The 144179-nt window shown below is 39.2% G+C and overlaps 1 non-coding gene across 1 annotated transcript; it reads right to left on the bottom strand.

Moving 5' to 3' along the window:
* Positions 1–67841: 67841 nt before the first annotated feature.
* Positions 67842–67952, bottom strand: LOC122108294. Its single transcript, XR_006147526.1, has one exon. It is a non-coding gene; the product is annotated as a U6 spliceosomal RNA (small nuclear RNA).
* Between the last annotated feature and the right edge of the window lie 76227 nt (positions 67953–144179).

Raw genomic sequence — 144179 nt, 5'->3', positions numbered from 1 at the left:
GGACACCTGGTGTTTTTCTTGAAAGCCAATTCCTTGTACGTGCCTTCAAGTGAGCACAAGGGTCAAGATGACCTTGGAGCTTTACTGTCAGCTCCCAACAAGTAGGGAGTGCATCCATGTATGTAGCCTTTAGGATCCCATCAAATTCCCCAACAACGCTCCCACCCAAGGTCAGACAGCCCTCTGGATGCACCATGACCACCTGCTTTGTTTTCTGTCCCGGCTCTGAGGAGTCACCTGTCTCGGCATTCCTTCACACAGTGTCCTGGCGTAGGGTTTTGGTGAATGGGGAGTCAAGGGTGGTTGTTCCCAATGGGAAGGGTTTGGCCCTGGGGAAAGGGAGAGGCAGGGTGGTTCTGTGTTGTTAGAATGGTGTTCCCCTTGGGTGGGAGCCCCTGGTTCTTAAAAGGGAACCCCCATGCTTGACCTTGTACATTGCCCAGATGAGGAACCAACAAACTCAGGAGAGGCACTGCTCTAAGTCTGTGTGCTTGTGTGTGTGTGTCTGTGTGAGAGAGAGACAGACAGACAGACAGAGATCATCTTTCTCCTTGTACAGCCTGACTGTGCTTAGGTGAGTGATCAGTTGGCATATTGCAGGTGCTGCATGGTGAGTGTTCTGTGACCAGTTTGGATTTGTGTGTGTGTGTGTGTGTGTGTGTGTGTGTGTGTGTGTGTGTTGGGAGAGCAGGGAGATGATAGAAATGAAAATATATTTAAGTCACCATATTTAAAAAGAGCAAAAGCATTTTATTTGTGTGTATGTGTGTATTTGTTGTTCTTTTTCATAATGCCCAGTATGAGCCCAGCCACAATTTTTGTTTTCTCCTTCACTGTTTCATGGCTCCTTTGGGGAAGGTTTCAGTATATATTCATTTCCACCTCTTTCCACCTCCCTCTTCCCCTTTCCTGTAGCCCACAGTAGCTGCTGGACCTGCGTGGGTCTCTCCTAGGAGGCCTGTGTGAACTGAGTGGACACCTATCATTCTGTCTTCAGCCAGAAGGCTTGTGAGGCTAGTGGGACCACAGCTCACTTATCCAGCCAGACATTCTGCTCTCATGTGTATAGTTGGAGCTAATTCAAGGGTTGAGAATGTGTCTGCCAAACATAATTAAGGAACAAGATAGGTGGGAGTAGGGCAGGGGCTGTGTAGCTTGGGGAGTGGTGAACACTGTGACATGGCAAAAGGTTCACCACAACCGAGGATGAGAGGAGAACCTTACCCAGGGCATTGATGGTGTCTGTGGGCATCTGAGAAGGGGGATCTGGGCCCTCACTGGTGGCATGGATTCCCTCCTGGGCCAGTGCATCCATGTGCATTCCTCCCTGGAGTCCTGCAGTCTCCAATCTGTGTCCCTCTTGGCCATTTCCAGCTGGGCAGTGGTAGGTAAGTGTGTTTCCCTTCCTGGAGCTTGCTCAATATCAGGCTGTGACAGTTAGCTAGGGCTCTCTGAACGCCAATTTCTGTAACCTGCTCCAGACTGCCTGGAAGGAAAAGGGGACCACTGACTTTGGAACCCTTTAAGATTGATTGGGACAAGTGAAATGCCATCTTTTCCAGGTTTTTTTCTTGAAGCTGGCAATTTCCACTAATGCAACTAACAGCCAAAAAGAAAATGCCAGAAATGGATGTGTACCTCAAGCCATAGACTGGTGGCCTTGAGTAAAAAGGCTCAGGGACAACACCCAGGCTCTGAGTTCAAGGCCAGGAGTGAGACAAAGAAAGGAAACAGAGAGAGGAGGGAAGGATGAAGGGGAAAAAAGGAAAGGAAGGAAGAAGAGAGCATGCGAGCCTTGGTTTGGAGTCCCTATATCAAAGGAGCCAACCATTCACAATCTCTGTGAGTAACATTTCAGAGCCTAAAGCCAGTATGTAGGACTAAGCCACTGAGCCTTCAGCAACTTCATGACATCTAGGAGCTCTGTGGAAACCAACAGCAGGGTTGAAGCAGCCTCGGGTAGACACTAGGGCTCAGGGTGGGTCACCAGGTTTCAGTCATCTGGGCCCCAGCAAGTTTGTTTTCTGGTCAGATAATAAGAAAGTGTCTAAGGGCTAGGGAGGTGTTGGGTGTTGGGGTGAGGGAGTGTCAAGGGCAGGGCAAAGGATAAGCAGGAAGATGAAAAGGGAGGACGATCCCAGGTCAGGTGTGTCAGGACATTGGGGCCATGACCTTGCAAGACAACATAGACCACCAGTTATACAGTCTTTGACCCAGCCACACTTCTATTAAGAGTCCTAGCACCTTGGATTCACCATTGACTGCCTGGCTGTCGTCCACTTCAGGGTGCCTGTGGAGTACATCCTTGGGGACTGGGACTTTCGATGGCTCAATCTGAAGATGACACCTCCGGTGTTCATTCCTACACCAGAAACAGAGGTAAGTGGACCACTGGCACAGGACAGCCAGGGAATGAGGACAGAAGTCGGGACCTGAGTTACTTCGAGGTTTCCTCTAGGGGGCGTAAGGACCACGTGTCTGCCACTCTCAGAGGCAGAGGTGGGTCTCTTTGCTGGCTCAGACTTTAGTCTACATGGCAGATCTGGGATTCATAGAGGGCTGACTGAAGGTGGGGCAGGGTTGGGTAGAGGCTGGTGGGAAAACAAAAGGCAATGGGGTCTGAGCAGGGTTGTTTCTTTGAGGAAATTCACAACCAAAGAACATTGCTGCGATGGATCAGCCCTTTTCTCCTTCCTGAGAGAGAGGGACCTAGAGCCCTCCAGTCTGAGTCCCTTGGCTGAGAAATCCTTTCATATTCACATCCTGTGGTTGGATAACTAGAACTCATCTTGCTGCTCAGTGTCAAGGCAGGACAATGAGAGATCCTGAGTCGTTGATAAGATCAGGGGATCCTCAGTGTGAGATTGTACTTGAACGTCCTAACTTGGTGCATGGTCAGTCCCATCTAAGACTGCCATGATGTAGGACATAGAATATAGAGAATCAGAGCAGGATGGGGTCTGTTCTGGGAGGCTTGAGTATTTTGTGTGAGCTTTGAGCTCCCGTGTGCCCACCTGCTTTCCTTTCTTGGGTGGGTCTTTGCGAGAAAAAACTTGAAACCAAGGATTGGGTCTTGTCCCTTGTCTTTGATGCTCAAAGATAGTACTCTACCATTTGAACAAAAGCTCCACTTCCAAATTTTTTAGGTGTTTAATTGGAGATAAAGAGTTCTCATGGACTTTGCTGCCAAGGGTGGCATCCAACTGCAGTCCTCAGATCTCAGTTTTCTGAGGGGATAGAATGAAAGGGATGGAAAAGTATCTTTGGCCGGGTGCCAGTATCTCATGGCTGTCATCCTAGGTACTCAGGAGCTGAGATCTGAGGATCACAGTTCAAAGCTGTCAAAAAAGACCTTGAGACTCTTATCTCCAACGAGCCACCAGAAAACTGAAAGTGGTGCTGTGGCTCAAGTAGTAGAGTGCTTGCCTTGAGCTGAAGAGCTCAGGGACAGCACCCAGGCCCAGAGTTCAAGCCCCACAATGGAAAAAAAGAAAAAAAAGAAAAAAATCTATGCCTGCAAAGGATGGTAGAGGTGTGTGGGGTGGAGGGTGTGGGGGTGCTGTGGTTGGGAGACCAGGCTTCACTGTACAGACATTTCCTCCCCAATTTTTCCCCAGTTTGAAGCCAAAGCTTCAAGAGGACATGGCCTGTGACAGGCAGGGAGTGGGCGAATGGGTGCAGTGGTGGGATTGTTGTGTCTGTATTCTCTCCATTGAAGGATGGATTTGGATGCTGGGTGACAAAGTCTGATATGAAGGGTTGCAAGAAGTTTGTAGCCTGATGAAGTTGGGTTTCCTCTGGGTATGCGAAGGTGGCTGAAGCCTAAAGCCGCTGGTGGCTCACAACTGTCATCCTAGCTACTCAGAAGGCTGAGATATGAAGACCATGGTTCCAAGCCAGTTTGTACAGAAAAGTCTGTGAGACTTGAAGGCCAATGGAACACCAGAGAACAGGAATTGATGCTGTGGCTCAAGTGGGAGAGTGAACACCTGAAGATCTAAGGGACAGTGCCCTGGCCCAGAGTTCAAACGCCATGACCAGCTACAAGAAAAGAAGGGGCTAAGTTTTCTGCACAGCGGTGTGTACAGTTGGAACTGCCATGCTGGACTATGAGACATTCCAGATATGTAAGAGGCTTACTGGTTTGTCGATAGTAGGTCTGATGAGGGTAGTGCCAACTTCTTGAGGGTGGGATGTGATCCTAATGGAGAGAGTTCATGGTTCTGTTCTCAGGAACTGCTGAAGCCTTGGGCTGGGCTGTCCATGTGTGTGTGTGTGTGTGTGTGTGTGTGTGTGTGTGTGTGTGTGTGTATGTGTGTGGGTGTGTGGGTGTGTAGGTGTGTCTGTCTGTCTGTGTCTGTATCTGTGTTTGTGTGTGTTTGGAGGTAGAAGACCTGGAGCTTGAACTCATGGCCTAGGTGCTGTTCCTGAGCTTCTCAATAGCTCAAAGCTATTGCTCTGACACTTGACCCACAGCTCCACCTCTGGCTTTTTGGTGGTTCACTGTAGATAAGAGCCTCACAGATTTTCTGGCATGGGCTGGCTTTCAACCGTGGTCCTCAAACCTCAGCCTCCTGAGTAGCAAGGAAGACAAACATGAACCACCCCTATCGGGTGTGTTTGTGTGTGTGTGTGTGTGTGTGTTTGTATGTGTGTATGTGTGTGTAGAGTGGGCTGTAACAAGGACTGCTGGACCCTTTGGTAACTTCTGACTGCTTTTTTGGGGGAGGTACATGGGCTTTGTGGCTGAGGTCTGGGGACCTGGAAGGGTGAGATGCTTGATGGGGACTCAGTACCGTTAAATTATAAGACCAAGGTATCTGTGTGCCCTGGAGCTATCTACTCCCTTGGGCCTGGTTGGTGGCAGAGGGAGCTTGAAGGACGTGGGGGTTATGCCCACAGGGGGTGGCTCCCCAGTGGGACAGAGAGCATGGCCAGCACTTAGTAAGGATGAGAGCCCTGTTACTATGGAGCGCACTGTTATGGGTCAGTCTTTGGGTCTTCTCATCATGATATCTGATGGGCGAGGCCAACCCTATTTTTAATATTGACCCGTGATCTTCAGATGTCAGCCTCCTGAGTAGCTAGGATTATAGGCATGAGCCTCTGGCACCCAGCCTCTGATTCTTTTTGGTATATTAGAGTTTGAATTCAAGGCTTAAGGTCTTCTACCGTTTGAGCAAAGACTTTCTGTCTTGGGCATTTCCAAGATAGAGAATATATGCTCAGCCTGGTCTGGATCAGGATTCCCCACTGCTACCTTTCTGGCCAGACCCTGTTTATAAGAAAGTGAGTTCACTCCATGTCTATTTCGCTTTGCTGGGGTGTTTCATTTCAGCGAGTGGAGGTGGTGTGAAGAGGAAAGACCCCAGAACTGACACCTCCTGGGGGACCTTTGTTCTTGTGACAGAGCCAAGTTATTACTGTGTATGACGAAGAAGCTGCCATCAGACTAACCTGGAACAATGCTCAAAGGTACGTAGGCTGTTGAAATATCAAACCCACCCATGTCTGCTTCCCACACACAACAAGGAGGGAGTGCAGCGCAGGTGGTCCAGCACTGACCCTAGGTGATTATAAATGGATGGTGGTGGTCAGGTGCCGGTGGTTCCCGCACATCCTCCTGGCTATTGGGGAAGCTGAGGTCTGATGGACATGACTCAAAGCCAGTCCAGGCAGGAGAGTCTGTGAAATTCTTCCATAAACGAACAACCCTCCCCCCGACAAAAAAAAGGCCAGATGTGGTGCTGTGGCTCAAGTGGATAGAGCCTCAGCCTTGAGTAAAAGAAGCTCAGAGATGACAACCAGGCCCTGAATCCAAGCGCTAGGACTCACAAAAAAAAGTAATGAAATAAATGAATTGTGGCACCTGTTATCTTACTACCAAAAAGGATGGATTCAATCTTCTCTCTGGTTCTTATAGCCAAAGGTAATGGGCTTCTCTTGATGTTCCTCTAAACCTCTCCTTCTCTCCATTTTCTTTCCAGGCTTCAGTTGCAGGATAGAATTCAGATCATTCCACTCGATATAACCTTATGTACCCTCCCCTACCCGCCTTCCTTGGGGTGGAGATCCTGGATATACTCACCTTTGGGAGGATGAGGCACCGGAGAGATAGGGTAGGTATCCCGAAACTTACACATACACAAACACACACACACACACACGCACACACACACAAACACACTCACACACATTCACCCAGGCAAACTCAGACTAGCCTTTTCCAAAGACATTTTATCCCTTTGGATTATTAACTGAACTAAGAGAGGAACTTGATTTCCTGTAACTGAGTATTTAAACTAGGGCTTGCTAGTTGACATGAAATAAACAGAAGCTCAAAAGAAAGGCTCTGGTGCCTATCACCTCTGGCTCAGGCTCACACCTGAAATCCTGGCTACTTGGGAGGCAGACATCTGAGGATCAAAGATTGAAGCCAGCCATAAGCTGGAAAGCTGGTGAGACTATCTCCATGGAGCCACCAAAAAGTCAGAAGTGGAGCTTTGGCTCAAGTGGTAGAGCACCAGCCTTGAGCACAAAAACTCAGAGAGACAGCTCCCAGATCCTCAGTTCAAGCCCACACAAAGAAATGGACCCATCTTGTTGCCCCAGACTGCCTCGGCCTCGAGTGGCCTCTCATGGAGTGTGATACAGCACCAGTCCCTGGGTAGTGTATCAGAGCCTTCAGAAATTGGGTGGTGGAAGCCAGGCCTTCCCCTTCGTGTGCTCTCAACCCACACCAGCAGGAAGGCAGAGCATGACAAGGCCTTCAGCCTGCAGAGCAGAGAAGACCCCCACTCTGCCAGGGTGATTGGAGCAGGCTTCTTAAAAGCAGCACTTAAAAAGGGGTCTTGCTTAACAAGGAGGATCTGACAGGAAGCACAGAGAGTTAAGATGCTATACATAAAGGACAAGATAGAGGAGTATGTTCATTTCCAGCCAGGGCTGCTGCTGAGAAACTCGGTACAGATGTGCAAGACTGTCCTGAGACAGGCCCGAGGGGTTACAGAAGAACAGCTATCAGGGTTGGAATTGTGTCTTAGCAGTGCTGGGCTTGCCTAGCACACAGGAAAACCTGGGTTCGATTCCTAGGTCCTGCATACACAGAAAAAGCTAGAAGTAGCACCGTGTCTCAGGTAGAAGAGCCCTCGCATTGAGCAAAAGAAGCCTGGGTACAGTGCCGGGCACCAAAGTAAAGCCCCAGGACTATCAACATAAAACAGCACTCTGAGGGACCTTGGAGACAGCTGGATGGCTATGCCCTGTAGCTCTTAGTAGATCCATTCATTTTTTTTGTGTCTCCTTCTTTGACAGAGGGGAGCTGGACACACCTTCTGCCCTGGTACCCCTTGGACCCAGTTATCAACAACCCTCTCATCATCTTCCACCAGGAAATTGAGCAGCTGGCCCCAGAAATCCTCAAATACCAGTTGGGTGGGGAGGGGGAGATAAAGGGCAGGCCCTAGAATTCCTAGTTGGTCTGATCTGCCCCAGATGACCAGGCCATCCAGAGGAGGCAGAGGGGAGCTTAGAGAGAGGTATTGATGTGGAAGGGACCCTTTAATGCCTATGGCCCTACCCAGATTCTGAGCCTCTCCTTTGCTGTCCCTGAAGGATCTAGAGGAGTGACCAGTTGGTAGTGTCTAGAGGGGGACTAGTTGGAAATTCTACAGAACGAAACACCATAAACCATGTGCCAATAGCTCATGCCTCTCATTCTGGCTAATAGGGAGGCTGAGATCCAGAGGATCTTGTTTCCCCAGCACAGGCAGGAAAGTCCCATGACCGTCTCATCTCCAATCTGCAACCAGGAGTGACACCATGGCTCAAATGGTAGAGCACTGGCCTTGAGCAAAATTCATCATCAGGGACAGTACCCAAGTCCTGAGTTCAAGCTCCTCAACCAAAAAAAAAAAAAAAAACAAGAAAGAAAGACACCCCTTGCCTGCAAGAGATGGTGAAGGAGTGGGGTTGCTGTGATTGGGACACCAGCTTCTGGACTTAGTGTACAGACATTTCTAAGAATTCCCCAGTTTTGCCCGTGTAAAGTTACACCATGGTGGGCGTTGCCTTACCAAGAACTCCAGAAGTCGTGGCCTTTCTTAGGCAGGGAGTGAGTGAATGGGAACAGGAGGGGGAGGGTAGTGTCAATTATATTCTCTCCATCCATGGAAGAAAGTTTTTGCATGCTGGTGTCAAAGTTTGAAGTGAAGGGTTGCATGTGGTTTGTGGCCTGACAAGTTGGGTTTCCCCTGGGTGTAAGAAGTTCGCTGAAACCAGGTGCTGCCAGTGGCTCACAACTGTCATCCCAGGTACTCAGGAGACTGAGATCTGAGGATTGCGTTTCAAAGACAGCTTGGGCAGGAAAATCTGTGAGACTTTATCTCCAGTGAACCACCAGAAAACTGGAAGTGGCGCTGTGGCTTCAGTGGTAGAGCATGCACCTTCAACTAAAGAGCTGAAGAACTGTGCAAAAGTCCAAAGTTCAAACCCCATGACCAACAACCAAAAATAAGGTAGGTGCGTTTACTACATATTGGTGTGTAGAGCAGGAAATGGCATGCTGTGTCATGAGCAATTCCAGACATGTGAGAGGCTCTCAGTTTTGTCTACAGTTGGTCTGAGGATGGCAGTGCCATCTTCTCAAGGGTTGGGATGTTCAGGTGCTCAGGAACTGCTGAGGCCTTGGGCTACTCATGTGGTGTGTGTGTGTGTGTGTGTGTGTGTGTGTGTGTGTGTGTGTGTGTGTGTGTATTTTTCCTTCATCTTTCTCTGTCCCCTTCCTGGGTTCCTGTCTGCCTCTCTCTGACCTCAGATGGTGCCCCTACTCTGCAGCAACCTTGCCTTTAGCCCCCTATCAGGGTCTACAATATGTCATAAATTGCCAGAGACTTGCATATTCCAGCTTTTCTTTGGGACCCAAGTCCAGTTGTCCATATCTTTGGCAACCTCCAGGGGATTCTGGGTTAGCAGGGCTGGCTGGCACAGGTTCTCCCCTGCCACAGGGTAGGGGGGTGCAGGGGCTCAGTCATGCAATGTCCTGTCCTTTTCCTCTGCTGGGCCTCTGGCTTCATGTCCCTCCCTGGAGGCAAGCAGTGGAGTGGGGGAAAGGTGGTTGCCAGTGGCTCTGGCCAACTCGAACCTGATAGCTGACTGAAAGCTAGCCAAGCAAGGAGGATCCAGGGCTACATGTGAGGTGAGGCCAAGGTGGCTTGGAAGTTAACCGTCGGTGTCTAGGAAATGTCAATGTACTTTACCACAGGAAAGTCTGTCTTTTGGCCCCAGCTGGGCCTCTGTAGGTCCTTTAGACAATTCCAGATGCCAGATGTCCAGAATACAGAGGCACAGACTTTTGATTCCTGGGCCAGGGAACTGGGGGATGAGAGACTGGTATGGCCAATACCTCAATGTTCTGGGGCATTGGCCTTGATGTTGCGATGCCCCTCTTGTGTATGTTCACTTCTTAATCCAGTGCTGGCCACACACTGGCCACTTGTGGAAGTGCTGTGGAAGTGGCAGGAGCGGAAGTGAGATATAGGATGACCAAAATCTGGATTTATGGTCTGTGGGAATGGGGATGGAAAGGGTGTCCATTAAGAAAAAACATCTCAGAGCTGGAACTCAGGGCCTAGCCACTGTCACTCAGCTAACACTCTACCACTTGAGCCACAGCTCACCTTCCATCTTTTATAGTAGTTTAGTGGAGAGAAGAGTCTCATGGACTTTCCTGCCAGGGCTGGCTTCAAGCTGCCATCGTAAGAGCTCATTCTTTTGAGTAGCTGGGATTGATGGTATGAGCCATTGGCAACTGCTAAGGATGTTACCGTGTGTACGTGCATGTTTGTGCACGTGTGTGTGTGTGTGTGTGTTTACGAATCTTGAACTCAGAGCCTAGGTGGTATCCTTTAGCTTTTTCGCACAAGGTTGGTGCTGTACCACTTGAAATATGGTAACTCCGCTTCCCAGCTTTTTGGTGATTCATTGGAGAGAAGAGTGCCCAGGCTAGCTTTGAATCTTGATTGATCCTCAGGTGTCACTCTTGAGTAGCTAGGATTAAAGGCATAAGCCACTGGCATCCAGGTACAAGGATGTCTTCTCATACTCTCTTCTGTTCTAACACATTGTCTACTTGCCCTGGCCTAGATCCTCTGACCTTCACATCAGCTCCCAGAAGCCGCTGACTGTGTGGAGAACATAAAGCTCAAACTTGATCCTATTTCTTTGTCCTCAGGGGAGGGAATGTTTCCTCTGAAGCCTGGGGTAGAAGGGGTAGCTGCAGATGGGTTCTGGGCTGGGAGAGAGGTACTCTGTTTTAGCCAAGAAGGGAGGTGTGGCCAGATGCCAATAGCTGAAGCTGTCCTATTCCTAGCTCCTGGAGAGGCTGAGATGTGAGGATTACCATGCAGAGCCAGTCTAGCTAAAAGAGTCTGTGAGACTCTCTTCTGCAAATAACCAACCAAAAGCTGTAAGAAAAGCTCTGGCTCAAGTGGTAGAGTGGTAGCCTTGAATGATAAAACTGAGGGACAGAGCCCAGGCCCTGAGTTTAAGCCCTAGCAAGAAGATGCGTGGGTGCCCGTGCATGCACACACATGCTCACACACAAACACACACACACACACACACACACATCCACCGCCCCACACACACACAAAGAGGAAGGTGGTAATGATGAGCTGAGCTAGAACTGGGGGCAGTCCTGAGGCATAGTCACAGTAAACTCTCAAGGCAGATCAAGTGGTTTCTCCCTAAGTCCTTCTTGGGCTGAGTGGGTCTGGGCCATGGCAGTAAGTTCCATGGAATCTGCCCCTCCATCCGTGCATGGTGCCATAGGACGGAGGAAAGGACACTATGGGTGCTCCTTTGTAGTCAGTCCACAATTGCAAACTTTTATCTATCCCCAAGCACTGGAGAGGAAAGCAGGGCTCCAAGCCCTGGGACTCCTGGCATAGCGACTGCTACAAGCATCAGCCAGCCGGCTGTGGATTCCTGAGCCTACAAGTCTGTCACGAGCCCAACTAAACACCTGCCCAAAGTGTGCCTATAGATTCACACTCTTGTGATACCCACGTGAGTGGGCATTACCTGCTATGCCATCTTGTAGCTCCTGCCCCTCCTGGCCCAGAACTATGATCTGAGATGTCAGTTTACTGCTCAGATGCACACTGCACCCATGACTGATGCCATTCTGATGACCCGGTTGATGACCTCCATGCCCCAAGGCTGGACCCTTCTCTGATACTCTGGCCTATTCCATACACAAAGGCCGCCAAAGAGGCTGCTCTGAAGACACCTAGACATTGGGTGACCCGACCCTCAGGGGCCCATTGGAAAGTAGTCTGCCTAGAACCACAGAGTGAGGTCCAAGCAGGTGTGGGTCACGGGGCTCAAACTCTGGGCCTGGAGACTGTCCCTCAGCTCTTCAGCTTACCACTTGAGCCACAGAGCTTCTTCTGGTTTTCTGGTGGTACCTTGGAGATCAGAGTCTCCTGGATTTACTTGCCTGGGCTGGCTTTGAACCACGATCCTCAGATCTCAGCCTCCTGAGGACCTAGGAGGACATGTGTGAGCCACATGCGCTTAGCTGATCTGGCCTTTCACCACAGTGGGCTAGGAGCTTCTGAAAGCTTTTCTTTATTTTTTTCTCTGCCAGTACTGGGGCTTGAACTCAGAGTCTGGGCCCTGGTCTCTTAATTTTTTCTCAAGTCTGGCACTTTACCACTTGAGCCACATTTCCATTTCTGGCTTTTGGTAGTTCATTGGCAAGAAAAGAGTCCCACTACCTTTCTTCCCCTGAGCTGACTTTGACCCACGATATCTGATCTCAGTCTCCTGAGTAGCTAGGATTTACAGGGGTTAAGCCACTGGTGACATCTTTTGTTAAAGAAGAGTTCTTCCCTGCATTTGCCCTGACTCCTCCATGCAAAGGAGGCCTCTAAGGGTCAGGAGCTGTTAAAAATAAGCTTCCAGCCACTGGAAATGGCTGGGGTCCGTGGTGAAAAGCCAGGCTAATATTTCCCCTGGGCCCCATTCTGGGACCCCACCCTCTGCCCTACCTGTGACTCAAGTACAAACTTGACCCAGTCTTGAATGTCCTGCCAGACTTGTCTGAAGCCACAGAACCTTCATTCCACCCACACCACCTGCTCTAAACCACACCTCAGGAACTTTACCCATGCTGTACCTTCTGTCTGAGGATCTCTGTCCTGTTCCACATCTTAGAACTCCTGTGGAATTTTGGCACTGGTTATATCACCTCCTGGAGCAAGTCTTTCCTTCCCTTTTCCCTCTTTTTTTTAATATTGAATTGCTACTGATGGAACTTGTGAAGACTGACTGGCAAATGGTCTATCTTGGTGTGTGTTTGTGTCAGTCTGGGGGTTTGAATTCATGGCCTTGACAGTATCCCTGAGATTTGTGCTCAAGGATAGCACTCTAGTACTTGAACCACAGTTATACTTCTGCCTTTTTGGGTGTTTAATTGGAGAAAAGTGTCTCATATAGTCTTTCCTACTTGTAATTTTGACCCTCAGATCTCAGCCTCCTGAGTAGCTAAGATTACAGGACACCTGACCTCTACCTCTTACTTCTAACCTCGGCCCTCCTCTGAGTCCTAGAAGAATATGTCTCACCAGGGTCCGGTTTTTGCCAGTCTTGGGGCTTAAACTCAAGGTCTGGGCATGTTCTTGAGCTTCTTTTGCTCAAGGCTAGTACTCTATCACTTAAGTCACAGTGCCAATTTTGGCTTTTTCTTTTTCTGTGGCACTGAGGAATTGAACCTAATCATGGAAGGGTGCTAGTTAAAGTTACATAAAACATGAATTATAATGTGAATGAAATTCATGGTTCCATTACTTGCTCTAAGAAAACAATTATGCCTTTTGTTTTGAATTATATTTCTTTGAGAATGTGTAACATTCATAGATTTCACTCTTAAAATTGATAACAATTATATTATATCAAGTTGATTCAAACTTGTATTTGAAAATTGCACACTTAACACAAATATACTCCCACTTTCTTTAACACATAATAAAAATAACAGTATAGCAAAACTTGGTGTTAGCCGTTCATTTGTAGAATCCTAGAAACTCAGGAGGCTAAGACCTGAATATTTTAGTTAAATGTCAGTGCAAACAGACAAAAATGTGAAAAATTATCTCCAATTATCCAGCAAGGTGAGGATGTGGCTCAAGGAATAGAGTGTCATCAGCCATCAGCAAAAAATATAAGGGAGACCATTAAACATTGAGTTCAAGCCCTAAATATGGCACATACACATAAGACAACAACAAAAAAGTAGGATGAGCATCAATAATGAAGACAAAATAGGAAAGATCATGAGAAATGTGTAAACATCTTGCAGACAGAAATCATTTGACAGAATTTTGATTCATGAGAGGGAAAAGTCACAGACTCATTTGTACAATCTTATTGTAGTCATTTGTGTTGAAACTTGGCTATGGGTAACTTGTGAAAGAACAGACTAGACTACCTGACAGTGCAGACATTGCCTGTGACTATGCACCATCCCATTCTGCAAAAATCTAAAATAGTGCTTGTAAATTTTTTGTAAAAAAAAAAAACCACATTAGAGACTGGTCCACACAGACTAGGGTCCTTATTTTGAGGCTTCAGACCAGTGCTTTTGTTGATAAACAGTCATATTTTATGTCTCTTCCTTTGTGCAGCTATACCTTACTTAGCTGGCACCAACCCAAGGCTTTGAACTAGACCCCTGCCTAAATCCCTCCCTTTTTTCAGCTACAACTCATTTCACATGCTATCTATGTTTTAACATTGTCTTCCTATTCTCCACAAGAAAACTCTTATACTCATGTAAACCCACTACACATAATCTAGGTAGATAAGGGAGTAAGGGTTTAGCATTGGCTGAGGCTCTCATCTGTTGGTTTGCTCCCTAATAAATCTGTGCTATACTATCTCTTTTTTCTTCATGGCTTTTGAGTCTGACAAATGATTGATTTGGTTTCATGTAATCCCATTTATCCAAATTTACTTTGGAAGTTTTGACCTGTGCCAAGGAGACCTTGTGTTTCCCCTAACTCTTCCTGTAACATTCTCAAGTTATCCCGACTTACATTGAGGTCTTCGATCCACTTGGGATCAATTCTGGTGCAGGGGTATATATAAGGATATAACTAAAGTTTTCTGTGTACAGACAATTCTTTCAGCACAATTTTTGAAAGAGGCTGTCTTTCTTCCATCCTGGGTTTCTGACTTACTTATCAAAAATTATGTGCCTATAGGAGTAGCTTTATTTATGGGCCTTCAATTCTGTTGTATTGATTAAATTCTGGGCTTCCTTTGGAAAGAATGGCATTACCCATTCCTGAGGAAATGGAAAGAATGGAAAAAAATGATATTAAGTGAAATAAGCCAGATCCAATTAAATATATGCTGCAAGGTTTTCCTCATTTGAAATAGCTGCACTATGTCCATAAATCTACAAGTTAATCCAATAGATAGTAAAAGACAAATAATTCCTCTTGGACATGATTAACTAACAGCACTCTAAACATTCACATGGCAAGAAGAAGGGAAGCTATTCTTAGGAGAGGATAACAATGGCTCAAAATGTATGTGCATATGACCAGATAAATGTTGCTGTTGCCATGAACTCTAAGAATCAATCATACATGTGAAGTGCATATATCTGTATATAATTTTAAAAGATGTCATAGAAACAACCTACTTCTCTGTAAACTCAACAGCAAGATTCTAAGTTTAGAAGATAAAATTGAGGAAAGTTTTCAACACAAACTAAAATGCACAGTGGAAAAGGTGGGAGAGAAAAGAGAAGATGAAAAGTAGAATAGCTAACTATTGAAGAATTCATAAACAATTTCCAAACTATACAAGAGAGCTGGGGTACAGTTCAGTTGTAGAAACAGACTAATATATACAAAGCCATGGGTTCAATCTCCAAGAAGGCCTAATAATAAGTTAATAAATAGTAGTAATACAATAGTTACTTGAAATATATACTTTCATATTAGAGAGGCCTGAGTCCTCAAAAAGTAAACAAAATATTTTCAATTCTTGTACCCATTGACATAAAACTACAAGAATGAAAAGGAAATAGTTTCCTTTTCTATACTTTCTTTTCCTTTTCTGTTTTCTTCTTTTCTTTTTTCCTTTGGCACTACTGGTGCTTGAATTTGCTCAGCCTCTAACCACTTTAGACTATTTTTCTGGCCAAGCCTTTCTTGAGCAATCATCTTTTACCTGTGATTTCCACAAACGTGAGATAACAGGGAAATTACACTATATCTAGCTTACTTTGGTTTTGTAATTTCTCACTATATTTTTGTCAAAACTGGCCCTGATATCAGTCTTCTAAATCTCTGCCTTCTAATTAGCAGGGTATATTTCATCTGAAGCTTGGACCCAGACTATTTTTCAATGTAAACATTCAATATTGACTTCTGTTTTCTAGATATCAATAAATTCTATTGAGGTTAGTATGGATCTTTATGAAGTTATAAGAAGAACACAGAGATATCCTTGGAAAAATTTTCCTGATTTCTTTAAATATTTATAGTATGACATCACAAGTAGGACATTAATATTTCACAAGTACTTTATGCAGATTTCAGTAGTTTTATTTTGCACACATATTAAGTCAAATATAATTTTATCAATTCTATATGAATATACCATATTTACAGATACGTTTCTTTACCACAAATGAGTCTGTCTCATGCTTCCCTTTTATAATTAAACCCACTACTTCTCTTTGTCCCATCCCAAACCTATTTCATCCTGGCAAACATGGCAATTTTTTTCTCTGAATTATAGATCATGCAATAAATAAGCTTTTAAGATTGCCTTCAAATATATGATAGATTATTCCCAGTTATTGTATGCTTTAATATTGTATTGTATTCACTCGAGTTGCTTTTGGTTCTGTCAATAGAGAATGTAGTACAATTTGTTTCCCATTCACCTGAAGAAAGACTGAATTGATTTCCATTTCTTTGACTAGAGGAAGTAATGCTGCTATAAACCTCTGTGTTTTGGCCTTTGGGTAAATGTTACATTTTATTTCTATGAGACAAATCCTAAAGAGCTCAATTCCTGTGCTATACTGTGCGTGCTTGCATATTTCATATTCTAGGAACCTGTCACAATGTTTTTAGAAGTGGCTTTCCCATTTGACATTCCTTCGTGCATCCAGTTTCTCTGTTCCTGATAGCATTTAGTATGGTCATTATTGTATTATGAGGAGTAATTCTCATACATGTTTTATGATGTCATTTTAATTTTAATCTGAGGATGTGCAGAACAACAATTAAGTCACATAAAGAAGAACGAAAGAGAAGAAAAGGTGAAAAGGATAAGAAAGAAAGAAAGAAAAAAAGATCAGATACACTTTAAATCACATCAAGGTTATATCTATTACCATCATACATGTAACAGTATGTAAATAGTAGTTTTATTGCATATTGGGGAAACAAATTTTTTCCTGAATATTTTAAATTTCTGGTTGGTTAAACACCTAGATGTGGGAATTCTGGTTACTGAAGGTTAACTCTATAAAGTACTTCATTGGTTTCAGGTATCCACTTGGAATGTATATCCAGAGGCTAAGCAGGAATTACTGTAAAGATCAACAAGAAACTTGAACCTCTTGTTTTGCCATAATTATTCACTAAATACAACATAGATAAATTGGATTCTGTACCTCCTCCTCTTCCTCCTCCTCCTCCTTGCTCTTTTACTTCTTCTTCTTCTTGCTCTTCTTCTTGCTCTTTTTCTTATTGATCTTCTTCTTCTTGCTCTTCTTCTTCTTGCTCTTCCTCTTCTTGCTCTTCCTCTTCTTGCTCTTCTTCTTCTTGCTCTTCTTCTTCTTCTTCTTCCTTCTTCTTCTTCCTTCTTCCTTCTTTCTTCTTCTTCTTCTTCTTCTTCTTCTTCTTCTTCTTCTTCTTCTTCTTCTTCTTCTTCTTCTTCTTCTTCTTCTTCTTCTTCTTCTTCTTCTTCTTCTTCTTCTTCTTCTTCTTCTTCTTCTTCTTTCTTCTTCTTCTTCCTCTTCTTCTTCTGTTTCTTCTTTTTCCTCTTCTACTTTTCTCAGTGCTGAAGATCCAACCCAGGTCCTCTCACATGCTAGGCTTGGTCTTTACCAGAGTTCTACATCCCAACCCTCTACAGCATCTAAAAAGCTAGTTTGATAGTTTCTCAATGTTTAATAATCAACATAAATTTTTCTTTTCCTTTCTAGTCTCCAATACAGGGAAAAGTGGTGGGGGAAAAATGGGACAGTCATCTAGGGAAAACTTTTCTGATTATCATATTTTAGTATTTTTGTTCAGTTGACAATTAAAAATATGTTAACATATAATTTAAATCCTATTTTTAAAATTTCTTCATAGGAGCAAAGACCAACTAAAAATTTTGGTCAATTTTATGTATAAAGTTCACAATGCTGTGAACGATTCTATAAGAATCTTTTAAAACATTCTTCTGACATGACTTTTACCATCTCCTTCGAGGCAAAGCTGAAGTCTATAGATTAAATATTCGAATCATTGTATGCATTAGAAACAATGAAAAATATGTCAAACAATAAAAAGGACAATTATCAATCAAACAGATGCTTATCATCTTGACAGGTGGAAAACAACTGTCTGAGAATGTGCAGAATTACTGAAAGGACAATACTTGAATTCAAAACAAAAAGAAATCATTTAAAATATTGAAAGACAAACATGCACCAATAGGTCATACCTGTAATCCTAGATGGTCAGGAGGCTCATTAATGGCTAAAGAAAAGCAAGAATAACCTGGAAAACATCAAGTGATAACCTTTCATAATTCAAAGGACACTATCACAGAAGTGAAAACATATCTAACAGATAGAGGACACATATTTGTTAATACTACAATGTTAATACTACAATTATCCTGAATCTTAAGTATTTATATATCTTCTAATTCTATATACATTTTTTGTGAATAGGATATTTCTTTAAAGAACATATGTAAATTAATAGTCAAAAGGAGGAGCATATGAAATAAGCTCCTCTTTAGTATCTAACAAAAATTAAAAGAAAATTCACTAATGTGACCATTATATAAAAAGACGACACAAAATATAGTAATGCATTTGTGGAGAAATTGATATACTCCACATAGCGTATCAAGTTGTATAATACTGCAATCATTTTAGCAAGCAAGTTTTCAAGTCTTTGAAAGGTCAAAGAGAATTGTATACGATCCAGCCATTACATTTCTATGTATGTATTAAAGAGAAGTAAAAAACTTTTTTGGACTGGTAATGTACTTCATTGACAGTGCACTGGAACAGTACATGTGCGACCCTGGAAATAATCCCCCAAAACAAATTTTGAAAAGACACACTAGAGATGATATATGCTGGACAATTTCATGTACAAGATAATGATTACATTTCTGGTGAAGTATTGTTGTTTCCTCTTTTGTTTCCCTTTCCAATCCCTTCCCCTCTCCCTATCTCTACCCCCTACCCTCCCACCCCACCACCACCAGCAAAACCACCACCACCACCACCCTGCCAAAGTAGTAAAGTTTGTTTTTTGACATAACGACTTGTATGTCTCATTGTTGTAATGGGTCCACATGTATCCCTATTTAAACAATTAGTTTTTCCCTTCCTCTCCACAAATTATACCAACATCAAATACAGTGAAAGCAGGGGTTATACCGTGGGGGAGGGACATACAAAGCAACAAAGAAATCATGCTATAAATATAAAAGAAACAATCGAAATAAAGAAAAAAACATTTGAATCCTTATCTTGGGGTTCATGTCACCTAACATCAACTTGTCTGACAGTTACTGTGTGTCTCAGACATATAATAGTTATTGCAAATAAGAGAAACCTTGAGACCTATGTTTCTTTGGGCCTGGCTTACTTGACTTAATATACTTTTTTCCAAGTCTTTCCATTTCCTAACAAATGGGGCAATGTCATCCGTTCTGATGGAGGCATAAAATTCCATTGTGTGTGTGTGTGTATATATATATATATATATATACCACATTTTCTTGATCCATTCATCAACTGAGGGGTATCTGGTCTGGGTCCATATCTTAGGATGGTAAATAATGCAGCAATAAACATAGATGTGCTGGTAGCTTTAGTATGGTCTTGATTGGGATCATGTGGATAAATGCTAAAAAGAGAGATTGCTGCATCACAGGGGAGCTCTATGTGGAGTCTTTTGAGGAACCTCCATACTGCTTTCCAAAGTAGGTGAACAAGTTTACCCTCACACCAACAATGTAGAAAGGTTCCCTTCTGTCCACGTCCCCTTCAGCATCTGTTGTTATTAGAGTTTTTGGTTATAGCCACTCATTTGTTTATAGCCCACTTATTTATTGGGCACAAAGTGGCAAATCCTTCCATGCTCCTGGAATGGAAGAATCAGCATCATGAAAATGGCAATACTTCCAAAGGCTATCTACATGTTCAATGCGATACCTATCAATATTCCTACCTCATTCTTCAAGGAAATAGAAGAGGCAATCCAAAAAGTCATATGGAACAATAAAAGACCCCAAATATCAAAGAACTATCTTTCCCAGAAAGAAAAGGGCTGGAAGAATATCAATACCAAATTTCGAACTCTACTACAAAGCCATAGTAATTAAAACAGCTTGGTACTTGCACAAGAACAGACCTCAGGACAAAAGGAAGAGAATTGAAAACCCAGAAATGAACCTACAGACATATAGCAATATAATATTTTTTTCAGGAAATGGAAACAAGAAGTTTTTTATTACACTGTTTGTGTTTTTTTTTATTTTTATTTTTTATTGTGAACATACTGTACAGAGGGGTTACAATTACATGGGCAAGATAACGAGTACATTTCTTATCAAGCATTGCAGCCTCCTCCTTTGTTTACCCTTCACGTCCCTTTTCAGCCTCCCCCCCGCCCCCCCTTTCAATCTCTCCCCCCACCAAAGTTGTAAAGTTCGTTTTCAACATGACAACTTGTACTTCTCATTGTTGTAACGGGTCCACAGTTATCCTTAAACGACTTGTTTTTTCTCTTCTCCTCCACAAATTCTACCGACATCAAATATAGTGAAAGCAAGGGTTATACTGTGGGGAAAGGACATACAAAGCAACAAAGAAATAATCTTATAAATGCGTTAGAAGCAAATAGATGAAAGAAAAAAACATTTAAATACATATCTAAGGGTTCATTTTCCTAACATCACATTATCTGACCTTAACTGCTTGACTCATACATATATTAGATATTGCAATAAGGGAAACCATGGGACCTATGTTTCTTTGGGCTTGGCTTACTTCACTTAATATAATTTTTCCAAGTCTTTCCATTTCCTAACAAATGGGGCAATGTCATTCTTTCTGATGGAGGCATAGAATTCCATTGTGTACATATACCACATTTTGTTGATCCATTCATCTACTGAGGGGAATCTGGGTTGACTCCATATCTTAGCTATGGTAAATAATGCTGCAGTAAACACAGTTGAGCTGGTAGTTTTAGTGTGGTCTTGTTGGTAAACATTTGGGTAAATGCCCAAAAGTGGGATTGCTGGGTCATAGGGGAGCTCTATGTAAAGTCTTTTGAGAAACTTCCGTACTGCTTTCCAAAATGGTTGAACAAGTTTACACTCACACCAACAATGAAGTAAGGTTCCCTTCTGTCCACATCCCCTCCAGCATCTGTTGTTATTAGAGTTCTTGATTTTTGCCATTCTAACTGGGGTGAGGTGGTATCACAATGTTGATTTGCATTTCCTTTATAGCTGGGGAGGTTGAGCATTTCTTCATGTGTCTCTAGGCTATCCTTTCTTCTTCAAAGAAGTTTCTCCCACTTATTTATTGGGCAGTTGTTTCTTTGAGGATTTGTTGTTGGGGGATTTAATTTTATGAGTTCCAAGTATATTTTAGATATGAGACCCTTGTCCGTTGTATGGCTAGTGAAGATCTTCTCCCAATCCGTGGGCTTTCTATTGATCTTGCTAGCTATGTCCTTTGCCATGCAGAAGCTCTGCAACTTCATGCAATCCCATTTGTCAAACTTTTCTTTGATTTGTTGTGTTTCCGGGTCTCTATTAAGAAAATTTCCTCCTGAGCAAAGGAGACCTAGGGTTTCTCCTATTCCATCTGTAATGTTTTCAGAGTGTCTGCTTTGACTCCGAGGTCTTTGATTCAATTGGAGTTGATTCTGGTGCAGGGTGATATATAAAGTTCTAGTTTGAATTTTCTACAAGTAGTTAACCAATTTTGCCAGCACTATTTACTGAAGAGGCTGTCTTTCTTCCATTCTATTTTTTTAGCTCCCTTATCGAAGATTAGATGGCTATAGGTCTGTAGGTTCATTTCTGGGTTTTCAATTCTATTCCATTGGTCCTAAGGTCTGTTCTTGTGCCAGTACCAAGCTGTTTTGATTACTATGGCTTTATACTAGAGTTTGAAATTTGATATTGATATTCCTCCAGCAGTGTTCTTTCTGTTGAGGAGCATTTTTGCTATTCGGGGTCTTTTATTGTTCCATATGAATTTTTGGATTGCCTCTTCTATTTCCTTGAAGAATGAAGTTGGAATTTTGATAGGTATCGCATTGAATTTGTAGATAGCCTTGGGAAGTATTGCCATTTTCACGGTGTTAGTCTTTCCAATCCAGGAGCATGGGAGGTTTTGCATTTTCTAAGTTCTGTTTTGATTTCCTTTTTCAATTTTTAAAATTTTTCATCTTAGAGGTCCTTCACTTCTTTGGTTAAGTTAATTCCGAGGTATTTTATTTTTTGTGGAGCTATTACAAATGGAGTTGCTTTCCTAATTTTAGCCACACTTTTCTCATTGTTGGCATACAGCAAAACCATTGATTTTGTGGGGTTAATTTTATACCCTGCTATTTTGCCAAAGTTTTGAATCAGCTTGAGGAATTTGGGAGTGGAATTTATGGGATTCTTTAAATACAAGATCATGTCATCTGCAAAAAGGGAGAGTTTTATTTCTTCTTTTCCAATTTGTATACTATTTATGTTTGCATCTTCTCTTATTGCTGTAGCTAGGCATTCTAATACTACATTGAAGAGAAGTGGAAAGAGTGGACATCCTTGTCTTGTTCCTGAGTTAAGAGGAAATGGCTTTAGTTTTTCACCATTAATTATAATGCTGGCTGTAGGTTTGTCATATAGAGCCTTTATTGAATTGAGGAATGTTTCATGGATTCCTAATTTTTCCAAAACCTTCATCATAAACGGGTGTTGGATCTTGTCGAATGCTTTTTCTGCATCTATTGAGTTAACCATGTGGTTCTTATCCTTGCTACTGTTGATGTGATGAATAATATTAATTGATTTGCATATATTGAACCAGCTTTGAATCCCTGTTTGATCGTGTTTTATGATTTTTTGGATGAATTGTTGAAGTCGATTGGCCAAAATTTTGTTGAGAAGTTTTTCATCAATGTTCATCAAAGAAATTGGTCTATAGTTCTCTTTCTTTGATGAGTCCCTGCCTGGTTTTGCGATGAGTGTTATGATTGCTTCATAGAATGTGTTCGGTAATGAACTTTCTCTTTCAATTTCATTGAATAGTTGGAGGAGTATTGGTGTGAGCTCTGCTTTGAAAGCCTTGTAAAATTCTGCTGTAAAACCATATAGTCCTGGACTTATCTTAGCTGGGAGGACTCTTATTGCCGTTTCTATTTCAATGCTTGATATGGGCCTGTTAAGATGGTTTAACTAATCTTGGTTTAGTTTTGGCATGTCAACATTTGCTAGGAAAAGGTCCATTTCTGCCAAGTTCTCAAACTTATTAGCATAAAGTTTTGAGAAGTGTTCCCTTATAATGTTCTGAATCTTGGTTGTTTCCATGGTGATGTTTCCATTCTCATCTCTGAGTTTACTTATTTAGGAGTGTTCTCTTCTTTTTCTGATAAGATTTGCTAAGGGTCTGTCAATTTTGTTAATTTTTTCGAAGAACCAACTTTTTGTTTTGTTGATTCTTTCTATAGTTTTTTTGGTTTCTAATTCTTTTAATTGATTTAATTTTAATTATTTTTTTCCGTCTACTGGATTGGGTTTTATCTTACTGCTCTTTTTCAAGGAGGTTTAGATGTCTCATTAAATTGTTGGTTTCAGATCTCTCCAATTTGTTGATGTAGGAGCTCAGAGCTATAAACTTGCCTCTGAGTACTGCCTTTGCTGTGTCCTAGAGGAGCTGGTAATTTGTGTGCTCAATTTTGTTGAATAGCATTAACATTTGAATTTCCTTTCTAATTTCTTCCATAACCCACTCGTGATTCTGCAGTGTGTTGTTCAGCTTCCATTATTACCGGACTTTCTTTGGTGGCTTTGGTTGTTGAGTTCTAATTTTATTCCCTTGTGGTCAGAGAGAATGCAAGGTATAACTTTAAAGTTTCTTAATTTGGACAAGTTTGCTTTGTGGCCTAAAATGTGGTCTATTTTAGAAAATGTTCCATGTGCTGCTGAGAAAAACATGTGTTCTGTTGCTCCTGGGTGAAATATTCGGTAGATGTATGTTAAAACTAGTTGATCTATGCAGCTGTTTATATCTGTGGTTTCTCTGTTGAGTTTTTTCCGAGTTGATCTATCTATTGGGGAGAGTGGTGTGTTAAAATACCCAACAATTAATGTCTTTGGATCTATGTGGGATTTGAGGGAAAGTAATGTTTCTTGGATAAATTTGGGTGCTCCATTGTTTAGCGAATAGATATTTAGAATTGTAATATCCTCCTGAAGTAGATATCCCTTAATTAGTATGTAGGGACCTTCTTTATCTCTTCTCAAGAATTGTAATTTGAAGTCTATTTTATCTGATATTATGATTGCAACTCCTGCCTGTTTATGGGGCTGTTTGCTTGGTAGATTTTGTTCCAGCATTTAACATTGAAAATGTGTTTGTTTTTATGGGCAAGATGTGACTCCTGAAGGCAGCAGATAGAAAGATCTTGTTTTTTAAACCAACTAGACAGTCCAAGACGCTTAATAGGACAGTTAAGTCCGTTAATGTTGATAGATAGGACTGAGAGGTATTTGGGAGTTCCTGCCATGTTATCCACCTTCTTGGGGGGCTGCAAAAACTGGGGTTTTCCTATGGTTCTTGGATTCTCAGTTTGGGTGCAGTTTCTTGGCCTTTATTGTGGTCTTGTTAGTTGTCTATGAGTAGGACATCTATAAGAATCTTTTGTAGGGCTGATTCGGTGGAGATGTGTTGTTTCAATTTTTCTTTGCTATGGATGGTTTCTATTTGGCCTTCATTTATGAAGGAGAGTTTAGCTGGGTACAGTATTCTTGGTTGATAGTTGTTTGTTTTTAGGGCATGTCATACATCCTTCCAGGCTCTTCTTGCTTTGATTGTCTCTGCTGAGAAATCTGAGGTGATTCTAATTGGTTTCCTTATATAGGTGATTAATCTTTTCTCCTTGACAGCTTTAAGGATCTTTTCCTTGGTCTGAGTTGATCCTGTGTGGATTATAATGTGATGGTGGGATGTCCTATTTTGTTTTGGTCTATTTGGAGTTCTAAAAGCTTCTTGTATCTGAGTAGGCCTACCTTTTTGCATGTTTGGGAAGTTCTCTGCTAGGATCCTGTGAAACAAATTTCGTAGACAATTCACTTCTGTTTCTAGGTGCTCTTCTACACCAATTATCCTTAGATTAGCTCTTCTGAGGCTGTCTTCCAAGTGTTGGATACAGCTATCATATTTCTTGGACTTGTCTTGGATGGTTGTATGTTCTTTCTCTATAATATCTAGGCTGTCTTCAATCCCCGAGATTCGATATTCTTCATGGTCTAACCTGTGTCAAGACATTCTACTTTGTTTTTTATTTCTTTCCTTCTAATTGGTCAGATTTGATAGCTTCAAGTTCTTTGTTGAAGCTTTGTTTTAGATCTTGTATTTACTTCTTTTCTTTCTTAATTTGGTGGTCAGTGTTTATTCTCAAATCAACTTGTTGATTGGTTATGGTTTCCTTGGACTCCCATTCCTTCTGTAGGGTTCCATTCAGCATTCCCTTTGTGGTCTCCCTGACTTCCTTCAGCTCTTTGTTAGTGGAACCCATGAATGCCTTTAGTCATCTTTGTGTATTTTCATCCTGCTCTCTCAATTCCTGTATTACTCTTTGCTTAGCTTCCTCCCATTCATGCCATTCCTGTAGTTCTCTTTGAGTGTTCTCAAGCTGCTCACACAAATCCTGTATCCGTTTTTGAGTAGCTTCCTCAAGCTCATGATATTCCTGTATAAACCTTTGGATTGCCTCCTCTCTCTCCGTATCACACTCATACAGAGTCCTTTGTAGGTTTTCAATCTTTTCGTTTATCATATTTCCCAGCAGTGTTTGTAGAGCTATTTGGGAACTCTCCTCTGGATTATTCATTATCTGTTCTGTCCGTGATTATCATGAGTGGGAGTGGAGATCCCCGGACTTGCCATTTTTCTTGTGTTTTTCCGGCTTACTCTGACCATTTGGGATTTAAATAACACCAGTTTTGTGCTAGAACTCTATCTTAAGTCAAGCATCAACCAAAGTCAGAATTTCCACAGTCAATAGTCTGCAGATACAATCTAGTTCAACAGATATATATTAATGGGCTAGGAACCGCAGAGAAGAATTTGGAAAACCAGAAATTATTAAGTTTAGGGAGTAATGTGGGTAAAAAGTAGGAATAGAGTGATGTGGGAAGGTACAGGGAAAGTAAACTTAACTAAGTCCTAATCTCAGAGCAGGAAATAGTTTGGATAGGATGAAAGTAGAGAGAGAGAAAAAAGAAGAAATAGAAAGGGAAAAAAAGAGAGCAGAAAAAAATAGAAAAGTAAAAATTACAAATATTATGCAGACACGAGAACAAACTATTCAAAGAACGTGAATATAATGAGAGAAAGGGAAGGACATAAAGGAGATGTGAAAAATTTAAAAATAAAAATACCTAAAATATTATATAGGTATAAAGAGGTATTAAAGGTATAGAGGTATAAAGCTGCTATTAAGAGATTTAAGTCTCAGAAGTTTTGAATTGAGTAATAAATTTGTGGATTATGTGTGTACACAATGGGAGATAGGATCTAATAGTCAACTACAGGTTTATCTGAGGATGTGCAGAACAATTAGGTCACATAAAGAAGAACGAAAGAGAAGAAAAGGTGAAAAGGATTAGAAAGAAAGAAAAAAAGATCAGAAGTTCAGTAGAGCTAAACAAAAAACAAAAAGAAATTAAAAAAAAAAGCAAGAGAAAAAAAAGAAAGAAAAAGGCACACACCCATGTATCCCTAAAATAAAAATTATAAGAGGAAAAAAAGAGTAGAAAACAATTTTTTTTCAAAAAAGGTAAAAGTTAAAAATTAAAAAAGTTTTACGAAAGAAAAGAAAATTTATAAAAGGAAAAATAAGAAGAAGAAAAAGCAGAAAAAAAAAAAGTTTTTTGATTTTTTTGGGAAGGTGGGAAAAATCCTGTATCTCCCTTGTGTCCATAATCAGCCTCTTGTTGGAGTCTCTGGTCTGCTTGTGGTCCTGTGGCTTGGTTGGTTTCTTAAGTCCGTTTGTTTGGACAGGCAGAAAAATGCTCTGCTTTACCCAGGATTTTGCGATCCTCCTCCCAGGTTAGTTCAATGGGTGGGAGATCTGCTTTGAGTATCACAAAAGAGGGAGATGGCTCTTTCCTCAAGTTTGGAGATGAAGTGATGAGGCCCGGTTCTGGGTAGTGTTGAGGCCTTTCAGAAAACAGTAGCTTTTCCCAGAGGCTAGTTTGTGAGAAACTCACAGAGCCCAGACTGGAGCCACACTCAGGATTTATGTTTACTGAATTTCAATTGATTTTCAAGGCTGCTAAAGGGAGGCGCAGCCTTGTCGGTTCTTGCTGGTGTTGATTAGAATCCGCTGCCCCGCTGGGTCTGGCTCCTTCGTCCTGGACTCTCTGTGATTCAGGTATGGCGGGTTCGGCCACCGCCACCACCGTTGCCATCGTGGCAGTGGCGGCTGCTGGCAAGAGCTCAGATCTGTCTCCTTGCCTGGCTTTTCCTTCTCTGGCCTAACTCTCTGTCCTGTGATAGCACACTTGTTGTGATTCTCTGGCTTAGGACTGGTCACTGGTACTCTAAAACTGCTTTCTATGCGAGAGCTTGATTAGCCTCCAGCTTCTCCTCCACCATCTTCCTGGAACTCTTAGCAATCTAATCTTTGATAAGGGAGTTAAAAAATTAAAATGGAAGAAAGACAGCCTCTACAGTAAATGGTGCTGGCAAAATTGGTTACTCACTTGTAGAAAACTAAGGCTAGATCCTTAGATATCACTCTGCACCAGAATCATCTTTAAATGGATCAAAGACCTCAGAGACAAAGCAGACATTCTGAAAACATTACAGGATGCAATAGGAGAAACTCTAGGTCTTGTTGGACAGGCTGAAATTTTCTTAATAGAGACCAGAAACACAACAAATCAAAGAAAGGTTGGACAAATGGTATTGCATGAAATTGCAGAGCTTGTGCACGGCAAACGACATAGGTAGCAAGATCAATAGAAAGCCCATGGATTGGGAGATCTTCACGAGCCATACAATGGACAAGGGTCTCATATCTAAAATATACTTGGAACTAAAAGAATTATATCTATTTTAATGTCTGTCCTAAAGTTTACAGCATTTCTATGTGAAGAAATGCCTATTTGTGAAAAATAGGCTTGGAAAACCTATGATTTTACATTTCAATTCCAAAGTTCTAAAATGTATATAATAAAACGAGATAATATATTTTATGTGAATTACATGTCAACCAAAAAAAAACTCTTGTTAAAAATACTCCACATAAAATCATAATACCTAGAAAGATGTTTTCTATGTTGGCTAAAAATGTGTCAACTACAGTTTTTGAAACAAAGATGTGATTCTGTTTATTTTGAATGTATACAACGATTACTCAGTCAACAAGTGTTTGTGATGACTGGATTACCTAGGAATTATGTATCGCTTATAAGTAATTGATATTTTCTGGAAGAAACTTTTATCTAATGACAGAAGCCACAAATCTATGCATCTGCATTTTATGAAAGACATATGTTACTTGCTCTATCCAATTGCTTTATTCTACTTTGCTAGGAAAAATGTGTTCTCGAGATAAGAACCAATAGTAGTGAAATGAAACAAAATACACAATCATCTTGATTTATTTGTGAAAATAATAAATCAGATAAAACAATTCCACTTAAGGGACTCCAATGTTCTTGTCTATGAACATGTTCCTAAATGGCAACATCCATTGACTTTTTGGAATTTTAATTTTTACGAACATATGAAAACTAGAACAAGGAAACAAATATAGTCTTATAGCAAACCAGCCTCAGAAAAATTTTCTTAATTGTTTTTAAATTACAAAAGTATTAATACCATTAAGAAAATTATCCTTTCTATGGAAATCATTTAAAAATGTTTATCACTTATTATAATACAAATACCAAACAAGAGTAATTTTATATAGTTATTACAAATATCATTTTATTACTATCATAAAAAAGAATAAAAGACCAGTCCCAATGTATTACCTACCTATCATTATTCTTAATTTGTAATCATTATGTAAATATCTTAAACAAACTAGTCATGTCTTTAACATAGACATAAATATTCTATACTTTTTAGAATACATTTTCCAAGGGAAGGTATTCATTTTTCTAAGAAATGTTCACAGCACTTAAAAGATGCTTTGCGAAATTAATGTGATATATTATTTGTTGTGGTTGTTGTTTGCAAAGCCTTGGCATTGTCCCTAAGCCTTTTTCTGCCCAAGAAAAGCACTCTACTACTTGAAGCACAGAGCTAATTCCTGTTTTTTAGTGGTTAATTGGAGATAAGAATGTAACAATTAATTTTCTGTCTGGACTAGTTTTGAAAACAATTCTAAGATCTCAGCCTCCAGAATAGTTAGAATTATATGTGTGAGTTACCAGAACTTAGTTTGATGTATTTTGTTAAATTTTAATAATGGTTTAAGATGTTTGTTTCAGTATAATGTACATCATTCTACACATACATTTAGATATATGAAAATATTGCTGATGAAAATTCCCTCTAAAAATGTATGACTTTCTACACATAACCTTTATATCTATATCTATATCTATATCTATATCTATATCTATCAATCTATCTCTTTATCTATATATACTTCTGAAGACAAACTTCCTCTAAAAATTTTATGCTGCTTTCAGCCACACTTTTCTCGTTTTTGGCATGGAGAAAAGTCATTGATTTTTGGGAGTTAATTTTATACCCTTCATTGTTGGTGGGAGTGTAAACTTGTTCAACCACTTTGGAAAGTCGTATGGAGGTTCCTCAAAAGACTCCACATAGAGCTCCCCTATGACTCAGCAATCCCACTTTTGGGCATTTATCCAAATGTTTACAAACAAGACCATACTAAAGCTACCAGAACAACTATGTTTATTGCAGCATTATTTACTATAGCTAAGATATGGAACCAACCCAGATGCCCTTCAGTAGATGAATGGATCAATAAAATGTGGTATATATACACAATGGAATTCTATGCCTCCATCAGGAAGAATGACATTGCCCCATTTGTTAGGAAATGGAAAGACTTGGAAAAAATATATATTAAGTGAAATAAGCCAAGCCCAAAGAAACATAGGTCCCATGGTTTCCCTTATTTGAAATATCAAGTATATGTATGAGTCAAGCAGAAAAGGTCAGATAAGGTGATGTTAGGAAAATGAACCCTAAGATATGTATTTAAATGTTTTTTTCTTTCATGCATTTGTTTCTAACACATTTTTTTTTGTCTTTTCTTTTTTGGTACTGGGGATCGAACCCAGGACTTTGTTGCTTCGTATGTCCCTCCCCCACAGTATAACCCCTGCTTTCACTTTATTTGATGTCGGTATAATTAGTGGAGTGGAAGGGGAAAAACAACTCGTTTGAATAAGGATACAGGTGGACCTGTTGCAACAATGAGAAGTACAAGTTGACATGTCGAAAATGAACTTTACAACTTTGATGGGGGGGGGAGATTGGGTGGGGGGTGGGGGGAAGGCTGGGAAGGGATGGGAAGGGGAAATAAAAGAGGAGGCTACAATGCTTGATAAGAAATTTACTCATTATCTTACCCAAGTAAATGTAACCCCTTTGTACAGTATTTTCACCATAAAAAAATAAAAAATAAAAAAAGATAATAAAAATGTAATTAAAAGTAAAAAAATTTGTTACAGTACATTTGGTTTAGTAAACCAACTCAACTACAGCCTTTTCCTGATGCAACTACAGGTACACCACATGTCCTTGTTTCTGAGAATAAGAAAAAGTTGCCACCGGCCTTGTACACATGTATGATGTACATACTAACGGCCTTGCATTAATGAAGTCTTGAAATTCTAAATAATATCTAAATAAGAAGCTCCTTATCTTTATTTTCACATTTGGGGATCACTAAGTACCAAAGTTATGTAAAAGGCTAGGGTAAGTATATGGAAATGAAATCTGTCTCCTAATATTATAAAGATAAATTACATCATTTTGAGTTACACTTTCTAAAATAATAACAAAAAGTAAAACAGAAACAGAAACTCAATTTTCTATCCTTCTTATCATTCCAACAGAAATTTGAGAATCCAGTAAAGATACAGCAATCCTAGGTTGGTATAGGATGTTATAGGATCACTAGATAGTGCAAAAAAGTTAACAAAAATGCATCTCCTGATACAAAGGAAACAAAATCTACACCTGTAGATTGTGATATAGGTAGAAAATAGTTTCTACTCTTCTAAGTCATTTCCTGTCAGGAAATGACACAAGGGTTTGCAGCTTAAAACCCAGCAACAAATAATGCTTCTAAATGTAAACAATCATGATACTAAGAGTAATCAAGTCTACTCCCATTGCTATCGCTGATAAATAAGAATGATATTGGGGAATAGTCAATCTTCAGCATTTTCATACCTTTCCTTTTCTCCAACATGACAAGTCCTAGGCAAGATATGTAAAATATTAACATAGGATTTTTTATATTTTTTTATTATGCACACTAAAGCAAATACACTTTTTCTTTGCAAGCCTGACTTTGAAAGAGTCAGACCCTCACAATTATTTTATAGAAAAAAGTTTAGTCCTTTGACTTAGGTATTTTCCTGCCTTTCAACGTTGCTCTCTATTATTTTGGCAACTACATAGAAAAACATAAATCCATTAAGCTTTTGTTGGATTGTTCAAGGTCAAGCTGTCTTCAAAGTTTTCTGTTCCCTTCTTCACTGCTAATTAAGGTTTAATTGTTGCTCTTTAAATGATAACAAAACGTGATACTTTAACATATATTCTCATTGAAACCGGTGAAAACAGGAAGTCTGCGATGGCTTTTTTAATTGTTTTCATATATTTTCCTTGGATATCTTCATTATTGCCTTTATTCTCATCTTCTAATCAGGAACACAGTGTTACACAAAAAGATCTTCTTATGATATAGGATGTTAGGCAGGAAAAAAATAGATGTATAATTCATATCTTAAGAGACCGAGAAACTCAGAAGACATCTTGCTATTACTGGCATGGTTAAGATGACTTGAATGTGTTGGTTCCTCAGCTAAGTGAAATGCAATAAAATGTTACAGTTGTTGCAAACAATGAATATATCATATACTTTTCTGCTCCAATGAGATGAAATCTCTGACAAGGTTGGAGGGCATATCGATTTTATGGTAGAAGGGTTAACGTTAGAAATCCAAGGGAGATTATTAAAACAGCACTGCCTATCACGAATCAGTTCATTATACTTGTGGCATATTAGTACATAAACATACAAATATGAATTGAGTGAGAAATGTCTGATTTATACAGTTGATTCAATGACAACTAAAACCAGAAAACACTTCTCTACATTTATATAAACTAGTATATCTATTGATGACTTTAAAAATTTTAGAATATGTTTTAATGTTTATGTCAAATTATTTGTTTATTTCTAACTATTTATTTTTAATTGTTGTCAGTCGTGGGGCTTGAAATCTGGGCCTGGACACTGTCCCTCAGCTCTTCAGATCAACACTAGTGCTCTACCACATGGGCCACTGCCAGTTTTCTGGTGGCTCATTGGAGATAAGAGACTCGTGGACTTTCCTGCCTAGGCTGGTTTTGAACCATGATTCTCAGCTCTCAGACTCCTTAGTAACTATGGTTACAAGCATGAAACATTGGCACCTGTCTACCTAAAAATTATTTTTAATCATTTATGAAATGGGGATTGGTAATCACATTCTTTTATATGTTGTGTAATGATCAAGCTATATCACATCGACTAATTTCTTTATGTAACATTTCGTTTTTGTGAGACTTCTAAAAGTCTTATCTTTTGGCTGTGATAAAATATCTATTCTTAACTATAATCACTTTGCTTTTTGTTGCATACAATTGATATATTTAGTTTTAGTCTTGGAAGTCTTCTAAACTCATGTAAAACATGAGTTGTAACGTGAAAGAAATTTATGGTTCCATTACTTGCCTTAGGAAAACAATTATGCCTTTTGTTTATAATTATATTTCTGTGGGAATGTGTAAAATTCATTTATTTCACTGTTAAACTTGATAAGTTATATTATATCAAGTAGATTCAAACTTATATTTGAAAATTGCACACTTACCTCAAATACACTTCCACTTTCTTCTTCCTCATAATTAAAATAACAGTAAAGTAAAGCTTGGTGTTAGCCGTTCATTTGTAGAATCCTAGAAACTCAGAGTCTAAGGCCTGAAGATTTTGGTTCAATGGCAGCCTAAATAGACAAAAATGTGAAAACATATCTCCAATTGTCCAGCAAGAAAGAGAAGGTGAAGAAGTGGCTCAAGGAATAGAGTGTCATCAGCCATGAGCAAAACATTCAAGGGAGCCCATTAAACATTGATTTCAAGCCCTAAAAATGACCCATACACATGACAACAACAAAAAAGTACTATGAAAATCAGTAATGAAGACAAAATAGTAGAAAAGATCCTGAGAAATGTTTTGTGAACATATGGAAGACAGAAGTCATTTGACAAGATTTTGATTCATGAGAGGGAAAAGTCACTGTCTCATTTGTATAATCTCATTGTACTTTTTGTGTTGAAACCTGGCTTCTGGATAACTTGTGAAAGAGTAGATTGGATTACCTGAAATAGCAGAAATTTCCTGTAACTATGCACCATCTCACTCTGCAAAAATCTAAAATTGTACCTATTAATTTAAATAAAACCTCATGATAGAAACAGTTTGGTTCACATACACAAGGATCCTTATTTTGAGGCTTCAGACCAGTGCTTTTGATTATAACCACTCCTGCTTTACCCCCATCCCCATGTGCATCTAAACCTTACTAAGCTGCACCAACCCAAGGCTTTGAACTACAGCCCCTTGCCTTAATCTCGTTTTTCTCCTGCTTCAACTCATTTCACATGGTATCTCTGTCTTAGATTTAGTTGCTTTCATTCTAATCTCCACCAAAAAACTCTTATATTCATGTCAACACACTATAAATAACCTAGTTAGAATAGGGAGTAAAGCTTTAGAATTGGCTGAGGCTCCCATTTGTATATTTGCTCCCTAATAAATCTGTGCTACACTATCTCTTTTTTTTCCGTGGTTTTTCAGTCAGACAAATGATTGATTTGGTTTGATGTAATTCCATTTATCCAGACTTATTTTGGAAGTTTTGACCTGTGCCAAGGAGCCCTCTTGTTTCCCCTAACTATTCCTTTAGTATTCTAAAGGTATCTGGACTTACATTGAGGTCTTTGATCAATTTGTAATCGATACTGGTGCAGGGGGATATATAAGAATCTAACTACAGTTTTCTGTGTACAGCCAATTCTATCAGCACACTTTTGTGAAGAGGCTGTTTTCCTACCATCCTGTGATTCTGGCTTCCTTATCAAAGATTATGTGCCTATAGGAGTGGCTTCCTTTCGGGCCTTCAATTCTGTTGCATTGATGGAATTCTGTGCTTTCATTGGAAAGAATGGCATTACATCATTCCTGAGGAAATGGAAAGACTGGAAATTAGCCAGATCCAATTAAATATATGCTGCATGGTTTTCTTCATTTGTAATAACTAGATATGTCCATAAATCTACAAATTAATCCAATAGATAGTAAAGGACAAATAATTACAATTGGACATGATTAACAACACTCTAAGCATTTACATAGCAAGAACAAGGGAAGCTATTTTTAGGAGAGGATCAAAATGGCTCAATAGCTATTTGCATATGACCACATAAAGTGTTGCTTGTTGCAATCAACTCTAAGAATCAATCTAACATGAGAAATACATATACCTGTATATAATTTTCATTGATGTCACAAAATTAACTTACTTCCCTGTAATCTCAAAAGCAAAGTTTTAAGTTTAGAAGATAAAATTGAGGAAAGTTTTCATCTCATAAACTAAAATACATAAGGGAAAAGGTGGGAGAGAAAAGATAAGATGAAAAGTAGAGTGCTATCAATTTAAGAATTCATAAACAATTTCCAAAAATGTACAAGAGAGCTGGGGTAGTTTTAGTACTAGATTAATATATACAAAGCCATGGGTTCAATCTCCATGAAGGCCTAATAATAAGTTAATGAATAGTAATAATAAAATAATTCCTTGAAATAAATGCTTTCATATTAGAGAGGCCTGAATCCTGACAGTAAACACAATACTGTCAATTCTTGTATCCAATGACATGAAACTACAAGAATGAAGAGGAAATAGTTTCCCTTTTCTATCTTTTCCTTTCCTTTTCTGTTTTCTTCTTTTCTTTTTTCCTTTGGCACTACTAGTCCATGAAGTTGCTAAGGCTCTGACCACATTAGACTTTTTTTTCAGCTGAGGTCCTACTTTTTGGTCAATCCTCCCTCCCTGGAACAATAATTTCTTACCTATGGCTTCCACAAACGTGAGATAACAGGGAAATTACACCATATCTAGCTCTCTTTGTTTTTGTAGTCTCTCATGAATTTTTTTTTTATCAGATCTGGCCCTGGATATCAGTCTTTTAAACCTCTGCCTTCTAATTAGCAAGGTACATTTCATCTCAAGCTTGGACCCAGACTATTTTTGAGTGTAAACATTTAAAATTGACTTTTTTTCCCTAGATATCATTAAATTTAATTGAGGTTAGTATGAGTCTTTATCATGGTATAAGAAGAACACAGAGAAATCCCTTGAATATTTTTCCAATTTATTTAAATATTTCTAGTATGACATCACAAGTAGGACAGTAATATTTCACAAGTAACTTATGAATACTTCAGTTATTTTAATTATTTTGTGCACATATTAAGTCCAATATAGTTTTATCAACTCTATGTGAATATACCATATAATGTTTTATTATTTGAATCTTATTCTCCAAACCTCCAGGTTAAAAATATTTTTAAATGTGAATTGAATTGTGGTTCAACTCTGTATTCAACTATCATAATTTATTTTTTGAACATTTTTATTATCTTTAAGTTGTTGTACAAAGGATTTGCCATTCGCTCAAACAGTTTATGCATACAGTGCATCTTGATCAATGTCACCCTTTTCAATACTCTCATCCACTCCTCCCAATTAACCTCAGTCTTTAGGTATCCAAATATTATGTTATGTATGGAATTACTTGCCATTTAACAAAGCAGTTTATGTGTACAATGCCCCTGGAATTCCGTTACCACTTCAACATCTTCACCCCCATTTCACACTACCCCTTGCTTTGTATATTTCAATTCTGGGAAGTATGCAATGGATTCTTGCCTGTGTTCTATCCTTTTCCACTTCAAATTTTTACCCTTCTCACATTGCCCCCCCCCCCCACTTTCCTCTCTTGTAGTGCACATTTACTGGTATATATTTTATTAGACTTTGACTTAATATATTAAGGGAATTAGAGTATTTTCACTCTCCATGGACTCTGACACTTCAAATATTTCATTTGTACCTCTTTGCATACCATGCAGTGTGTTAACTTTTATGATTATAGGCATTTTCTATCTACCAGAAATGAGGAAAATCATGCCACCTAAGTTTCTCTGGGTCCAGTTAATTTCACTTGACATGATTATTTCTAAGTTTTCCATTTTCCTTAAGAATGGTGCAATATTATTCTTTTTGATGGATGAATAGAATTTGATTATGTATGTATATATATTTATACAGATACATATATATACACATACATAAATATATACATACTTGTAAATAGGGATCAAAAATTATGTATATATAATTCATACACACACATACAATTATTGATCCTTTTTTAGAATGAGAAGCATCTGGGAAGATTCCATAGTTGGCTTCAGAAAATAATGCAACAATGAACATGATTGTGCTGGCAGCTCCAGTGAGGCCTTCTTTCTGCTCTATTGGATAAACGCCCAAAAGTTGAATTGCTGTATCATAGGGAGGTCTCGATTCAGTTTTGTGAGCCACCTCCATAGTGTTTTCCAAAGTGCATGAAGAAGATTAATTTCCACCAACAGTGTAATACAGTTTCCTTTGGGCCACATCCTTATCAGTATCTGTGATTGTTCGTTTTTACAAAAGACATTGTAACAGGGTTGAGATGAATCACAGCGTTTTTTGGATTTGCCTTTCTTTTATGAAGAGGTATCTATTTGTCATTTAACTTCTTTTTCTAAGAAATTCTCTTTAAGCCTTTATCCAATATATTAATTAGATTGTTGTTTATTTGAGAGCTTATTTTTGTTGGGTTTAAAATTTTTGATTTCTCAGTATGGGTTAGTTATGAAAATCCTTGTCTGGTGCTTAGCTAGTAAAAATATTCTTCCATTCTTTTCTATTTCTATATATCTTGCTAATATTTTCCTTTGCCATGAAGAAACTCTTCAGTTTCATGCAATTCTATGGATTAGAAAAGAATTATATCACACCATTATTCATAAGGAAATGGAAAGACTTGGAACAAACTTACATTAAGAGACATGGAGGTCAGTTCCAACGTTTATGGAATTCAGTGGAAGTGAACACACAAAATTCTATATCCTCTGGGACACAACAGCACAGGCAATAGTCAGAGGAAAATTTATAGCTTTGAGTATGTACATCAACAAATTAGAATCAGCACTAATGATGCACCACTAGGTCCTTGAAAAACAGGAACAAGCCAATCCAAAAACCAGTAGACAGAAATAATATAAATTCGATCAAAGAAATAAATTAGAGTCTCAAAAAACATACAAACAATCATAATTGACTTTTATCTACTAGTAGCTCACAAATTCGCCCAATAAATATCAATGTAGCTACTTCCAGTGATAGACTCAACCAGCTCAACTCAGTGAACAAAACAAACTTCTAGCATTCTAAGAAACAATGCTTTAATTGCTTTTCTAAAATAAATTTATTCTGTTGTTATCATTAAGGTGATTTATACAGGGATTGCAATTACATGAGTCAGGTAATGAGTACATTTCCTTTTATGAAATGTCTTCAGTTCCCTCACTTGTTCTGAGTCCCTCCCTCCTGTCCCCACCCATATGTTAAGTAGTTCACTTTCATTAATGTTCAATGAACTCCACTGCTGCATTTTTTCACCTTTTTCCCTAAAGCTCTGTGCCCACCTCACATCTTGAAGACATACAATGGATATAACATGCATAAAGTAAGGAGACAGAATCACCACAAAATATAAACAACAATAACAAACACAAAACCAAAAAAGGAGTATTCTGTTTCCATATCTCATACTTTGTTTCAGTATGTATATCATTATATATATATATATATGTATATTATATATAATATATATAATTATATTTTCTCATAAAGTCAATTCTGGGAATAAGGTGATAACATAATTTTGCTTTGTATTTAAAAATGCCTTTTATTTTAACTTTAAAGTTGTAAGTAACACAATTAAAGTCCTAGTGAAATTTGAAGGTTCGGATTGAAAATTAAATTTTCAAAATGTCTAATAGTTCCATTTTGACAACCAAAATCAAAAACAGGTATGTTTTATCCTGAAGTGTGTCATTATTTTATTTGAAGAAACTAAAATAAATGTAATATTAATTCAGTGGAAATAAAAAAAGACATCAAATACTTATAGAATGCATCAATTCCATAGATTTTGAGATTTATTGATAAAATTAATAAAACTTGTTTTAAGTAGATTACTTAAGATATGAAACAAGTGATAATTTTCTTTGCTAGGTGAAGTTGATATAGGAATCAAAACCCAAAGATTCCAGAATTCTGTGTGCTTGATACGTGTCAATTTACACATATGCTTGGCTTATCTCAATGTTATATGAAGATAACTGAGAACAGGAGTAGAATAAAAATTCACTCAAAATTTTAGCTTTATTTTGTGATTAAATATGTCTTTTTTAATATCTCTTTATTTTATTTGAAAAATCTGATAAATTTATTTAAGTCACATCAACAATAATGAGAAATAAACAGCCCCTAGCTCCTTAAAAGACGTGAGGAAGCTAATCAAAGAGTAATACAGGAATTGTGAGAGCGGGATGAGACTAGAAAAGATCAATCGAGGCTTTCATGGAATTCATAAATAGACAGCTGAAGGAATTCTGGGAGACCCCAAATGCAATGGTGAATGGAGCCCAACAGAAGGAATTGGAGTCCAAGGAATCCATAACCAATCAAATTTGAGAATAAATACTGACCATCAAATTAAGAAGGTAAAAAATTCATACAAGATCTAAAACAAAGCTCCAACAAAGAATTTGAAACCATCAAAGCTGACCAATTAGAAGGAAAAGAAATAAAAAACAAAGTAGAAAGTTTTGACATAGGTTAGACCATGCAGAAGATCGAATATTGGGGATTGAAGACAGCCTAGATATTGTAGAGAAAGAACACACAACTATCCAAGACAAATCCACGAAATATGATAGATCTATTCAACATTTGGAATACACCATCTGAAGGCCTAATCTGAGGATAATGGCTTTAGAGGAGCAGCTGCAGACAGAAATTAATGGTCTAGGAAATTTCTTTAAAAGAATCCTAGCATAGAACTTCCTAAACACGCAAAAAGATAGGCCTATTTTGATACAAGAACCCCAAATAGACCCTACCGGAAAATTATATCCCACCATGACATTATAATCCCCACAGGATCAATTCAGACCAAGGAAAATAAGATCCTTAGAGCTGTCAAGGAGATAAGATCAAACATTATAAAAGGAAACAAATTAGAATAACCTCAGATTTGTCAGCAGAGACAATTAAAACAAGAATGGAATGATGTATATCATGCCCTAAAGACAAACAACTATCATCCAAGAATACTGTACCAAGCTATACTCTCCTTCATAACCAGAGGTCAAATAAAAACCTTCCATAGCAAAGAAAATCTTAAACAATATGTCTCCACCAAACCATCCCCACAAAAGATTTCGTCATATAGAAAATCAAAAAGACCACAATAAAGGCCAAGAAACTGCACCCAAACTGAGAATCAAGAACCATAGGAAGAACCCAGTTGCCGCAACCCCCAAGAAGGTGGATAACATGGCAAGAACTCCCGAATACCTCTCATTCCTAACTTCCAATATTAACGGACTTAACAAAGACTGTCTAGTTGGATTAAAAAGCAAGATCCTTCTATCTGCTGCCTTCAGGAGTCACACCTTGCCCATAAAACAAACACATTTTGCATGAAAGGAAAAGAAAAACAAAACAAAAAAAAACATTTCAATACTTATCTAGGGGTTCATTAAGGTGGACCCATTGCAACAATGAGATATACAAGTCATTATGTCCAAAAACGAACATTACAAATTTGGTGGGGGGTGGGGGGAGGAGCAGGTGGAGGGAGAGGAGGAGTGTGGGAAGGAATAGAGAGGGGAAATACAGAGGAGGCAACAATGCTTGATAAGAAATGCACTCATTATCTTGCCCATGTAATTGTAACTCCTCTGTAAGATATTCTCACAATAAAATTAAAAAAAAAAGAAAACAACAACAACAACAAAAAACATATTTTGAAAGTGAAAGACTGGGACAAAATCTACCCAGCAAATGGCCCACATAAACAGGTGGAAGTTGCAATCCTAATATCAGATAAAATAGACTTCAAATTAAAATTAGTGAGATAATATAAAGAAAAACACTACATACTAATTAAGGGATCTCTCCTCTAAGAGGATATTACAATTCTAAATATCTATTCGCCAAACAATGGAGCACCCAAATTTTAACCAAGAGACATTACTTTCCCTCAAGTTTCACATAGATCCAAAGCCATTAATAGTCTGGGACACCACTATCCCCACTAGATCGATCAACTCAGCAAAAACTCAATAAATAAAAATAAAACAAAAAACAAAAAAGCTCAAAGGTCATTTAAACTATCAGTTAATGTAGGTGCTCTCAACTTTCTTCATCAAATCAGTCACCTGTAATACAGCAAGCTAAATTATATTTAACTTTTGGAAACTAACTTCATCAACTATGAAAAAGTTTCATTTGAAAAGCATTTGAATGCTGATCTGTTAAGATGTTAATGAGATGTACATGTCGTTATGTCAAAAAACGAACTTTGCAACTTTGTTAGGGGGAGGGTGGGGATGCGAAGGGATGGGAAGGGGAAACAAAGGAGGAGGCAACAATACTTGATAGGAAATGTACTCATTATCTGCCCATGTAATTGTAACCTCTCTGTACGGTATTTTTAAAATAAAAAATTTTATAAAAGAAGAAAAAAAACTCAACAGATCTAAACAACTGCATAGATCAACTAGATTTAACAGACAATCTACTGAATATTTCAACTAGCAGCGTCAGAATACACGTATTTCTCAGCAGCACACGAAACATTTTCCAAAGTATACCACATTTTAGGTCACAAGGCAGAAGTGCAAATTCAGAAACATTGAAGTTATACCATGCATTCTCTCAGAACACAAGGGAATACAATTTGAACTCAACAGAAAAAGCCACCAAAGAAAGTACTGTAACACATGGAGTCTGAACAACACATTGTTTTTTTGTTTTTAATTTAATTTTATTTTATTTGTGAAAATACTGTACAGAGGGGTAAAAATTACATGGGCAGGATAATGCATACATTTCTTAGGAAGCATTGCAGCCTCCTCCTTTGTTTACCCTTCACATCCCTTCCCAGCCTCCCCCCGCCCCCCCACCCAATCCTTCCCCCCCTCCCTGCACCGACGCTGTAAAGCTCGTTTACTACATTACAACTTGTACTTCTCATTGTTGCAACAGGTCCACCTGTATCCTTAAACGACTTGTTTTTCCCCATCTCCTCCACAAGTTATACTGACATCAAATATAGTGAAAGCGGGGGTTATACTGTGGGAGAGGGACATACAAAGCAACAAAGAAATCATCTTATAAATACGTTAGAATCACATGCATGAAAGTAAGAAAACAGGGCTGGGAAGGAGGCTTAGTGGTAGAGCACTTGCCTTGCATGCTCCAGGCCCTGGGTTTGATTCCTCAGCACCACATAAGCAAAAAGAAAAAAGCTGGAAGTGGTGCTGTGGCTCAAGTGGTAGAACGCTAGCTTTGAGCTGAAGAGCTGAGGGACAGTGCCCAGGCCCAGAGTTCAGGCCCCACGACCGGACCCCCCAAAAAAAAGAAAAAAGAAAAAAGAAAAGAAAGAAAAAAACTTTAAAATACATATCTAAGGGCTCATTTTCCTAACATCACATTATCTGACCTTTTCCTCTTGACTCATACATATACTAGATATTGCAAATAAGGGAAACCATGGGACCTGTGTTTCTTTGGGCCTGGCTTACTTCACTTAATGTATTTTTTTCCAAGTTTTTCCATTTCCTAACAAATGGGGCAATGTCATTCTTTCAGAAGGAGGCATAGAATTCCATTATGTATATATACTACATTTTCTTGATCCATTCATCTACTGAAGGACATCTGGTTTGGTTCCATATCTTAGCTCTGGTAAATAATGCTGCAATAAACATAGTTGTGCTGGTAGCTTTAGTATGGTCTTGTTTGTAAACATTTGGGTAAATGCCCAAAAGTGGGATTGCTGGGTCATAGGGGAGCTCTATGTGAAGTCTTCTGAGGAACCTCCATACTGCTTTCCAATGTGGTTGAACAAGTTTACATTCACACCAACAATGAAGTAAGATTCCCTTCTGTCCACATCCCCTCCAGCATCTGTTGTTGTTAGAGTTCTTGATTTTTGTCATTCTAACTGGAGTGAGGTGGTATCTCAACGTTGTTTTGATTTGCATTTCTTTTATGGCTAGGGAGGTTGAGCATTTCTTCATGTGTCTATTGGCCATCCTTCTTTCTTCTTCAGAGAAGTTTCTCTTTAAGTCTATAGCCCACTTATTTATTGGGCAGTTGTTTCTTTGAGGATTTGTTGTTGGGGGATTTAATTTTTTGGGTTCCAAGTATATTTTAGATATGAGACCCTTATCCGTTGTATGGCTAGTGACAATCTTCTCCCAATCCGTGGGCTTTCTATTGATCTTGTTAGCTATGTCCTTTGCCATCTGAACAACACATTGTTGAATCACCAGTGGGTTGTGGAAGAGATTAGTAAAGAAATTCAAAAGTCCATGATATTCAACAAAAATGAACATACAAATTACCAGCTTCTCTGGGACCCAGTAAAGGCAGTCAATAAATAAGGAGATATGAAACCAACAGTTCAAGGAGACATTTGATTATCCTTGAAATAGATTAGCAAGATAAACCTCAATACAGTAGATGGAAAAATACCATTAAAATTAAATCAGAATTAAATGAATTAAAATCCAAAAAAACCCCTAGAATCAACAAATCGTTGGTTTTTCGAAAAACTTACCAAAATTGACAGTTCCTGAGCAAATCTTACCAGAAAAAACAAGAGAACACAACCAAATAAACAAACTCAGAGATCAGAATTGAAACGGTACCACAGAAACAAACAAGATTCAGAGCATTATAAGGGAATACTTCTCAAACCTCTTGCTAATAAGTTTGAGAATCTTGCAGAAATGGAACTTCTCCTAGCAAATATCGACACGCCAAAACTAGACTAAGATGAGTTAAACCATCTTAACAGCCCCATATCAAACATTGAAATAGAAACAGCAATAAGAGAACTCCCATCTAAGAGAAGCCCAAGACAAGATGATTTTACAACGGAATTATAAAAGGCCTTCAAAGCAAAGCACACACCAATACTCCTCCAAATCTTCAAAGAAATTTTAAAAGAAAGTTCAAGACCGAACTCATTTTATGAAGCCATCATAAACGTAATCCCATAACCAGGCAGGGACTCAGGAAACAAAGAGACTCATTTCTTTGATGAACATTGATGCAAAACTTTTCAACAAAATTTTGGCCAATCAACTTCAACAATTACTCCAAAAAATTATAGACCACAATCAAATAGGACTCAGTTCAGGGATGCAGAGCTGGTTCAATATACACAAATCAATTAATATAATTCATCATATCAAAAAGAACAAGGATAAGAACAACATGGTTATCTCAATAGATGCAGAAAAAACATTTGACAAGATCCAACATTCCTTCATGATGAAAGCTCTGGAAAAACTAGGAATCTAGGGAACATTCTTCAATGCAATAAAGGCTGTATATGACAAACCTACAGCCAGCATTATACTAAATGGTGAAAAACTAAAGCCATTTTCTCTTAACTAAGAAATGAGACAAGGATGTCCACTCTCTGCACTTCTCTTCAATTCAGTATTAGAATGCCTAGCTACAGCAATAAGACAAGATGCAAACCTAAAAGGTACAGGAATAGGGAAGATGACGTAAAACTCTCCCTCTTGCAGATGATATGATCTTGTATTTAAAGAAGCCCATGGATTCCACTCTCAAATTATTCATGCTGATTCAAAACTTTGGCAAAATAACAGGGTATAAAATTAACCCTGACAAATCAATGGCTTTTCTGTACACCAACAATCATAAAAGTGTGGCTGAAATCAGGAAAGGAACTCCATAATAGCCTCACAAAAAATGAAATACCTAGGAATTAACCAAAGAAATGAAGGATCTCTATCATGAAAACTATAAAAACCTGAAAAAGGAAATCAAAACAGAACTTAGAAAGTGGCAAAAACTCCCATGCTCCTGGATCAGAAATATCAAGATCGTGAAAATGGCAATACTTCCCAAGGCTATCTACAAATTCAATGTGATATCCATCAAAATTCCAACCTCATTCGTCAAGGAAATAGAAGAGGCAATCCAAAAATTCATATGGAACAATAAAAGAACCTGAATATCAAAATGATCCTTAACAGAAAGAGCAGTGCTGGAGGAATATCAATACCAAATTTCAAACAGTATTACAAAGCTATAGTAATTAAAACAGCTTGGTACTGGCACAAGAACAGGCCTCCGGACCAATGGAATGAAAGTGAAAACACAGAAATGAACCCACAGACCTATAGCCATCTAATCTTTGATAAGGGGGTTAAAAAAAATAGAATGGAAGACAGCCTCTTCAGTAAATGGTGCTGGCAAAATTGGTTAATCACTTGTAGAAAACTAAAGCTCGATCCTTATATATCACCCTGCACCAGAATCAACTCCAAATGGACCAAAGACCTAGTAATCAAAGCAGACACCCTAAAAACATTACAGGACAGAATTGCACATACCATAGGTCTCCTTGGCAGAGGCTGAAATTTTCTTAATAGAGACCCAGAAACACAACAAATAAAGAAAGGTAGCACAAATGGGATTGCAAGAAATTGCAGACCTGCATGGCAAAGGACATAGCTAGCAAGATCAATAGAAAGCCCACGGATTGGGAGAAGATCTTCACTAGCCATACAACAGACAAGGATCTCATATCTAAAATATACCTGGAACTCAAAAAATTAACCCCTCAACAACAAATCCTCAAAGAAACAATGGCCCAATAAATAAGTGTACTAAAGACTTAAAGAGAAACTTCTCTGAAGAGGAAAGGATGGCCAATAGACACATGAAGAAATGCTCATCCTCCCTAGCCATAAAAGAAATGCAAATCAAAACAACATTGAGATACCACCTCCCCCTAGTTAGAATGCGTATAATCAACAACTCTAATATCAACAGATGCTGGAGGCAATGTGGCCACAAGGGAACCGTATTGCATTGTTGGTTGGAGTGTAAAAATATTCAACCACTTTGGAAAGTAGTATGAGGTTCCTCAAAAGACTCTATGTACAGTTCCCCTATGACCCAGCAATCCCACTTTTTGACATTTACCCAAATGATCGAAAATAAGACCATACTAAAGCTACCAGCACAACTATGTTTACTGCAGTATTATTTACCATAGATAAGATATGGAACCAACCCAGATGCCCCTCAGTCTATGAATGGATCAAAAAAGATGTGGTATATATACACAATGGAATTCTATGCCTCCATCAGAAAGAATGACATTGTAGCATTTGTTAGGAAATGGAGAGACTTGGAAAAATTATATTAAGTGAAGTAAGCCAGGCCCAAAGAAACAGAGGTCCATGGTTTCCCTTATTTGCAATTGCTAGTATATGTCTGATGCAAGTAGAAAGGGTCAGATAAGTTGATATTAGGTGAAATGAAACCCAAGATAAGGACTCAAATGGTTTTTCTTCCTTGCTATTTTTTTCTAGCATACTTACATTATGATTTCTTTGTCGCTTTTAATGTCCCTTCCCCATGGTATAAGCACTCTTTTGATGTTGCTACAATTTGGGGAGGGGAAGGGAAAAATAAATTGTTCAAATAGAGAAACTGGTGGACCCATTGCAACAATGAGATATATAAGAGCTTATATCAAAAACGAACTTTACAACTTTGGGACGGAGGGGGGACCAGGAGGTGCGAGTGGGGGAGAGATGGGAAGGAATGATTAGAGGAAAAAAAAGGAGGAGGCATAATACTTGATAAGAAATGTACTCATTACACTGCTCATGTAATTGAAACCCCTCTGTACACATTTTCACAATTAAAATATCATTAAATAATAAAAATCCATGTCAGATTTCTTTTTTGTCGGTTGTGGGGTTGAATCTCTGGGCCTGCACACTGTCCCTCAGCTATTTAGCTCAAGGCTACCACTCTACCACTTGAGCCACAGTGCGGTTTCTAGTTTTCAGTTGGTTTATTGTAGATAAGAGTCTCACAGACTTTTCTGCCCAGGCTGGCTTTGAACCACTATCCCCAGATCTCAGTCTTCTGAATAGCTAGGATTATAGGCATGAGCCACTAAAGCACCGATCCAAGTCCATTAAAGAAAACATACTTATTGAAATTTCTAGCTTTTTCCAATAAGCAATCTTACTTTTTCAGCATTAGTTTATAACTATGAGTTATTTTTAGATGTAACTGTGAGTTTTTTAAATAGAATCAAATATAATTTTACTGTTATTTATTATCTCACAAAAATCCACTGTAATTGATTTCCCCAAAGTCCATTATTACAGACTATATTAATCACTATTATTATTACACTCTAAATTACATATAGCATGAAGTGAAAATAGTTTGGACTATTTCATATAAATTCGTAGATGCTATTTTAGCATTATAAATTCATATCTGTGATTTTAAATCAAGGAAAGAAGATTTTAGGGTTAACATGAAATATGAAAGTGTAGTGTGTCCCAATTAAACCAAAATTTTGAGTTCATACAGAAAAAAATTATTTTCTTTCCAATAAAGTCTTTGAAGTAATACTATTGGAAATAGTGAGGCAAAAGGAGGAAGAATTCAAATCATGTCAAACAATGTCCCTGTTATTCTGTTATCCCCTCCACTAAGAAGACCTGCCCATTCCTAGTTGTAACAAAATTTTGAGTGTCTATCTTAGAATTCTATTTGGAAATTTCTAAATCACTGAGTCTTTTTGTACTTTGTGTTATATGAAATAAAATATAGACACAAAAATTTGAAATAAAATGCACACATATGTTGAAGTCATCACAGCTGGAAAAACAACCAACAAAGTAGAAAGAAAGGGAAAAAATGAAAAGAATTACAAAATAGGACCAAAAGTTCCAAGGAGATTATTTTAAAAGCACACACACACATATACAGCTAAAATAAAAATTATGAGAGGAAAAAAAGTTAATAGAAAACAATTATTTAAATATAAAAATTTAAAAAAGCTTATAAAAAGAGTTCTTTGAATTTTGGCTTTTTTTGGTGGGGGGATGGAAAGATTATGTATCTCCCCTGTATCCATAACCAGTCTCGTGATGGAGTCTCTGTTCTGCTTTTGGTGTTTGGTTTTCCTGTGGCTTGATTGGTTTCTTAAGTGAATTTGTTTGAGCAGGCAGAAAAATGCTCTACATTACCCACAATTTTGGGATCCTCCTCCCAGTCTAGTTCAGTGGGAGGGATATCTACTTAGAGTCACAAAAGAGAGAGATGGCTCTTTCCTCTAGTTTGGAGATGCTGTAATGAGGCTAGGTTCTGGGTAGGGTTGAGGTCTTTCAGCTTACAGTGGCTTATCCCTGAGGGGCTAGCTCCTGAGACTCTCACAGAGCGCAGTCTGGAGCCATTCTTAGGATTTATGTTTACTGAGTTTCAACAGTTTTTCCAGGCTGCTGTAGGGAGTGTTAGCCTCTGGCTCTTCTAAGTGTAGAAAGTCACTCCTCTGTGGGCAGAGCTATTTCTGCCTGGGCAGGGTGACTTTCACCTGGGTGGAGCTGAGCCTGCCAGGTCAGGTCAGGTTCTTATGACCTGCTAAATGACTCTTGAGGCCTTAGTTGGAGCTAGTTTGCTCAGCCAGGCCTTTGTCAGTATCAAAGATGGAGATCTCCAGTGTTGGGGGTGAGGGGTGGCCTTTCCTCCTCTGATCCCTGAGAAGGACAGAGGATGTCAGGGTTCTATCATGCCAGAGTCTTGGTTCCTGGGCCGTCTCTGGTCTGTGATCTGCAGGATGAAGATATCTACTCCTTGTCTGTTCTTGCTGGTGTAGTGTAGAATCGCTCGCCCGCCACATCTGCTGCCTTTGTACTGGACTCTCTTCATAGGTTTGGAAGCTTTGGCCCCCTCTGCTGCCAATGCTGCCACTGCTGCTGCAGCTGTGGCTACTGGCAAGTGCTCAGATCTGTCCCCTTGCCTGGATTTTCCCTCTTTTGCCAAATTTTCTGTACTGTGATGGCACACTTGATGTGATTCTTTAGCCTAGGACTGTTCACTGGAACACTAAAACTGCTTTCTATGGGAGAGCTTGTTTAGCCTCCAGCTTCTCCTCCACCCTCTTCCTCTGAAACGTCACTCACTCTTTTAATGTGAAGTATGGCTCCTATTTTTTATAAGGTGAATCAAGCAGAGGAATCCGTTTAAGATGTGAAAGAGCCTGTGGAAGAGTCTTTGACATTGAAAATTGTCCTGGGTATGAATTTTTGGACAAATATCCCCATTCAAAGACGAATGATTTTTTTTTTTTTATTGAGCTGGTAATGGGGTTTGAACTCCTGGCCTTGAGCTCTGGGCTTTAATTCTCAATGTTTGGACTATATCACCTATACACCTTCACTTCTTCCTTTTACCAAAAGTGAAAGAAAGAATCCCTTAGATTTATTTATTTGGAATAGCTTTGAATATCAATTGTCAAATTTGAAGCTACCCAGTAGGTAGGTGTAAGCCACTGGTTCTATTGTAGAACTAACTTCTCAAGAGTAAATAATCACAAAAAAAGAGAAAAAAATTCAATCATTTATGTGTTGTCGGATAAGCCATATTACTTGCTACTAGAAGAGAAAAGAGAGCAAGTAAAGATGAATATGGAGGAGTGAGACACAAAGAGAGAAGGTAGGGAAGGGTAAGTAAGGAAAGGGAAAAGGAGGAGACGAGAGGAGTGGAGAGATGAGTAGAATTGTGTATTCCTCACTAAGGTACTGTTGGACAATCAGTGCCTTTGCATGTATGTAGCCAAAGATTTATATTTATGATAGTAGTAAGTTGAGATATAAAATACCAGTTTATAGGTAATATCCTGGTAGTGTGCTTCCTCCTGCACCAAGGGCACCACAGTTAGATTGTTACAGAAAAGGCAAGAGTCAGCAGTTTTAGTGATTCTGAGAAACAATAATTGACATGCCAGGAATGCTCCTTTGTATGGTGAAGTCAAGCATCACTCTTGTGCCCTGATCCAGTCTTCCTCTCAGCAAGAATAGCAGAAACAGAAGAGGAAGGAGATATCTGAGTAATGATCACCTCTCTGTTTTTTCTTCCTTTGGCCTCTCAAATAATAAAGCCCAAGGAGACTTAACATGAAGTAGTGGGGAAAGTGGGGGGAGGGAAGATCAGTCTAGCTTAATGTGAAAGTTGTAAAATAATTGGGACAGCGTTTCAAATACTGAAATAAAACCATTGTAATTATTAATAAAAACTAACTCTAAGTTTATTTGAAAATGTAAAAGACTACAGGACTCACTACATAGTGGAATCTGTATAATCAAACTTACTCAATCGTCTATCATCAGAAATTGAAGACCGTTCCTAAACTTTCAATACTAGGTTAATTACCCTCGATATTCACTTAAACTGTGTGAATATGATGCAGAAAACATGACTTTAAATTTAGATTGCTGAAGTGATAAGCAATGGATTTTCATGATGGATAGCACAATGCAAAGAGCATGGAAATTATTTTCCTTCCATCTTCAGTGCGTAGGGAAGGATAAAAGCTCCAATTCTGAATTTAGGACTGAAGGTGAATAGTAAAGGAGACCTATTTCAGCCATTCAGAGATTAGTAATGTGGAGAAAATTCCTCATTTATGTAGGCCAAACATGGAAGTGAGGATGTGGCAATCCCAAAGCCAAATCCCAAAGTCAGAGATATTTAACAAAATACCATGAAGTTCAAACAAGACTTAAAAGGGAGAGTTGGACTTAAGGGGAGTAGGGCATAAGAATGGAGAGGGAAATGGTGGACTAATACAATCATACACATGTAAGAATATAAGTAGGAAACCTGAAGGAATAGATGGGGTTGGCGTAAGGGAAGGAAGAAAAATAGAAAGTTTGACAATGATCCAGATGTATTGAAACGCACATATACTCTATTCAACACTGACATGATGAAGCGAAACTCCTTTGCACAACTAGCTAAAAATTAATTTTTTAAGTTTTAATATTAAGAGAGCAGAAGCATAAATCTTTAGAAATAAATAAAAGGATAGCTTTGACATATTACTGAGGCTTGTGCTCCTTTCAATATGCAAAATTTAATGTGTCAAGCCTGTTGCAAATGTAAATCTTATTTTGCCAATCCTTTTTGCAAATTGCTTAAAATATAGAGAACCAAAAGCCACTATCCCTTCACTTTCAATAAAAAAATCTTATACACCTTTAGGTTTCTCAGGTGTTTATAAATATTTTAATGTAATGCATTGGAACTAATTTTATTCTACATTTAAGTTTAAATTTTAAATCACTTAATTCTTTTAAAATCCTCTCACTCGGGCACAGGTCTGGATAGATAACTGATGTGGGCAGAATCAGAATTATTAAGAAGGCTATAAAAGAATGTTTACCTAATTTTCTCTCTGCAGGATCATAGAATACAGACTGTCCTTATTAGGAAAATGGAAAAGGTATAGGACAGACTCAATAATCAATGGGAGATGATTGTTTATTAAGGAACAGCGAGAGGCATAGCCATTCCAAAGGGTTTGAAGGTTGTGTGAGGGATCTGGGACAGGATTTTTGTTTTTATAGGAGGTCTGAGCAAGGAGAGGTTATTGAAAAACCCCTAGGTCAAAAAGGTGGGGGCTTTTCAGTTGGGCCCACAATGGAATATTTACAGCTAGGCCTATGTGGATTGCCCTGCCTTCACTTCAAAGGAATTCAAACATACCTGGAATTTTGCCTGGAATCTGTATTGGCCTAGGACAATAGGATGGGGGTCAATCCCTCATATTCCATCTTTAGATACATAAAATGATAGGGCAAAGAGGGGAGAGGCTATTCTTCATATAGGATCTTTGGAAACATAAAAAGAATTGGGCTGAGAGTGAAGTATCATTAAGTTATGAGAACAAAGCAGATTCCAATGGTTTTAAACCCTGGAGTATAAAAGGTGGAGGTCATTGTGGTCATTTCTGGCAAAGTCCTGCTGGCATGGGAATGTTGAGCAGTCATTGGGGCCGGGGCCTTCAGGTCCAGGTCTGTGCTGGGTCTAAGCCAAAGCCTCTGGTTGCCTGCAGTAATAGGATGGCCTTGACTTGGTCCCAGGTCTAAGTGAGGGCTGTTATCTTGTTATAAAGTTGAAAATGCTGAGATCAGCCAAAAGGCTGACATGGTGGCAGGACTAGATACGAGTGATACAGGAAAACACACCCTGGACACAAGCCAGAAAAATTCCATTTGGATCATGTGTCGAAAACCAGTCAGAAGCCAGACCTGAATTGGAGTAGATAAGAGCCTGGTGAGAGAGTTTGATCATTTCCTATAAATAGCAGGTAACAAAGGCAAGAATATAAATTCCTGTCCAGTTAGAAGTTACACAGATATGGACAGTAGATGGACAAGCTTCTCAACTTGTTTCTATTGACCTCCTGGCTCTGGTTAATTCTGAAAGGGCAGGCACAAAGTGGCTGATGTGACATCATCTCCTCTTACTTTTTTCCACCTTGTCCGGTGGTCTAGGTGCTTGTGGCTGGGATATGGGCTTTGAACTCAAAGCCAGAGCATTTTCCCTGAGCACTTCTGCTCGAGGCTAGTGTCCTACAACTTTGACTTGGAGGGCCATATTTAGTATTTTGATGGTTAATTTTTGAGCCAGCTTCCAGACTGCTCTTTGCTGGTTAGCTGGGAGATAGAGTATCTGAGGGAATTTTCTGCCGGGCTGGTTTGAACTGCAATCTTTGCCACAAAACCCTTTAATATTTCCAATTAAAGCAACAAGGAGATCAATGGGAACAAGCATAGCTTACATGCACCCTGTCAAGAATTGATCAACAAATACTTGCCAGAACACTGCAATGACACAACTCAATAGATGGGATGAGAGTTTCAGCATAGCTTGGATGCCTGTGAAACCTGAAAAACAAAGTTTACAAGAGGCTTTCCTGGCCTACATATGTTTCAAAAGCAAAACAACATAGCTGGCTTTTTCAGGTCAGGCTGTGTAAGGTTTACAGAGAGTGTTCCACAAGAGTCTTAAATTTGTAAACGTAAAGCAGTCTTATATCAAAAATCAGCTGTGTGTGATGGAGTCAGACAGGAGTCCAGTTTCCATAGTGGAGGCAGGATGGTCTAGGCAGGATCTGGGCTAGACTGCATACCTCAGATGAATTGTCAAATCTCCTGGGTAGTTGCTTTCATATTTATAAACAGACCGTTTGAAGACACTTGAATTTAGATGGACATAGAGAATGACATGCTAGATTTAATGTAAATCAAAGCCAACAATTATATACCAACTTTATTCATAAGGTATCTTTTAAGGCATACTCATACCATGTGCTACATACTTGAAATTTCTGAGGACAGAAAGATGTGAAAAAATTTTTTTAACACAATTCTTACCTGAAGCAAATAGTTTAAAATGCCTACTCTCTTTCTTTCAATGTAGTAATATACATTTCATATTCTTTCTGCCTCTTCAAACAAGCCTGAAATCACTATTTCACAGTAACACAAAGAGCAAAACAAAAATAATCTGATACAACAATCACAATCCTAATTTACCTGAAAAAATCAACAATATATGAAATAAATCTGAGGAAGAGGAAAAACAATGGCATAATAACAAAAAAACTACCCTAGTTCTCTCTAGTGAAACAGAGATTTAGGGTCCTACCAGGTACTCCACTTATAGAGGATCACATCAAGTCAGCTATAATTATATATAGATACACAATTCAAAAGAAGATTTTATTTTGTCTTCATAAGAAAACAGAAATCTATGAAAAGTTGACCAGGCAGGCAGGTGATTGCTGTGACTGTGTTGGCTAATATATTGAAAAGCACAGCTGCAGTGTGGAAATAAAAATGCCACATGGGAAAAAAGTAGGAACAGTGACAGCCCATCCAAACACAGATACAATTCACCATAGCACTGACAGTCAGAACTGTCACTGGAACCACAAGTATTAACATCAGAACATCTCACCACACTGATTTGTATTCCTACACTTAATGGTCTAGACAAAAACCTAATTCCAGAAAAACAAATCACAACACAATATCAAATCAACATCTTGCAAATCAACCAAGAACATAGAGAATCACCTATTAATATCGTAGATCCCTTAAAATAAATCCTCCAAATGGATGAGAACGATTCACAAAAATACAAGAAAAGTGATGTCAAGGTAGTATAATTCACAGTAAATAACCAGGCACTAGAATACCCAATCAAGAACATAGAAGATAGTTTTCAAAATACATTACAAATACTGCTAAACAATGTGATTAATGAAAAGATACAAAACCTCTACAAGGAAATTGGTGAACAAGATGAGACCAACCAAAGATTAGTAAAATAATTCATGGAGACTACAAACAAAATGTTTAATAAATTCTGGAAGTCAAGGGAGTCCAAGGAAAAAATGGATCCTACTTAAAAGATATAAGAGAATGGCTAGGAAGGTGGCTCAGTGGTAGAGCGCTTGCCTAGCATACATGAGGCCCTGGGTTCGATTCCTCAGCACCACAGAAGCAAAAAAGAAAAAAGCCAGAAGTGGCGCTGAGGCTCAAGTGGTAGAGTACTAGCCTTGACCTGAAGAGCTGAGGGACAGTGCCTAGGCCCAGAGCTCAGGCCCCATGACCGGACCCTCCCCCCCAAAAAAAAAGATATGAGAAGACACATATGAAAAATCAACCCTCCCAACCCCCTCCACTCAAAGAAAAGATGTAAAGAAAGTCCATACAAGACCTAAAACAAAGCTTTAATAAAGAGATAGAAGCTCTGAAAAATGACCAATTAGAAGACAGGGAAATCAAAAACAAAGTAGAAATTATCCACAGCAAATAGATGACATAGAAGATAATCTCCAGAGTCAAAGGCAGAATAGGTCTAATAGGAAACAGGAAATAATCACTTAGAACAAATCCAAGAAATAAGAAGTGATCTTGCCAGAACTTGAAGACTCAGAAGATCAAATTTGGGGGAGACAGGTTCAAGAAGGAGAAGAGCAGGAAACTAAATGCATGGGAAACATATTACAGAAATCTAGCAGAGATCAGGCCAAACATCCAAAGAAGCTCATTCAGAGAAGAGAAGCTTTTAGAACACCAAACAGAGAATTCCAGAACAGAACAGCCCACCACCACATCATAATCCATTAGAAGATCATTAAAGATCAAGAAAAGCGTTTTTAAACCTGCCATAGTGAAAAGATTGATTATTTATAAAGGATATACAGTCATAATAAATATAGATTTCTTAGCTGATATGGTAAAAACAGAGCTTGGCATGATACATGTCAAACATAAAGGCAAACAACTACCAAACGTGAACTTGCTACCAAGCAAAAATCTCCTTTATGTTTAAAGGATATATAAAAATATTTCATGATGAAGAAAATTTGAAAAAAATGTATCTTCACCAAATCAGCAGTATAGAAGTTAATTAAATATATCTTACATAGAGAAGATCAAGAACAGTAACTGGTTATATACAATGCTCCCTACCAAAGAATAAGGTAAATATATTAAGAGTAGATGAGGCATAGCTGTTAAGAGCAGGTGTATAACATAGCAGGACTTATCAGATATTTCACAGTCTTACCTCTCAATATCACTGGACTTCAATTTCCAAATAGAAGACATAGATTAGATAGCAGCATTAAAAAGCAAGACACATCCATCTACTTCCTACAAGAGACACATTTTATTAACATAAACAAACCCATACTCAAACTGAAAGATTGGAAGTAAAATTTTCAAGCAAATGGACACCATAAACAGACCACAGTCGAATTGCTAACATAAGATAAAATAAAATTCAAATTGAAATTAGTAGGAATAGACATTACATATTAATAAATGCAACTCCATTAGCCCTGAATCCTGGAGCACCCCACTTCATCAAACAAATACTACTTAACCTGAAAACAAATCTCAACACATCATTGTCATCCATGGATGGCCTATCCAGGAAAAACTCAACCAACAAACTGAAGACCTAAAGAATTACATTGACAACCTAACCCTAACAGACATCTACAGAATATATATCAGAATATACATTTTTGATAGCAGTTCATGGAAGATTCTCCAAAATAGAACATATCTTATTTCACACATAAATTCTGTCCAAATTGAAAGAAAAATTATTTGAATTCTCATCTCTTGTCAGACCACAACACAATAAACTTAGAATTACATAACTTAAGCAAAAAAATTCTCAAACCCATGAAGACAACCACACGTTGCTGAATGACCAGTCGGACATTGAAGAGATTAGAATAGAAATCTGGAATTTTGGGGAATTTAACAAAAAGGAAGTCACAAAATACCAGCTCCTCTGGGATACAGTAAATGCAGTACTTAGAGGAAAATTTATAGCTCTGAGTGCCTACATCAAGCAATTAGGGATATCTCAAATGAATATTTTATTATGTACCACAAGCTCCTTGAAAACAGGAACAATACAAAACCCAAAGCAGTAGACAGAAACAAATAAAAAATTAAGGCAAAAATAACTAGAGACAAAATAAAACTTAAAAAGAATCAACAAAACAGAATTGTATCTTTCAATAACTTAACAGACTTGAGAGTCCCTTACCAAATATAAGAAGAGAAATTATATATATAGATAAGTAGAAAGCCAGCAGATAAAGATCTTTACTTGCTCTGCAACAGGCAATGGTACTCAAATACATTAAAAGCCCCAAAAGTTAACCCCCCCACAAAAAAAAACAAATCTTCACAGAAACAACAGCCCTGTTAATAAGAGGGATAAAGATTTAAAGAGGAAACTAATTGAAGAAGAAATATGAAGGCCAATAGACACATGAATGAATATGCAACATTTCTGGCCATAAAAATGCAAATCAAGGTAACGTTGAGATTCCACCCCACGCCAGTTAGAATGACCATTATGAAGAAAACTAATAATAACAGATGCTGGGCTTGTGGGGATGTGGCCAAAATGGAACATTAGTACACTATTGGTGGAAATTTAAACTTGTTCAAATAATCTGTGAAGAAGTACAGAGATTCCGCAATAGTGCTCACCTATGACGCAGCAATGATGGATCAAGAAAATTTTGTATATATTCACGACAAAACTCTATGCTTTCATCAGAATGAATGACATTGCCCAATTTGTTAATTAATGGAAAGACTTAAAATCATGTTAAGTTTAACAAGCCAGCCCAAAAGAAACATAAGAGTACATGTTTTTACTCATTTGGAAAAACTAGAATGTGTTTAGGATATTCTTAGGAAAGATCACAATAACTCTAATAGCTATATGCATATCACCATATAAAATGATGCTTATAGAAATGAGTTCCAAAAATGGATACAAGATGATTGTATAGTGAACTGTTTTTAGTTATGTATATATAGTTTTACCCTTTGGTATTCACTGTTTTTGATTTCTGTATCCTTTCTCTTATACATAAGTTAATATGATTTGGGGAAGGGAAGGAAAATCACAGAAATGACGGGAAAAAGTTTAACCAAAGCAACAGTGCTATACACTAGACACTATGTTAGAAATGAACTTTACAACTTTGGGGGAGTGGGTTGTCGGGGTTGGAGGAAGCAGGAGAAAATAAGGAAAGGTAACACTTAAAAATGTACTCATTACTTATGTAAATGTAACCCACCCCTCTGTATATCACCTTCATAATATAAAATCCAAAATAGAATAAGAGAACTCACCCAAATAGAGAAAATTAGAGACAAAAATGAGATATCACAACAGAAATAAGCAAAATTGAGAACGTTATAAGAGCGTATTTGCAAACCTTATGCCAATCACCTGGAGAATCCTAGAGAAATTAATGCTTTCCTGTACTCGATCTGAACCAAGAAGTAACACACAAGAAGTAATGAAAATGAAATGTCAATAAACTACTTCCCATATCGGAAAAATCTAGGACTCAATGAATGAACCATGAAATTAAGGCCTGCAAAGAACTTACAATACACAGATCTAAGTCTTCAATGGAATAGAAAGGTAAATGGAATTATTAAACATTCTATGAAGCTAGAATTAGACTCATTCCCAAATCAGAGAGGAACTCACCAAAGAAAGAGAACTATAATTCTACCTCATCCCAGTTAGAATGGCTATTATCAAGAAAACTAACAATAGCATAAGCTGGCGAGGATGTAGCCAAATGGGAACTCTATTACGTTGATGGTGGGAAATTAAACTTGTTAAACCACTCTGGAATGCAGTATGGAGTTTCTTCAAAAGACTAAATATAGATCTCACGTATGACCCAGTAATTCCCTTCATGGGCAGTAATCCAATAAATAACAAACAAGCTCACATTAAAGCTACCAGCATAACCATGTTCAGGGCCCAGGCCCAAAGTTAAGGACTGGAAAAAAATTACCACTGCTATTATTTGTTTTTGCAAAGATGAATCTTTTGATATAAGGTACCAATTCATTGTATTACAGGAGCTAGGATAGGACTTAAATGTAGTGGGTGATAAAATGGCCTCTTTGTTGAATATCAGGAAAAGTTGTAGGCAGTCCAAGAAAAGGGAGATTTTTTTGTTGTTATTGTTTGTCGAGGAGCTTGAAGTCTGGGCTTGGGCACTGTCCCTGAGCTCTTCAACACAAGGTGAGTGCTCTACTTTTTGAGCCACAGTGCCACTTCTGGTTTTCTTGTAGTAAAATGGAGATAAGAGTCTCAGGGACTTTCCTGCCAATGCTGGCTTTGAACCACAATCCTCAGATTTCAGCTTCCTCAGTAGCTATGATTACAGCTGGGATCCACTGGCACCAGGCTAAAAATGGGGGATTTTTAGAAAATAAAATCCACCTGTTCACCTTTGTCTAAACCTCAGATATCACTATTAGAACACTTCACTCTCAACTTATTTCATCAGACATTTGTAAATTTTCTCTTTACCTTCATGTGAGAATACTGCAGTCAATATCAATTCAGCTATGAGACTGGATCAATTGTATGGTAATGGCTATCAGATAAATCAAGAACTGTTACATCAAAACAAATGAAACCCTCATTTGGAAAGATATTTTTCTCTTTTTATTACAAATATGTACTTGATTATTCCTAATTTGATATTGGACCTCCTAACAGAGTGATGACATTTTCTTTCTCTTCAGCAATTGGCCTTTACTCACAAATGGTCAAATATTTAAGAATTCAAAGATTTCCATTGATAATTCATTAAGCTGACCTCTAAGAAAATGTGCATTTCTGGAATTTGGTCTGTTGTCTTGTTCTCATATACACACGCTTTTTATGATTTACTTGTTCTACAAGGAATTCTATTTTTAATCAATGAGTGTCCAATTTTAGTCTCTCTGATTAGTCTTTCAGACTCTCTCTCGAGTCTCATTTCAGTCTGCCTCATAAAATTATTTAGTTATCTGCTACATGACTCTGTGCTTCTGTTTTTTGCTTGACTTCATGTACGCTGTGATGGAAGCACTGCCTGGCTGTGCTTACTGGAATTTTGTTGTTGTTGTTGTTTTGTTTTGTTTTGTGGGTTTGTTGTTGTTTTTTTTGGTTTTAGTTTTAGTTTTTGTTTTTAAGAGATCTAGGATTACTATTCAATGTAATAGCTTCTCTTGGCCCCAGTGATTCCCTGGCTTAGAGTCAAGGGGTTTTTCTCCTAAGGGTACAAAGAATAGCTGACTAAATTGCTGTTTTAATTGTCACAAAATGAGGCAATCTGGCTTCCTTGCAAAGACATAAATGATCCTGTGTAACCACTTACAGAAATGATCTATCAAGGTGGCTTTTCAAGGTTGACTGTGAAAGATGTTCATTTCCAAGTCACCACCATAGAACAGATCATATCCCTTGGAGCATACTTTTGGAAGGAAGGTTCCCCTTTCTTCCTTCTCTTTTGATAGATCAAACCATAATATTCTGCAGTCGTGGTCAGCCTGGAGCACCTTTTCCCAAGAATATTCCGTCGTGTAAAAGAGGACTAACTATCAAAATAAAGGGGAAAATACTTGTCTACTACAGACTGATTCACCTGGCTTATATCTGTTGTTAATTTCATTACTTCAAACACATGGATAATTTATATTGGGATTAGACAAGTGGCAAAATACTAATGGAATAAAGATTCAGTGTACTTTTATATATCCAATATTATACATTTAACCCCTTATGAAAAATTAAACAAATTGTAGAAACAATGTATACTCTGGCACACATACACCATCATCTACTCAGAAATTCAGTCTCCCTATAAATATTTATTTGGTTCAAAATAATAAAAAAATTAATTAATTAATGTGACTTTTAACTATCATCTGAAATACTCCTCGTTTATATAATTGTATATAATTTTATCGATGTCACCTAGACAGGAATTTAACATGCAAGTAGAAATCAAATTTCTATAACTTAAGTGATATGAGAGGAGTCATACCCTCGTGTACTATGTGGTGTGAATTTTACCATAGTGCTGAACCCTCCCATCTAATACAAAGAGTCATGTGCAATAATTTATTATTTGATGTTAAGATGAGCGCTAAGTGTAGGATACACTTTGAAATATTACATTAATTCACAGAAATGAAACAATAATGATATATTATTTGTTTAAATTTTAATGCTTCTCAATTTTTCAATTCATGAAATGTATTATTAAAATTAGTTTCACTTTCTTCTTTTCTTTTTTTTTTTTCCAGCAGGTAGAAAAACTCATTTATTAACAGAGAGCAGCCCCTTTTAAAGGCAAAAAGGGTGGGTGGCATGGTAAGGGAGGAAGAGGAACCAATCACTGTCAAGGTCACACCCTATCATTCACCTGAGCTTTCACGGGCTGGTTAGGCACTGATCGGCAGATCAATTGGGCTCTGCCCACTCTACTCTCTCCCAGCGCCATCTTGGCTGCCCATGTGCTCCAGATTCCCCCCTTTTTTTTTGTTTTAATGGCAGACCCACCTAGCACAGTAATAAACATCAGTCCCACCACAGTTAGAAATGTCCAAAGCAGTTCAATTAATTCCTGGGCACCTGGTGTCTTTTAAGTAAGCCAGTTCCTAGTACGTGCCTTTAAGCTAGCACAGGGGTCAAGATGACCTTTGAGCTTTACTGTCAGCTCCCAATGGCTCCCAACATCATCTTTCCCCCCCCCCCCCCCCCCGTCTTTGTTTAAAGAAGTGAACCCGCCTGTCTTAGGTTGGGTGGATCACCTTGTCTGCCTTACCCGTCATCGGGAACTTCTTCAGAGCAAAGCTGAAGGCCCTGTCTTAGAGGTTGGTCAGACTGACACCCCCTCTTACCCATCTCTGGCTGCGATTCCTCTCGGTGGGGGGAGGGGGAAATTCATTCATTTGGAGCTTGGTAACTGGCTGGCTAAGCTCATAAGAGTTTTGCAGTGCACATATAATGCAAGGAAGGCATAGAAAAAACCATCAGCAAAAGCATTACCAGGCCAGGAAATGTCACTACTAGTCCTTTAACCTTAGTGAAGGATGGCATAGGAGTCTTTGCCACTTCAGAGTCCAGAGGTGGGGATTGTTCTAATCCAGCTATTTGCCTGTGGGGTTGGACAAGATCTAAGCTGGAAGCATAACAAAAGGTGGTTGTTTAACAATAAGTATGGATTCAATGCTGCTATGCAAGCAATTAGTAAAAGAACAATTAAAGCAGGTAACATTAAAATAATTAACTCCTACAAAAATATTAAAACAGTCCATGGGGTGGTGATCAAAATGAAGGTCAGGCCACCAGGTCAAAGGGACAGCTTCTCTTGTGGTGCTCCTGACGATTTCTGCATTGCCAGTGTTGATCACTGCCCAGGTCACCTGTTGAGGTTGATGCAGGTTCCATAGGGACATTCACAGGATTGGGAGAGTCAGGACAGCCAACAGCTGGAGTATCGCCATCTGCAATTGTTAGAGAACACAAGAGCTTCTCAAGGGCTGGTTGCCCTTGGGGATGGTTAATAATTGTCTTTCTGGCTTTTGTCTTTAAAACACAAGCCTCAGCCATGGCCTTTATTTTTCCTTGTTGGTTAGCTTATTCTTGGGCATCCTCCTGTATAGAGGAAATGGGTAAAAATGTAAGGTTCCTGGCAGGGATCCAAATGGGAGTGGACTCCCCTATGGGGAAAACACATCCAAATCCCCTGCCCATAGTAACTAGGGGGTCAGGTCCTCTCCATTGTTGTGTCAGGGGGTGCTTCCACCTGACTTTCACTTGGGGCTTAGGGTTTAGTTGTCCCCAGTGCTTCTGAAACCTGGATTCAGTTGCCCCTTTTGAAAAATTTAAAATGTTAATGGTAAACAAAGCTATCTGTAACTGTATATGGGGGCTAACTCCCCCTTTTTTGTTTTATAGGCTATCAGAATACAAATTAAATGGTTTTTGAATGTCCTGAAGGGCCATAATTACGGCCAGCATTTCCTTATATTGTAATAACTTCTTGTGGTGTCTTGTCTTTTAGCAGGGCAAATAAGGGCACAAGACTATCTTTAGGGACAGAAACCCATGGCAACAGCCAATTGATTTCCCCTAAAAGACTCTGAAGTTGGGTTAAGGTTAGAGAGGCTGGAATATCCAGCAAAGGCTTAAGGGGGCTGGCCTGAGTCAAGGTAAGGTGGGTCCCGAGCACCTTAAAAGGAGCTACCTTTTGAATTTTATTAAGGGCTATGGTAAAACCCCCCTTTTTTAATATGGTGAGAACCTGGGCCAGAAGGCCCTCCAGGCAGCTTGGGTCCCGGTGCCCCAGAATCATATCATCCATGTAGGCATAGACAAGGGAGGTATCTGAACCCAGCACAGGCCCTAAAAGTGTGGCCAAGTATTGTTGGCAGAAGGCTGGGCTATTGGCCATACCTTATGGCAGCACTGTCCATTCAAATCTCTGATCAGGCTGGGAAAAATTAAGAGAAGATACAGAGAAAGCAAACTTCTCGCAGTCATCTGGATGCAGAGGAATAGAAAAAAAACAATCTTTGATATCAATCACAACCAAAGTATATTCTGAAGGTATAGCAGGAGTCTAGGGCATGCCTCTTAGGGGCATTCCTACTAGCTCCATCCTTTCATTTAGGTCTTGGAGCATTTGCCAAGCCCCAGAGGCTTTTTGAATAACAAATACGGGTGTGTTCCAAGGACTTATAGAAGGGCGGATATGCCCAAGGCTTATCTGTTCCTCCACCAGAAGGTGGAGGGCTTCAAGTTTAGGTTTGGTCAATGGCCACTGCTCCACCCAGATTGGGCTTCCTGGCTTCCACCTAATGGGAGGTACTGGGGGGGGCAGTGGCCTTTAGGATTGGGGGTGCACCCGAGCGGGTCCCCTATGTTCTTCTCTGTAATTATGAAAGTTAAAAAAATCCCCTTCCTTAACTCCCTCTAGATCCTGTTTAAGCCTTTGTGCTTCTTCCCCATCCAGGATATCATCATAGGATGCTCGATGGTCTGTAGTGACCACGGCATCCATTTGTCTTAGCATATCTTGCCCTAGTAAATTGGCAGTGAGGTTCTTTGCCACTAAAGGGCGTATCTTTCCCTGTTCTCCATCTGGGCTAGTCCATGTCATAAGGGCAACCGTCTCTTTGGTCTGGGAGTTGCCCCCTACCCCCAATATCGGGGGCCCAGGTGCAAACTTCCAGTCCAGGCGCACTTCCTCCTCCCTGAGTATGGTTCGGTCTGCCCCAGGGTCAATTAAGCAGTGAAACCTCTTTCTGCCTATGAGAATACTCATTTTAAGGCGGAGTCCGTCTACCAGGGGGACGGTCCAATGGACCTGGGTAGCCCTGCCATGAGGCTGCCTGGGCCTCACAGCAGGGGGAGGGTCCTCCTTGAGTTAAAGGGGCTAGAGGATGCCCCTCCCCAAGTTTAAAGACTTCCCATCTAAATCAAACTTGTATCCCCCCCTGCCCCTGGGGCAGGGTATAGGGGGCAGTTTGCCCACGGGCCAGTTGGCAGGGGATTGTTGTAAACAATCCCTCTTAAAGTGCCCCTCCTGCCCCCATTTAAAACAAGTCCCTCTCCCCAATGGCCTTGGGGTTCCTTGGCCCTGGGCTGCCAGAGCCTGAGTAATGACCTCAGTCATTGTAGATGCCTGAGCCTGCAAAGCTAAAGCTAGTGATTGGGACTGATGCTGTTGCGTTCCCACATCCTGTGAGGCCACCACCCATCTGCTCAGGGAACTCTCTCTCAATCCCATGCAGGCCATGCAGTGGTCTGCATTCATCCCTTCCCAGACCAGCAGCTTTACAAACTGATCTCGGAGGTTCCCTGTCAGCAGCTTGCAGTGAACGCTCTGTTGGACTCGGTCTATGAAATCAGGTAGAGGCTCACCCAGTTTTTGTCTCACTTCTGCTATGGGGGACTCAGTAGGCCCATCATCTGGTTTGTACCACGTGGCAAGTCCTGCCTGCCTCACCTGGTCACGGTACGAGCCAGGTTTTGCGGCCTGTTGGACGCCGGTGGAGTACCCTTCCCCCGTCCCTGCTAGCATGGCATAAGTAATAGGTATTGCTGGTTGAGCCTGCCGGTTTCCCTCCGCTCGCACTCTGAATTCCTCCTTAAAGAAAGCACACCATTTAATAAACTGAGAACTAGTGGTCTGGGCCCAGGGAGAGTTTGGGCCATCCTCCACCACCGCCTTGCGGAGCTCTTTAAGATCCTTAGCTTCCCATGGATACCATTCCAAGGGCCTGTTAGCCCCTGATGCCACATTGACTGGATACGCTTGGGGAAGCAAATCCTGTGGCCGAGAGTCTGGGCTCTTGGGTGGCCCTTCCTTTCCAGAGGAGGTCTTTTCCAGAGTAGGTTACTTCCTCAGCCCTTGGTCCCTCCATGTGGTAGGGGTCTAGGTTTTGCAAGTCCCTCTCGCAGGTCTCATAGGGTGCTATACCTCCCTTCCAATCAGGGGAATAGGGAGGGGGCCTAGGACCGTCCAGGGCACCTGAGTAGCTGCCTCCACCCCTGCATGCACAGATAGTGCGTTCCCGGTCGAATTTAACCTTTTCCTTTTCCTTTTTACTTTCCAAGTCTTCCTGTACTCTTTCTAGGCCTAATGTTGCCTCCTCCTCCTTCTTTTGTGATATAGCATTACCCATACTTAGGGTTTCACTTACCCCAAAAGACCGTCTATCTACTACCTTCTACATTGTAAACTAAATGCCTCAGCAATTCTCATTTGCTTTACTTTTTAAAAAATTTCTCTCTTAATGTTTGAGGTTGGGGTGTGTGAGTGTGTGTGTGAGTGTGTGTGTGTGTGTTTGGTTTTACAAAGATCAGAAGACAACGTCTTTCTTCATTTAGAATACATCTTTCAAGTCATTGTAAGTTGTGGCTAATGGGAGAAGTATTTTGCTATTTAAAAGATGAAACAGAAAAATATATTTGTTCATGTACCACAGTTGTTTTATTAGTCTGTAGTTGAAAACTTAACTTCGATTTATATCTTGGCTGTTGATGTGAATAATGTGAATAACAATGAAATACAGATATACTTAAGAGTTACTCATACAGAAATAATCATATGATTGGTGGGTCAGATGATATTTCAACTTTGCATTTCTTTAGAAAACTGCATACTACTTTCTACAATGAGAATACTAACCTGTATTTTGAACAAGAGTGAAGAAAATTTTATTTCTCTACACTCTCACCAACATTATTACCTTTAGAGTTTTTATAAAGGCAGGTTTTTACAATGTGCAGTACCCCAGACTGGCCTTAAACTCAAATTCTCTTACTCCAACCTCCTAACTGCTTGCACTTACTAGCCTTTACCATCACACCTGACTCCTTTGATGTTTTGATTAGTTTTAATAGTTATGAAGTAGTATCATAGTAATTTTGAATTGCATTTCTCTATAATGACTTCTGTTCACAAAGCATTAAGCCAACATGGAAGTGGTATTAAACCCAACTTTGTAAACCCACTGGTGATTTTCAGGGATTTTTGGAAAATAGGTCTATTCAGAACTTTTGTTAATCTCATCTTTAATCTCTCTATACAAAATCAATACTTAATTCAATATAGTAGAAAGGAAAAAAATTAAATTCCTAACATTTTTCAATTTTTAATAACATGATATTGCTTAAATCGTTTTCTGTTTACACTTGAGACTATATAACTCAATTTAGTTGTACCATTTACAAGGCGATACATATTTTATTTATTTTATGTTGATTGCTCTTTCCAAAGCCTGCGAGTCTAATTTCCCTTAGCTTCTTTCAGTCTCATGTAGTTCAGATTTCAAACTGAAGAATAAATGGAAGAAAGCAAATAAAAAAATACATTTCCTCTCATCTGATGATTCCTCTACAAGAGTGAGGAAAGAGTTCATCCTTCTTAGGACCCATGAAAATATATCAAAAAGAGAATTCATTCTGCTAGATTTTCCCTATCTTTACAATGTAACTTAAATGATGTAAAAAACAATATACTGCTGAGATATGTTTATGTTTTATCAGGTTTGTACTTTTTTATATGGACTTAACCTCAATCTACACCATTACTTCATGATTCTGTCCCTGATATTTTTAAACTACCAAGACATAAGATAATCAACTTGATGTGCAGCATGGGAAGTTATCCATCTGGCTTCCTTCGAAGCAGAGCATGGTAAATAGATAACATTACATCTGGTTATTCACTACATGTAATGGTTTCTGTAATACTTATTGCGTTCTATTTAGTATTTTAAAAAACTGCTGGCTAAACTCAAAGCTCATTCATAGAATTTTATGTTAAGTATTTCACAAGTTTTATTTTTTAATTCTTAAGATAAAATTTGCTTTAATGCTAATGTTATTGCCATTTTAATGTTGGGAAAAATTGTAATTAAAGGCATGAATTGTATGGCCCAAAGACACACAGTGAGGAAGGAAATGAGTTAAAGTTTCCAACAGTCTTTCAGCAATACAAAATGATAAGTAAAATCTCTCCATTCTCTTACACTCTCAATTCAATATTCATGTTATCCAAGAAATAATAGCATAGCAATGCCCATGGTTATTTTTTTCTGTTACATTTTGTCTTCAACCCAGATTGTTTTGGTGACATTGGCTTATCATCCACAGAACTGAGCGCATAAATTGAGGTCCAAGGAGGGGCAAATTTCTTCTGTCCCATAGTTCGTTTCCTTTTTAAAAAGTAATAAAACTTTCAAATATCATCACTTACAGTTTTTAAGAATCCAGAAGCGAAATGAATTCACATACAATCAGTGCAAAATGCTTTAAAATTAGTAGATAATAAAACAGGCTCCCGTGAAGTAAATATTTTACTACTTTTAAAATTATTTTTAAAGCCTTGTGCTGGATGGCCACACCTGTAATCCTGTCTACTTGGGATATCTACTCAGGAGCGCCAGATCTGTGGATAACAGTTGGAAGACAATCAGAGCAAAAAAAAATTCATAAGATTATTTTTCAAAACTTTTAATGAACTACCAAAGAGCCAGGAATGGTGATGTAGCTTATATAGAACCTCATCAATCTAGAGAGGAAATGCCTAGCAAGACCTTGAAGTCCTGAGTTCAAACTCTGAGCATGCCAACACAAATGCAAGAATACTCACATGTGCGCGGGCGTGCACACACACACACACACACACACACACACACACACACTTTTGCAAAATACTTTCATGTAAGTGTTTTGCATTAATTTCTTTGTTAACGATATTATATAGGGAAAATGGGGAAAATAAACTTTTCCTTCTCAGATCATTTTCATACATTTTTATTGGAAAAATAACTGTACACAGGGGTCACATTTACATGAGAAAGGTAATGAGTACATTTCCTAAAAAGCATTGTTACCTCCTCCTTTATTTCCCCCCACCATCCTTTCTCTCTAACCTCCACAAGTAGCCTCTCCTCCCCGTCTCCCCCACCCTGCCTAAATATAAACTTCATTTTTCATCATAATGTCTTGTGCATCTCATTGTTACAATTGGTCAACCTGTATCCCTATTTAAACATTGTGTTTTTACCTTTCCCCTACCCAAATTAGAGAAGCATATATATAAGATATTGGTGCACCAACTTCAAATGCAGTGAAAACAGGTGTTATAAAGTGGGGGAGGAACATATAAAGAAACAAAAAAAATCACATCATACATTGTAAGTCCATTAAAAACAATAGCACGAAAGAAAAAAACCACTTGTGTCAATATCTTGGAGTACATTTCCCTTAACATCACCTTATCTAGTCATATGCACATAGCTTTTGACCTTTTTTATTTATCCCAGACATATATTAGTAACTGAAAATAAGGGAAAGCAGGGGTCCTATGTTTCTTTGGACTTGTCTTACTTCATTTAATAAGTTTTTTTCCAAGTCTTTCCATTTCCTAACAAATTGAGTGATGTCATTCTTTCAGATGGAGGCATAGAATGAATCTGTCTGTCTATCTATCTATCTATCTATCTATCTGTCTATCTATCTATCTATCTATCTATCTATCTATCTATCTATCTATCTAATCTATCTATCACATTATCTTGCTCCATTCATCAATTGAGGGGAATCGGAATTGGTTCCATACCTTAGCTATTGTAAATAATGTTGCAGTAAACATAGTTGTGCTGTTAGTTTTATTGTGGTCTTGTTTGTGATCATTTGGGTGAATGCCCAAAAGTGGGATTGCTGGGTCATGGGGGGCTTTATGTGGAGCCTTTTGAGGAACCTCCATACTGCTTTCCAAAGTTGTTGAACAAGTTTACATTCCCACCAAGGATTCGGTAGGGTTCCCTTCTGTCAACATACCCTCCAGCACCTGTTGTAAAAATATGGAACACTTCAAGAATTTGCATGTCATCCTTGCACAGGGGCCATTCTAATCTTCTCTGTATTGTTCCAATGTTAGTGTATTTCCTGCTGAATTGAGCACAGAACATTTTTTATATATGAAGTGTAATTCATTTTCTTTCTTTTTATTGTGAAAATACTGTACAGAGGAGTTACAATAACATGGGCAAAATAACGAATACCTTTCTTATCAAGCATTGTTGCCTCCTTTTTGTTTCCCCTTCCTCTCCCTTACCCAAACTCCCACTAGCTTTGACACCTGATCCTCTCCCCCATCAACGTTGTAAAGTTCGTTTTACGACATAACGACTTGTATATCTCATTGTTGCAATGGGTCCAACTGTATCCCAATTTAAATGATATTTTTTCCCTTCCCCTCCAAAAATTATACCAACATAAAATACAGTGAAAGCAGGCGTTAAACCTTGGGGGAGGGACATACAAAGCAACATAGAAATCATCTCATAAATATATTAGAAACAATTGGATTAAAGAAAAATCATTTGAATACTTATCTTTGGGTATATTTCCCTAACATCAGCTTATCTGACCTATCCTGCTTGACTCAGACATATACTAGTTATTGCAAATAAGGGAAACCATAGGACCTCTGTTTCTTTGGGCCTGGCTTACTTAACATATTTTTTTCCAAGTCTTGTCATTTCCTAACAAATGGGACAATGTCATTCGTTCTGATGGAAGCAAAGCATTCCATTGTGTATATATACCACATTTCCTTGATCCATTCATACACTGAGGGGCATCTGGGTTGGTTCTATATCTTAGCTATGGTAAATGATGCTATGAAAACATAGTTTTTTGAGTTCTAGGCATATTTTAGATATGAGACCCTTGTCCATTGTATGGCTAATGAAGATCTCCGAATCCGTGGGTTTTCTATTGATCTTGCTAGCTATGTCCTTTGCCATGCAGAAGCTCTGCAATTTCATGCAATCCAGTAAGTCCAACTTTTTTTGATTTGTTGTGTTTCTAAGTCTCTATTAAGAAAATTTTGGGATGTGCAAGGAGACTTAGAGTTTCTCCTATTGCATCCTGTAATGTTTTCAGACTGTCTGTTTTAACTCTGAGGTGTTTGTTCCGTTTGGAGTTGATTCTTGTGCAGGGTGATATATAAGGATCTAGCTTTAGTTTTCTACAAGTAGTTAACCAAATGTGCCAGCACCATTTACTGAAGAGGCTGTCTTTCTTCTGTTCTATTTTTTAGATTCCTTATCGAATATTAGATGGCTACAGGTCTGTAGGTACATTTCTGGGTTTTCAATTCTATTCCATTGGTCTCGGGGCTTGTTCTTGTGCCAGTTCCAAGCTATTTTGTTTACTATGGCTTTGTAGTAGATTTTGGAATTTGATATTGATATTACTCCAGCACTGTTCTTTCTGTTAAATATCGTTTTTTTCTACTCCATGTTTTTTATTGTTCCGTTTGAATTTTTGGATTGCCTGTTCTATTTCCTTGAAGAATGAAGTTTGAATATTAATAGGTATCACATTGAATTTATAGATAGCCTTGGGAAGTATTGCCATTTTCAAGATGTTGATCTTTCCAATCACAGAGCATGCGTGTTTTTTGCCACTTTCTAAGTTCTGTTTTGATTTCCTTTTTCTGGTTTTTTAAGTTTTCATCATAGAGGTCCTGCAATTCTTTGGTAAAGTTAATTCTTAGATATTTCATTTTTTGTGAGACTATTATGAAAGGAGTTACTTTGCTATTCAAGCCACTCTTTTCTCATTATCGGCATACATAAAAACCATTGATTTTTGAAGGTTAATTTTATACCCTGCTACTTTGCCAAAGTTTTGAATCAGCTTGAGTAATTTGGGAGTGGAGTCTATGGGATTCTTTAAATACAAATCATGTCATCTGCAAAGAGGGAGAGTTTTATTTCTTCTTTCCCTATTTGGATCCCCTTTATGTTAGCATCTTGTATTATTGCTGTAGCTAGGCATTCTAATACTAGATTGAAGAGCAGTTGAGAGAGTGGACATCCTTGTCTTATTCCTGATTTTAAAGGAATTGGCTTTAGTTTTTCACCATTGAGTATAACGGTGGCTGTAGGTTTGTCATATACAGCATTTATTGTATTGAAGAATGTTTCATGGATTCCTAATTTTTCCAGAACCTTCATCATAAAGGGGTGTTGGATCTTGTCAAATGCTTTTTCTGCATCTAATGAGATAACCATATGGTTCTTATCTTTGTTCTTGTTGATGTGATGAATAATGTTAATTGATTTGTGAATATTGAACCAGCTTTGCATCCCTGAAATTGAATCCTGTTTGATCATGGTGTATAATTTATTGGAGTAATTGCTGAAGTCAATTTGCCAACATTTTGTTCAGAAGTTTTGCATCAATATTCACCAAAGAAATGGGTCTATAGTTCTCTGTCTTTAATTAGTCCTTTCCTGGTTTTGGGATGAGGGTGATTATGGCTTCAAAGAATGAGTTTGGTAGTGAACTTTCTCTTTCTATTTCATTGAAGAGTTGGAGGAGTATTGGTGTGAGCTCTGCTTTGAAGGCCTTGTAGAATTCTGCCCTAAAACCATCTGGTCCTGGGCTTTTCTTAGATGGGAGGTCTCTTGTGGCTGTTTTTATTTCAAGGCTTGATATGGGCCTGTTAAGATGGCATGACTCATCTTGTTTCAGTTTGGGCATGTCCATATTTGCTTGGAAAAGGCCTATTTCTGCCAAGTTCTCAAACTTATTAGCATAAAGTTTTGAGAAGTATTTCCTTATAATGTTATGAATCATGTTTGTTTCTGTGGTGATGTTTCCATTCTCTTCTCTGAGTTTATTTGGGTGTGTTCTCCTGTTTTTCTAAGAAGATTTGCTAACCATCTCTCAATTTTGTTAATTTTTTCGAAGAAACAACTCTTTGTTTTTTTTTTATTTGTTCTATGTTGTTATTGGATTTTAATTCATTTAATTCTGATTATTTATTTCCATCTCCTGGATTGAGGTTTATCATGCTGCTCTTTTTCAAGGATGCTTGATGTCTCATTAAATTATTGGTTTTAGATCTCTCCAGTTAGTTGATGTAGGAACTCAAATCGATAAACTTGTCTCTGAGTACTGCCTTTGCTCTCTCCCAGAGGAGCTGGGAGTTTGTGTGTTCATTTTTGTTGAATATCATAAACACTTGAATTTCATTTCTAACCTCTTCCATGACCCAATGGTGGCTCAACAGTGTGTTGTTCAGGCTCCACTTGTTACAGGAATTTCTTTGGTGGCTTTAAGGTGTTGAGTTCAATTTTTTCCTTGTCATCTGGGAGAATGCAAGGTATAACTTCAATATTTCAATGTTTCTTTACAAGTTTGGTTTGTGACTTAAAATGTGTTCTATTTCGGAAAATGTTCCATGTGCTCTTGGGATGAACGTGTATGCTGATGCTGCTGGGTGAAATATTCGATAGATTTCTGTTAAATCTAATTGATCTATGCAATTGTTAAGGTCTGCAGTTTCTATGTTGAGTTTTTGCCGAGTTGATCTATCTAGTGTGATAAAGTCCCGAACAATTAATGCCTTTGGATATATGTGAGATTTGAGAGAAAGTACGATTTTCTGAAACTAGACAATTCATCAAAAAGTAAGTCGTGATATTTTAGAACCATGTAAGAATAAAGGCAAGATTGACATGACAAAAACAAAATAAGTCAAGATATTTATTTTTCAAGAGATGTGTAGGAGGAGAAATTCAATTATTCTATACAAGCACCTGTCTTAATGGACACTGCAGCAAGTGGTAAGGTTTGTTAAAATTTTTAAAGTTTTAAATATATTTAATTTTGGGAATTTGCTTATATATGCCATAATTAGGACTGTTTGGCAGGTCATAAAACTTTTCTATAAAGTATTTAAGATTAACGGTAGCAGACATACTACTAAGTATGTTCATTTTCAGAAACTTTACTAATGAGAAGTTGCAAAGTCTGTGTAAAGAAGTCGAGTGAAGAGTTAAGACTTTGTTAACTACACAGTTTATGTTAAAACTTTAGGGCTTCCTTACTTTATATTTTTGCGAGGAACAAATGATGATATAAGCCATATAAAAATCATGAGATGAGTCATAAATAGTCATCTTAGTGGGTAACTTTAAAGACTACACATAGCCTATAAAACTCTTGTTGAACATCATAATCTTAGCCAGTTTTAAATATACAGGAATATGAGAAAATAGTAAAACCTAATATGTAGTACACCATCAAATACTGAAAAAACTGGTAATTGTTTTGTTTTTTTATTTTATTAATCATTAATATTTAATCATTGGCTTTCTTTATTTGTAGCATTGTTTCCCTTGTAACATAATAACACTTTTTGTAAGTCGTCATCAGGAGATACTTTGAGAAGGTTACTGGGTTGGCAAAACCATTTTTTATAGGTGCATGTGAATTTATAAAGAGGAAAATTAAGAACAAAATATGTATTAAAAAATTTTCAAGTAAAGTGTGAATCAGGAGTATTGATAAATGTCCACACCTAAAATCTTAGCCCTAGGCTGAAGCAGCGGTATTACAGAGTTGAAGCCAAAAATGTGAGAGACTCTGTTTTGTTTTGTTTTATATTTTGATTTTGTTGATCATTGGGGTTGAACTCCGGGGCCTGGGTACTCTTCCTCAGCTCAAGGCTACTGCTATCATCTGAGCCACAGCGCCACTTTCATCTTTTTCTACTTATGTGGTGCTGAGGAATTAAACTCAGAACCTCATGCATGCAAGACAAGTAATCTACCACTGAGCAACCTTCCCAGATCCTGAGAGACTGTGTTTTAAAAAATAATCTAAAAATTATTTGCTTTCTGCTTTGGGTTATAAAATAAAATATATGAATATGAATATATATCTATATCTATCTATCTATCTATAGTCTGATATGGTGCTTGAACTATTGGCTTGAGCACTGTTCTTATGATCTTCAGCTCAAGGCGACCCCTCTACCGCTTGAGCCACAGAGCCACTTCCAGTTTTCTAGTAGTTTATTGGAGATGAGAATCTCATGGACTTTCCTGCCTGGGCTGGCTTTGAACCATGATCCTCAAATCTCAGCCTCCTGAGTAGCTAGAATTTCAGGCAGGAGCCACAGGCACCCAGCTCTTTTTATATTTTTGTGAATTGTCATACTTCGAAATTTATATTAACTACAGCCACTTTATCCTTTTCAAAGTCATGAAATATCTCTGAGAGTTTGCTTCTGTGCAGATTGTTTTTGCATTTATAATTTCTTCTTAGTCATTTTTATTTTTTATCAAAATCACTTTACATTTTATGTTGATATGTTATCATACATCAGATACCGACAAATGTACATTTAGGGTCTAAAGATAGCAGTATGAATATTCTCATACAACTCTTGCTTATCTGTTATGCACTTTCAGTATTATGATATTTTTCTGTCTTTTTTTCTTTCTCATTCATTCTCTTTCTCTTTCTGGCTCCATGTCTTCTACTTAGAATTTCTGCTGGTCTACTATTATACTTCAGGATCCACTGGTTTTGGGGGAACATGATAGGGACCCTCAGTTATCCTTGCATTCTTCGAGAGTTGTAACAGTGACGTGATATTATTCTTTGCCATTCTAAATGACAAGAATTCCCTTTCACTTTTACTACTATTATAAATTTTATATATTTTATATAAAATATTATATATTTTATCTCATAGGAATCATTGGGACAGATAAGATACTTTTAACCTGTGACCTAAATGTCCTTTTTCTTTTAAAAACATCATTTTTATTTTATTATCAGGAAGGAAATACATGTAATTAAAACAAATCTATCCTATGGAAATTAGACCGAAGTTGTTCACAGGGATGAAGAACAAGGTAATGGGGGAAGTAACTACAAAGGATGCCCATCATAGAGCACAGATCCTCATAGTAGTTTATCATGAACACTTTGTGAGAATGGCAAGGTGCTGGGAACTAGAGATTAAGTCACTGAACATTTCATATATATGCACTATATATATATATATATATATATATATTTGTATATGCATATATATGTGTATATGCCATTATATATGTACACATTTATGCCACTATATACACAAATACACACATACATTTACACATGTATACATGCACACCTGGAGAAAGACACATAGTCACAGCCAACACAAATTTCACTACTTGCTGAATATGCCTTAGATGGAATGCTTGGAACAAAATATGTTGAAGATGTATTTGTCTCTAAGAGTTCTTTTATCACTCCTCTTATCTCTTAAAACTGGTAAGTTTGGACAAATTGACTTGCAAAGTTCAGTACAAGTGATAGCAAGTTAATCAGAAATATCAGTAAGTAAAGGTCATATGCTGACTCCCTGCTTCGCATGGAATGCTTGCTCTTGTAGACACTCTCAACAACCAAAGCAGCAGGAGAATATCCTGGTATAGAATAAAGTTATAAGGCTTTAAATGGCATCCTTCCTTGACCTCTTTTCCAACAGCCAGCATCATTTCCTAAGCACATGAGTGAGTCCTCAGAAGACTGGAGCTCAGGCCAACATTTAACCAACGCATGTGAAAAGTCCTATGTGAGAAATGTTGACTGAGGTCTTGCTGATTTCCTGACCAAGAAAATAAGAAAAAAAGTAAGTATTTTTAATGTATTAAAATTTGAAAATAATTTGTAACCTGTCAATAAATATGTAGAACACAATTAAAGCAATTGACAAAAAATGATGTGCGTTTCATTTATGTGCTTTTGAACTTGGCGAGTGATTTTATTTCTGTCTACACAAGTAGAATCAGATTAAATCAAACCATTATTTCTTCATTTAAATAAATGGAAAAGATACAGATTGACCCATTGTAACAATGATATCGACAAGACACACTATCAGAGGGATGGTGGGGGAGGGGTTGGGGAGGTGTAAAGGGAAGGGATGGGAGGGGAAAAACAAAGGAGGGCTTAAAAATATTCAGTAAGAAATGGACTCATTACCTTAGTTATGTAACTGTGACCCCTCTGTACTGTATCTTTACAATAAAAATATATATTAAAAAGATACAAGGAAAACTTCTGTACTTATATGAAGTTGTATTTATCACTCAATATCAATAAGGTATTGGTTTTAGGACCACAGGCATATTAAAACTTTGGATACTCAAATTCTCTACATAAACACAGTATATTATTTACATTAGAATCAGTCCACAACTTTAACTGGTTTTCCTACAAATTTATAGAATAGTGTAGCTAAGGAAAGATAAATAAATATTGCATTTTCATATTGGATTACATATCCTTTCAAGTGTTGTCTAAAATTGGTCTACAATAAAATCATTCCCATTGATATCTTTCTCAAGATTGCAAATGTTTGTACTTTCAGCTGACCTTTCATAAAGCTCATACTTCAAACATAACTTTTTAGTTTGTTCATGCAATCATAGGACATAAACATATGGCATAAAATATTAATTACCTTTATCTGCTGTCATTAATGTAGTATAACTAATACAATTAAGTATATATCGTGATGGAAAGAAGATTCTTCTTTCTAAATACATGCTTGCAGGCATGTACACACGCACACACAAACGCACACACACACACACACACACACACATACACACACATATATTTACCACTCTAACTCGAGTTAGGTTCCTGATATTGGGTCTCAGACAATGATCTAATAATCAAACTTTCTTGCCCACACATAAAATACATTTATAGTTCCAAACATGCAAAAACACCTGATCATTAAAAAAGGAGAATATTTAACAGAACCACCCAGCTCCTGAGCTATCTATTCCCTGATTTCATTCATTCATGATGATGCATTTTTCATATCATATTTAAAAATATTTTTGTTTCTCTGATTAGCAAACAAAAATATGCTGTCATAAAATACAAAATGTAGGTGAAATTACTTGTCTTTAATATACCTTATCAAAGACTTCTGTTTGCTTCTTGTAGAGTGTTTCTGACATTTGCCCTAATGTCTAATATTAAGTTACAAAGGACATGCCATATTCTTAATTAATTTTTCCTAAAGGTTATGCTATGGAGTTGACTCTTATTTGTTTCCTTATTCTAAATTAAATTTTCTTAACAACTTGAATTATTTCTTATGTTACTTCCAAGCCATGTGAAATATCAAAAAGAACAGGAAATTCACATACTCAAATCTATAAATTTTCCTCTGAGTATTACCTGTGCTGTTGTGTCACAGAGGAGGTAGAATTTTGTGTGTTAACTTGCACTGAATTGCATAAATGCTGGAACTTCCCTCCATATTTCTTCAGTGACTCATTGATGATTTCGCAATGTGTTATTCAGTCTCTGTGAGTTTCGCAATTTTCTGTGATGCCTTTTGATGTTGAGATCTAATTTGGTCCCATCGTGGTCTGACAGGATGCAAGGAATAACTTCATTTTTATTTTTGAATTTCACATATTTTCCTTGTGATCTACGATATGATCTATTTTGGACAACATTCCATGGGCTGCTGAGAGAAATATATATTGTGACTCTGCTAGGTAAAATATTCTGTAGATATCTGTTAGGTATAGCTTGTCAATGCAGTTATTTAGTTCTGAAGTTTTTTGCTAAGTTTTGACCTGGATGGCCTGTCCAGAGGTAAGAATGATGTGTTCAAGCAACCAACAATGTGTTTGTATGTATGCATGTTTTTATGTCAATTCGCATTTGTTTGATGAATTTGGGATCTCTAGGATTCAGGGCATTAATATTTAGAATTGTTATATCTCCAGATAGTTCTCTTTATCAATATTTAATGTCCTTCTTTGTCTCTTTTTACTTTCATACCACTTGAATTTAAAACCTATTTTATCCAATATTAGTATAGCTACTGAGGCCTGTTTACAAAGTCGATTTTTCATTTGTAAAGTTGATGTATAGAATTGTTACAGTTACATAAGTCAGATAATGAGCACATTTCTTTTTGAACAGTGGCACGTCTTCCCTAATGTTCTCCCAGTTTTTCCCTTCCAACCTCCCTCCCCCACAAGTTGTATAGTTCATTTTCAATGTAGTGTCTATTGAGTTGCACTGCTGCATTTGTTGACTCTTTGTCCCACTATGTCTATGTTCCCTATTGCCCTTTCCAAACTGACATATACGACCTAAGTTATAGAAACAGAAAACATCAACAGAAGGCAGAAGGGAAAAAGCAAAATAATAAATAAAACCTTACATATCCATTTCCTGGAGATCATTTGGATGAACATTATTTTATATGATAATATTGATATAGCTATTGAGCCTTTGTGATCCTCTCCAAAGGGCATCCTCCTTAGATCTTAGTATGTAAATGTTTAGAATCCTATATAATTTATCATGTCCAAGTGTAATGGTTTCTCCTTTACCTTCCAAGTGTGTTTACTTGTAGAATTAGAGGCACATTCTAATACAACAGAATGGAAGAAGATTATTTTTTTTTCTTTTTGCTTATGTGGTGCTGAGGAATCGAACCCAAGGCCTCATGCATGCTAGGCAAGTGCTCTACCACTGAGGCACCTGGAAGAAGATTATTACTACCTAAGCATCAGACAAGGGTTTTCAAACATAACCCGTATTTAAAGATAAAAAATTAAACCCAACGAAAATAAACCCTAAAATAAACAAGAACCCAGTTAATATATGGGATAAACACTTAAAGAGAAACTTCTCAGAAGAAAATTGACAAATAGACATATCTCTCTCCATAAAAGAAATGCAAATCCAAACAACACTGAGATTCATCTCACCCCTGTTACAATGTCTTTTGAAAAAATGAACAATCACAGATACTGATAGAGATGTCGACCAAAGGAAACTCTATTAAACTGTTGGTAGGAATGTAATATTCTTCAAGCAGTTTGGGAAACACCATGGAAGTTGCTCACAAAACTGAATAGAGAGCTACTTATGATCCAGCAATTCCATTTACAGGCATTTATACAATAGAGTAGAAATAAAGGGACACTGAAGCTGCCAGCACAATCATGATAATTGTTGCATTATTTTCTGTAGCCAAAATATGGAATCAACCCACATGCCTCTCATTGTAAAAAGGGATCAAGAATTTATATATGTATATATATATATATAAATTTATATATTTTTTATTTTATTGAATCCTGTTTACAAGTGTGTATGTGTTTATATACATATATTTACATACAAACATACAGCTATACATACATAATGTACTTCTGTTCATCCATCAGAAAGAATAATATTTCCCCATTCTTAACGAAAGTGAGACAAAATATTAATCTTAAGTGAAATAAACTAGACCCAGAGAAACTTAGATTACATGATTTTCCTCATTTTTGGTACAGAGAAAGTGCCTATAAATGTAAAAGCAAACACACTGGATGGTATGCAAGGATGTACAAATGAATTATCTGAAGTGTCAGAGTCCATGGAGAGTGAAAATACAATAATTCTCTTAAAAGACTAAGTCAAAGCCCAACAAATTAAATACCAGTAAAAGTGTACAGGAGAGGAAAGTGGGGGGAAAAGTGAGAGGGGTAGGAAATTGAAGGGAAAAAGGATAGAATACAGACAAGAATCCCTTGTATAGTGCCCAGATTTGGAATACACAAAGGAAAGGGTAGTGTGAAATGGAGTGAAGATTTTGAAATGGTAACACAATTCTAAGTGCACTGTACACATAAACTGCTTTGTTAAATGGCAAGTAATTCCATAACATAATATTGGGATACATAAGGATTGAGGTTGATTGGGAGATGTGGATGAGACTGTTAAAAGGGGTGACATTGGTCAAGATTCACTGCATGCATAAACTATTTCAGAGAATGGCAACTCCTTTGTAGAAATAATTAAAGATAAAAGTATTCAAAAATTATGATAGTTGAATAGAGAATTGAACCTCAATTAAATTCACATTTAAAACTATTTTTAACCTGGTAGTTTGGAGAAAAAATTCAAATAATTAAATATTATGAATCTTTTTTACCAGAATTTGTGAAATTAGAATCAAAACTACTTTGCTTCATGTCAGCCATTGGGCTGTTATAAGAGAATATTTCAAAGTGACTTAAAAAATCAGGAGTATATTATCCATACTCCAGAAGGTTGAATATTGATTATAAAAATGGTTATTCAAAGCAATTCCTTGCTTTATGGGGGCCTGCTTTCTGGTTCATTAAAATTTATTTGCTGGACATTCACATGGCAGAGTAATTATATTGGACTTCTTTTATCAAGATCATTATTGCAGGGTCATCTCTGAAAGGATGATTCTAATGTCACCAGAGAGGAGAATAGATTTTCAACATGTGTATCTGGAAGGAGTTACATCGTCCAATACACTTTGCAACTTTTTCTTTAACTCAGTGTGGTGCGTCATTTGGATATTATTTCATAGAAGATAATAAGTTAAGGACAAGTTTATATCATGTGAATTATGTGAATGATTCTTCTTACAATGGGAGTAATTATAGTGATGGCAAAGTGAAGTATGATTGCTTAGTGGTTCTTGAATCACATCATAGGTAATCATTTATATGTGGTACAGCCTTTCTAAGGCCCTTCTGATGTGTTTGAATAATCTCCGATGAGTTATTTGCTGTCAGAAATATTCATTTGAGCCAACAAATTTAGATGTCCTTGATTTTAATTCCGGTCTGTTATTAGGACTCCCACAGACATCACAATCAGAGGATGATAATTTCTCTGATAAAATACATAATAAAATTTATTATAATTAATATAACATGAAAACTGTAATATTAATAGCACTATAAATACAAGTATTCATTTTTAAATATATTGACATCCTTTGGTTACATCAATTTTTTGAATAGTTAGAATTAAATGTAAATTGTTTGCAAATAGATATTTGATGATGCATAAAAAATGAGAAAAACATTTGTGTACATATTTACTACATATGCAAACAGATTCACCTGCTTATTTCTGACCCTTCATTTGTTGGTTTCATTCATGCATGGAGAACATGCAGATAAGTGAAAATTGCAAACTTGCATTTACTAAACGGTTAATTACATGCTGTTTATTTTGGGATAAAAAGCAGATTTTATAAATTAAATTGTTTCAAGTATCACATTTTACTACTATCTTAGATAGCAATAACTTTCTATTCCTTTGAGGCATGAGCCCTCAGGATGTTGACCAAATTTCTTAGTTCATTTACACAATTAATATAAGTATGTATTTTCTCATCTATCTTTCATTTCACCATAGAATCTGTATTTATACTTTATGTCATACATGAATATCAATGCCTTTAGAAGATATTTATTAATTGGAGTATATTATTTGTAAAAGGCAATCTTATTGAAATATTTTACACACTCACATATTGATCAAAGGCCTGATTAACTTGTTTCTGACTTTCTCCATTCCCATTGCCCCTTATTTTTCAACTGTTTTCTGTGAACTTCTTTGTGCTATCTTCACACATGTCAAAATGTATTATAGTGTTGTTCACCCTCTGTCATTGAAAATTATACAATGCTGAACATAAAAGCAAAAATCTAAACAAATAGAGATATATCATTCTTGTGGATTGGATGATACAATTGAAAAAAGATATAAATTGTCCCCTCCCCTTTGTTTTGGTCATCCATTGGGCTTGAAATCTGGTACTGGGCACTCTCACTCAGCTCTTCAGTTTAAAGTGAGTTTTCTACTCATTGAGCAACTGTGTCACTACTGGTTTTCTGGTGGTTAATTTGACATAAGAGTCACCCGGACATTCCTGTTTCAGCTGGCTTTGATCCACAATCCTCAGATTTCAGCCTCCTATGGAGCTAGGATCATAAGCATTAGGCAACATTGCCCAGATTCACAGTTTCATTTATAAGTTTATGACAATTTCTAAAAACACCTGACCAGCTATTTTTGGCTCACTGACAAAGAAAATAAACTGGAATATATTTCTCTATCCAATATTAAAACTGAAAGTGTAAAATTGTTATATTTGTAAGGGAAGATTATACAGCTCAATGGGTCTGTAGGGCACCAGATTAGATCCATATAAATATTATCAAGGGATATTTAATAAAGGGTAAAAGAAAACATTGGTGGAATTAAATTCTCTTTAATAAGTGGTGATAAGGTAGACCGTATTGGGGGGAATTAAAAAGTGAACATTGACTTAAACATAATTTATTCAAATGTTAACTTCAAGCAGGATTAAAATGTGGCATATAAAACAAAAAGAGTGATGTAAATGTAAAGCAAAGAAAGATGTCGACAATTTTGGAGATGAAGCACTCTTAAATTTGGCATTAAAATTACAGGAAAGGAAAACTTGATATAGCAGAACTCAATACAAGTGTAAAATAATTTGGTCTTTGAAAGCTCATATGCAAGTAGTGAATAGAAGTTGGAAGTTGGGGGCTCATGTATCTCATCCTAGCTATTTGGGAGGCTGTGATTTGCGTATTGCTGTTTGAAGGCAGCCCACAAAAGAAACTCCCTGAGAATCTTACCTCTGATTAACAGCAAAAAAGCTATAAGTGCGGCATGACTCAAATGGTAAATTGTTAACAAATTGCAAGAAATCTCAGGGACCATGAGTTCAAGCCCCAGGAGCATACATGCATGTACAAAAGTAATAGTAGTGATGATGATGATGATGATGATGATGATGATGATGATGATGATGATGATGTTGATTATGATGAAGGGTATCCATAGTCAAAGATAAAATATTTGCAAATCCTGTACCTAAAGAATGTCTCAAATCTAGACTCTGTATAGGACTCTCAAAACAATGTTAAAAAGAACACCAAGTATAAACCACCAAAATACATGTTGTGAAAAGTAAACACAAGAGAAGCATCATCAGTCATCAAATAAATGCACACTAAAACTAAAATGACATCATAAGTCATGTATGAGTATTACTTCACATAATACAATAATGACCATACTGAACGCTACCAAGAAACAGAGAAACTGGATCCTGGCAGGAATGTCAAATGGGAAAGACACTCCTGAAAATGTTTTGGCAGGTTCCTAGAATGAAGAATATGCAAATACCCACAGTATAGCACAGGAATTGAGCTCTTCAGGATTTGTCTCATAGAAATAAAATGTAACATTCACCCAAAAGCCAAAACACAGAGGATTATAGCAGCATTATGTACTCTAGTCGAAGAAATGGAAATCAATTCAAGCTTTCTTCAAGTGAGTGGGAAATGAATTGTGCAACATTCTCTAATAACAGAAACAAAAAGCAACTTGAGAGAATACAGTATAATATTAAAGGATAAAATAACTGGGAATAATCTACCATAGATTTGAATTCAATCTTAAAAGCTTAGTTATTACATGATCAAGAAGTCAGAAAGAAAAAAATGTGTTGTTTGCCAAGATGAAACAGGTTTGGGATGGGAGAATGAGAAGTAGTGGGTTTAATTACAAAAAGGGAAGCATGAGACAGACTTATTTTTGGTAAAGAAACGTATCTGTAAATATGATATATTCATATAGAGTTGATAAAAATTATATTGGACTTAATATATTTAGAAAATAATTAAAATAACTGAAGTATTCATAAGGTACTTGTGAAATATTAGTGTCCCACTTGTGATATCATACTAGAAATATTAAAATAAATTGGAAAAGTATTCAAAAGATTTCTCTGTGTTCTTCTAAGATCATAAAGATCCATACTAACCTCAATAAAACTTAATGAAATATAGAAAACAGAAGTTACATTTATAAATGGGGACCAAGCTTGAAATATACCTTGATAATTGGAAGGCAGAGATTTAGAAGACTGATATCAGAGCCAGTTCTGACAAAAGAAAATTCATGAGAAACTAAAAACAAAGAAAGCTAGATATAGGGTAATTTCCCTGTTATCTCACATTTGTGGAAGCCATAGGAAAGAGATCTTTGCTTAAGGGAGGCTTGGCCTGAAAAATAATATAAAGTGATTAAAGCCTTAGCAACGTCAAGCACCAGTAGTGCCAAAGGAAAAGAAAAGAAGACAACAGAAAAGGAAAGGAAAGGATAAAAAAGGCAACTATTTACTCTTCATTCTTGTAGTTTCATGTCATTGGGTATAAGAATTGAGAGTATTTTGTTTACTGTTTTTAGATTCAGGCCTCTCTAATATGAAAGTATTTATTTCAAGTAATTATTTTATTACTACTATTTATTAGCTTATTATTAGGCCTTCATGGAGATTGAACCCATGGCTTTCTACATATATATATATATATATATATATATATATATATAGAGAGAGAGAGAGAGAGAGAGAGAGAGAGAGAGGGAGAGAGAGAGAGAGGGAGACTAATATATATATATATATATTAGTCTAGTTCTACAACTGAGCTGTACCTGCAGGTCTCTTGTATAGTTTTAGAAATTGTTTATGAATTCTTCAATAGTTATCTATTCTACTTTTCATCTTATCTTTTCTCTCCTACCTTTCCCCCTATGTATTTTAGTTTATGTGTTGAAATTTTTCCTCAATTTTATCTTCTAAACTTAGAATTTTGGTTTTAAGTTTACAGAGAAGTCGGTTATTTTATGACATCTTTTTAAATTATATAGCAATATATGTATTTCACATGTATGATTGATTCTTAGAGTTCATTTCAATAAGAAACATTTATATGGTCATATACACAGAGCTACTGAGCCATTGTGATCCTCTACTAAGAATAGCTTCCCTTGTTCTTGCCATGTGAATGCTTAGAGTGCTGTTAGTTAAGCATGTCCAATTGTAATTATTTGTCTTTTACTATCTATTGGATTAACTTGTAGATATATGGACATGTCTAGTTATTACAAATGAGGGAAACCATGCAGCATATATTGAATTGGATCTGGCTTATTTCACTTAATATCATTTTTTTCCAGGCTTTCCATTTCTTCAAGAATGGGGTAATGCCATTCTTTCCAATGAAAGCACAGAATTCCAACAATACAACAGAATTGAAGACCCAGAAATTGGCATATAATCTTTGATAAGGAAGCAGAAATGAAGGATGGAAGAAAAACAGCCTCTTCAAAAAAGAGTTCTGGTAGAATTGTCTGCACACAGAAAACTGAAGTTAGATCGTTATATATCCGTCTGCACCAGAATTGATTCCAAATGGATCAAAGACCTCAATGTAAGTCCAGATACTTTGAGATTGTTACAGGAAGAGTTAGGGGAAACAGGAGGGCTCCTTGGCACTGGTCAAAAATTCCAATGTAATTGTGGATAAATGGGATTACATCAAACCAAATCAATCATTTGTCAGACTCAAAAGAAATGAAGAAAAAAGAGATAGTGTAGCACAGATTTATTTGGATGCAAAGCTATAGATGAAAGCCTCACCCAATACTAAATCCTTACTCCCTTTTCTATCTAGGTTATTTATAGTGGGTTGACATGAATACAAGAGTTTTCTGGTTGGGATTAGAATGAAAACAGCTAATGCTAAGACAGAGGTAGCATGTGAAATGAATTGTAACTGGAGAAAGGAGGAATTAAGGTAGGGGGGTCTAGTTCAAAGTCTTGGCTTGGTACCAGCTAAGTAAGGTATATCTGCACCAGGGAAGGGGAATAAAACAGGAATGGTTATAAACAAAAGCACTGGTCTGAAGCCTCAAATTAAGGACCCCAGTCTGTGTGGAATGATCTCTAACATGAGGTTTTATTTAATTAACAAGCATGATTTTACATGATTGCAGAGTGGGATGGTGCATAGTCACAGGAATGTCTGCTATGTCAGGTAATCCAATCTGCCCTTTCACATTACCCAATAGCCAGGTTTCAACGCAAATGATTACGAAGAGATTGTACAAATGAGGCTGCGACTTTTCCCTCTCATGAATCAAAATTCTGTCAAATGATTTCTGTCTTCAAATTTGATTATACATTTCTCATGATTTTTCCTACTATTTTGTCTTCATTATTGATATCCATAGAATGTTTTTGTTGTTATCTTGTGTGTATATGCCATTTTTAGGGCTTGAGCTAAATGTTTAATGGGCTCCCTTGTATTTTTTGCTCATGGCTGATGACACTCTATTCCTTGAGCCACATCCTCATCTTCTCCTTCTTGCTGGATAATTGGAGATAAGTTTTCATATTTTTGTCTGTTTGGACTGACATTGAACCAAAATCTTTAGGTTTTAGCCTCCCGAGTTTCTAGGATTCTACACATAAACGGCTAACACCAACCTTTGCTTTACTGTTATTTTAAGTATGTGTTAGAAGAAAGTTGAAGTATATTTGTGTTAAGTGTGAAATTTTCAACTACAACTTTGAATCATCTTGATATAATGTAACTGTTATCAATTTTAACAGCTAAATCAATTAATTTTACACACTCCCACAGAAATATAATTGAAAACAAAAGACATAATTATTTTCTTAATACAAGTACTGGAACCATGATTTTTTTTCACGTTACAATTCATGTTTTATATAATTTTGATTAGCAGACATCCATGAATAAAAGTAAATATATTAATTGTAAACCACAAGAAGCAAAGTGATTTTAGTTAAGAATAGATATTTCATTACAGTCAGAAACTATGTTTTTGAGAATTCTCACTAAAAATAGAAGTTACATGCAGAAATTAATGGATGTAGATTGATCATTACAGAACATATGAATGAATATGTAAATATGTAAAATATAAAATGTAAATATGTTAAAACATAATTATGTAGCCAGGTGCCTGTGACTCATGCTTCTAACCCTAACTACTAAGGAGTATGAGAGCTGAAATCATGGTTCAAAACCAGCCTAGGCAGGAAAGTCTGTGAGATTCTAATCTCCAATTAGCCACCAGAAAACTGGCAGTGGTCCAAGTGGAAGAGCAGTAGTCTTGATCTGAAGAGCTGAGGGACAGTGTCCAGGCCCAGATTTCAAGCCCCACGACTGACAACAAACAGTGAGAAATAAACTATGCTTTAAAGAGTTAGCCAAGGCAAATGGTTTATTAGATATTTAGAGTCATGTTCAGACTTTGTGGTGGAAGCCAGAAAGAGAAAAAAAATCATGTTTTTATACTTCCTTGAGCCACTCTAATTTACTTCATCTATTTCTGGAAGAATGAAATTCTTGATGTGAAGCCTTTTGCTTGATATCCACAATGTGTCATTCTTCCTTTATTAATAGGAGAATTTGGAGAAAGGATGAGAATTCACACTAGGAAAAGGAGAAGAGGAAAAGAGAAGGAGAATTCTAGATATTTTGTTCTTCCTCATCTCAATCACAAGGTTTGGATAATGATTGTGGATTTTAGATACATACTCTAGAGTGATTAAAAACATAATGGAATTCTATGCCTCCATCAGAAAGAATGACATTGCGCCAATTGTTAGGAAATGGAAAGACTTGGAAAAAATTATATTAAGTGAAATAAGCCAGGCCCAAAGAAACATAGGTCCCATGGTTTCCCTTATTTACAATATCTAGTATATGTATGAGTCAAGCAGAAAAGGTCAGATAAGGTGATGTTAGGAAAATAAACCCTAAGATCTGTATTCAAATGTTTTTTTTTTCTTTCATGCATTTGTTTCTAACGCATTTATAAGATTATTTCTTTGTTGCTTTGTATGTCCCCCCCACAGTATAACCCCTGCTTTCACTATATTTGATGTCGGTATAATTTGTGGAGGGGAAGGGGAAAAACAAGTCATTTAAATAAGGATACAGGTGGACCCGTTGCAACAATGAGAAGTACAAGTTGTCATGTCGAAAACGAACTTTACAACTTTGGTGGGGGGGAGGATAGGGTGGGTGGAGGATGCTGAGAAGGGATGGGAAGGGGAAACAAAGGAGGAGGCTACAATGCTTGATAAGAAATGTACTCATTATTTTGCCCATCTAATTGTAACCCCTCTGTACAGTATTTTCACAATAAAAAATAAATAAAAATTAAAAAAAGAAAAAAGATAACCCCACAAGTGATCACATGAAGAATGCTTATTTATAAAATATGTAATAGCATCAAACAGGAAATGTTATCTATTTGTTTAGTTCTTGTTTAGTATTTGTTAAATTCTGATGTGCTATCGTCAACTATCATAAAGGTATATAAGAATGGTAAGCAACTAACTTCTTTTTTTGGGGGGGGGTCTGGTTGTGGGGCCTGAACTCTGGGCCTGAACTCTCCCTCAGCTCTTCAGCTCAAGGCTAGCCCTCTACCACTTGAGCCACATCACCACTTCTGGCTTTTTCCTTTTCTTTTTTGCTTATGTGGTGCTGAGGAATCGAACCCAGGGCCTCATGCTTGCAATGCAAGCACTCTACCGCTGAGCCACCTTCCCAGCCCCGCAACTAACTTCTTAATATCAAATTGTAATATTAGCTTAGTGCTGCCTGTTATATATATGTGGCTGTATTTGAGTTTTGCCTCAATTTTACATGCTATATTCTTCCAGTATATAAGTTGAAAGAAGACTCCCTCTGGAAATATGCTATTTTTATAGCTAATTGAAAACAAGTCAGCTGTTTGACACAGACAATGAGATAGAAATCTTCCCCTAGAAATACCCTTTCACCATTTATGGTTTATATTTGTAACCTGAAGTAAGTCACATGACCTATCTTGACACTTCAGAGTAGAGATAAATCTCACCTACGGGAAGCTGAAGCAGGACATAAAGTAACATGCCAAGTTATGCAACACTTGACATAAGGAACAAAAAGAAGGAAACTATAATACAACCAATCATACTTGCCATAACATGTCACTTCCGGAAGGAAGATATTATTTACTTTTGTTTCTAAAAGTACTGAGATCTTCAAATCCTGCCTTTTATTCTCGGCTAGTACAGGAATTAGAGAACATTTGCATACTGAGGCAGCAAAAAATCTCTAGAAAGCTGGAGTAAGCATTTTAATACTACATTTTGTTCTGCTAGGAAAGGAAATCATTTTATAGACAACACTTTATATTTTCTTACCTATTATCTTTTTTTCCAGAACTTGTTTTTGTTAATATATGTGACTATCCACTAGAATAAATGTCTTCATTTATCTGCATCTTGTGCAGAGAGCTTAGGCAATTAGATGTAAGTGGGAGTTCATCAGTAGCACTTTTTAAAAATGCAAAAAAATGTGGATAGGGAACCAATATACATATTTTTCCACCATCACCTTCTACATCCTCCTTCTTCCTTCCCAGGACACACCCAATCTATAAAAAGGCTACGATATTTGACTCTTGACTTTGAAAGTGGAAGCAGAATGCTATGGATGTTGGAGATGACTGTTAATAGTGTTTTCCATAATAATGTCACATACAACAGTCCTATGAGTCCTGCAGCTCGTAACACTATATTTCCTTAGTTATGTGATAGGAATGTCAGCCTTACTGGACTTAGTATTGTTTTCCACTTCCTTTTCTACCACCTGGTCTGAATTATAATATATAGTAAAAGAATGAAAAAGTAATGCCATCTTAAAAATTCCCATTGCAACTTTAGAACTTTGGCACAGGGCAGGCGGGGGAGGATTGGGGGGAAATTTGTGGGCAGGGATGGTAAAGGGAAGCAAAGGATGAGGCAGCAATCCTTGATAATAAATGTACTCATTACCTTGCTCATGAAATTGTAACCCCTCTGTACAGTATTTTCACAATAAAAATAAACTTATGAATATAAAAAAGAAAGTCAATCAGAGGGTAAAAAACAGTTTTGACAGAAGAGAAGAAATAAATCCAGATGGAAAGAATAAATAATAATATTAACTAACGCATACCAGAAACTCTTCTAGGGAACCATTTTTGGTTATTGAAGAACTTGTTATCAACTAGTCTTATTCCTCATTGCCTTTGGAATTCTAAATCTCTTAGGCAATTTCTCTGTGTGATAAATGATATATTCTTCTATGCTGTTCTTTTATAACTGATGTACTTTGTTTTCTAAAAATCTCAGTTTTTCTCTATTTTTATATGAACAATATCTGATACTATATTCACATACACAGACAGTGGAGGATGGTAATGTAAGAGTCTCATAGCTCATGAGTCATTAATGAAACAACATGCAAAAGGAGGACTTATTTGTTACTACTTCAATTTTTCTGAAAAGTTGCAATGTCATCCTTTGCTTCAAATTTCCATTCTTTGTCTTCATAGTGTCATTAAGTGCACTAAATGGACATATGAGCCAGACACTAGTGGCTCACGCCTGTAATACTAGCTACTCAGGAAGTTGAGACCATAAGATTGTGGTTCAATGTCAGCCTGGTCAGGAAAGCCCATGAGACTCTTATCTTCAATTAACCCCCAGAAACCAGGAAGTGGTGCTGAAGCTAAAGTGGTAGAGTATTCAATTTGAGCTGAATAGCTTAGGGACAGCACCCAGGATGAATGTTCAAGTCCCACAACCAACTAAAATGTGCAAATATGACTTTGAATTTCCCCAAAAGGAACAACAAGGTCAACAGTAATCTTTCCAGGCAGAAAAAAATATAATTCTAAAATGATTCAGTGCACCTACTTTTGCTGAGTTATTTAAGATATGCCTTTTTTACTGAATATATTCTCTTCTTTTAAAAATTGTCAAATATTATCTTTATAATAAACTTCATCTAATATTTCTTGTTTCAAAAGAGAAGTCTTTAGAGTTGATGTCAGTTGGCTTTCTTACAATCTTAGTTCAAAGCCAACCCAGGAAGGAGAGTCTGTCAAACTCTTATCTGTAATTAAACACCAAAAAAGCCAGAAGTGGATTTTTGTCTCAAGCAGTGGAGTACAAGCATTGGGGCAAGTGGGCAAGAAAGACAACTGTTCAAGGACAGGGTCCAGCCTCTGAGTTCAAGCCCCACAACCAGCACAAACTAAGCAAACAAACAAAAAAAACCCACATATTTCTTTGGGACCTTCCTTAAAGCACTGGTTTGAAAAGAGGATCATTTTGTTGATCATACTTACTGGATCCTGCTTTTTGGAATCCTTATTAGTATAGAGAACTCAGGAACATACTAAAGGAATGGACAACTGACTTCTGCAACAAGAGAATCATCTCAGGAGGGAAATATCCATGCACAAGACACTTTAAAACCACCATTTCTTTCTTTCTTTGCAGTAGAACACTTTTTTTGTTTGAGTGTTTTGTTTTTCACCTTTTTCTTTTTTGTTATTGTGAAAATACCGTACAGAAGGCTTACAATTTCATGACCAAGATAATGGGTACATTTCTTATCAAGCATTGTTTCCTCCTCCTTTGTTTCCCCTTTCCATCTCTTCCCCTTTCCTCCCCATCCCCACTGCCACCCCCCCCCCCCTCCAAAGTTGTAAAGTTTGTTTTCAACATAAATTCTGGTACATCTCATTGTTATTTCCATTTTTCCTATTCTGGCCTTTCTTTAGTAATACTTTCAACTAGAAATTTACAGAAAGGTTTTATATGAGTAAAGAGCAACCACACTCCAAGAAGTCAGGGATAGAATTTACTTCAAGCCTATTCTTTTCTTGTACAGTAAAAGGACAGCACAAAATAATTGGAATTTTTCATTTCTCTATGTTCAATTCCTCTTTTGGATTCAGTTTCCACTTGCAGTAACAGTTCTTTCCACTTACTTCCATTAACAATCTATAGTGCTTCTCCAGGTAAAATGAATGTTTTCTGGCCTCACTGAAATAGCTCAAGAATATTTTTGGACATGAGGTAACACGTGTTTCAGAAAAAAAATCGTAAGGAGAAATATGATATTTAAATGGCTTATAAAACATTATCTAAGTACATATGGTCATATAAGATGATGTTAAGTGAAATGGACCCCAAGATAGGGACAAAACTTGTTTTCTTCTTTCTTGCTATTGTTTTTAATGTATCTAACATATACTATGTGATTTTTTTGTTTCTCTTCTATTTTCTTCCTCCACGGTATACCCCTGTTTTCACTGTATTTGATGTCATTGACCTGTACCTTGCATATACATTTTTCTAATACAGAGAGGGGAAGGTAAATAACAAAATGCTGAAACATGGATACAGTATGACCCATTGTAACAATGAGATGAACAAGACACTATGTAGAAAATTTACAACTTGGGGAAGGGAGGGGGGAGTTGGGACTGTGAGAAGAAAAGGGTGGCAGGGGAAAAACAAAAGAGGAGGTAACAATGCTTGATAGATAATGTAATCATTAACTTACTTATGTAACTCTAACCCCTCTGCACACTATTTTTTTAAAAGAGTGAAAAACCATTTCCTGGAACACATTATGTTCAAATTTCATAAATGCTCTGTAAATTAAAACCAATTTTAAGTGGGAAGAAGGTTCTCAGAAATATATTTTGTGGATGAATGTGTGTGTTGTGCATTATTTCCCAAGGGTACATAAGTTAACAGTAGGAAAAACAATAGGAGTCATAGGAGAAAGAGAAGCTCTGTGTTTAAGTATAATGGTTCAATCCACTTTAGAAGAATTTGCATATAAGACAACTTTGAAACAATAATGCTAAGACCAGTATGTTGATTAATGAGAATGATATAGAGAGACATTACTACTAAGTGGAACATGAAGGATGAAGCCACTCTCTTTCATCTACCAGGGCTAAATCATGGTAGCTAATCATGAAAATTTGTAAAAAGAAGAATGGAAGAATAATTCTGGTTCCAACGAATGTCGGATATAAGAGCATGGACTTAACTGGAAATAATATCATGTTGAGAGAGCAGGAATTATACTAGCAATGAACTGGTTGCTAAGATCACATTTCATTTTTCCTTTTCCTATTTTTTTTGATGGTTGTGGGGCTTGAAGTCTGGGCCTGGGCAATGTTCCTCCACTGTTCAGCTCAAGGCTAGCTCTCTATCACTTGAGCCACAGCGCCAATTCCAGTATTCTGGTGGTTAATTGGAGATAAGTGCCTCGGAAACTTTGAATTGCAATCCTCAGATCTCAGCCTCCTGAGTAGCTAGGATTAGGCCTGAGTCACTGGCACCAGGCTTAAGATCACATTTCTAACAATGTACATTCAGGATATGTAATGTGTATGTTCATCTAACTTTATATGAATTATTGTGTTAAAAATCTGTGCTACAGATTAGACTTTACACTTACAAAAATGTTTCTAGTTAAAAAGTTGATACTCCTGTAAAAATAAAACCTAAGAATTTAAAGAGGTCTGGGAAGTTCAGTTTGCATCCAGTCTGGGCAGAACAGTCTTTGAGACACTACCTATCATTAACCAGCCAAAAGCTGCATTGGAAGAATTACTCAAGTGATTTAGTACTTGTTATGAGCAAGATTGCTGAATAAGAGCTTGAGGTTTTTGCATACATACATACAAACATGCACATACAAACAGAAGCACTTATATGTGCAAACACATATATGCAACAACTCTCAGAATGTATATAAATGTTAGAAAATGATAGAAAATTTGTCCTGAGGAAGACTACAACATGTGATAATTTTTAATATTAGAAAGTCGTCAAGTAGGAGGCAACAATGCTTGATAATGTACTCATTACCTTGCCCGTGTAATTGTAACCCCTCTGTATGGTATTTTCACAATATAAAAAACTAAACATAAAAAAAGTCCTTAAGTGAACTTTCCCCAAAAAAGGTTGAAAATATTACATAGATAGGTCGCAGAGATAGTAAGAAAATCAAGTCATCATAAGGGATCAGATCCATCCATGGAGGAATGAATCAGAGACCACTGCACGTGCATCTGATAATATTAATATCCTGTGTTAAATGTTAGAACATCTTTTTAAATTGCATAAACATCCTGAGCAGTCAGTCTAGTGGATAAGATCATCAGAGAAATTCAGAATTGCTAGTCTGTTTCTAGATTAAATAAACCATCTAACTATAGCAGGGTAATGTGATACAAGTATGGAATTCTAGCACTCAGACTAAGACAGGAGTGGAATTACAAAGTGATACCTTCCCTGGACCAGGTAGTATAATTTCGTGTCAATAAAACAAACCAAAGAAGAAGAACATAATACAGAGTTGGGAAGTTTGTCATTATGTTTTGGGAAGTCAAGTTTCCTATTGAAATGCAACTCATATATAATCCTCAGTTGTGTTTTAAATGCTCTCTTCATTACAGAATATTCCTAGATGGTTCATGATTTCCAACCAAAAATTTGAAAAAGTAAGTATCATTCGGTTGGATTCCAAAGAAATGATGAAGGATTACAAAATGTTAAGCATGGAGAAACAGAGAAGTTCCTCTAATATAGGAATTTGTAGACCTGGCTAATTGGAATTTAGATTTAAAATAAATATTTTTCTTTGTAATTTCATATTCTATTGGATATTACAAAATTCTTTTCAAGTAAAAGATTTAATTTGCAAATTCAGAAATAATTCTGGCATTCTATTTGCCTAGAATATTCTTTCAAGTGAGATATAATTAGAACTGAGTTAATAGATAATTCCAACAGTTCATATATAGTATGATAATGTGATAATCTAGACAGAGTTGCCAACAAATGGATGATACTAATTTATAAATTTAGAAAAAGAGCAATTTTTGAGACTTTAGTATAACATGGTATGAAGAGTGTAATTGTGTGACATCTTTTTTTTTCTACCTACACTTAACACAGGAAGAAATTTCCTTAATTACGTACCTTTGTATACAATGATAAAAAATGCTAGGTTTGGGATTTGTTTTTATTTTTTTGTTGTTGTTGTTTGGTTTGTCCTAGGGCTTATCCTCTGGCCCTGGGCACTATCCCTGAGCTTGTTTTTGCTCAAGGCTACTGCTCTTTCACTTGAACCTCAGTGCCACTTGTGTCTGGCTTTTCCTGGGAAGTTTATTGGAAATAAGAATCTAAGGTACCTTCCTGCCTCGGTGGGCTTTGAACCATAATTTTCAGATCTTAGCCTCCTGAATGTCTATGATAGATAAAAAAATATATCTAAGTATATATAATATTTGCAAGTGTTCGGATGTCAAGAATACCACTGGGGAGAAAAGGAGATGCAGAAAAGTTTAGTGTAGCATTCTTTCCACCAAAGGAACAGCATCCCATTAGGAGAAGTGTAATACTTTTTCACAATAGTGATAAGCTAGTCATGACGTGAATTTAGGGATTTTAAGGTGTACCTTACATGTTGGAACCTGTTAGGCTAGTTTGACTTTACGGCATAAAACCTTGGGATTGATTGTCATAGAAATAATAACTTACTTTGATGAACGAATGTGTGCTCTTGAGGAATTAATTATTATATATACTTCATAGTTTTATCTTCTACCAGAATGTGGCTATTTTTTCTGTTCTCTTTTAAATATGCAATGCCCCATTGGAAACTGCATCTATTGCAGAACTGAATAAAATGCAAATAGGTACTGTTTTGAATGTCTCTGGTGTGGCATGTTCAGAATTTGAAAATGAATAAATAGTAGTCATAGGAATTTTGAAGAACACGTATATTCTATCCTCTTACAATTATTCAGTTTTAAAAGTTAGGAGTTTCCATAGAATTGAACTGTTTTCTGTTTAGTATGAGGCAGTATTAAAATAATGTTTTTTTCAAAATTATGGCAAATATATTGTGAAAATATTGTATACTTAGATAACATTCAAGTTGATGACCCTCTGAAAAGGGGTAATTAATTCAAATTAGAAGCCATATAGTGTTCATTTTCTAAAAAAGTTAATACACATAGAATGACATTTACTATAGCATTACAGTGAAATTATTTGTAGCTTATTTTTTAATTTAATTTTATTGTCAAGGTGATATATAGATGGGGTTGCAGTACTTGTAAGGTAGTGAGTACATAATATGTCAAACATTTTGCCCCTCCCTCATTTTTCTCACACTTTTCCCTCACCTCATACCCCTCAGAAGTTGTAATGTAAATTTCCAATATGTTGTCTTGTGAGTATTTCTATTGTATTGGTTTGTCCTTTGTCTCTCCATTTTTTTGTTCCTCTTCCCTTGCCAAATTAAGATAGATGTATATAAAATACACAGGATACTGAAATCAAATACAGCAGGGGATAAACCATAGGGGGAAACAAAAAACAAAAAAGAAATCACATAGTACATTAAAAAGAACAACGACAAAGAAAAAACTCTGTTTCCATATCTAGGACCTCATTTTGCTCAGCATCATCTTTTATGGTTATATATACATAGCTATTGATACATTCTGCTCATCTGCTAGGACTATCCTAGACATTTCCTAGTTATTGCAAATGACAGAAATCATGGAATCTGTTTCTTTGTGTCTTGTTTATTTTACTTAGTAGGATTTTTGCAAGTCTTTCAATTTCCTTATGAATTAGAAGCATTGAATTCCACTGTGTACATATATATGTGTATGTATACATATATATATGTGTGTGTGTGTGTCTGTGTGTGTGTGTCTGTGTGTGTATATATCATATTTTGTCAATTCAGTCATCGACTGAGTGGCATATTTGTGTAAAACCTGATTGCATGTAAGTGTCACTTAGGGTCATTCAAACATGACAAATGCCACTTCTCCAGATGTTCTAAAATCACGATTTCTAAGTAAGATAGGATTTTATGGTAGTACAAGTGTTGAGATATCTGCATGAGTCTAATGTATATCTTGGGCTGAATTAGGCAGAAAGAAATCCAATATCAAATAGGACAAAAATGGTAGTGAAGAATATTCCCTTGAGAAAAATATAGGAGGCTGCCAGAAGTATGAAGAAATTCAGATAATTTTGAAGAATTTAGAATTGCAAGTTCAAGTATGTCTCTTTAAATAAAAATTATGTAAGTGGAAGGGTAAAAGATGTTAGAGAGAAGAAAATAACTGACAGCAAATCATTGTCCCAACTTAAAGTACAAAAGAAATAATCTATAAATTCCAAGTAAAAAAGAGACCAATATAATATGTCCCACTAAATTTAGGTACATGCAAAATATTTACTTGGCTTTTTCCTACTTTAATGCTTCAAAATAAAGAAGACATAAGAAAAGTTATGTGATTGTCATTACTTCAACCTGAACTCTAACTGTAATGAGCCCTCTTTTTCTCACTTTGCACTTGGAAAATAGTCCCTATGTTGATGATGTTTTGGCTAATTAGAGTCAGAGTTAGGGGCTTCTATTTGTAAAATTAACTCAGAATAATTTAAAACAGTTTTCCTCACGGTATCCAACTACATTTTCTGAAGCTGTACTTTCAAAACACCATCATACCTGAGCACATTATTTGAATTCACACTTCAGCATTTCCTTGACACATTCGACTTTGTGCCTTCCTTCTTTTTTATACATTCCTTTTCAGTTTATAGTTGTCCTATTGCCATTTCATCTGTACAAACTTCTAAGAACATGGTTCAACTACCACTTCTTGTTTGCACACACCCAGTCTATGTAAGAAGGTACTTTGTCCCTGTTAAGCAATAGAGTAGTACTCACTCTCTGAGGAGAAAACTTCCACAGTATAACCCTATGTCCACATTAGAGGATGTAGAATGTAAAGCAGTTTGACACAAACAGTGATACTAGAATTGAAACGCTCCTTTGGGACATTTTTTGTAGCTCAATTTGCCCAGGAAAAATATAAATATCCACAAACTTTGGAGCCAATTAGTAACTAACCACATTAAGACTAGATCATAGATGTTGTGTTGATACACGTCACCATTGTATTATTATTACATCAGAATCATTCCTTACTTGCAAATGTGTATGAGAAAATGAAAGAAAGGCATTAAAGCAAAATGTCTTACCTTTTTAAGCATTTAATCTTAGTGGGGACGGTAATGTCTGAACTCTTCCATTCAATAAAAGCTTGAAGTATATAAGAGCACTTCCTACATATAATAATTTCTGGCAGGTTGATTGACAGGGTTATTTCAGTATGGAGATATCTCTAACAATATCTTGACTTAAGTAGAGTGTATGGCACTTATGATGGGTCAATGGCTATTGTGGCATTTTCTGTTCTAAAGAAAAATCAACTTGAGGAGTTTTCATTAACATCAGTAAAGCTGTATGTTCAACCAAATACTTGGTGTTTCTTTTCCTACGTTTATAGTAAGTAGGCTGATAAGATAACAAACATTTCTAAAGATATTTCAATAAAATTCCAAACAAATGTGGATACATGGGTCACTTGTGCTGTAGTTCAATCTATAATCTCGTGGCTAAACAAAGTCTTCAAAAATATTCGCAAAATAATTCTAATTAAAGTTCATGAGAGTTATATCTGTATAATTCTTCTAAGGTCAGGATAAAAGCATTTGTTCCCAACACTTAAAATCAATAGGATCTGTTGAATTCATGGATCAAGAATTTTATGTCTTCATATTCATATCCCAAAATTTTATCAATACGACTTTCACCAAAACACTGTTCTTATTGAACTTGTTTATGTCCTTTTAATTTTCATATTCAAATAGTATATTTCCTCCAATACCTTCTTGCAAATTCTATCCTTTCTTTACTTCCGTAAATCTGTTTTTATGACATTTTTGTTTCCTTATTTATCTCTTTCTTCGAAATTGTTCACACTGTTGCTCATATTGCTCACACTTGTGTCAGAACTTTCCTTTACCTCTTCCCTTTAATAATTCACCCGATTTTATTACTGTTTTTCACATTCATGGTCGTGGATATTTTCATGATGTCAAAACAGACCTATCTTTCCATCTGTTCAATAAAAACTTTAGAACTATCAGAGGGGTTTTCCCCCTGCATCCATCATTTGCACATGTAGTCCTTATCACCAAGAATATCACTCACACAGTTGCCTGGCCAGAGATGTAGAAGCCCTTTAGATTTCTCCTTACCCTTCTATTCCCGTACATTAGGTCAGATGTATGATGAAGGTTTTCTCAATTTCTCTCACTAATATGATTTCTATGTACTTCTTTTTACGCCCCTGACACGAGCCTGTTTCAAGTACTAATCACTGGTCACATAGTCCTAAAACAACTATTTACAAAGTATGCTTTTTCCCCATAGTATTTTCATATTGGTCCTCTCCATCAATAAATTATTCTCCTTGTAAGCACACAGAGTGAAGAGCTCAGACACAAATTCTATTATCATTATTTACTCAGTATTGACTGTTGGCCTTACATTTCTCATCTGTAAATGGATGTAATCTACCAGAAATATTGAAGGATATATTTGTTGACTTCTAGAGCAAGAAAAAAGAAAAGTGAAGAGTCCTTACATTTTCCACCTTAGCTTACAAATAAGGAAAGAGTCAAATTCAGTTTGCTGATATAAAATCACAAATTGTTTCATGCAGAAATAAAAATAAATTTTAGCTCCTGGCTCTAAGAACTGTGTCCCTTTAAGGCAACTACAGATATGAGCGTGTTATTAGGTAAATTATGTCATGTGTATACAGCTGTATTGAGCATTCTTTCAATATATCATTAGAAAACATTGGTTATTGAATAGTATCTTTATGAGAATGTTATTTGAACTAATCACACTAAGTTGAAAACTACATCTTAATCCATCAAAATGTGGAAATAAATAATTTTATTTATAAGAAAGCAATACCACCATGAAACGTGAGTATACATTAGAGAGACCGCAGGAATAACATTAGGGTTTTTACTGTCTCTACCTGTTTATGTGATTGTATTTCTTGATATTGAAACTCTCCTCTTGTTATTCTTGATGTATATAATCCAACGCTGTCTATTACTATGTATCCAATGTGGGAAATAAAGCTTCAAATATATCTAAACTTTTTTCCTTTTCCATTATAACGTCATTATCAAGGTACACTGTGGTCATCCACACCTAACTTGCCAGTTTCGGCTATGGCTTCCTTAATAGTCTGCCAAACATCAGCAATGCAAGGTCATGTACTCTTTCTTTGCCTTGTCATTTACATCCAGGATGGTCACAATACAAAGGAACAAAAAGGAGCAGCCCCAAGATTTGAACTGAGGTCCTAGGATCCAAGGGTTGGCTGTGGCAGAGGTGCCAAGACCTGAGAGCAAGCCCTGTGCTCAGCTAACAATAATAATAATATTAATGTCCTTGTTTGGAATTTGCACTATTTTTCTGGCAGGCCTTGTATTTGATCTCAGGGTCTGGATAACTTTGTGGCACTGTGGATAAAGGGGAAAGGCTCACCATCCTTGAAGACAAGAAATTCAGACTTCTTCCCAGACCTTGAAATGAAGCCCCAGCACTGGAAAAATAATATTAATATATGAGATCTATTTACATACATGGGTTTAGTTCATATGATGTTTATTACCCTTATTTATTTAGTATTATTACACATATAACAGATCTTTTATTACATCATATCACATAGAATATATTTGCATATGGATTATACATCATACTGAGACCCAGGACTTTCACAGAAAAGGAAAAAAAATGTGTCAAAATTGACTTCTTACTCCAAATAAATTTTTGGACATGCTGAGATTTCAACTTATAGCCTACAATGACCAATCCTTAAATGGGGTCACAGTCTTAGCACACAAGCCTCTAGCAACCTGAGCTGCCAGAAAGTTCTGAGGACCTGTGATCAATCCACAGGAGTACTCAATATAGAGAGATAGATAGATAGATAGATAGATAGATAGATAGATAGATAGATAGATAGATAGAATTGATAGATAGATAGATAGATAGATAGATAGATAGATAGATAGATAGATAGATAGATAGATAGATAGATAGATAGATAAAAAATAGATGTGTAGATATATATATGCAGAGAGAGAGAGGGAATGTGAGGATATTAAATTATATATATATAATAACCAATTATTAATTATCAAATTATGCCTCCATTTAATGAAGTATCATGTTTGAATACTTATAAAAGCATTAATTAAAAATTAGTCAATAACCTTCCATTAGGGGAATCATACCATGGTGCTAGAATGGAAGATATAAATCTAATAATTTTTATGTGGCATTCTAAAATAGAATCATGAATTAATTGCAAATTTAATTATTACTTTTATAGCATTCCATTAGCATTCACATGAATAGGAATGAGTTTGTCAGGATCACCTTCAATTTGTGGGTGGCAGTCTTGGCATTAGAACTCCAGGCTTGGGTAGTTTACTTATAATGCAAACCATTGGAATGACAGAGTGAAGATTTCAGATTGTTATGATTACAAAAAAGAACAAGAAGAAAAAAAACCCAGGAGTCACCGGCTCCTGCCTGTAATCCTAACTCATCAGGAGGCTGAGATATAGAGAAGGACAATTTGAATTCAATCAGGACAGGAAAGTCCAAGACATTCTTATTTCTAAGAGATCACAGGAAAAAAACAAACGAACATGAATTGGGCTGTGGCTCAAGGGCCGAGCACTACCTTTGAGGAAAGGAGCTCAGGGACAGGGTCTAGGCTCATAGTACAAACCTAGAACTGTCCCCACCCCAAAAATAGAGGCAATAACTCCATGTCTCTGTGTATGCATGGATGATGGATGGATGAAAAGCATTCAGCAGGTTGCCCATGCCCAGCTCTCCAACCTGGGCAAGCTGGGAAAAGCCTTGAATTGTACTAAGTCTGAGCCGGAAGCTTGAACATAGCATCCTTTTCTGCCATTTAATAAATGAAGCCTGATGGGACACCTAGCAGCCAGCCACTGCTTCCAGGGAGACCACAGTACCTATACTGTAGGAGTTGTCAAAGTTTCTGGCTCCATATTCTCTATCCCTCTGTAGAATGTGAGACTATACCTCTGGGGCATGGTCGCTATCACTCATTTATCATTCTTCAATGTTGAGTCACAGGCTGGTCCCAAATCTTGGCAAAGATAAGAAATAGTCAGCAATATCTATGCTGAAAGGGGTATGCCAATCAATCTCATCCTCATAATTCCTATTAGAAGTGAGCCTTGATCTGTGAATGTGGCTTAGTGGTAGAGTGCTTACCTAGCACGCACTAAGCCCTGAGTTTGATTGCTCAGTAAACACAAACAGAAAATGCCTAAAGTGGCACTGTGGCTTAAGTGATAGAGTGTTAGCCTTGACAAAAGTAGCTCAGAAACATGCCCAGAACCTGAGTTCAAGCCCAAAGACTGGCAAAAAAATTGAGCCTGGTGAGACATATTCTTCTGGGACTCAGAGGAGGACCGAGGTTATAGGTAAGAGGTAGGGTAGATGGCCGATGCAGGTGGCTCACCCCTGTAAGCTACCCTGGAGGCTGAGCTCTAAGGATCCCAATTGCAAGCAGGAAAGTCTATATGAGACACTTTTCTCCAATTAAGCATCCAAAAAGGCAGAAGTAGAGCTGTGGCCCAAGTAGTAGAGTGCTAGCATTGAGCACAAAAGCTCAGGGATAGGATAGTATGCAGGCCATGAATTAAAACCCCAAGACTGGCATTCACATGCACACACACACACACACACACACACACACACACACACACACACACCAAGATAGAGCATTTTCCAGTCAGCCTGCAAAAGTTCCATCTCTAGCAACTCAATATTAAAAAGAAGAGGGAGAAGGGAAGGAAAGACATGCTCCACGAGGTGATATAACCAGTGCCAGAATTCCATAGGAGTTCTAAGTTGTGGATTCAGGAGAGAAGGTCTCAGGCAGAAGGTGCAACATGGGCAAAGGTCCTGTGGTGTGGTGTAGAGCAGATGGTGTGGGTGGGATGAAGGTTCTGTGGCTTCAGACAAGTCTGGGAGGACATTCAAGGCTGGGTCAAGGTTTGTACTTGAGTCACACGTAGGGTACACGGTTGGGTCCCAGAATGGGGACCATGGGGAAGATTAGCTTGCTTTTTACCAGGTACCCCAGCCATTTCCTGTGGCTGGAAGCTTATTTTTCACAGATCCTGACCCTCAGACCTCCTGTGCATGGAGGAGTCAAGGCAAACGCAGGGAAGAAAGCTTGCTTAAGAAAACCTTCTAGCCCAATGCCAGTGGTGGCTCAACCCCTGTAAATCCTAGCTACTCAAGAGACTGAGAAAGAGATCGTGGGTCAAGTCAGCTCAGGGGAAGAAAGTTAGTGAGACTCTTCTTGTTAATTAATTACCAAAACCCCGAAATGGAGCTGTGGCTCAAGTGGTAGAGTGCTAACCTTGAGGGAAAATGTTAAGAGACCAGAGCCCAGGCTGTGAGTTCAAGCCCGCGTACTGGCACAGATGAAATAAAGAAAAGCTTTCAGAGGAGTTCCGGGAAGATGGCAGAGGAGAAGCTGGAATCTGAACAAGCTCTCTCATAGAAAGCAGTTTTAGAGTTCCAGTGAACAGTCCTAAGCCAGAGAATCACACCAAGTGTGCCATCACAGGACAGAGAGTTAGACAAGAGAGGGGAAGCCAAGACAAGGAGACACATCTGAGGGTCTACCAGCAGCCGCCGCGGCGGCGGCAGGGTCGCAGCGGCGACCGCAGCCGCGGCCATACCTGAGCGCTCACACAGAGAGTCCGAGACGAAGGAGCCAGATGCAGCGGGCGAGAGGATTCTACTCAACACCAGCAAGAACCGACAAGGAGCGGACATCTTCATCCTGCAGTTTGCAGACCAGAGACGACCCAGGATCCAAGACTCGGCGTGAGTAGAAGCCCGACTTCCTCACTCCTTCTCAGGGAGCAGAGGAGGGAAGGCCACCCCTCCCCCCCCCAGCACCGGTGATCTCCATCTTGGATACCAACAAAGCTCGGAGGAGCTGCTAGCTCCAACTCAGGCCTTGGAATAAAACGAGTCATTTAACAGGTCACAAGAACTTAACGGTGAAGTGACCTGCCAGACTCAGCTTCATCCAGGGAAAAGTCACCCAGCTCAGGCACCAGCCATTGGAGTGGCTTTCCTCACTGGGTAACCAGAGCCAGAGGCTGCCCCTCCCTCTAGCAGCCTCCACAATCAATTGAAAAACAGAAACCCTGAGAATGGCTCCAGGGTGGGCTCTGTGAATTTTTCACAAAATAGCCCCAGGGAAAAGCTACTGTTTGTTGAAAGGCCTCAACTCTACCAGAACCTAGCCTCATCACCCCTCTTTTGTGATTCTCAAAGCAGATCACCCTCCCATTAAACTAACCTGGGAGGGGGATCTCAAAAGCTTGGGTAAAGCAGAGCATTTTTCTGCCTGTTCGAACAAACTGACTTAAGAAACCAATCAAGCCACAGGACCTCAAGCTGACCAGAGACTCCAACAAGAGGCTGGTTACGGACAAAAGGGAGATACAGGATTCTTCCCACCCCTCCCAAAAAAATCAAAAAAAAAAAAATCAAAGAACTTTTTTTTCTTTTTTTCTTTTTTCTTTTCTTTTTTTTTTTGGTACCTTATATATATAAAAAATTTTTTTCCTTTTCTAAAACTTTTATTAATCTTTAATTTTTACCTTTTTTGAAAAAATAATTGTTTTCCAGTAACTTTTTTCCCTCTTATAATTTTTATTTTAGGAATACGTGAATGTACGTTTTCCTTTCTTTTCTTGTCTTCTCTCTCTTTTTCTTTCTTTCTTAATTATCTTCTTGTTTTTTGTCTAGCTCTACTGAACTTCTGATCTTTTTTTTTCTCCCTTTCTTATCCTTTTCACCTTTTCCTTTCTTTTGTTCTTCTGTATGTGACTTAACCCTTGTCCTGCACATCCTGATAAACCCATAGTTAACTAGTAGACCCTATCCCCCATTGTGTACACACTTAATCCACAAATTTAGTACTCAATCCAAAACCTCTGAGACTTAAATTCCTTAATAGCAGTACTACCTCTTTATACTTATATAATATTTTAAGCATTTTTTAAGTTTTTCACATCTCCTCTATCTCCCTCCTGTTTTCTCATTATATTCACATTCCTCTCTAAATAGATGGTCTTTCAATCTCCATAACTATATTAATTTTTACATTTCTAATTTTTTTTTCTGGTCTCTTTTCATTTCCCTTTCCCTTTCTTCTTTTTCTCTCCCTCTCTACTTGCATCCTACCCAACCTATTTCCTGCATTGAGATTAGGACATAGTTAACTCTCCCTGTGCCTCCCCACACCAATCTATTCCTAATTTTTACCCACATCTCTCCCTAACCCTAAAAATTTCTGGTTATCCAAATTCTTCTCTGCGGTTCAAAGCCCATTAACATATAGTTGTTTGATGTTGAATAGATGTATCTGTTGAACTAGATTGTATCTGTAGACTATTGACTGTATAAATGCAAACCTTGGTTGATGGTTGCCTTAAGATAGTGTTCTAGCACAAAACTGGTGCTATTTTCATCTCAAATGGGCAGAGTAAGCCGAAAAAACACAAGAAAAATGGCAAATCCGGGTATCTCAATTCCCAATCTTGATAATCAGGGGTCAGATCAGATAATGAACAATCCAGAGGAGAGTTCCCAAATAGCTCTACAAACACTGGTGGCAAACATGATAAATGAGAAGTTTGACAACTTACAAAGGACTCTGTATGAGCGTGATAGGGAGAGAGAGGAGGCATCCCAAAAGTTTATACAGGAATATCATAAGCGTGAGGAAGCTACTCAAAAAATGATACAGGATTTGCTTGAACAACTTGAGAATACTCAAAGAGAAAGGGAGGAATGGCGTGAGCAGGCTGAGAACACTCAAAGAGAACTGCAGGAATCCCACGAACGGGAGGAAAGAGAACTGTAGGAATCCCACAAATGGGAGGAAGCTAATCAAAGAGTAATTCAGGAACTGAGAGACCAGGTAGAGAACACACAAAGATCAGTAAAGGCATTCATGGAATCCATTAACAAAGAGCTGAAGGAAGTCAGGGAGACCACAAAGGGAATGTTGAATGGAACCCAACAGAAGGAATGGGAGTCCAAAGAAACCATAACCAATCAACTAAGTGATTTGAGAACAAACACTGATCACCAAATTAAGGAAGTAAAGAAATTCATACAAGACCTAAAACAGAGCTTCAACAAAGAACTTGAAGCCATCAAAGCTGACCAATTAGAAGGAAAAGAGATAAAAAACAAAGTAGAGAGTCTTGACAGCAGGTTAGACCATGCAGAAGATCGAATCTCAGGGATTGAAGACAGCCTAGATATTATAGAGAAAGAACATACAACCATCCAAGACAAGTCCAAGAAGTATGATAGATCTATCCAACACCTGGAAGACACCATCAGAAGGCCTAATCTAAGGATAATGGGTGTAGAAGAGCACCTAGAAACAGAAGTTAATGGTCTAGGAAATTTGTTTAACAGAATCATAGCAGATAACTTCCCAAACATACAAAAAGATAGGTCTATTCAGATACAAGAAGCTTTTAGAACCCCAAATAGACCAGACCAGAATAGGGCATCCCACCGTCACATTATAATCCACACAGGATCAACTCAGACCAAGGAAAAGATCCTTAAAGCTGTCAAGGAGAAAAGGTTAATCACCTATAAAGGGAAACCAATTAGAATCACCTCAGATTTCTCAGCAGAGACAATCAAAGCAAGAAGAGCCTGGAAGGATGTATGACATGCCCTAAAAACAAACAACTATCAACCAAGAATAATGTACCCAGCTAAACTCTCCTTCATAACTGAAGGCCAAATAAAAACCTTCCATAGCAAAGAAAAATTGAAACAATACATCTCCACCAAACCTGCCCTACAAAAGATTCTTAAAGATGTCCTACACATAGAAAACCAACAAGACCGCAACAAAGGCCAAGAAACTGCACCCAAACTGAGAATCGAAGAATCATAGGAAGAACCCAGTTTTCGCAGCCCCCAAGAAGGTGGATAACATGGCAGGAACTCGCCAAATACCTCTCAGTCCTATCTCTTAACGTTAACGGACTGAACTCTCCAATTAAGCGACATAGACTGTCTAGTTGGATTAAAAAACAAGACCCTTCTATCTGCTGCCTGCTGGAGTCACATCTTGCCCGTAAAAACAAACACATTTTCAATGTTAAAGGCTGGAACAAAATCTACCAAGCCAACGGCCCCCATAAACAGGCGGGAGTTGCAATCTTAATATCAGATAAAATAGACTTCAAATTAAAATTTGTGAGAAGAGATAAAGAAGGTCGCTACATACTAATTAAAGGATCTCTCCTTCAGGAGGATATTACAATTCTAAATATCTATTCGCCAAACAATGGAGCACCCAAATTTATCAAAGAAACACTACTTTCCCTCAAATCCCATATATATCCAAAGACATTAATTGTTGGGGATTTTAACACACCACTCTCCCCACTAGATAGATCAACTCGGCAAAAACTCAACAGAGAAACCGCAGATCTAAACAGCTGCATAGATCAACTAGACTTAACAGACATCTACCGAACATTTCACCCAACAGCATCAGAATACACGTTTTTCTCAGCAGCACATGGAAAGTTTTCTAAAATAGACCATATTTTAGGCCACAAAGCAAACTTGCCTAAATTCAGAAACATTGAAGTTATACCTTGCATTCTCTCTGACCACAAGGGAATAAAATTAGAACTCAACACCAAAAGCCACCAAAGAAAGTCCGGTATCACATGGAGGCTGAACAACACACTGCTGAATCAAGAGTGGGTCATGGAAGAGATTAGAAAGGAAATTCAAATGTTCATGCTATTCAACAAAAATGAACACACAAATTACCAGCTCCTCTGGGACACAGCAAAGGCAGTACTCAGAGGCAAGTTTATAGCTCTGAGCTCCTACATCAACAAATTGGAGAGATCTGAAACAAGCAATTTAATGACACATCTAAACCTCCTTGAAAAAGAGCAGCAAGATAAACCCCAATCCAGTAGATGGAAAGAAATAATCAAAATTAAATCAGAATTAAATGAATTAGAATCCAAAAACACTATAGAAAGAATCAACAAAACAAAGAGTTGGTTCTTCGAAAAACTTAACAAAATTGACAGACCCTTAGCAAATCTTATCAGAAAAAGAAGAGAACACACCCAAATTAATAAACTCAGAGATGAGAATGGAAACATCACCACGGAAACAACCAAATTCAGAACATTATAAGGGAATACTTCTCAAAACTTTATGCTAATAAGTTTGAGAACTTGACAGAAATGGACCTTTTCCTAGCAAATATTGACATGCCAAAACTAAACCAAGATGAGTTAAACCAGCTTAACAGGCCCATATCAAGCATTGAAATAGAAACAGCAATAAGAGACCTCCCAGCTAAGAAAAGTCCAGGACCAGATGGTTTTACAGCGGAATTTTACAAAGCCTTCAAAGCAGAGCTCACACCAATACTCCTCCAACTCTTCAATGAAATTGAAAGAGAAAGCTCACTACCGAACACATTCTATGAAGCCATCATAACCCTCATCCCAAAACCAGGCAGGGACTCATCAAAGAAAGAGAACTATAGACCAATTTCTTTGATGAACATTGATGCAAAACTTCTCAACAAAATTTTGGCCAATCGACTTCAACAATTCATCCAAAAAATCATACACCACGATCAAACAGGATTCATTTCAGGGATGCAAAGCTGGTTCAATATACGCAAATCAATTAATATTATTCATCACATCAACAGGAGCAAGAATAAGAACCACATGGTTATCTCAATAGATGCAGAAAAAGCATTCGACAAGATCCAACACCCCTTTATGATGAAGGTTTTGGAAAAATTAGGAATCCATGGAACATTCCTCAATACGATAAAAGCTGTATATGACAAACCTACAGCCAGCATTATACTCAATGGTGAAAAACTAAAGCCATTTCCTCTTAACTCAGGAACAAGACAAGGATGCCCACTCTCTCCACTTCTCTTCAATCTAGTATTAGAATGCCTAGCTACAGCAATAAGACAAGATGCAAAAATAAAGGGGATCCAAATAGGGAAAGAAGAAATAAAACTCTCCCTCTTTGCAGATGACATGATCTTGTATTTAAAGAATCCCTAGACTCCACTCCCAAATTACTCAAGCTGATTCAAAACTTTGGCAAAGTAGCAGGTTATAAAATTAACCCCCAAAAATCAATGGCTTTTTTGTATGCCAACAATGAGAAAAGTGTGGCTGAAATTAGGAAAGCAACTCCATTTGTAATAGCCCCACAAAAAATAAAATACCTAGGAATTAACTTAACTAAAGAAGTGAAGGACCTCTATGATGAAAACTTTAAAATCTTGAAAAAGGAAATCAACACAGAACTTAAAAAATGGCAAAACCTCCCATGCTCCTGGATTGGAAAGATTAACATCGTGAAAATAGCAATACTTCCCAAGGCTATCTACAAATTCAACGCAATACCTATCCAAATTCCAACCTCATTCTTCAAGGAAATAGAAGAGGCAATCCAAAAATTCATATGGAACAATAAAAGACCCCGAATAGCAAAAACGCTCCTGAATGGAAAGAACACTGCTGGAGGAATATCAATACCAAACTTCAAACTCTACTATAAAGCCATAGTAATCAAAACAGCTTGGTATTGGCATAAGAACAGACCTCAGGACCAATGGAATAGAATTGAAAACCCAGAAATGAACCCACAGACCTATAGCCATCTAATCTTCGATAAGGGAGCTAAAACAATAGGATGGAAGAAAGACAACCTCTTCAGTAAATGGTATTGGCAAAATTGGTTAACTACATGTAGAAAACTAAAGCTAGATCCTTATATATCACTCTGCACCAGAATCAACTCCAAATGGATCAAAGACCTTGAACTCAAAGCAGACACTCTGAAAACATTACAGGATGGAATAAGAGAAACCCTGGGTCTCCTTGGCTCAGGCCGAAATTTTCTGAATAGAGACCCGGAAACACAACAAATCAAAGAAAGGTTGGACAAATGGGATTGCATAAGGTTGCAGAGCTTCTGCAGGGCAAATGACATAGCTAGCAAGATCAATAGAAAGCCCACGGATTGGGAGAAGATCTTTACTAGCCATACAACGGACAAGGGTCTCATATCTAAAATATACTTGGAACTCAAAAAATTAAACCCCCCAACAACAAATCCTCAAAGAAACAACTGCCCAATAAATAAGTGGGCGAAAGACTTAAAGAGAAGCTTCTCTGAAGAAGAAAGAAGGATGGCCAATAGACACATGAAGAAATGTTCAACATCCCTAGCCATAAAAGAAATGCAAATCAAAACAACATTGAGATATCACCTCACTCCAGTTAGAACGGCAAAAATCAAGAACTCTAACAACAACAGATGCTGGAGGGGATGTGGACAGAAAGGAACCTTACTTCATTGTTGGTGGGAATGTAAACTTGTTCAACCACTTTGGAAAGCAGTATGGAGGTTCCTCAAAAGACACCACATAGAGCTCCCCTATGACCCAGCAATCCCACTTTTGGGCATTTACCCAAATGTTTACAAACAAGACCACACTAAAGCTACCAGCACAACTATGTTTATTGCAGCATTATTTACCATAGCTAAGATATGGAACCAACCCAGATGCCCCTCAGTAGATGAATGGATCAAGAAAATGTGGTATATATACACAATGGAATTCTATGCCTCCATCAGAAAGAATGACATTGCCCCATTTGTTAGGAAATGGAAAAACTTGGAAAAAATTATATTAAGTGAAGTAAGCCAGGCCCAAAGAAACGTAGGTCCCATGGTTTCCCTTATTTGTAATATCTAGTATATGTATGAGTCAAGCAGAAAAGGTCAGATAATGTGATGTCAGGAAAATGAACTCTTAGATGTGTATTTTAATGTTTTTTTCTTTCATGCATGTGTTTCTAACACATTTATAAGATTATCTCTTTGTTGCTTTGTATGTCCCTCCCCCACAGTATAACCCCTGCTTTCACTATATTTGATGTCAGTATAACTTGTGGAGGAGATGGGGAAAAACAAGTTGTTTAAGGATACAGGTGGACCTGTTGCAACAATGAGAAGTACAAGTTGTCATGTCCAAAACGAGCTTTACAACGTTGGTGAGTGGGGGGGGGCGGGGGGGGGAAGGAGAAGGATTGGGATTAGGGGGGGAGGGGGGAGTCTGGGAAGGGATGTGAAGGGTAAACAAAGGAGGAGGCTGCAATGCTTGGTAAGAAATGTACACATTATCCTGCCCATGTAACTGTAACTCCTCTGTACAGTATGTTCACGAATAAAATTAAATTAAATTTAAAAAAAAAAAAAAGAAAAGCTTTCAAGAGCTCCTAGTCTATTGTGGTGAAAGGCCAGATCAGCTGGGCACCGGTGGCTCACACCTGTCCTCCTACCTCTTCAGAAGGCTGAGATGTAAGGATCACTGTTCAAAGCCAGCCCAATTAGGAATCATGGAGACTCTGATCTCCAAGGAACCTACAGAAAACTGGAAGTGGCTCTGCAGCTCAAGTGGTAAGCTGAAGAGCTTGGGGACAGCGCCCCGGCCCAGAGTTCAAGCCCCATGACCAACACCTGGCCTGCTTGGACCTCCCTCTGTTGTTCTAGGCAGAGTACTTTCCAGTGGTCCACTGAGTGTCTCCCAATGTCTAGGTGTCTTATAAGTCTTGAGAGCAGCCTGTTTGGAGGCCATTAACTAGAGAGCAAGCAACAGTACCAGAAATGGGTTGAGCCTTGGGACATGGAGATAATCAGAATGGCATATATCGTGGGTGTAATGTATATCTGAGCAGTAAATTGACATCTCAGACCATGGTTCTGGGCCAGGAGGGACAGAAGCTGCAAGATATCACACCAGGTAATGCCCACTCATGCGGGTATCACAAGAGTGTGAATTTGTCTCAGGAATTCATAGCCAGGTTGCTGCTTGTAGCAGTCGCTGTCCCTGGAGTCCCAGGGTTCAGAGGCATGCTTTACTCACCAGTGCTCAGGGGCAGATGAAGGTCTGCAATCGTGGGCCGACTACAAACAAGCATCCGTACTGTCTTTCCCATGGTCCTCTGGACCTGTACATGGATGTATTTCTTGAGAGTTTACTGTGACTATGCCTCAGGACTGCCCCCAGTTCTAGTTCAGCTCATCATAACCACCTTCCTGTGTGTGTTGTGGTGTGCGTATGTGTGTGTGTGTGTGTGTGTGTGTGTGTGTGTATCTGTGAGTATGCGCATAAGCATCTTGGGACTAGGGCTTGATCTCAGGGCCTGGGCTCTGTCCCTTACTTTTTTCATTCAGGACTAGCACTCTACCAATTAAGCCCCAGCTTTTCTTCCAGCTTTCGGGTGGTTATTTGCAGAAGAGAGTCTCACAGACTTTTCCAGCTGGGCTGCCTCTGAATGGCAATCCTCATATCTCAGACTCCTGAGGAGCTAGGAATATGAGAGCATGAGCTATTACCATCTGGCCACAGTTTCTTTCTTGACTAAAACAGACTACCTCTCTCCATCTGAGCACCCATCTACAGCTACCCCTCCTAACCCTGGCTTCAGATGAAACATAACCTCTTCCCCTGAGGAAAAAGAAATGGGATCAGGTTTGAGCTTTATTTTCTTCACACAGTCAGGGGCTGCTGGGAGCTGATGTGGAGGTCAGAGATCTAGGCCAGGGCAAGAAGACAGCTGTTAGAACAGAAGAGATTATGAAAATACAGCCTTGCAGCTGGGTTCCAGTGGCTCATGCCTATAATCCTAGCTACTCAAGGCTGAGACCTGAGAATCAATCAAGATTCAAAGCAAGCCTGGGCAGACTCTTATCTCCAACGAATCACCAAAAAGATGGGTAGTAGAACTACTGTAGTTCACGTAGTACAGCAGCAACCTTGTGCAAACAAGCTAAAGCATACCATGGAGGCTCTGAGTTCAAGCCCTGGTACACACACACACACACAAACACACACACACAAACACACACACACACACACACACACACATCCTTAGCAGGTGCCAGTGGCTCATACCAACAATCCAAGATACTCAAGTTGCTGAGCTCTTAGGGTGGCAACTTGAAGCCAACCCAAGCAGGAAAATATGTGAGACACTTCTGTTTACTAAGCTACTAAAAGAGATGAAAGGTGAGCTGTGGTTCAAGTGTTAGAGTGTTAGCCTTGAACAAAGGAAGCTCAGGGACAGTGCCAAGGTCTGAGTTCCAGCTCTAGGATTTTTTTTAAAGACACCCCGCACCCCAATCAGGCCATAAATCCAGATTTTGGTCATTCTAGATCTCACTTCCGCTCCTGCCACTTCCACACTATAAGTGGCCGGTGTGTGGCCAGCACTGGGTTAAGAAGTGAACTTACACAAGGAGGACATAGCCAGGTCAAGGATAATGCCCCAGAACATTGAGGTACTGGCCAAACCAGTCTCTCATCCCCCAGTTGCCTTGCCCTAGAGTTCAAAATCTGTGCCTCTGTATTCTGGACATCTGGAATTGTCTAGAAGGACCTGAGAGGCCCTGCTAGGGCCATAAGATAGACTTGCCTGAGACAAGACATCGACCAATACTTCCAAGCCACCTTGGCCTCACCTCCCATGTAGACCCTGATCATCCTTGCTGGGTCAGCCTTCAGTCATCCATGAAGCTCGATTTGGCCAGAGCCACTGGCAACCACCCTTCCTCCACTCCACTTCCAGCCTGCTGGGAGTAGGTTATGCAGCCAGAGGCCCAGCTGAAGAAAAGGACAGGATTGCATGACGACTGAACTTGCCCCCCACCCAGAGGCAGGGGAGAACATATGCTAGCTGGCCCTGCTGACCCAGAATCCTCTGGAAGTGGACAAAGATATGGACAGTCGAACGTGGGCCCCAAAGAAAAACTAGAATATTCAGGTCTCTGGCAATTTAGGACTCATTATAGATCCTGATAGGGGGCTAAAGGCAAGGTTGCCATGGAAGAGGGGCACCATATGAATTAGGAATAGGCAGACAGGCACTCAGGAAGTGGACAGAGAAAGATGAGGGAAAAATACACGCACGCACACACACACACACACACACACACACACACACACAAAACAGGTAGCCCAAGGCCTCAGCAGTCCCTGAGCACATGAATATCCCAAACCCCGATAAGATGGCATTATTGTCCTCAGACCAAATGTAGACAAAACTCAGAGCCTCTCACACATCTGGAATGGCTCCTAACACAGCATAGCATTTCCTACTGTACACAACGCTATGAAGAACACTCAGCCACCTTATTTTTGGTTGTTGGTCATAGGGTTTGAACTTTGGGCCTGTAAACAGTCCCTCAGCTCTTCAGCTGAAGGTGTGCGCTCTACCACTGGAGCCAGAGCACCACTTCCGGTTTTCTGGTGGTTCACTGAAGATAGTCTCACAGACTTTCTTGCCCAAGCTAACTTTGAACTGTGATCATCAGATCTCAGCCTCCTGAGTAGATAGGATGACAGTTGTTAGCCACTGGCATCTCCCAGACTCAGCCACTTGCTCTACCACTTGAGCCACGGCCCACTTCCAGTTGGAGTTTGGAGATGAGACTCTCATGGGACTTCCCTGCCTCGGCTGGGAAATAAGATCCTCTGGATCGCAATCTCCCAAGTATCCAGGATGACAAGTGTGAGCCACCAGCACAAGGCTTATGGTCTCTCATTCTTAAGAATTCCCACCTAGTCCTCCTCTAGATAGTACCACCTAGACACTCTTTAACCTCCCTCAGGGACAGCAAAGTGAGGCTTGGAATCTGGGTAGGACCATGGGCACTAAAGGCCTCCTTCACATCACTACCCCTCTCTAAGCTCCCATCCACCTCCTCTGGATGGCCTGGTCATCTGGGGCAGATCAGACCCACTAGGAAATCTGGTGGATGCCCTGTATCCCCCGCACCTACCAACTGATACCTGAGGATTTCTGGGGCCAGCTACTCCATATCCAGGTGGAAGACATTAGGAATGTTGCTGATAAACAGGTCCAGGGTTGCCCAGGGCAGAAGGAGTGTCCAAATCCCCTCTGTCAAAGGAGACACAAAGCATGGATAGATCTACTAAGAGCTACAGGGCATGGCCATTCACCTGTCATCCAGGTCCCTTGGAGTGCTGTTATATGTTGACAGTCCTGGGGCTTGACCTTGGGGCCCAGGCGCTGTCCCAGAGCTACTTTTGCTGGAGGCAAGGGGTCTTCCACCTGAGCCATGGTGCCACTTCCGGCTTTTTCTGTGTATGCGGGACGTAAGAATCAAACCCAGGGTTTCTTGCGTGCTAGGCGAACTTACTACTGCTAAGATACAATCCCAACCCTGGATAGCTGCTCTTCTGTAACACCTTGGGCCTGTCTCTGGACAGACTTGCCCATCTTTACTGAGTTTTTCACCACTAGCTCTGGTTGGAAATGAACATGCTCAGCTATGTTGTCCTTTATGTACCGCATCTTTGCTCTGTGTGCTTCCTGTCAGATCCTCCTTGTTAAGCAAGACCCCCTTTTAGGTGCTGCCTCTAAGAAGCCTGCTCCAATCACCCTGGCAGAGAGTGATCTTCTCTATTCTGCAGGATGCAGGCCTTTTCAAACTCTGCCTACCAGCTGGTGTGTGTTCAGAGAGCACAAAGGGGAAGGTCTAGCTTTTACCACCCAATTTCTGAAGGCTCTGATACACTACCCAGAGACCGTTAATGTATCACACTTCGGAAGAGAGCACTCAAGGCTCAGGCAGTCTGGGGGCAACACATGGGACCATTTCTTTATTTGGGCTTGAACTGAGGATCTGGGAGCTGTCTCTCTGAGTTTTTGTGATCAATGCTGGTGCTCTATCACTTGAGCCACAGCTCCACTTCTAACTTTTTGGTGATTCCATGGAGAGTAGAATCTCACTGGCTTTCCAGCTTATGGCTGGCTTTGATCTTTGATCCTCAGATCTCTGCCTCCTGAGTAGCCAGGATGTCAGGCATGAGCCTGAGCCAGAGGTGACAGGCACCAGAGCCTTTCTTTTGAGCTTCTGTTTATCTCATGTCAACTAGCAAGCCCTAATTTACAGGGGATCAATTTCCTCTCCTAGGTCAGTTAGTCCAAGGAGATAAAGTGTCTTTGAAAAAGGATACTCTGAGTTGGCCTAGGTGAGTGTGTGTGTTAGAGTATGAGTTTCAGGGATACTTACTCCCATGTCCGCAGTGCCTCATCCTCCCAGTGGTGAGTAAATCCAGGATCCCCATCCCAAGGAGGGAAGGTAGGGGATGGTACTTAAGGTCATATCAAGAGGGATGATCTGATTTCTATCCTGTAGCTGAAGCCAGGAGAAAAAATAGACAGAAGGAGAGGTTAAGAGGAACATCAAGGTACGCCCCCTACCTTTGGATACAAGTACCAGAGAGAAGACTGAATCCATCCTTTTTGGTAGTAACATAACAGGTGCCCACTATTCATTTATTTTATTTTTTGTGAGTCCTAGGGCTTGGATTCAGGGTTTCGGTGTCATCCCTGAGCTTCTTTTACTCAAGGTTGAGGCTCTTCCACTTAAGCCACAGCACCACATCTGACTTTTTTTCTGGTGCGGGGGAGGTGGTTTATGGGAGATAAGAATATCACAGACTCTCCTGCCTGGGCAGGCTCTGAGTCACAACCATCAGACCTCAGCCAGGATGAGCAAGAGCCACCAGCACCTGTTCACCACCATCCATTTATAATCCCCTAGGGCCAGTCCCAGGCCACCCACACTGCACCCTCCATGTTGTGGGAAGCAGACATGGGTGGGTTTGATACTTCAACAGCCTACCTAACTTTGAACATTTTTCTGGGTCAGTCTGATAGCGGCTTCCTTCTTATCCACAGCAATGGCTGGGCTCTGTCACAAGAAAAAATGTCCCCCAGGAGGTGTCAGGCCTGGGGCCTTTCCTCTGTACACCACCCCCTCTCCCCAAAATGACATAAAACAAAAGTAGACATAGAGTGAATTCATTTTCTTATAATCAATGTCTAGCATGATATGTGGTAGTAAGGATCAGAGGCCTGGGATAGTGCTGTGCAGTTGGACAACGTGATGTCTCCTCACCCACTTTCCTTAACAGAGAGTAGTGGAGAAGGACTCATCAGACGGACTGACAATGAATAACCATCATGGTTTAGCCCGGGCACAGAGGGGCTTACCTCAGGGAGCTAGTTCAATAGGCTGAGCAAGACAGCTCCTTACGCACAGCCCACCTCCAGAATTAGAGGGCCATCTTGGGTCCCAGCCACATGGGGACACTAAGCCACCTCCTGCAGCACCCATTCAACAAGTTCCTATGAGAGAGAGAGAGACAGAGACAAGAAGACCGACAGACAGACAGACAGACAGACAGACAGAGACTCTTATCTCCAAAGAACCACGAGAAAACCGGAGTGGTGCTGTGGTACAAGTGGTAGAATGCTAGACTTGATCTGAGGGGCTTGGGGACAGCACCCAGGCCCAGATTTCAAGCACCATGACTGACAAGAAGTGGACTTCCTACCACAAGAAGTGGACTGATTAGCACCCATAGTCTTAGGGAGCATGACAGAGAAGTCCAGCCAAGCTTCCTCTAAGCTGGGGCACATGAGTAGGCCATCCAGCTTCTCCATTCCTCATTTTCCCCAGATGCAAAACTGAACACAGTGAAGGAACCCTTTCCTCATGGGGATAGGGTAAGGATTAAAGAGAGCCATGTTTTGTTTCACAATCTCATATCTGTTACATGATAAATAGCAGGCCCCATCTGAGCCCTTTCCAGCTATCTTCCTGTCATATACTCACAGAATTGCCAAGAACCTTCTCTGACGACCGCTCCTTCTATGCTGGCCCTGCCCAGAGAGGCTCCTGTATTGATCCTTTGTTTCCTCACAACTTACCTGTGAGGAGACTGAGGTCCGATGGTTCCAGGCCCAACCCAGAGCTTCAACTTTGGTCAAGAATCGGCTGCAATGGACTAAGAGTTTGGGATAATCCATCTAAACCATTGACTGAGCATGGCGCAACATGTCTTCCATCCCAACTACAGATGACCACGCATGGCCCATGCCTGTCACAGGAGGACCATGATCCAGCCCAGCCTGAGCATATATTGAGTCTCAAAATGCCAAAGACAGAAAGATGTAGCTCCCATGGTAGAAGACCTGACAGGAAAACCTAGGCCTTGAGTTCAAACTCTAATATACCAAAAAGAATCAGAGGCCTGGTGCCAGAGGCTCATGCCTATAATTCTAGCTACTCAGAAGGCTGAGATCTGGAGATCACAGGTCAAGATTTAAAATAAGGTTTGCCCCGCCCCTCAGACGTCATGATCAGAAGACCCAGAGTCTGACCAATGCCAATACGCTCCATACTAACAGGGCTCACATCCTTACTAAATGCTGGTCACACTCTCTGTCCCCCTGGGGAGCCACCCCCTGAGGGCCCCACCCCCAGGTCCTCCCAAGCTCCCTCTGCCACCACCAGGCCCAAGCAAGTAGACAGTTCCAGGGCACAAAGATCCCTTGGTCTTATAATTTAATGGTGTTGAGTCCCCTTCAAGCATCTCACCCTTCCAAGCCCCCAGAGTTCTGCCACAAAGCCCATGCACCCCCCCCCCAAGATAGTGGTTAGAAGTTACCAAAGGGCCCAGCGCTCCTTTTTGCAACCCATTTCTACACACACTCACTCACACACAAACATACAAACACACACACACACACACACACACAAGGCCCGGCACGGGTGGCTCCTGTCTGTCATCCTAGTTACTCAGGAGGCTGAGGTCTGAGGATCACTTTTAAAAGCCAGCCCTTGCAGGAAAGTCTGAGAGGCTCTTATATACAGTGAACTACCAAATAGCCACAGGGGGAGCTGTGGCTAAAGTGTCAGAGCACTAGCTTTGAGCCCAAAATTTCAGGAACACCACCTAGGCCTTGAGTTCAAGGCCCACTTCTTGTACCTTCAAATACACACAGACATAGATACAGACAGACAGACAGACAGACAGAAAGAAAGAAACACACACACACATACACACACACACACACACACACACACACACACACAGGGACAGCCCAAGGGTTCAGCAGTCCCTGAGAACAGAACCATGAACTCATTCCATTAAGATCACATCCCACCCCCAAGAAAGTGTCACTACTGACCTCAGACCGACTGTAGACAAAACATTGAATCTCTCACATATCTGGAATGTCTCATAGACGAGCATGGCATTTCATACCATATACACGGCTATGCAGAAAACTTAGCCACCTCTTTTTTTGTTGTTGGTCATGGGGTTTGAACTCTGGGCAAGGTCACTGTCCCTCAGCTTTTCAGCTAAAGGTGAACACTCTCCCACTTAAGCCACAGCAAAACTTCCTGTTCTCTGTTGGTCCATTGGACATCAAGTCTCACAGACTTTTCTGTCCAAGCTGGCTCTGAACCATGGTCTTCACATCTCAGCCTTCTGAGTAGCTAGGATGACAGCTCTGAGCCACTGGCGACTTCCGGTTTCAGCCACTTCACATACCCAGAGGAAAACCATCTCATAAGGCCACAAACTTCTTGCAACCCTTCACTTCAGAATTTGTCACCAAGCATCCAAACACATCCTTTATTGGAGAGTATACAGTCACAGCAATCCCACCCCTGCTACCATTTGCCCACTCCCTGCCTACCACAAGCCACATCCTCTTGAAGCTGTGTCTTCAAGCTAGGGTAAACTTGGGGAGTTTTTAGGAATGTCTGTACAGTGGGGCAAGCATCTGGTCTCCCAACCACAGAAACCCCCTCTTCGACCATCCCACACCTGGACCATCCTTTGCAGGCAAATATGTTTTACTTACTTTCTTTTTTCAGTTGTGGGGCTTGAATCCTAGGCCTAGGTGCTGTCCCTGAGCATTTCAGCTCAAGGCGAGCACTCTACTACTTAAGGCACAACACAACACCACTCCTGCTTTTTTGGCAGTTCGTTGGAGATAAGAGCTTCAGAGTTTTTCCAGCCCAGGCAGGCTTTGACCCCTGATCCTCTGATCTCACCTCCTGGGTACCTAGGATGACAGTCATGAGCTACTGCCACCCGGCCAAAGATACTTTTCCATGCTTGTCATCCTATCCCCTCAGGAGACTGAGATCTGAGGACTGCAGTTGGATGCCACCCTTGGCAACAAAGTCCATGAGAACTCTTTATCTCCAATTATAAACACCCAAACAAGTTGGAAGTGCAGCTGTGGCTCAAATGGTAGAGTGCTTGCTTTGAGTATAATGACAAGGGATAGGACCCAGTCCCTAGTTTCAAGCTTTTTCTAACAAAGACCCACCCAAGAAAGGGATGCAGGTGGGCATACGCGAACTGAAAGCTCACACATAATACTTAAGACTCCCAGAACAGACCCCATCCTGCTCTGATTCTCTAGATTCTATGTCCTACATCATGGTAATCTTAGATGGAACTTACCATGCACCAAGTTAGGATGTTCAAATACAATCGCATATTCAGGATCCCCTGACCTTATCAAAGACTCAAGATCTCTCACTGTGCTGCCTCTACACTGGGTAGGGAGGTGAGGTCTAGTTATCCAATCACAGTATGTGGGAATGGAAGGATTTCTCGGCCAAGGGACACAGACTCAAGGGCTCCAGGTCCCTCTCTCTCAGGAAGGAGAAAAGGGCTGATCTCTCCCAGGAATGTTCCTGGGTTGTGAGTATCCTCAAAGAAACAACCCTGGTCAGAAACCAGTACCTCTGGTTTTCCCACCAGCCTCTATCCAAACCTGCCCCACCTTCAGTCTGCCCTCTCTGAATCCCAGATCTGCCATCTAGACTAAAGACTGAGCCAGCAAACAGACCCATCTCTTCCTCTGAGAATGGCAATCACGGGGTCCTCGCACCCCCTTGAGGAAGTCTGGGGCAACAAGGGTCCTTACTCCCACCCGCATTCCCTGGCTGTCCTGTGATAGTGGCCAGCTTACTTCTGTTTCTGGTGGAGGAAAGAACAGGGCGGGTGTGTCAACTTCAGATTGAGCCCTGGAAAATCCCAGTCCCCAAGAATGCACTGCACAGGCATCCTGCAGTGGACGATAGCCAGGTGGTCAATGGTGAACCCAATGTGCCAGGACTCTTAATAGCAGTGTGGCTGGGAAAAAGGCTCTATCACTTTTGGTATAGGTTGTTAGGCGAAGTCATGGCAACAATGTCCTGACACTTCAAATCTGTGACCGTCTTCCCTCTTCCTCTTCCTTCTTATTCCTCCCCCCCCCCCCCCCGCACAGACACTCCCTCACTACAATACCTCCCTAGCCCTTGGACAGCTTGTTCTTATCTGACCAGAAAATAAACTCATTGGCACCAGGGATGATTGAAACCTGGTGACCTGCCCTAAGTCCTCGTGTCTACCTGAGGTTGCTTCCCTCTGCAGTCGGCTACCACACAGCTCCTGAATATCAGAAAGTTGCTGAGGTGTCAGTAGCTTGGTCCTACATACTGGCTTTAGGCTCTGAAATTGTCCCCACATAGATTGTAAATGGTTGGCTACCTTGTTACAGGGACTCCAAACCAAGTCTCACATGTTCTCCCTTCTTCCTTCCTTTCCTCTTTTTCTCCATCCGGACTTCCCTCCTCTTTCTCTCTTTCCTTCCTTTCTCTCACTCCTGGACCTTGAACTCGGAGCCTAGGTGCTGTACCTGAGCATTTTTACTCAAGGCCAACGGACTATGGCTTGAGCCACATATCCATTTCTGGTGTTTTCTTTTTGGTAGTTACTTGTAGATAATAGTTTTACAGGCTTTCCTGCTTGGGCCTCAAGTATCCATCCTCCCATCACAGCCTCCTATGTAGCCAGAATGACAGGTATGAAGCACCGGCATCCAGCTCAAACCCAGGTTTCTTCATGTGCTGTGGAACCAGCACTGGAAACTCTCATTGTCTATGACCACTCCAGATCCTGGTGCACACTGTAACTCTTTGTTGGATAAATAAATGAGCGTCTGTCTTCAAAAATACTACAAAGTCCCGTCCCCTTCAAGTAAGCATCCTGGTGGCTAGGGCAAAGCCTGATGTAGCTCTCCCACAGTTCTCCCTTCTCCCTCTTCCCACCCTCCTGGTGCCACAGAACTTAACTGTTTTGGCTCTGAAGACTGTATCCATGGTGTGCTCGCTGGATTCCGGGGCCTCTGGGATGCCTATCTTCTCAAAGGTCTCTGGCCAGCGGCTGACCGATAGGTGGCACTCAATTCCCCACTCAGGAGTGAATGAGGTTGCCATGAACTGAAGGCCAGGCTCAAGGGGTCTACTCTCCTACCCCTGGGGCCAGCCAGGATGGCCCACCACATCTGGCCCCCAAATTTCATGTTGCAGATAAAGGATCCTCGAGGCATCTTTGGTTTCTGATTCTCCCAGAGTCCAGTGCAGGGGCTGAGAATTCTCTCTACTCACAGCTGGCTGCCTAGAGATGGTGAGGTCACAACCTCTGCTCCCCATGACATCCTCAATGTTATGTATAGGTCGTGGGACCCCTACCAAGAAGACCACCAAGAGTCAGACTCTACAGCTGTTTTATTTAAATGGGCTGCATCTCGGGCCTCATCCTACACTCTGACACAGCAGAGCCCAGAAGAGAGCCCCGCGCTAAGGATTTACAGGACTTATGAAGGCACACAACCAGGTGCTTTAGTACCACGTGTTGCTCTGCTCTGAAACAAGCAACAAATTGTGACTGCCTCAAGTATTTAAGCCTTCACTCAACTGTGGTGGTCACACTAGAGAGAGTCAGAGGAGAATCAACAGCTGCTGCATAAAAGCAATCAAGGCACGACGTTCATAGCAGGAGACCATCTGGCTTGAGAACTCTGCTTGTAATACTTTGATTGTCATTGATTGTTGGCTGAAATGGTTCATCTAATTTGACCCATAATCCCAGGTGTTAGTGGAAATTGCCAACTTCAAGCAAAAAACCCTGGAAAAGGTAGCATTTTAGTTGTGCCAATCAAACTTGAAGGGTTCCAAAGTTAGTGGACCTCTTTGCTTTTGAGACAGCCTACATCAGGTTACAGAAACTGGCAGTCAGCAAGCCCTAGCTAACTGCCATGGCCTGATAACAAGCAGGCTCCAACAGGGGAATGCACTTCCCTACCACTGCCCAGCTGGAAATAGCACAGGCAGGACATAGATTAGAGTCTGCAGGATTCCAGGGAGGACTTCCCACCAGTGCACTCCCCTGGGAGGTAATACAGACAACCAGTGGGATCACAAAGCCCACTGCCCAGATGCCAATGGACACCGTCAATGCCCTGGGTAAGGTTGCCCTCTCATCCTCAGTAGTGGTGAACCATCTGCAATGTCACACCGTTCACCACTTCCTAGACCCTCCTAGCTTCACAGCCCCTGCCATACTCAACCCCCTCCATCTTATTCCCTAATTACATTTGGCAGACACATTCCCAACCCTTGAATTAGCTCCAACTATACAAACGAGAGCACAGTGTCCTGCTGGAAGAGTGTGGCTGTGGTCACACTAGACTCACAAGCCTTCAGGATTAAGACAGAAGGTGTCAACTTTGGTGTGTGGTTCACACAGGCCTCCTAGGGGAGACCCACGCAGGCCCAGCAGCTACTGTGGGCTATAGGAAAGGGGGAAGAGAGAGGTGGGAAGGAATGTCTACAGAAATATTCCCCAAAGCAGCCATGAAACAGTGATGGTGAAAACAAAAATTATGGTTGGTCTCATACTTGGCATTGCTGAAAAAAAGAACAACAAATACAAACACACACACAAGCACACACAAATCCAGAACGGTGACTGTAGACTCATCCATGCAGCACCTGCAATTTGCCAACTGATCACTCACCTGAGCACAGTCAGGCTCTCTCTCTCTCTCTCTCTCTCTCTCTCTCTCTCTCTCTCTCTCTCTCTGTCTCTCTTTCAAGCACACACACACACACACACACACACACACACACACACACACACATAGACTCAGAGTAGTGCCCCTCTTGAGTTTGTTGGTTCCTCCTCTGGGACAATGTACAAGCTGGAGCACGGGAGTTCCCTTGTCAGAACCAGGGGCTCGACCCAAGGAAGCACCGCTCTAATAATGCTGAACCACCCTGCCTCTCCCTTTCTCCAGGGCCAGACACTTTCCCTTGGGAATAACCAGCCATGACTCCCTATTCACCAAAACCCTAGGCCAGGACTCTGGGCGAAGGAGTCCTGAGACAGGTGGCTCTTCAGAGCCTAGACTGAAAACAAGCAGGAGGTCATGGTGTACCTAGAGAAGTGTCTGACCTGGGGTGGGGGCAGTGTTGGGGAAATGGATGATATCCTAAAGGCTACATACATGGATGAACTTCCTACTCCAGCCTAGATGCTTCTGGGTGATTGGTGGATTTTGGGGATGATGAGGAAACCAGATGGGCCTGGAGCACCAGCAGATGGTGGCAGAGCTTGGAAATGTGATCACTCTGTGAGTGCTGTTGACAGCTGGAATGGGGGGGGGGGCAGCAGTGTGTACCTGTGTTGGAGGGGCGTGTTCTTCCCAGACAATCACCTTCTATTTGACCCGTAGTACACTCACGTCCCTAGTGGGCTCTTCTGGAACTCTCCTCAGGGGAAAGGGTAAGCGAGCACAAAAGACAAGGGCTCCCACAGAATGGAGGGCTATGTTCTGCATCCAACACCCCCCCACCCCCAGAAAAAAGGAAAACTCACAAGAAGGCAGGTGTTGAGGTGCTGCTCCCCAACTCTGACTAAAGCCACCAGGTTCCCCTAGGGAGAGAAAGGGTGCAGATGCATGGCTCTGTGGCTCCCACTGCTCTAGGCCAGGGGCTCAGTAGAGCTCCCTGTTCACCCATCCCTGCATCTGCCTTTTTCCTGGGACACTGGCCACTAAGGATGGGTATGGGATTCCAGGATCAACATCCACTCTCCCATCCCCCACTCCTGGGGCACATTTGTGGCAGAGTCAGGGCTGGCCTGCCTGGTGCTGGGGAGGCACGTTTGGGACACAAGAAGGGAGGCAGGAGTCACGGGTCTGGGTCCGTGGGGGGTGTAGGGTAGGGGGAGGTCGTGAGGTGCAGACCCGCGGGGCTTCCACTGAGGACCAGGACCGGGTCAGGGCTGCAACGAGAACAGGGGTGCACCATCGCTGGATGACTCCAAGAGGCACCACGTGTCCAAGCTAGCATCAACCTGTTTCAAACAAGGTGCCACAGGTAGGGCAGGTGAAGGGGCTGGGGCAGGGGCGAGCAGGTGGCAGGGCTGAGCTCACCCCCTCCACAGCTGAGCTCCTGGTGCAGGGGCCTTGGACTCAGGGCCTACCTGGCCTCTGAGCCTCCCTGGGGCTGTGAGAGGGATGTGCCTGCTGTGCTGGCTTTGTGTCCTCTGTGCTCCTGGCCCAGACCTGTGATCCTACAGCAGTGGAGGCCAGTCATGGATGCTGCCACCCCTGGTGCATGTGCCTTCTCTTCTCTGCTCTCTCTCTCTCTGCCCCCACTTCTCACCCAGGCTTCCCAGCCCCTGCTGCACAAGTATGCCAGTTCCCCTGTGCCCCTCTCTGCAGCAACTGTGTGCCCCTTCAGCCACGCCTTGTCCTCCCCTCAGTCACACTACTTCCCCACCTCGGCCATGCTCCTGCCCCTGGCTTTGTGCTGCTCTGACTCTTCCTTAAGGCTACCAGGCCATGGCAGAAGCAGCCTCACCTCAGCTCAGGGATTCCCCCCAACCCAGGCAGCTGTCTGGGGGAATTGAAGATCCCCTCAGCCCAACCACTGGGGGAGACTCTTCTCCATCCACCCCACAAACCAAGCAGGTGCAAGGTAACGCTCTGAGTTTGTGTGTGTGTGTGTGTGTGTGTGTGTGTGTGTGTGTGTGTGTGTGTGTGTGATTGTCTTCTCAAGGACTCAGAACATTGAATCTTTTGGGATGACAGCACACAGCACACTTATAAAAATGGAAAGGCTTGCAAAAAATTATATTAAGTGAAGTAAGCCAAGCCCAAAGAAACATAGGTCCCTAGGTTTCTCTTCTTTGCAATATCTAGTATATGTATGAGTCAAGCAGAAAAGGTCAGATAATGTGATGTTAGGAAAATGAAACCTTAGATATGTATTTAAATGTTTTCTTTCTTTCATGCATTTGCTTCTAACTCATTTATAAGATTTTTTCTTTGTTGCTTTGTATGTCCCTCCCCCAAAGCATATCCCTTGCTTCTAATATATTTGATGTTGGTATAATTTGTGGAGGAAATGGGGAAAAACAAGTCGTTTAAGGATACAGGTGGACCCGTTGCAACTATGAGAAGTACATGTTGTCATGTGGAAAACCAACTTTGCAACTTTGGTGCCGGGGTGGGGGGGGTGGGAGGGAATTGGGTGGGGGAACGGGGGAGGCTGGGAAGGGATGTGAAGGGTAAACAAAGGAGGAGGCTGCAATAATTGATAAGAAATGTACTCATTATCTTGCCCATGTAATTGAAACCCCTCTTACAGTATGTTCACAAAAAATTAAAATTAAAATAAAAAAAAGCAATAAGAACCCTGTGTAATGGATTCAGCACAATGTGCCTTTTGAAGGACTCAGCACATAGATACTTTTGGAATCCTCATGGTAATTTAATTACCAATAAGATTAGACATGCCATTTTGACATCACTAAACTTAAATATCATAATATTATGGCATTATATATCATAGTGACATTAGAGACATATTGTGAATTCCTATTCTGTGATTTCATTCTATTACAAGCTAGCAATATTGGTGGATATCAGAAATCTTTTGTGACCTCAAAGCCATTAGGACATGAAAATTACTTTGTGACATCACAGTGGCATTGTGATATCATTAACCTGTTCTGACATCACAAACCTGTCCTGTCCATTGTTACCTCATCATCAATGTGACATCACAAAGCCATTGTGATATCACATTGCTATTGTGACATTACAATCACCTTGATACCTCCCAAACCCATTATGACATCTTTAGCACCTTTGAAAAAACACATGGCCTTTGTGACATCACAGTCCCTTTGTGTATCCATATCCTCATTGTGAAATATCAATTGAGATCAGATATGCCATTGTAATATCACAAAGCATTTACAATATAATCATTGGTGTGACATCACATTGTCATTATGACATCACAAATCTGTAATGATATCATACCAATATGACACCACATTGTCATTGTGACAACATATATACATTATGAAGGCCTATTATGTGATTTCGTTGTATGTCAAATTGGGTTCATATCAAAAACATTTGGACTTCATAACCATTGTAATATGACAATCCCTTTGTGATATAAGATTGCCATTGTGATGTCTCTAAACTGTGACAACTCAAACATGTACTGTCCTCATAAGTTTTGTGACATGTTGCCACTGTGTTATGCCCATTGAGAGCTCAATCTATTTTCAATCTCATATTATTTCAGGTATGACATTACATATTAGAAATATACTGTGATAGTATGAATATTGTGACATCACACTGCTAGACGTAATGACCATTGTGTCACATTGTCACATCACAAATCTGTTCTGACTTCATCACATTTGGGCCAACAAATGACTTTGGAATCCTCACAATCCCATTCTAAACTCATATACTCATTATGAGTTAATGACAATTGAGGTCTGAAATGCCATTGTCACATCACCAAACTACTGCGACATCACAAAACTATTTTGAACTCATCACTATCATGGCATTACTAACTAATTGTGATATAACAACACTCTTATGACATTATAATTTTACATCATATTGCAATTGTGATATTACTGAACACTCATGCTTTCACAAACCTATTATTATCTTATCACATCTTAGAAAATTATGGCCTTTGAGACATTAAGCTCCTTCCGTGAACTTGTATCATTGTGAACTTGTAGCAATTGAAAATTGAAATAAGATGTGATATTGCAAACTAGTTTTGACATCACTAACCCATTTTTATATCATTAACACTTTGACAACCAGAACCTGTTAGGAACCCTAGCACTTTTGACAAAAAACATGGCCTTTGTTTCATCACAGTTCATTTGTATATGTCATTGTGACTTCATCCTCATATCCTCACTATAAACTAATGGCAATTAAGATCTCACATGCCATTGTGACATCATAAACCCTTTGTGACATTATCACCAGCGTGACATAAGACTGTCATTATGACACCATCAGCTCATTGTGACATCACCAAGCTACAGTGACACAAAGCATTATGACATTGCATTGCCATTTTGCTGTCATAGACACATTGTGAATGTATATCTTGTGATTTCATTCTATTTCAAATGTGGCATATCAGTTGATATCAGAAGCACATTGTGACCGCATAACCATTGTAAGATAATAAACCCTGTGTAACATCATAACCAGTATGACATTATATTGTTGTTATGACATCTTTAGCTTATGTTGAAATCACAAAATGATAATGACAGTATAGCATTTGGCATTGTCATTGTGACATCATTGTCACATTATGAATGCCAAATCTGTGATTTCATTGTATTTGAAATGTGACATGTGGGTTGATATCAGAAACTCATGGTGATGTCATAAACATTGTCTCATAAAAGTCCCTTTTTGACATCAATTTGGCAATGTGACATCACACTGGCAATGTGATGCTAGTAAGGCATCGTGATATCACAATGGTCATGAACTCACAATGGATTCCTGGTATCAACCAACATGCCACATTAGAAATAGAATCAAATAACATAATAGGCAAACACAACATGTCTATGACATCAGAATGTCAATGTGATGTTGCAATGCTATGATGTCATTGTAGTTTTACATGTCAAAATGAGCTGATGGTGTCATAATGGCAACATGATGTCACAATTATGATTATGTCAGAAAGGATTGGTTATGTTTCAATGGTATATCTTATGTCAGTTTTCATTAGTTCCCCATGAGGATATGCATACAAAAAGGTTCTGTGTTGTCACAGAGGCCATGGGTGTTTTCAAAGGTGGTAAGAGGTCATAATAAGTTTGGGATGGCCCAATGTGATCCATAATGTCACAATGGAAATGAGATATCCCATTAGGTTTTTGATGTCACAGTGGTGATGAGGTCACAACGATTTTGTGATGTCACAGTTTGTAATATCAGAATGATATATCAAATTTCAAAGACTCATAATTCAATATGAGGATACCAGGTGATAGAAGAAGCTCCATAGTATGAGGTCATACTATGTGAAAACCCAATGGGACAGTGATTTCACAATGACAATGTGATATCTCACCATCATGTTATAAGAATGTTTTGATGTCACAATTGATGATGCAATACTGATGAGGAGGTCGCAATAGATTTGAGATGTCCCAAGGGGTTGGTGATGGCACAATGCCATGTGGGATCTCAATTGTCATTAACACACCATGAGTATATGAGTTTGGGAAGGGATTATGATGTCAGCAAAGCATATGTAGTCAAAAAGGTGAAGAACCAACAGATCTGAGATGTCACAAAGTGACATAATGGTTATGATGTCCAGCAGTGTGATATCATGTTACACTGGATTTTAGATATCTCATGTCATATCTGAAATACGAGGTCGAACACAGATTTTCAACTCACAAATGGCCTAAGATATCACAATGGCATGTCACAAAATTATGAGAACAGGAGATGTATTTGATGTCACAGTGGGTTAGTGATATAACAAAGGGAATGTACTGTGACAAAGAAATTTAGATGTCACATAGGTTATGAGTTCACAATGGTTTCCTGATATCAACGCAGATGCCACATTTCAGATAGAATGAAATCAAAGAATAGGCATTCAAACTGGGTCTATGACATGAAAATGACAATGTGATGTCAAGGCAGCAATGAGGATAGTATATGTACTCATTACCTTGCTCGTGTAACTGTAATCCCCTGTACACTGTATTTACAATAAAAAAACTCACAGAAGAAAAAAAAGAAAAATATGGTATCGTGTCATTGGGGTTTGGTGATGTCACAATGAATGGTGGTGTCATAATGATAATGTGATTTCACAGTCATAATTATTGCACAAAGTATTTGTGATGATACAATGCTATATGTGATAACAATTTTCATTAGTTCACTACGAAGATATGAGTACACAAAGGGTCTGTGATGCCACAGAGGTCATGTGTCTTTTTTTCATTTTTTCATGTTTTGTTTACTGTGAAAATACTGTACAGAGGGGTTAAAATTACATGGGCAAGATAATGAGTACATTTCTTATCAAACATTGTAGCCTCCTCCTTTATTTCCCCTTCCCATCTCTTCCCATCCTCTCCCTGCCCCTCCACCCAATCCTCCCCGCTCCCCCTCCTCCCCCAATGAAAGTTCTAAAATTTGTTTTCAACATAAGGACTTGTATATCTCAAGAGTTCACAATAGCTTTGTGATGTCACAATGTGATTGTGAAGGCACAACAGCAATGTGATGTCACAATGGTTTTGTGATGTTACAGTGGTGATAAGGTCACAATGAGTTTGTGATGTCATTATGAGTTTGCAATATCACAATGACATTTCCAATTTCAATTTCTACTAGTTCACAATGAGGAAACAATTTCAAAGAAAGAAAAGCTCCAAATACCATGAGTTTTTAGACATAATTTTTGCGATATGCTGCCATTAGGATCTTTTAGGCCTTTAGTAAGTTTATAATCTGTTTTCAAACTCATAATAATTCAGGTATGACATATGATATCAGAAATTGACTCTGACATGAACATTGTGACATCACATTGATAGACATCAAGAACATGGTGTCACATTGTGAACTTACAAATTTGTTAGGGCTTCATCACTTTTGTGCCAACACATGACTTTGGAGACAACACAGTCCCTTTGTGAACTCATATTTTCATTGCGAATTAATGACATTTGAGATCCGGCATGCCATTGTGACATTTTCAACAAATTGTGACAGCACAAACCTATTATAGTAGAAACACATTGTGATCTAATAGCCATTGTGGTAGCACAATCCTTGCATGACCCCATATTTCGATAGTGATATCACTAACCCAATGTGAAATTCCAATCCTCTCATACCCAATCCAGGTATGAAATGTGATACCCGAATCCAGTGTGACATCTTGATCATGGTGACATAACACTGATAGATGTTATGAGCATTTTGTCACAGTCTGACAACACACACCTGTTAGGACTTCATCACTTTTGTGACAACGCATGCCTTTGGAGACATCATAGTCCCTTTGTGAGCTCATATACTCATAGTGGGTTAATGACAATTGAGATCACATGTGTCATTTTGATATCACCAACACATTGTGACATCACACACCTCTTGGAAACTCATCACCAGTGTGGCATTACCAATTGTGGTATCAAAACATTATAAAGTCATCATATTGCAACATCACATTGCCATTGTGATGTCACTGTTCCACTGTGTTTTCAAAAACCTACTGTGTCTTCACAGCATTTCAGAAAATTCATAGCCTTTTATACTTCAGTCTTCTTCCGTGAACTCATATCCTCATTGTGAAAGAGTAGCAACTGAAATTGGACATGCGATTATGAGATGTGACTTCACAAAATTATTTGATTTCATCACCAATGTGACATCATAAACCCCTTGTGAGCTTTCGATGCCATTTGACATTACTATCACATTGTGACATCCCAAACCTATTAGGACCTCTTAGCACCTTTGAAAAAACACATGGCCTTTGTGACATCACAGTCCCTTTGTTTAACTATACTCTCATTATGAACTGAAAATTGATACAAACATGCCATTGTAACATCACGAACCCTTTGTGACATCACAAGTGTGACATAATATATTGTCATTATGGCAGCATCAACTACTTTTGACATCACAAATCTACAATGACAAGATAGCATTATGAGATCCCACTGCCATTGTGATGTTATAATAAGTTTATGAATGCCTGTTTTTAATCTTTTTTTTTCCGTTGTGGGGCTTGAACTCTGGGCTTGGGTGCTGTCCCTGTTCTTCAGCTCAAGGTGAGCACTCTATTGCTTCAGCCACAGAGCCACTTCTGGTTTTCTAGTGGTTTTCATTGGAGATAAGAGTCTCATAGACTTTCCTGCCTGAGCTGGCTTTGAACTGCGATCCTCAGATCTCAGCCTCCTGCGTAGCTACGTTTACAGGCATGAGCCACTGGCGCCCGGCTTTTTCATTCTATTTCAAATTTGACATGTGTGTTGATAGAAACATAATGTGACCTCATAACCATCGTAACATCATAAATCATCAGTGATATCAAATTGTCATTATGACACCATCAGCTCATTGTGACATCACCAAACAACAACGGCATCATAGCATTATAAATCACTGTGACATTGTTATGTCTTAACAGTGTGAAGGCCTATTCTGTAAATTCACTCTGTTTCAGAAACCCATTTTGACCATATAACCAATGTGATATCACAATCCTTTGTGACATAACATTGCCATTGTGATATTATTAACTTGCTGTGCCATCACAACCAGTCCTGAACTTGCAAGTTTTGTGACATGCTGCCATCATCATATAGTAGGGCCTTTGTGAGCTCATAATCTGTTTTCAATCTCATATTTCTGGTATGACATGTGATATCAGAAATCCCTTATGACATCATACTGCCAGATGTAATGACCATTGTGTCACATTGTGACATCACAAAGCTGTTAAAAAGGCATCACATTTGTGACAACACATGCCTTTGGAGTCATCACAGTCCCTTTTTGAACTCATATATTCATTATCAATTAATGACATTTGAGATATCCCATGCCACTCTGACATCATGAACCTATTGTGACATCACAAACTTATTGTGACCTTATCACGAGAATGGTATCAACAACTAATTGTGGTATCAAAGCATTATTTTGACATTATATTGTGGTATTGGCATTGTTATTTCACTGTCCCATTGTGTTTTTACAAACCTATTATGGCCACATCACATCTTAAATAATTCATGGCTTTTGAGACTTCAAGCTCTTTCTGTGAACTCGTGTACATATTACCTCTAAGGCAAGGAGACAAACCATTGAGTCACATTTAATACAATAAATCAATTTACACTAGAAAGGAGACTGTGATTACCTTATCCTGAACTGGATAACCAGGTCCAAGATCAGCCTTGACCACCAAACCTCAGACCTCCAATGGGCAGCCCCGCCCTATCTTAATTGGTCTGCAAACCACCAGCCAAAAAATTATGAGCTTCAAAGCTCCAAACCACAATGGGTAAGGCTTTTAACTTTTCCATTACTCCCTACTTCACTACAGACCTGTTATTCCTTTCTGGTCTTTCTTTTTTTCCCTTCCACCATTTCCTTCTTCTCTTCAGGCTTCTCCAGGCTCCACAGGCCTACACTACTCTGCCCTAATGACCACTTTTCTGCTTCCTCTCTTCTCAGGTTTTTAGCTTCCTGCTGTCTTACCACTTTCTTCCATCCGGGTAGCTCTCATTTTTATCTCCCCTTCCAATGCTCTGAAAATGCAACTTATACATAGGTTGTACCCGTCCTCACTCCAATGGGTCTTCTGCCTAACAGTTTTCAACCGTCACTTCCCAAACTGCCCAATGTTCAATCACTTCTTGACAGCTCACCATGTGAGGCTTGACACCTTCACCTTTGGTGGCATTCCCCACACTCTCTGGTGGGCCAGGCCAAGAATTTACAAAAATTAATGGCTCCGACAGATAATTCTGGCTCCACTGGTTATTACAGTATCCTCATAGTGAATTAGAAGAAATTGAAATTGTATATGTCGTTATTATATTACATACTTGATGAGACATCACTAACCCATTGTGACCTCATCACTGTGGTGACATCATAAACTCATTGTGATATCACATTGCCATTGTGCCACTATGATCACATTGTGACATCCCAAACCTATTATGACCTCAGAAGCTTTGAAAGAAAGCATAGCTTTTGTGACGTCACAGGCCATTTGTGTACCCATAGCCTCATTTTAAGATAATGAAAATTGAGATCATACATGCCTTTTTAACATCGCAAAAACTTTGTGACATCATTACCAGTGTAGCATCACATTGTCATTATGACAACATCAGCCAATTAGGACACCATAAAACTATGACATCATAGCATTACGACATCATATCGTCATTGTGATGTCACAGATATATTGGAATGCCTATTCTGTGATTCCATTCTATTTCAAATGTGGCAGGTGTGTTGATATCAGAAATATATTGCGACCACATAATTATTATGACATCACAATACCTTGATGACACCACATTGCCATTATGATATCACTAACCCACTGTGACATCACAAACCTGTCCTATTCTCATAAATTTTTTGACATGCTACCAGTGTGATCTCTTCGGCATCACTGAGTTCATATATTGTTTAACTCATACTTCAGGTATGACATGTGATATCAGAAATCCACTGTGACATCATGACCAGTGTGACATCACACTGTCAGATGTCATTACCACTGATTCACATTGTGATATCACAAACCTTTTAAGACTCATTACACTTGTGCCAACATATGCCTTTGGATACATCATTATCCCTTATGAACTTATATAATCATTGTCAATTAGAGATCTGGCATGAGATTATGACATCACCATCCCATTGTGAAATCACAAACCTATGTGACCACATCACCTGTATGGATCACCATTTGTGACTTCAAAACAATACTATCTCATGTAATGGTAACATCACATTGCCAATGGGATATCTCTGTCCCATTGCATTTTCACCAATCTATTATATCCTCATAATATTTTACAAAATTTATGGCCTTCCTGACTTCTAGCTCCTTATGTGAACTTGTATCTTCATTGTGATCTAGTAGAATGAAATTGGACATGTAGTGGTGATATTACAAATTCATTGTGACATCACTATCCAAGTGTGACCTTATGACCACTGTGACATCACAAACCCATTGTGACATCACATTGCCATGATCACCTTCTGATATCCCAAACCTGTTGTGATCTCTTAGCACTTTGAAAAGGCACATGGTGTTTGTAACACCACAGTTCTTTTGGGTAACCATATCCTCATTATGAACAAAGGACAACTGACATCAGACATGCCAAACCATTACAAACTCTTTGTGACATCATCTACAGAGTGAGATCACATTGTGGTTAGGATACCATCAGCCCACTGTGACATCCCAAAATGACAATGACATCATAACATTATGACATTACATTTTCATTGTGAGGTCATAGAGACAAAGTGATTGCCTATTCTGTGATTTCATTCTATCTCAAATGTGGCATATAGAAACCCATTGTGACCACATCACCATTGAGCCATTGCAATCCCTTTGTGACCTCATATTGATATTGTGATATCATTAACGCAATGTAACATCACAAACCTGTCTTGTCTTCATAAATTTTGTAACAAGCGACTACCTTGATCTGGGCTGGATGCCCAGAGCTAATTGCAGCCTCAACCATGAACCCTCAGACCTCCAAAGAGCAGCCCAACCATTTGTTAACTGGTCTTCAAACAATCAACCTCCAAAATAATCATCTCCAAGGCTCCACACTTCAAAGACAGGGCTTTTCCTTTCTCTTCATCCTCCTTCTCTACAGACATGTCCTACATTTCAGGTCTTTTCATTTTTTCCTTCCACAATTCCCTTCTTCTCTACAGGTTGCTGTACTCTTGACAGGCCTTCCCTGCCCTGTCCAGGTGGCCAGGTGCTGTCCTTTACCTCCTGCTCTCCCTCAATTTCCTCTCCTCCCAGATCTTTACCCTCTTGCAGTCTCATCACTTCTTTCCTTTCAGGTCTTTCCCCTTTTTCTTCCCCCTTCTGTTGCTCTGAACATGCAACCTATATATAGGCTGTACCCTGCCCCCACTAAAATATGTTTCCTGCATAACAGTTTTCAGTCATCACTTCCCAAATGTCCATGCCCAATAACTTCTTGGCAGCACACCATGTGGAGCTTAACATCCTGTCTCTTCAGCAGCATTTCCTGCCCAGTCCAGCGGCTTGCACCCCCCTCTCTGGTGGTCCAGACCAGGAGGTCATGATGACTATCTGTTCCCGTGGATTATAGGGGTACTGCTGGTAATTACAGTGTCCTGATGGTGAACTAGTAGTGATTGAAATTGGACAAATAATTGTGATATTACAAACTCATGACCTAACTAACCCATTGTCACCTCAAAACCACTTTGACATCATGAACCCATTGTGACATCACATTGCTGTTTAGACACCAGGATCACATTGTGACATCCCAAATATATTATGACCTCTTATAAACATCGAAAAATACATAGCTTTTTGACATCACAGTGCCTTTGTATACCCAAGCCCCACTGTGAAATATTGACAATTGAGAATCAGACATGACATTTTAACATCAAAAAGTTTGTGAGGTCATCACAACTGTATATAAAATTATAATTTCACATTGTCATTGTCATATCATCGACACATTATGCATGCCTTTTCTGTGACTTCATTCTACTTCAAATGTGGCATATAGGTGCATATCATAAACAAATCATGAGCTCATAACCATTGTGACATCACAGTCCCTTTGCACATCACATTGCCATTGTGATATCACTAAAACACCGTGATATCACAAACCTATCGTGTCATCATAACTTTTGTGACATGCCTTTTTTCCTCATAATATGTTGACGACCTCATTAGATTTCACATATGACATTTGATATCACAAATTCCCAGTGACATCATGACCATGGTGACATCACCCTGCCAGATATCATAATCATTGTGTCAAATTCTGACATCACAAAACATTTAGGATTTCAATATGTGACAACACATACTTTTGTAGGAACCACAGTCCCTTTGTGAACTCTTACTCATTGTAAGTTAAAGACAATTGAAAACAATCATGTCATTGTGACATTGCCAGCACATTGTGACATCACCAATCTTTTGTGACTTCATCACCAATGTGCCATCATCAACTATTTGTGACACCAAAATAATATTCTGACATGATGTAGTGAGTTGTCATTGCCAAGTTGATATCACTGTCCCACTGTGTTTTCAAAAACCTAATATGACCTCATAACATTTTAAAAAAATTCATGTCCCTTAGGAATTCAAGCTCCATCTGTGAACTTGTATGCACATTGTGAAATAGTAGCAATTCAAATTGGACATGTGTTTGAGATATTACAAAATCATTATAGCATCAAAAACCCATTGTGACCTCATCACAACTGTGAATCATAAAGCTATCATGACTCCTAAGTACATTTGAAAACACATAAATCATTTGTGACATCACAGTCCCTTCGTGTACCCTTACCCTCAATTTGAACACATGACAGTTGAATTCATATATGCCATTGTAACATCACAAACCCATTGTGAATCCATCACCAGTATGACAACATATATTCATTATGACACCATCACCTCCTTGCAACATCACCAATTTAGAATGACCTCATAGCATTATGATACTATATTGTCATTATGAGGTAATAGACCCATTGTAAATGTCTATTCTATTTCATTCTATTTTAAATGTGGCATGTGGATTGATATCAGAAAATCATTGTGAACTCATAAATATATGGCATCACAATCACTGTGACATCACAGTGCCATGGTGATATCACTTACACACTGTGATATCACAAACATGCCCTGTACACATAAGTCTTGAGACGTGCTGAAATTGTGATGTCTTAGGCCCTTTATGAGCTTGTAATCTGTTTTCAAACATAATATTTCAGTTATGATATGTGATATCAGAAATCCACTGTGACATCATGACCATTGTGACATCATACTGACAGACATTATGACCATTGTGTCACACTATGAGATCACAATCCTCCTAGGACTTCATCACATTTGTGACAACACATGCCTTTGGAGATACCACAGTCCATTTGTGAACTCATATTCTCTGTGATTTCATAACAGAAACTTTATGCCATTTGGATATCACCAACCAATTGTGACATCATAGACCTACTGTGACCACTTACCTGTATGGCATCACCAACTAAATGTGACATTAAAACTTTTTGTGATGTCACAATGTGACACGATGTTCATGACATCTGTCAGTGTGATGTCACAATGGTCATGATGTCACAGTGGATTTCTGGTATCTCGTGTCATACATGAAATATGAGGTTGGAAACAAATTATCAGGGCAAAAAGTTCTAAGATATCACAATGTCAGCATGTCACAGAAGTTATGAGGATAGGAGAGGTTTGTGATGTCACATGGTATTAGTTATATCACAATGGCATTGTGATGTCACAACGTGATTATGATGACAAAATGGTTATGTAGGCACAAAAATGTATTTCTGATATCAACTCTCATGCCACTTTTGAAATACAATGAAATCACAGAATAGGCATCCACAAGGTGTCTATGATGTCACAATGACAATTGTTGTCATAATGTGATTATGTCATTGAGTTTGGTGATGTCACAATGAGCTGATGCTCTCATAATGAAAATGTGATGTCACACTGTTGAGGATACCACAAACACTTTTTGATGTTACAATGGCATGTCTGATCTCAATTGTCATTGGTTAACAACAAGGATATGGGAAGACACAGGGACTGTAATGTTGAAAAGGGCATGTGATTTTTCAAAGGAGCTAAGAGGTCATAATAGATTTGAGGTGTCACAATGGAATCATGATGTCACAATGACAGTATTGCCACAATGGGTTTGTGATGTCGTGCTAATGATGATGTCAAAATGGGTTTGTGATGTCACAATGAGTTGGCAATATTACAATCAAATTTCCAATTTCAATTGCTACTAGTTCACAAGGAGGATACTGTAATAATCAGCAGGGCCCCGATAATCTATAGAGTCCAATAATCAGCCTGGCCCCATCTCCTGGCCAGCTGGAGAAGACAAGGCATTCTGTGGGAGGGGCTGGTACATTAATCACCAAGTGTTGAGCTGTTAAGAAGTGATTAGGCTGTGGGGAGTTTTGGATGTTACAGTAGAAAACTGTTGGCAGTTGGAGTGGAGAAGGGCTACAGACTTTATATATGCTGCTTGTTCAGCGCAATGGAAGGGAGATAAAAAATGAAAAGTTCTGGAAGGAAGGAAGTGGTGTGATAGAAGAAGGGGAAAGGCCTGAGAGGAGAGAAAGTTGAGGGAGAGCAGGAGGTGAAGGATGGCAACTGACGACCCAGGCAAAGCAGTTCAGGCCTGTGGAGAGTAGAGAGGCTTGAAGAGAAGAAGGAACTGGTAGAAAGGAAAAAGGGAAAGACTTGAAAGGACGTATAGGTCTGTAACGAGGGAGAGACAAAGGGAAGGGGACAAAAAGGCTTGCCCTTTGATGTTTGGAGCTTTGGATATCATAATTTTGGGGGTTGGTGGTTTGGAGAACATTTATTATATTAAATGTGTCTCGATGGATTCTCTTGAACACTAGAGGTCCTAATTTTTGGAGACCCCATGGAGATTAATCCGTTTGGATGGCATCAAGCCTTGGCCCAGGGAATATTCCCCATAGGTGAGAGTGTCAGCCTTCAGGGCCTCGAGTGTTTGTCTCCAGAGGACAAACATGGACAAAAATCATTTAGGTACCTTTAGGGGTGCGTCTGGGCAAGCTTGCCAGCCTGTTTTTGGAACCCCCTCTAGAGGTCATTTGTGGCTTCCTTGGGAAACCATCTGGAACCTCCTTGAGAGGTCATGTAGGGCTTCCTTGGGAAGCCATCTGGAACATCATCAAGACTGCATCTGCAACTTCCTTGAGAAGCTATCTAAGACCTACCCTGGAGGTCATCTTGGGCCTTCTCCAGTGGCCATCTTGGAATTTCTCCAGAGGTCATCTGGGGCTTCCTCAGGAGGCCACCTGAGACCTATTCAAAAGTAGTCATTGGGGATTCCTTAATTGCCAACTTAGGACGACCTCCTGAGGTCATGTGGAGCTTCTTTGGGAGGTCATCTCGGGTTACCGTGATGAAAAATCTGACTGTCTTCAGACGTCATATAGGACTTCCTTGGGAAGCAATATAGGACCTTCTCTGTCGCTTTCTCAAGAGGGTTATCTGGAACCTCCTCTGGAGTTCATATGTTGCCTCCTTGAGTGGCCTTCTGGGAGCTACTCAAGCGGTAATCTCAGCCTTATTGAGAGGACATCTGGGGCCTCATTTGGAGGTCATCTGACACTACCTTGGGAAGCCATTTGGAACCTCCGTGAGAGGTCATCTAGGGCCTCCTAGGGAAGATATATGTGAAATCCTCCAGCGGTCATCTGCAGCATCCTCAAGAGGCAATCTGGGATGTTCTCTCTGTCATCTGGGATCTCTGTAGAGGTCAAAATTGAGTGGTGTGGGACATGTGAGTTAAGTGTCTGTGGCTCTTGGTCTGTGTGTGTATGCTGATAGTTCTATCTGTGTCCTGTATGCACCTCTGTTTACTCCTTTTCTCAGGATGGGAGAACAGGCCTAAAGTTGTCATATCCAAAAAATATTCTCCCCCAGGTTTACAGAATCCTTCAGAGGAAGATGCACTGATGTACTCTCTCTCCTATTCTTTGCCTTCAGCACATCTAATCTAAAGTCCTCCCATACCAAAAGTGGTTACTTGTACCAGCCTGAGGTGTTACAATGTGGTATGTTACCCTTATTACCCTAGAGACAGGAACATGGAAGAGATGGTGGGCAGGCCCCCTTTCTAATATATTTTCCCTTTACAACTAGTGACCTGTATAACTGGAAACAGCAAAATCCATCCTTTTCAGAAAAAATAAACCAGGCGCTCATTAAATCATTAGAGGCAGTAATTTTTACACACAAGCACATCTGGGATGAGGGTCAGCAAATTTTACAGGTGTGTTTCACCTGGTAGGAAAGGGAATGAATCCTGCTCAGTGACTTAAAGTTGGTCCTTGGAACACACAGTAGCCCCACTATTGAACCAGACCATTTGGAACAAATCTTTCCAGAGATTTACTCAGGCTGAGACTAACAGCGATCGAGTTATGGAGGTGTTTACCAATAATTGCTAGGTTCGGTTAGCAGGGATACCACAGTGGCTAGAAAGCCAAATCATCAATCTAAGTTTAGTGAGATGGGACAGTTCCCCAGTGAGTACTCTAATTCTTTTCTGGAACTTCTCCCAGGAGCCTATAGGACCTATAGGCCTATAGATCTTGAAGCCCTGGAGAATTAAAGATCCCTACACATGGCCTTTGTTACCCAGTCAGGCAAAGATATTAGAAGAAATCTTCAAAAGTTTCAAGGTTTTGAGGGAAAGGTGTATTTTAAGTTGGAAATGGTTGCCCAGTGGGTGTTTGATAACAGAGATAACCTGGAAAAAAAGAGTCTAAGAAGGGAGTTTGAATTTTGGTAGGAGCACCAGAATAGGGATCAAGAAACCTTTGGCAAAGACAGTAAAATTCATTTGAAAATGACAGTAGGGAACCTCTAGGATTAAACCAGTGTGCTTATTGCAAGCAAAATGGACATTGGGAAAAGGAATGTCCAAGGAGGAGAAAGACAGAAAATGACAAGTAAGTAATCACATTAACCACCTGGAAAATGTATTCATATCTCTGGAGAAACATGCAAAGGAGCTTGGGGTCCTGAATTCCAACTGTGTTCAATTTAAAAAGCTGCCCTCTGAACTTAAGAAGAAATGTGGTAAAGAAAAAATTCACCCACTTCTAACTCAAAACACAGGCTTATAAAAGATTGAATCTCCTATAGGTGCCAGCCATAACCCACCAAGAGGTTAAAAACCACATAGAGCACACAGGAGAAAACAGAATTATTTAACATGAAGAAAAGATTTGAAAATATAAATTAGGAACTTGTGCGAGTCAAAAATGAGAAGAAAATCCTCAAACGGAACCTAGAAAACACTCAGAATCAAATGAAATTCAAGTACATTAGCCTGGATTAGCGAGGAGAATTAGGAGACTACAGGTCAGAGGCCAACAGAAGCACAGGACAGCAATGCCGCCATCCTTGCTAACCACAAGTGAGGCCAAGGAAAGATCTTGATGCTGCATTAAGAAATCATAGCCATGACAAAGAAGCTGGACCTGATATAAGAATGTATTAGGGTGAAGTACATGTTGATTATTAGCATTGAAGGGTGTCACCAGAAATTCAAGGCAACAGAGAAAGAAGGAAAGAGTAGTTAGCAGAGAAGACAGGGAAGTGCTCTGTCATAGAAGATCAGGCCAAGAAAAGTGAACAGGAAAATATCAGGCTGAAGAAAGAGATTGTTACACTTCAGAAAGATTTAAAGGACCACATGCTCTGATAGAGAATGCCGGGGAAAGGGAAAGAGCATTGGGAAGAAAAACAGAAAAGCTAAACAAACATTTGAAAGATCTGTCAAAAAATTACACTGAAGTGGAAAACCAGAAAGAGAAAATACTAGAGTAAAAGGCCAAAAAGACTGTTGAGACCTTCACCCTAAATGTAATGCAGAAGCATCGAGTCCCAATGGAACAGATGGAGGTGGGAAAAAATACCTCTCAATAGCACATTTGTGAACTTAAGGGAGGAGTTGAAGAGCAAGAACAGGTCATGTGAGAAGGAGCAGCAGTTGGCCAGTCAAAGGAACTCTCCTGTGACCCTGTCAAAATACTTGCAGGTTAAGGAGCACATTGAGAAGGAGAGTAAGATCATGAAAGCAAGTTTGAGAGAAAAGGAGCAGAATAAAATAGAAGAAGTCTCCAAGGTTCAGAGTTCTATACAGGAGTTAAACTAGAGACCCTAAGATACAGGGAAACATCTAGCTGATCAGGTAGCTTGGGAGACCACTCTAAAACCAGTGGGGTCTCTAGAGCTACTAGTTAATATTAAAGGAAGAAGCAAAAACAGTTGTAATAAGTGTGCAAGTGTTGACACTGACCTTGTGAAAAATGTATACAGGCTTAAGCTTTCTGTCAGTTTACATGTAGATATTTGCATCCTGGTAAATTGCCCCAGGCCACTGCCTATAACTTCGAAAACCAGTGAGGCCTCAGCTTGACAATCCTTTGTAATGTTTGTAGGTAATTTCCAACAGGTTAATGCTGAAAAGCTGGAACATATGGAAACAATTCATATGTGAGGAACCTCAGATGGTGAATTTGGGAAAGTGGGCTTCACCGAGGTAAAGCCTGGAAAGTATGGTTATTGGTATCTGTTACTAATTGTAGACACTTTTTCAGGCTGAGCTGAGGCATGTGATAATTTCTTGATTTGGCTTACCTTTAGCTATGGGGTCCAAAGATCCCCTTCATTCAGGGCCCAAGTTCTCAATTATTAACTAACACCCTAGGAATAAATTGGAAGTTACAATCCATTTATAGATCTGAGAGTTCAAGGGATACTAGAAAGAATGAATATGACCTTAAAGGAAACATTAACTAAATTAAATACAGAGATTGGCCATGGGTAGGTAAGCCTCCTGAACTTTGCTCTCCTTCGAGCAATATGTAGCCCTTATGTTAAAGGATTTAATCCCTTTGAAATACTTTAGGGTAGACCACCCCCTTTGATTGCTAAACTTGGAAAGGCTATATTAACAGAAATGTCGAACTACAATCTGCAGGCTTTACAACATATTCTTTTATGTACCTATCCTTTGGTAACCAAGGCCCAGAGGTCGCCTAAGAAAAACTCCACCTGAAGGGGAGGGCTCTGTCGGGACGAAGGAGGACACCTAGTGGAGGAACTGGAATAGGTGGGGAGATGGCAAACAGACAACTCACACACAAGAGGAGTGAATGCCAAGTGCGTTTAATGCAGAGGATAACAAGCTTTTATAGCAAAAGTCTCCATGAGAAAGGGTAAAAGGTTACACAATCTTGCTGCAAGGCTTCGTTCTTGGGTGGTCACCAGCTGGTCGCCTGATCTTGTTTTTAGGATGACGAGTTATGACGATAGGCACTTGTTTTCAGCTTTACCTCTATTTTTAAGAAATACAATTGGTTTCAATGTTTATCACCTATTAACCATTAACCAGAGCATATGGGCAAGGTGCTGAACAGAAAGGCATGAACTCTAGTACTTTATTATTACTTTTGTTTAGTTTTGTACTTTATGCATTTTAAATCTTTTCTAAGCAATTGTGCTTCTTTGCCATTCTTTAGAAGGTCCCCAATTTGTGACCAAAAGTCATGATATTCAGTATACTTAGTTAAATCTGGCCATATATCAAATTTAAGCTCATAGTGTCTTTTCTGTAACCCTTTCACATAATCGTTTACTCTTTTCTATAGAGGCCTTAACTGTCTCATAAGATCTTTCTTGTTCCTTCTTTAATAGTAAGCATCAAAGAGGCCTAGATCTAGCAAGTCTATCAGTAAATGAAAGAGAGTAATAGGAAGTTCTTTCTCCTAAGTAGTTTTCCCAACATTGCGATGCTTATCATACACACCTGTAAAACGTTATGGATCTGGGGGAAGTCTTTGGGGTCCTCTAGATAATGGAGGATCCCACCATTTTCCTCTGATAAGCCATTGCCACCTTTCATCTACCAATCTTTTAGGAATCTTATTTAGCTTTTGGCCTAAATATCCCTCTACATCTTTCTTATCTACAGGATATCTATATGAGTCTATTGTATATGCTTTAGGATTAAAGGAAAGTCTCCAGTAGCCATACACTCTTTCTGCTCTATCTGTGCCTACAGCTTCTTGTAAATCTCTCACAAACAATTCCTTCTGCTGAAGTGATGTCATGAACCCCCAATACTTTAGTATTTACTTATGACTTGTCTACTAGCCTCCGTAAGAAGGGCTTTCAGGGTAGCACTTAACTCTGGTGAGTTATTCATATTTTCAGAATACTCATTAGATGTTGGAGTCATCAACACTTTTAAGAAAGAGCCTTGAATATGTGAACATTGAGCATGAGTAAGTACAACAAGAAGCAGGAACAGTAAAAGATTAATAGGCACTTCTATACAGTGAAGAAAAGAAAAACAGCTACACATCTTTCCCAGGGGCTTGCCAGCCTTTTCCAGGAGGTAGGCCTCTTTGAAGCCCCATTCTCAGATCTGAAAGCAGGTTTCCCATGCTAAGCAGACTCTACTGGAGTAGGAGTGGCAGGGGTCAAGATGGCGATGGAAAAGCAGGGAAACACCACAGCCCTCTCTAACCAAATACAGATTTCAATGCTCTGTTTCTCCAAGTGACCCACCAGAAAAAGGGCGATTACTCAGAGAGCTACAGGAAGTGAAAAAAGAAAAGGGAAAAACTTACACAGACATTAAAGTGGGAAGACCCTTCCCACACCCCTTGTTGTTGAAGAGGCTCCACACTGAGCAGCTTAAGTGGCAGGGCTTCTTACAAGGCTGCTTAAGTGGCCCGGCTCTGGACCTTCAGAGGACAACACACTCACAAGCATCCCAAGGCTCCCAGAAGACTCCCAAGAGCCAGTGCCAACCAAGAGAATTCAAATAGAAATCTCAGAAGGCAGAGCCAGCACAAAGACTCCCCTCACCCTCCCTGGCACAGCACCTCTGCCTGGCTGGTGCAATCAGCCCAACCCAGTAAGGAGCAGCAGTAGCTGTCAGCAGTGGCGAACGACCCTAGACTCACAGCATGGCACCTCTGTCCTGCTGGCGTAAACATCCTAGCCTAACCTGGAGCAGCAGTGGCAGCTGGCAGTGGTGGTAAACCACCCAGACTCTGGGCACAATGCCTCTTGGCACTAGCCACAGGAACATCCCAGACCAGCCCAGGGAGGCAGCAGTGGCTGGGGCGGGGACAACTGCAGTGAACA

This window comes from Dipodomys spectabilis, unplaced genomic scaffold (assembly GCF_019054845.1).
Source record: "Dipodomys spectabilis isolate Male_0828 unplaced genomic scaffold, ASM1905484v1 ptg000055l, whole genome shotgun sequence".
Taxonomy (NCBI): Eukaryota; Metazoa; Chordata; class Mammalia; order Rodentia; family Heteromyidae; genus Dipodomys; species Dipodomys spectabilis.
Note: the sequence above shows the minus strand (reverse complement) of the source record. Positions and strands in the feature narration are given on the sequence as shown.